This window comes from Hyperolius riggenbachi, chromosome 10 (assembly GCF_040937935.1).
Source record: "Hyperolius riggenbachi isolate aHypRig1 chromosome 10, aHypRig1.pri, whole genome shotgun sequence".
Taxonomy (NCBI): Eukaryota; Metazoa; Chordata; class Amphibia; order Anura; family Hyperoliidae; genus Hyperolius; species Hyperolius riggenbachi.
This window is the reverse complement of record NC_090655.1, coordinates 130274257-130418435: the sequence shown is the minus strand read 5'-3', so window position 1 is coordinate 130418435 and position 144179 is coordinate 130274257. Positions and strand designations below refer to the sequence as shown.

Genomic DNA, 144179 nt, shown 5'->3' with positions numbered 1-144179 from the left:
GTTGTAATGACTGCAAAGTATTAAGGTAGCCATACACTGGTCGATTTGCCATCAGATTCGACCAACAGATAGATCCCTCTCTGATCGAATCTGATCAGAAAGGGATCGTATGGCTACCTTTACTACAAACAGATTGTGAACCGATTTCAGCCTGAAACCGTTCACAATCTGTTGTGGTGATGGTGGTACTGCTGCCGCTCCCCCGCCCGCATACATTACCTGCTCCGCCGGCGAGACTCCAGTCCCCAGGTCTCCGCTGTCTTCTCCGCTCTGGTCTCCAGGTCCAGCATGCTTTACTTCTTCCTGCCCGGCAGGAAGTTTAAACAGTAGAGCGCCCTCTACTGTTTAAACTTCCTGCCGGGCAGGAGGAACTGAAGCATGCCGGAGACCAGCGCGGACACGGAGCAGCGATGACCGGGGGTAGTCGCTCCGGCGGAGCAGGTAATGTATTGCCGCTCTATTGCGTCGGTCGTCAGGCACTGGAACGCCACTAGCGGCGCGCTCCCTACCCGCGGGCGATCGACGGTAATTTTCCGCACGGAGCGAACGACGGGATCGGACGAAATGGATCGAAATTCGGCGTGTAGCGCGAACGATTGGCAGCAGATTCGATCCCAGTGATTGAATCTGCTGTCGAAACGGCGGCAAATCGGGCCAGTGTATGGCCAGCTTTATAGTCAAACATGTCTACAAGAGCATAGCTGAGTGCTGACTGAACTGGCAACATTATCACATTACAAAAAAGGAGTGTACATCAGTGACAAATGCAGTATCATGTTTCTAACGAACGTTGACTTAAATTTGTTGTGGCAAGTAACATGCTGTAATTCTTTTTCGTGTTTCTGTTTGTTTTTTCCTAACAGAGGCAACTTGTTTAACTGAAATGTCAGTGATGATGGCCTGCTGGAAAGAAAATGCCTTCAACGATAAAATTTGTTCTAAGGAAATTAAGTCTTTCTATGGCTGTGTGGCAAAAGCAGAGGTAACTTTTTAGTGCATTTTGTATATTTGTCATGGCTGGTAATTTAGGTCTTTTCCTCCAGAGTCATTGTAGATATATTTTTCTTATTACATAGTAGGAATTGTAGATGAATACCTATATTTTTTTTTTTTTTTTTTTTTTTTTGCCAATTGCTAACCTTTCTTTGCTTCAATAACATACACAGACTTGTCATTTTACAGGAGCTGCAAATCTTCTGGTTAACTAGCACATCTTTACCAAAAAAAACATCCAGGGATTCTTGTATCTTGTTTACATTTGCACTATAAAATTCTTGTGCATGGTCCACTTCTTTTTGCTGGTTAACAGTTCTAAAACTAAATTATTAAGACAAATCCAAAAGAAACAGAAGCAAAAAGTTCAAGTTGCCTTGGAAGAGCCATTTTTTTAAAAATATTTACAGCAGAACTAAAGTTTTCCAGAACAGTGTTCCTGCAAATGGACCCTGCATCCATTGTGAAAATGTTAAAATAACTTTATTTGCAGAATGGCAAATAAAGCTAGCTATACATATTGTAGTTGATAGCAGCTTCACCTGGCAATTGATTTATTCCCTGCTTCGAAAGGGTGGCTATTTAATTACATTTCACCACTCTATCTTTATTACATTTCTATTGGAATCTAAATGAAAAATACTCAACCTGCTGTACCTGCCGACCTTTCTGATGGTATTCAGCTCTTGATGCTCTTCTGCTCCCCATCGTCTTAATGCCACGCACATTTTTTTTGTGTTTAATCTTTCTGAAATGAACGGAGTTTATTGACCAGAAGTACAATATAAAGCTAAGAACCTATGTGAAGATCGTTTCCTGGTGCATCTTCCCAATTGTGGAAAAAAATAGCGTGAACAGTATTTTGTTGCATTTTAACGTGTCCAGAGAAGAGATTTATCCTCATTTCCTGTCCCAGAGACGTAGGGGGTCCAATGAAATCCATGTGACAGCTTTAACATTTTGGAGACTCTTTGTCATTGTCATCTGTCAGACGAAAGGAGGAATAGGAGCACAGATAACAATCAATGCTTAACTTTTCTACACTGCCCGATCTTCAAGAAAGAGAAAAAAATAGGCACTGCCCATATTTTCCGATCTAAAACAGTGGGTGGGTACCAAGGACCAAAAAAACAGAAGGCCAGTTTGCATTGCATGTTGATCTGAAAACTACGTTTTCCCACTAAATGTATGATGGCCATTCCCACAGTAACATTGATCAGATGTGCTGTAGTTTTATTAGCTTTTTATTGAAATGTAATGATCTAATCTATAAAAAACATCTAAAGGTCTCATACACTTATACATGGGCAACTAATATGGTCAAAAGATAGATCCCTCTCAGATCAGATTCAGCAGAGAGCGATCTATTTCTGCCACACAGTACACACCGTTTTTTTTAATTGCTTTCAGCTTGAAATCTATACAAATCTATGGAACTGGTAGGCAGCCCGTTTGTTCCCACAGATAGTACTGTCCCATTGGGGCCCCAGAGCCTCCTGATGGGCCCTTCAGGTCTCACCCCAAGCTAATATTGCTCCCTCGAGGTAGAACAGGAAGTTTGGGCACGAGCAACACTAGGGAAGAAAGGGCACCCCCATAGGACATAATGATGAAAGCCGTGATATGCGGCAGGGCAATTTTTGTGCTCAAGGCCACGATTAGAGGCAATGATGGGCAACCAAGGCCACAAATAGTGGCTATAAAAAGAGATTTGGGTGCCCAAGGCCGCAAATATTGGCAATCAAAAGAAATTTGGGCACTCCAGGCTGTGGCAGCATAGCGGTAATTAAGTGAGATTTGGGTGTCTCAGGCTACTGGTATGTAAATTGCGGCTATAGCATGTAGCCCCCGCTCTATTTTATCTGTAGCCTCGAGTGCCCAAATGTCACCTTATTGCCTCTAATCGTGGCCTTGTGGGTGGAGGGGGGGTTTAAGGGTTAGGTACCACTTGGTGGAGGGGTTGCACATTAGGCATCAGTAGAGGGGGAGGGTTAAGCGTTAGGCTTCGGTAGAGTGAAGAATCTGTGTAAGAGTAGGTTAGGTCATAGCAAAATATCAGTAAAGATTACTAATATTCCTGTCTGGCCAACGCACTCCCCCCAACCTGTGGCCCTTCACCTTCATCTCCCGGCTCCTGTTCTCTGTGAGCTGGCGGTACATTACATTAGTTGTTCCTTTATGCTAGGAATACACGGTACGTTTTGTACCATGTAATCGAGCCGCTGATGGCCCGATTGATAAAATCCGACGTGCCCGATCACCCGCTGGATCGATTCCCCGCTGGATACCGCGAGCAGGACAATAGAAGAAAATGAGGAGAAGATAATAAGCGCCCATGGGGACGAGCGGGAATCGATCCAGTGGCTCGATTAACGGTACAAAACGTACCGTGTATTCCTAGCATTATGCTGGACATAAACTGGCAGATTTGTCAGATTGACAGAATTTTAAACAATAGAGATAATCACAAAAGTAAATATGAAAGGAGTTGAGAACTTTCCCAGTGGTAAGTTTAACTGTATGTGTACGTTTCTCTCGTTAGCACTTAGCTCTCATTCACCCTTTTGTGTCTTGGAATTTTTTTTACATATGTATTCCTATCAAATTTGTCACTGTCAATTCTGTATTTTATACTGATTCTGTATTTTGTATATTGGTGTATACCATTGTCTGTATTATTTTGTACCCCATGTTTGTTTGTTACTTTGTGCAGCTCCTCGGAATATGTTGCTGCTTTATAAATCAATAATAATAATACAGCAAAGCTTAATTGCACATTTGCCTCATTACATCAGATGTTTTTAATAGCTTTTACATTGGGAAAACATAAAATCTAGGGAATATCCAGTCAGCATTATATACATAATATAGATTGAAAAAAAAGCTGTATTTCCTTTATCCACATAGAGGAGGTGGGAATGTGTGGCAAGGGAACTGTGCTGCATCATGCTGGGGTGGCAAAGGTTAGATCAGGTCAGTATTCTGTCTAACAGCTAACAGAATATTGAGTATTGCACAACGGTACCTGTCTCAGATGTATCGTAAAAAAAGCAATCACAATCGGTTTTCTGCACTAATTGTGATTCACGCTACAGTTCAGATTGTATATGTAGAGGCAGAGTACTGGGGTATGTCTATTTAAGTTAAGATACAAGCTCCTACTCTCAGATGACAGTGTGTTTGTTTTTCTTTAATTACCTGGAACAAAAGAGCATCCTTCAGTCAGGCAGCTCACACAGAAGTGGGAATGCCAACCTGAAAAGGACCATTTGCCTCTGCTGCCAGGATATTGTCCTTGTGACCTACATGAAAAGTATATATAGTTTGATTGCTAATTTCCTGCTGATTATCGACGTACCCCTTTTATGAAGATGGCATAAGCCACAGTCCCGTTATTCAACTTCTCAGGAAGGGAATGTCGCACCCTATCCATGACTGCTATTAATGTGATCCATATTCTTTGAGGGTTTTGAATTTGCTTCTATTATTTTTGTGTGATAAATATTGCATGAAATACAGACCAGTCATATATTTGAGACAAATTTTTCCCTCCAAAAGTCATGGGTCGGCTAACCTCCAGAGCAGGATCTACCCCTGGGTTCCACCCTCAGAGCATGGATGTATATAATAGAACACTGTATTTTCAGCGGCAGTTCTCCATTTTGGCCATCACCTAAGGATTTGGAGTTAGCAAGAAAACCCAAGGCTAACTTATATTTTGAATGAGTTCTTAAAGTGAACCTCCGGACTAAAAATCGACTCAGCAGCACTGAAAAGGCTTGGTGTTTATTTAACAGTTTCACAGCATCAGAACTTTGTTTCTCTTATACGAGCCTCATTTTTAGCTGCACAGAAGAAAACTACCCGGGCTTTTTTCCCCCTGATGCTGTGCAAAGCATGATGGGATTTCTGATGTTTACATTTTGAATTTGACATTTGAAGCCTAGCTTGTGCTGCTGGGAGGGGTAATCAGGACACAGGACAGTTGGAACTGTGTCTCCTGCACCTTTGTCTCCTCCTTTCAACCAAAAAGATGGCTGCCCCCATGACAAAGATGGCAGCCCCCATGAATCACAAACATTTGCCTGTTCTTTCAAAACAGGGTGGGTAAGAGATTATATTACCTATCTATTCTAATTAACATAACTATTGTAACTTGATGACAGTATGTTTGTTTATTTAGGCTCAAGTTCCCCTTTAAAGACAAAGGATACTTGGACTCTCATCATTAAGTATTAATTTTCTCTATTATCCCTTTTTTATCTTATGCTGTGGCAACTGTCACAATTAATACTTATAATAATTTCCTGTATATATGAAATATTTATATTGCATTTAAAAGAAAATGACTTAAGGTCATTTTTACGGCTATGTGCCTGATTTGAGTACCGCAGAACTAATCCTAGCCATTCCGAAGATTTGCTACCTGAAGTATTGTATTGTTTCAGTCAGACTAGAGTGCGTTATCCATTTTATCTGCAGGCTTAAGGTGCGTACACACATGCAACTATAGTCGTTTGAAACGATCGTTCCCCGGTCCTTGGAAACGATCGTTCGTACTAGGCTTTACATGCGCATTTCACTATTTCTCCATGGAACTTTTCATTTTTATGCGCAAGCGCAATAGTTACTTTTACGTGATGTAATGTTCGTTCTAACGATCTGATCGTTACACACCTTTTAAAACTAACTTTACTTAGGTCGTTCTTTCATCAATTAAAAGTTCGTTCGTCGTTGACAACGAACGATCGTTGTCGCATGTGTGTACGTAGCTTTAGAATAGTCAGAGCAGGTTCTCTGTCCTTATAACAGAGGTGGTGTCAGCTTACCTGTAATATTGTGTATTAAAGTGTGTTGCTTGAACGTTCCCTCTTAGCCTGTCTGTTCGTCCAATTCCAGCGGTTTCAGCGCTTCGATTGCATCCACGAGATTAGATGGCCTGTGGCCTGAAGCAGAGCAGTCCGGCCAGTGGGGGGGGGGGGGGGGGGAGTCCCCAGGTTAATGGTTGAAATCAGATATCGATTGTTTATTCGATTAATCTCAGACATGTTTTAGCCACCACTGGGCTAGCTGAGCTTTTTCTGCACTGCAGCAGTCACTCCCATGGATCAGCATGCCATACCTTCACACACAGACTGTTACAATCCACTGCCAGAGAGAGAGGGCCCAAGGACACATCATACACCTGCAGGCAAAGCATACAGTGGGACTAGATCCTCCCTGTATCTAACTGCATGTAAAGGTCCATACACACGTCAGATTTCCGTGAACGACGGGTCGTTTGAACGTCCCATCATTCAGTCGTTCGCCTGCTAAATCGGGCGTGTGTACAGACTGTCGTTCGCTTGATAAGAGTGAGTTTGAGCGATCCGCCGGGCCAAGATCACAGGTAGAATTGCATGGTTGCCTGAGGACTGACCTCACAAGAAAACTTACATCATAGGTTCTGCTTGCTCCCTCATGCCGCTGTTTAGTTGCTGCATCCACCTACCTCTGCTGCCAGGTACATCGATGGGATCTTCATCATCACAGCATCCAGTATGTGAATGATAGGACACATGGGGGTGCTATACTGACACTGAACAAGTTCATACAGGAACTCATGCATCAGCAAGCTGTCAGTTTTTTACAGAAGTTTGTTTGTTATAATGTTCAAGCTGGAAATGGCAAGGTACAAAACTTGTAGGTTCTCCTTGCTTGACTCTGTAATACAATTTACTTATAGTAAGTTTCAAGGGACCTGGCTAAGTAGTTTATTTCAAAATGAATCATACATTGTATATTCATATAGGCGCAAGGTCAGGTCACCTTTAGACTGAAGTTACTATAGACTACTATATGCGTTTCAGAGATTCAACTGTATTAGGATCTTAATTGGCTGTGTTTAACCATTTCATTACTTTACAATAGGGTGCTGTTTCCTTACAAGATTGCTGATTTTGCACAGTACATAATCCTATAGATACTATTGAAATATGTTTATAATAACCTTTCTTGCTCTTCCAGGCAAATCGGAAGGCAGGTGTACAGCAGGAGTTATCGGCAGGCCGGCTACCATCGGACAAAGTGAACAAATTGCTACGGAGGTATCCCAATATCAAACATGAGATCTAAACCTACTTGATTTGCACATACTTTTTATTTATTGGGAAATATCTGCCAAAAACAGCATGGACAGCCTCAACAAGTTACACAGTGGACTCTGTGTGCCTCATTTTGGAAAAGAAGAATGTGATGAACGGTTGCTACTGTGAATCCTCCTTACACAGAAGTTTGTGAAACTTGGAATTATCTGATATCACAGCAGCCCATCATTTGGAAATTTTGTATTGTAATTCACTAAAAAAAAGATTTGCTTTAAAGTTTTCTTTTAAAAAAAAAAAAAAGAAAGAAATGGCTGGTATGAAACTTCAGTATGAAACTTAATCCAAAAGGACCAGTCTGTGTGCTAAAACTACAGTGTGTTGTGATATTTCCATGCGAAACAGGTTTGCATTTAGCTATACATGTAGACAGAAACGTATGTCCAAGGGATAAAGCAATTTTCGGTTTAGACAGAAGAAATAGTTACATAAGATAAAGTAAGGAGAATTTAGGGAGAATGTCATTGGAGTGTGAATTAAATGTTTCATTTATAAGTTGTACTTCTTCATAATAAAAATAAATATATATTTACCGTATATTTTTTTATTTTTAATTTCTTCTACAACCAGTAAATAAGTTTGAGGTATAATTAACGCTTAGACTGCCAGCTATTTTTTTTTTTAAACTATATGCCTGGTCCAGGTATGTCTACACCTGCCAAAAGACACATTAGTCAGTAGGGATTGTCATTGAGGTGCAAATTAATTTATGATAATTATGCTAATTATTATGAAACTGTGAATGGATTAATCACACTTTGCAGTAAATGCATTTGATCCATTTTCAAGCTGCAAAGATGGTCATGATTTAAATGATATGTTACTATATATAATCAAATTTGCATAACTCAAAATGATTAGTTTCTTATTGCCTATTTCTACTGGCAAGTCATTTAACCCAACTCGGACAGCATGAGTGTGGCCCCTTAACGACCAGAGCCTTTTTTCCAATATGCCATTAAAGAGAGTCTGAAGAGAAAAAAAAATTGCTATATTTACCTTTTAAAACGCTGCAGAAGTCTCATCAGTGGTAAACCACCGCATCCCCGCCGAAAAACGAGGGCTGCAGACCCCCCAAATCCCGGGGGGGGGGGGGGGGATCTGGCCGGCGCTTCCTGAAAGAGGTATAGCTCCCTGCTGTAGCTCTGCCTCTACTGATGTCAAATGCGGCGAATCGCCGCCTCTCCCCACCCCTCTCACTCTTCCTTCACAGGGAGAGGCGGAGATCCGCGTGGCGATTGACTGCAGGAGAGGCAGAGCTACAGCAGAAAGCTCTGCCTCTCAGGGCAGCAGAATCCACGACCAAGTTGGTCGTGGATGTTTGCCCGGGGATTTGGGGGGTCTGCAGCACTCGTTTGCGGCGGGGATGTGGCGGTTTACCGCTGATGAGACTTCTGAAGCAAATTAAAAGGTAAATATAGCAAATTTTTTTTGCTTCAGTGTCTCTTTAACCTATTTTGCTTCCTGGACGTAGAAACTACGTCCAGGAACCATGCGCGCTCCCGCGTGCTCCCGCTGCCGATCGCGCGCACGTGTACGCGCACTCCTGGCCGCGGATTCGGTAGCCAGGGAATCAATGTATCGGGCTATGGTGCCCGATCACTGATTCCTCTCCCCCGCTGCAAAAGCGACAGCTTCTCTCGGAAGCTGCGCCTTTTCTGGCAGTTCCCTCCCCGATGCGTCACTCTAAGCATGTGTTACGCTTAGAGTGACGTCATGTAAACAAACTCATGGCCGCCATCTCGTGGCCAAAAAGTAATACTACAACTGAAAAAAATAAATAAATTAAAATGAACACACATTTACATTATAAATCTATTGTTTACCTCCCACCCTCCCAAAACTACCCAAATAAAATGTTTACTATAAAAAAAAAAACCCATTACAATAAAAAAAAACATGTAAATATTTACCTAAGGGTCTAAACTTTTTAAATATCAATGTAAAGATGAAATATTTCTATATTTTTTTTATTTTAAACTTGTTAATAGTAATAGATGCAAAATGGAAAAAATGCACCTTTATTTCCAAATAAAATATTGTCGCCATACATTGTGATAGGGACATAATTTTAACTGTGTAATAACCGGGACATATGGGCAAATACAATACGTGAGTTTTAATTATGGAGGCATGTATTATTTTAAAACTATAATGGCTGAAAACTGAGAAATAATGCATTTTTCCATTTTTTTCTTATTCTTCCTGTTAAAATGTGTTTACAGTAAAGTGGCTCTTAGCAAAATGTACCCCCCAAAGAAAGCCTAATTGGTGGCGGAAAAAACAAGATATAGATCAGTTCATTGTGATACGTAGTGATAAAGTTATAGGCTAATGAATGGGTGGTGAACATTTCTCACGTGAAAACTACGGAACCTGAATGTGATTGGCTTACAGTGTGATCAGGAAGAAGCTTGGCTGTCACATGTCTATGGCTGCAGCAAGCAGGTATTTGCTTGGGACCGCGGAAAGCCGCGTTCCCGAGTCAAGAGTAAGAGAGCTGCAGATGCGGTGTAGATTCACACTTCTGCGGTCCCAACCCAGTTTAACTGAGACCAAGATGCACGTTTTGAGCAGGGATGCTCACCATATGCATTTACGGGTAATCACAAGTGATTACTCGTGATTCAAATGGTGTTTAATTAGTGCGGGTGTGCGGTGGAGATAGAAGGGATTATTTACCCATAATTCCGCCGTCTTCCCTGCGTTCCAAAGAGCTTGCACGCGTCCTATTGGTCGCGTTGAAAGCCTCATGTGCAACATGACCAATAGGACGCGTGCAAGCTCTTTGGAACGCAGGGCAGACGGCGGAATTATGGGTTAATATCCCCTTCTATCCCCGCCGCACACCTGCACCAATTAAGCACCATTTGAATTATGAGTAAACACTTCTAATTACTCGTAAATGAATCCGGTGAGCCTCCCCGGTTTTGAGAAAAAGAGACGACTTGCATAAATTGACCCTGAAGCAAACTTTAGAAAAAAAAATGTTGGATATCCAGCAGATTTAGAAGGAATGCTCTAGATCCCACGTAAGGGCCATACCAACTAGGTGATTTTTTTTTTTGGAACGATTTTTTTGTGACAAACGTTTTTTTCCACGATATTGAGCTACATAATTTAATAAACAATTGTTACGATGTTTCACAAGGCACAGCACCCATGGCGATTTTGTTTGTTTTTGAATGACTGCCATGCTGAATTAAATCGCCCATTAACTTCGTTCGTCACAATCGTTCAATTTACGAAGGCTCCAACAATGCTTGCAGATTCGGTCAGCTGGATCGGGAACAATCTGGCTGTGAATACTTAGCTTCAGCAGGCCATACACATATACATTTCTACCTAGTTTTTCCAAATAATTTATTCCTGTATGAATGGGATCAATCGATTCCTACCACACTCAGCACGTCAATTTGTAATAGTTTCTAGAAGGGAATGTATTAAAACACTATAGAAATACAGAATTGCACTGTTCAATGCAGTGCAACGCTATGTGCTGTCAATCTACTGCTGTTCCTGCCCCACTTTAGATCAACTGTCCTGTCCAGTCGATACTTTCAATCGATTTTTGTTCAAAGTTGATTGAAGATAGATCTCACATTTAAAAGGAAACTATTCCTATCCAATTCGATCAGAGTAATCGAAACTGCAGGGAATTAAATGGGAAAATCGATGTGTATGGGCACCAAGGCCAAATTGCAGTGAGAATGAAATTAAAATTTCACTTACTCATCTATACTCAATATTAGATCAGATCTCAGCAGCGAATAACCCTACCCATGCTATAGCTGCAAGTATTGTACTGCTTGCTCTTTTTTTTTTTTTTTGTCAGATTCAATACTCCTATCAAATCTAACATCTAATCTATTAAAAACGTGTATGTGTGCCTATTTCACCTTATCCTCATATAGCTCGTGAATAATTGTGTCATAGGAATGCATTATGGTATTATCTGATTGTGTGTACATACCTCCTTTGTGACAAGGGCTGAGTTTATCTTCACTTCCCCTGATCCACCCAGTAATACCCACAGAGGTAGACTGGCTCAGGTATTTCAGTTTTACTGCACTTGGAAAATATGCACTATTTATTTTGGAAAGGGAGTAGATGTGCAAATAATCGTGGAAAATGCCCACACATTTTAACTTTTAGACAATTCCAACATAAGTCTTTGAAAGGAAAAAAGCTGGCCATACAGATACCGATATTACGGCCCGACTGACCATCTGAGTTGGTAATTTTATCGACCTGGATGAAAATTGGTGCTGTAACAAGCATGCCCAATCTACGATTCAACCGATTTCGAGTCAAATGTAATGGCGTGCATTTTCACAATGGGCGAGAGACCCCCGGCCACTCCTCTCCCCCCTTAGGTACCTGTGTATTGTACATCTCACCTTTCGCAACACTGGGACAGCAAGGAAGTGGGAGTTGGTGTAGCTGAGCAGGTGAAATTTACAATGCAGGGGGGAGGGGAGTAATAACATTTGAGGGGTGGCCAGGTGCATGGAATCAGTGTTGTCACAAGGCCGATTCCTGAGAAAAAATCAGTCGGGAATCAGCCTGCAGTGTATGGGCACCCAACAGATCTCTCTCTGATCAGAGAGAGATCTTTCTTCAAATCTCTCTGAAAATCGTTTTTTTTTTTTTGGGGGGGGGGGGGCAATTCACAATTGATAGTGTGTTTTCCAATTATAAATTAGCTTGAAAGAACAATGCTTAAAAATGAAAAGTAGAAAAAAGTCCTATGCGCAGTGCCACACACTCTCCAGTTCGATTCAATCTCAATTGCTGCTGATCTTAATTGATACTCAATCCTCAATCTTCTTTAAAATATAATCTGCGTTGATCAGCACAGAAAACAATCTTCATTATCCACCACACCGATAAAAAACGCACTCACCAGCTACTCTTATGATACAAAATGATCATATGCGCTCAGTCAAACAAATCCCTTTCCTTCCGATCGATAATGGCTTGCTTCCTCCTCCTCTTCACAAGCTCATTAGCAACATAAAACATATAAAAATGCTCCACATAGCATAATCCAATTTCAATGAATTTATTCCACTTTAAAAATTAAATTAAAAACACACTCACGTGTTCACCATGTATGTCTATGACAGGCATACAGATAAGCGCAGATTTGGAAGGCAGTGGACTGAAGACGGCTGTTCGCTCCACGCAATACCGTCGTCCCGCCGATGTCCGCACCCACCTCTGCCTCGCTGGTTCTCCTGTAGCTCCTCCTCCCCGACTGGTTTCGTCCACGTGAGTTTCGCAAGGGGTTCCCCTTGAGAATGTCACGTGGATGAAAGCCGTCGGGGAGGAGCTACAGGAGAGCCGGCGAGGCGGAGGTGTGTGCGGACATCGGCGGTATGTCGGTATTGCGTGGAGCGAACAGCCGTCTTTTAAAGACATTTTTTACTGAAGCAGCGAAGAGCTGAATGTGATCAAGTGTAATGTGAATTCAAAAAATATCGTAATTGAGTAATCGTTTTTAATGATCCCTTTTAATGACCTTCCTATTGAAGCAGCAAGAAGCTGAGAATATAGGGTGCAATATACTGAGTGCTGCGCACACATAGCAGACTAGTGTATGGCGAACTCAACCACTGTGACTAAATAGGACTGGATAAGACATCAAGCAGCAAATTTGGTTGTCAGTAGGGCTGCTCAAATCTGGATCCGGGAGATACCCGAATAGTTGCTACCCGGATATCTCCCAGTAAACCTGTGCAGAGTGGGCGGGGGGGTCAATCTTACCTGACTGACGTCTTCTTCGTCCGTCCCTTGGCGCCTCCCACGATGCGCTCCGTGCGCGCCACGTGATTACAAACACTTCCTCCTTCAACTTGGACCACATCGTGGGAGGCGCCGAGGGACGGACCAAAGAAGACGTCAGACAGGTAAGATTGAGCCCCCGCCCACCCCGCACAGGTAACTGGGAGATATCCGGATAGAACTATCCGGATGTCTCCCGGATCCGGATTTGAGCAGCCCTAGTTGTCAGTAGTTATCTAATCAAGCACAGTTAGGGGTCAGTGTGTATGAGGTGTGTGATTGTGTGTGGATATCTGGCCTGGTAGGTGGCTGAGGATGGAAATAAATCCATTTTATGCAATTGTATTCTTATTCAATTTTAGCGAATAAATTTGTGTGAAGATTGGTTCACTGGTGCAAGAACATTTTTGATTTATTGCAAATTTTATTTTAGCACAGGCAATGCGTTTCACAGGTCTTAGCCCACTTCCTCAGGCCAATAAGTGTGGCAGAGCATTGTTATGATTACTTATGCAGCATGTACTGCTGGCTGCAGTTTTACTGTAGACAAGCAGTTTTTGATTTCTTTGCGCGCATTTGTTCACATAGTTTTGCGTGCGCTTACACTGAGTGTTGATTCCATTTGCAGTTGCTCTGAAGTTAATGACTGTTTAAGATGCTTTTGTGAAAGCAAACATTGTCTGCTGCAATGGAGCTGCAATCCCTTTCTGGCAGGCTGCATATCCTTGTCTGCCCTCTCCTGCTGTCAGCCTGTGATTGATTATCATTCACCTGTGTGGGAATCTGCATGTCTGCTCCCATTGGATGACCTCAGTATAAAGAACTGCTTCCTGCAGTGCTCCATGGGCTATCATAAGTCTCAGCAGCACCAGCCTGTCTTGCTGTCACTTTGGCCCCAGATCGTGTTTCTAGTTCTAATGTTAATTCAGGTGGATTGCACTGATCTCCTGCGTAGGAGTCAGTGAGTCCTTCTAGTTCCTGTTCCTGCTTATAAGTATTTGTTACTTTGCTGGTCTTGCATCATATATTAGTTCATCGCCGATATATACGCATACTAGCGCGTTTGTTATTTTCCTTGTATTCGTGTTACGTTAATACATCAGTGTCGCTGATATATACATACTCGAACTGTTTATATCCTGTGTTCAGTCAGTCAGTTTCCAGCACGTTTCGGTAAGTTGCGCTTAGCGTGATCACCCGTGCTTAGTTAGTTCAGTCCTGTTCCTGTTACCTTGCGTGGATTGCGCTCACTTCTGCGTAGAAGTAGCAAATCCTTCCTAGTCCTGTTCCTGTTACCTTGCGTGGATTGCTCACTTCTGCATAGAAGTAGCGAATCCTTCCTAGTCCTGTTCCTGTTACCTTGCGTGGATTGCGCTCACTTCTGCGTAGAAGTAGCGAATCCTTCCTAGTCCTGTTCTCTGTATTGCTCCAGTTCCTAGCCAGTGTTCCTTGCTTATGTCCTATATCGGTTCATCGCCGATATGTACATATGTTAGTCAGTCGTTTGTAGTTTCATTGATAGCTGTAATTAGAATATGCTAGAAATATCATATCTATTGTATATTAAGTATTGTTTGTGGTTGCTCGGATCCACGCCTGCTCTGTGCGCCACATTTCCTACGGGAGTCAGTCCTCTCCTCCACTACAACTGGGGATATCCTGGTTCCTTGTGCTTGCGTGTGTGTCTCCTTCACGTCAGGTTTTGCATGTCGTGCTGACTGTGGAGAATATACCACTGAGCATAACAAGCATACAGCATCTATTAGCATGGGGTGCCTCTGAATGCTGATGCTAATAGATGCCACGCCACCACGCTCTGTTGTAGGAGGACTTTATAACGCCTATAGTTGGTTTCTACCAGCATAGTAGCCTTTGTTTTTTCCATAAAGAGAGCGACTGCCATTCAGTCCCTGGCCTGGGACACCCCAAGTGGGGTCGGGTTCCTTGTCTCAAGCTTCTTCCTGTGATCAGTTGCCCCTCTGCAACCCACCTTTGCAAGTAGTCCATTTATTGTACAATCATCTTTATAAATTCTGACTTACTACACTATTTGGGCTCCCGATTTTGTCTGTGTTCTTTTCTCCAAGGTGTCCAGATACAACCCCCCATCCCCCCGCCCATTGCTCTGCCTGTCATTTTTGTTTGAAAAACAAGTTTGCTTTCTTAAAACAGATAGAATTTGCGATAATTTAGGTTGGAGTGAGCTTGAGATGGGTCCCAGTGCAACACTGCTGAATATATGCAAATTAACCATTGTTACCCTTAGAAGCTAAACACACCTCCAGAACCGCTGGAATGCAATGATGTGCCAGCGTGTTAATTTGTACAGAGCCATAATAATCCAACATGCATACAGACTGTTTTGGATTGTTTGATCCTCATTAGTGCATGGCATGGATTAATTTGGCTCTATGGAGTAGGGCTTGTAACACCGAGAGGTACAGACTATCCAGCAAGTTAATGGTGAACCAGAACTCATTGGAGTGTGTGAGGGGCTACAATGGTCCTAAAAGCCCCCTTACTAAAATGCTAAGAAAAACAAAAGTTTGCTTTCTTGTTTGTTTGAGTGAGTGACCAGCCGAGGAGTATTTGTCAGAAATGTCTTTGACACTTCACCGACTGACTGTCTTATATGACACAAAGTAACGCACAGTAAGGTTTGTTTTAAATAATGTATGCTAATCAAAAATCAGTGACAGCGAAAATTTGCTGTACGCTGTAAATGAACTTTGAATTTTTTTTTTACCACAAAATGGCAGTTATGACATAAAGTAACACACAGCGCAGTAAGTGTGCAATGTATGCTAGTAATCAACAATCAGTAACAATCAGAGTGAAAATTTGCATTACGCTGTAAATGAATGTTCACATTTTTTAGTTTATAATGTCTATTTATAACACAATGTAACAGCACAGTAAAGTGTGCAACGTATGCTATTAATGAACAATCTGAGAGAGCGAAAATTTGTGGTACGCTGTAAATGAATTTTGTTTTGTCTTTTTACAGCAAAATGGCTGTTATGACATAAAGTAATGCACAACTCAGTAAGGTGTGCAAGGTATGCTAGTAGTAAACTATCAGTGAGAGCGAAAATTTGTGGTACGCTGTAAATTAACTTTATTAAAACTTTATTTATTTTTTTTACTGCAGAATGGCAGTCTGATATGACACAAAGTTTGGTGACGCTGTGTTGGGGGTCAGGAACTATCAAACACTTATGCAGTGACAGCGGGCTAGAAAGGTGCCACCACCAGCCACACACTACACTGTATAACTGTATACAGGTGTTGTGTTGCTTCAACACACACCACAATGCAAAAATGTCAGTACATCACACAGCAGGGTCAATGTCAGTAAAAAAAAGACTTGATCAGAATGAGTCCTCAAATAGATTATTGGAATGTCCTTATCTAGTGCACTACAAGGAGCGATCCACTTAATTACTAAAGGTGCGTACACACGCACTACTTCCGCCAACGAGCTGAGCGGATCGTTCAGAAACAGCCTTATCAGTCTGCCGACAGTGCGTACACGTGCTACTGTCGGCTGAACGTCCGCCCAGCGGGAGGGTCTGACGGACCCGTCGTTGGCAGAAGTAGTGCGTGTGTACGCACCTTAAGAAGCAACTACACAGCACAATTTACAGCCTATCTAAAGTATAAGGCGAGCGCACGTACTGTTTGCTGCTAAGGGGAGGTGGCGAATGGCCGATGTCTGCCGTGAACCATCCTTTAGGCAAAGGATTCTGCAATTACTTTGAGAACAATAACAATAGAGTTCGGTCATCAATTGTACAAGTGTACCTGAGATGATCGTTCCCACAGCATCCTCTTCTTCCTCTCCATTTGCCCACAAACAAGCCCCGAAAAATCTGTCTGTTGGGGCTAGTCAGCGCATGTGCAGTCCGGCCATGCACGCTCCCCTGTGTTGCTCCCGTTGCCGGGAGCATTATGTGCCTGTGCACGACGCTCCAGGCAATGTGAATGCGTCGGGAGCACGCGCACGGCAGTGCTGCGCATTCGCCGTTGGCCCCGAACAGGAGGACTTTCTGGGGCCAATTGCAGGCAAACGAAGAGGAAGAAGGACGCCATGAGAATGATCAGGCTGGAGGAAACCCCAGGTATGTATATTTTAATGCTAATCCCCCCATCTCGGGTTCTCTTTAAAATGGACCTGAACGTTTGCACAGGACAGAAGTAAAACAGAAATGTACCCTGTATGTATTTAGAGAGTTTAGCCTGTTTAATTCCCCCTCATTTGTGTCTAATCGCAAGTTGTAATCTGATCTCTCCCATGTGACTGCCTATGTCAGAGATGGCAGATAAGGCCATTTGAAAGTACAGGCTGTTAACAATATGTCTGCTTCCATGAATCATGTAGTAGAAACAGTGCAGATTTATTTTAGGATTTGTATCAGCTGCAACAAAGACATGTTTTTTATTTAAAAGTTATTATGCTGTTGTGTATCTTTTAGAGCAGAGAGGACGTTGTGAGTTCAGGTCCACTTTAAGCAATCTATCAAGCAATACTATGGTTTCTAGCAATGAAAACCCAGCATCTACATATAACTAAAGCACCCACCTGTTGCTTGCTGTAATTTCTAATTTTTATCTATTAAGGAAGGGCCCATGGAATATTTGACATCATCCTAAAATTTTCGTGAGAAGACATTGAGTTCATCCCTATTATTTTTTATCTATATATCTTATGTAGTGCTGTACAAAGAACGGACAATACTGGAGAGCATACATACATAGGTAGTTCGACGCACACAACAATCAGAGCATTCAGCAACACTCATACACAAAATACATATAGGCCGTGTGTGCTCTGAAACATCAGAAATACTGGTATATTTTACATTTGCTAAAGTACAAAATAAACAGCATGCACTACGGGTAGGACCCTGCCCTTGCAACCTTACAGCATACCTCCCAACTTTTGAAGATGTGAAAGAGGGACACTTAAGCCACGCCCCCTGTGCGGCCTTAAGCCACACCCCTGCTTTTGCAAGAGGGTGACAATGGGAGGGAGTGTGCCAGTGGGTGGGAGAGGGTGACACTGGGTGGAAATGAGGGTGCCAGTGGGTAGGAGGAGGGTGTCAGTGGGAAGGAGGAGGGTGTCGACAGGGTGCCTGGGGCAGGGGACAGGGTGCAGGGTGCCTGGAGCAGGGTGCTTGGGGCAGGGACAGGGTGCAGGGACTGGGTGCCTGGAGCAGGGACTGGGTGCCTGGAGCAGGGTGCAGGGACTGGGTGCCTGGAGCAGGGACTGGGTGCCTGGAGCAGGGTGCAGGGACTGGGTGCCTGGAGCAGGGTGCAGGGACAGGTTGCCTGGTGCAGGGACTGGGTGCAGGGACAGGGTGCCTGGGGTAGGGACAGGGTGCAGGGGCCAGGGTGTCTGGGGCAGGATGCAGGGACTGGGTCCCTAGGGCAGGGACTGGGTGCCTGGAGCAGGGAGCAGGGACTGGGTGCCTGTTGCAGGGACTGGGTGCCTGGGACAGGGACTGGGTGCCTGGGACAGGGGCCAGGCACTGGGTGCCTGGGACAGGGGCCAGGCACTGGGTGCCTGGGACAGGGGCCAGGCACTGGGTGCCTGGGACAGGGGCCAAGCACTGGGTGCCTGGGACAGGGGCCAGGCACTGGGTGCCTGGGACAGGGGCCAGGCACTGGGTGCCTGGGACAGGGGCCAGGCACTGGGTGCCTGGGACAGGGTGCCTGGGGAAGGGTGCAGGGGCAGGTTACACTGACAGTGGGGAAGGGTGCAGGGCGCCTGGGGAAGGGTGCAGGGTGCCTGGGGAAGGAGGGTGCAGGGTGCCTGGGGAAGGAGGGTGCAGGATGCCTGGGGAAGGAGGGTGCAGGGTGCCTGGGGAAGGAGGGTGCAGGGTGCCTGGGGAAGAAGGGTGTAGGGTGCCTGGGGAAGAAGGGTGCAGGGGCCAGAGTGCCTGAGGAAAGGGTGCAGGGGCCAGGGTGCCTGAGGAAGGGTGTCTGGTGAGGGGCAGGGTGCCTGGGGAAGGGTGCAGGGGCCAGGGTGCCTGGGGCCAGGGTACACTGACACTTGGTGGGTAGGGGGGGTTGTCAGTGGAGGGGGTGGGGAGAATGCCCGTGAGTGGGGAGGAGGGTGCCCCTTGTGTGTGTGTGGGGGGGTGCCTGGGCAGAGAATGGAGGCGGAAAAACTGATCGAGGCTCCAGCCGCGGTACTGAGGGATGCGGGAGCCCGGCTTCATTACTTCCCTTCTCCTTCCCTCTCTGAATGCCCCCTAATGTATGTCTGTGCGCCCCCCCCCCCCCCCCTGTAGGCAGAGTGAGCGCAGCGGAGCGGGCAGTCGGGTCCTCTTACCGCTGATGCACGCGTACACTGTCTGGCATCGGACCTCCATGTGCTTCCTGTGACGTAATAGTAAACAGGAAGCACATGGAGGTCCAATGCCAGAGACAGTGTACGCGTGCATCAGCGGTAAGAGGACCCGACTGCCCGCTCCGCTGCGCTCACTCTGCCTACAGGGAGGGGGGGGGGAGGCACACGGGCATACATCAGGGGGGCATTCAGAGAGGGAGGGAGGAAGTATTGAAGCCGGCTCCCACATCCCTCATTACCGCGGCTGGAGCCTCGATCAGTTTTTCCGCCTCCAAATGTCTGCCCAGCCGTCGGGATTCAAGAGGAGGGGCCCGGGATAGCGGGAGGGGAGGCCCCCCCCTCCCCCCCCAAATCGGGAGAATCCCGACGAAAACGGGACGGTTGGGGGGTATGCTTACAGTGTAGTGGGGTGAAGACACTAGCTAAGAGGATGAAGGGGCTAGTGGATCAGGCAGCCTCAACATATGGCACTTATGAGCCTTTTTTTTTTCCAAGACAGCACCAATACATATTAAACCAACTGATAGTGCACCTCCTGTATGTAAGGAAGTACAGGCAGAGGGCTGTCTGTCAGCGCCGCTCCCCCGCCTCCTCAGCATCGGCGCTACCCGCCCGCGTCACTTCCCTCCTATCAGCGGGAGGGAAGGGACACGGGCGGGTAGCGCCGATGCGGAGGAGGCGGGGGAGCGGCGCTGACTGACAGCGCATAGGTAAACATTGTGCTGGCGACACGCTGCGTGTCGCCAGCACTGCGGGGGCTATAGCGGCACACAGGGTGGACATGGAGGCACACCATGGGGCAACGGAGGCTGGTCTTAGTGTGCACAACCAGCCTTTGTGCCCCAGTAACATAATTAAATCCCACCTCGGGTTCTCTTTAAAGTGTACATACAGTGAGATGCGAAAGTTTGGGTGACCTTGTTAATTTTCATGATTTTCCTGTGTGAATCGTTGGTTGTTATGATACTATATCATATAGAATTCAATATGTGGAGGCGCCAGAAGAATAAAAAGGTCACATTTTAAAATGATAAAATGGTGGGAGGCAATGGTGGACTTGCTTACCCAACAGAAAGCACAAACACTGATTCAGTGTAGTATAAAATATATAATTTAATTATTACTCCTCATAAAAAACAAAATTTGTATTTTATTTTGTTTTTTATGAGGAGTAATAATTTTTTTATGAGGAGTAATAATTAAATTTTATATTTTATACTACACTGAATCAGTGTTTGTGCTTTCTGTTGGGTAAGCAAGTCCACCATTGCCTCCCACCATTTTATCATTTTAAAATTTGACCTTTTTATTCTTCTGGCGCCTCCACATATTGAATACACATTGATCCACCTGGTGGATGGGTGTTGACACCCCTCTTTTTTTCTTCTACGGAGAGCGACTTCTTAACCTGAGCGAGGACAGGTCTAATCTCCTCGTCCGCGATTGAAGTGGTTGCCCTTATTCGGCAACCCAGACTTGTGAGTATAATCACATTGCCTTACATTTTATGCCAGTCACAATAACAATAACACACTATTGGGGGCTCTCGATCTCTCATTTTCTTCTCTTGTTACATATCATATAGAAGATACACACAGTGATATTTGAGAAGTGAAATTAAGTTTATTAGATTTACAGAAAGCGAGTAATAATTGTTTAAACAAAATTAGGCAGGTGCATACATTTGGGCACCACAAAAAAGAAATGAAATCAATATTTAGTGGATCCTCCTTTTGCAGAAATTACAGCCTATAAATGCTTACTATAGGTTCCAATGAGAGTCTGGATTCTGGTTGAAGGTATTTTGGATCATTCCTCTTTACAAAACATCTCTAGTTCATTCAGGTTTGATGGCTTCCGAGCATGGACAGTTCTCTTTAACTCACACCACAGATCTTCAATTACATTCAGGTCTGGGGACTGAGATGGCCATTCCAGAACGGTGTACTTGTTCCTCTGCATGAATGCCTTAGTGGATTTTAACCACTTCCGGATTCCGGGTGGTTTGGCTGATCTGTGCTGCGGGGGCTCTTCACCCTGCAGCACAGATCAGAAATCAGGCAGGGCGATCAGACCTCCCCCCTTTTTTCCCCACTAGGGGGATGTCCTGCTGGAGGGGTCTGATCACCGCCGCGCTGCTGTGCCTAGCGGGGGGGGGGCTCCTCAAAGCCCCCCTCCGCAGCACTATTCCTCCCTCTGCCTCCTTCCCTCCCTCTCCCGTCCCCTGTGTGTGGCGCAGGACGGAAAGCCGTCCTGCGCCGGATAGGATAGGCTTTAGCCTATCAGATGCCGGCGATCCCCGGCCAATCAGTGGCCGGGGATCGCCGATCTCCTCTACGGCGCTGCTGCGCAGCAGCGCAGTATATATGTAAACACCGGGGAAGATCTTCCCCGCGTGTTTACATTTACCCTGCGAGCCGCAATCGGCGGCTCGCAGGGTGTTCACGGAGACACCCTCCGTGAACTGACATGGAACGGCCGCTCATACGAGCGGCCGTTTCCATGGAAACCACTTCAGGATTCAGGGGCGTAATTAAGCGTACGCAGAATCCTGAAGTGGTTAAACAGTGTTTAGGATTGTTGTCTTGTTGAAAGATCCAGCCCTTGGCCAGCTTCAGCTTTGTCACTGATTCCTGGACATTGGTCTCCAGGATCTGCTGATATCGAGTGTAATCCATGCGTCCCTCAACTTTGACAAAATTCCCAGTCCCTGCACTGGCCACACAGCCCCACAGCATGATGGAACCACCACCATATTTTACTGTAGGTAGCAGGTGTTTTTCTTGGAATGCTGTGTTGTTTTTCCTCCATGCATCACACCCCTTGTTATGCCCAAATAATTACATTTTAGTTTCATCAGTCCACAGCACCTTATTCCAAAATGAAGCTGGCTTGTCCAAATGTGCTTTAGCATACCTTAAGCGGTTCTGTTTGTGCTGTGGGTAAAAAAAAAGGCTTCCTCTGCATCACTCTCGCATAGATCATCTCCTTGTGTAAAGTACACCAAATGGTTGAATGATGCACAGTGACTCCATCTGCAGCAATATGATGTTGTAGGTCTTTGGTGCTGGTCAGTGGGTTGACTCTGACTGTTCTTACCATTCGTCGCTTTTGTTTTTCCGAGATTTTTCTTGGTCTGCCACTTCAAGCCTTAACTTGAACTGAGCCTGTGGTCTTCCATTTCCTCAGTATGTTCCTAACTGTGGAAACAGACAGCTGAAATCTCTGAGACGGCTTTCTGTATCCTACCCCTAAACCATGATGGTAAACAATCTTTATCTTCAGGTCATTTGAGGGCTCGTTTCCACTATAGCGAATCCGCATGCGGGCACTGCATGCGGATTCGCATAGTCAATGTAAGTGGATGGGGCTGTTTCCACTTATGCGGCGGCGGGAGCGTTTTTCGGTGCGGCAGAAATCTGCACGGCAGAGCCGTCAGATTTTGCGTGCGGGAGGAATGCGGGCGAATCGCCGCTAATGCATTTAATAGGGAAATCGCATGCGGCTTTGTCATACGGATTTCCCCGCGATTTCGCGTGCGATTTCGCATGGTTTGCTATGGAGCTGTACCCAGGCAGTGACATGGTTAAATTCACCTGGCTCCTTGCCATTCTGCGTTGCCTTGCGATTTCTTCTGCAGTGGAATCCAGGCGATTCCGCACCGCAACAGTGGAAACGAGCCCTGAGAGTTGTTTTGAGACCCCCATGTTGCTACTCTTCAGAGAAACTTAAAAGAGGAGGGAAATTTGCAATTGACCCCCTTAAAGGAATGGTCCAAGCAAAAAATAAAATCAAAATCCACTTACCTGGGGCTTCCTCCAGCCCCTGGCAGCCATCCTGTGCCCTCGCCACAGCTCCGGTGGCTCCCGGTGTCCTTCGCTGCAGAAGCCGACCTCGCCAGGTTGGGTTCCAGGTCGGCTTCTTGTGCGCTACACGGCGCTGGTCACGTGGTGCCACCGACGTCATCAGGTCTGTACTGCGCAGGTGCAGGACACCGGGAGCCACGGGAGCTGGGGCGAGGGCACAGGACACTGCTAGGGGCTGGATGAAGCCCCAGGTAAGTGGAGTTTCCTTTAAATAGAAAAAAGGCCAGTACTGCTCTCAGAATGTAGATTAGTCCGCAGAAAAACGCTGCTTTTTTCCGCGGGCTTAAGAGTGTACCTTCCTTCACAGATGCTGACTGACAGTAAACCAAGCATATTTTTATGCAGATATTGGTTGTTTTTCAGATTCTGAAGAGATTTTTACATTTGGAAATTATTTGGTTAATCAAGTCTAGTTCAACAAACAAAAAGTTTTATTCCTGTATCTATTTTCAGGGGACAACACTGGGGGTTTGAAGTAATTTTGTAGTGGGTCACTACTTTGCTGTCAGATGCGTACAGCTTTACTACCACTGCAGTTCTGGCTGTTCTCACTAATGAGGCATTATTGAACCTTGGTGAGTGCTTGTGTTTGGCTGGGCTTCCTTGTTTGTAAGCCCAGCCAAGTCACTTGCCACATCTTTGTGGGCCACTTGCTACTCCTCTGCTATGCTCTCCCATCATGCACATGTCCCTTCCTTAACCCCCTGCAGTGATGGGCAGATAATTTCCGTGATAATGGAATACCCGTAATTCACCAGCACTTACGAATCCGTGAATAATTCTGGACCACAGAAATCAGCCACGGAAATTCTGTGATTGCAAATATTGGAAATTCGGGATTAGGTCGTGATTGGGCAGAAATGGGTGGAAATGACATCCCTAAGCCAATCAGAGGCCCCCAGCCAGGCCCTAGCAACCAATCATAGGAGGGGAGGCTCTGCCCTCCCCTCCAGTATATAAAGTGGGGGCCATTTCCAGAGCTCCATCCTTACTAGATTTTGTGGCACTGAGAGGATCACCTCCAGGCCATATCTGCATAAGCAAGAGCGGTTTCAGTCCTTACATTGCCCTTATACTGTATCTGATACTTGTATTCAGCTAGCTAGCCGGTGAGTGATTACTTAAGTTAGTTGTAGTCAGTGCAGTTGTCAGTGAGAGAGTGTACTGATTGCTGTGCTTACAGCTGGCAGATTCACTGATTCTACTGCTTTATTACTAACTGTATACTTGAATTCAGCTAGCCACTGAGTGATTAACTTAAGTTAGTTGTAGTCAGTGTAGTAGTCAGTGACAGTGTACTGATTTTCTGTGCTTAGTGCAGGTAGGTTCAACTTCACACTGATTCTACTGCTCTATTACTGTACACTTGTTAGCTAGCTAAGCCAGCCAGCCAGTGATCAACTTTAGTTAGTTGCAGTCACTGCCACTGGTCCGTCACTAAGTTTAGTCAGTGACGTTGTACTTTGCTACTAGCGTGCAGCCGGTTAGTTTGCTGTGCGCATAGTGCAGACAGACCGTGGTGCTGTCCATTGATTTTCGTGATCTTTTACTGAATTCAGTGTTTTTTTTTTCTTTTCTGAAAAATCAATAAGAGCCCCGTTATATTCTGTCTGTCCCCAGGTCTACACACACGTATTGAATGTAAAAATCAGCACACTTTCTCCACCTTGAAATCTTGTGCATACAACATGTCTGGCAGGGGTCATGGTAGGAGAGGGAGTGCCATTGCCTCCGCCACTTCTAGGACTGGTCCATGGCCAGGGAGATAGTGCTCAGCTGTAGGGGGTGCAGCAGAGAGGCGTCTATCAGCAGCATAGCCTGGGCCGAGTCAGCCGACGCCGGTGGCATCCATTTTTAGCACCTTGGGTCATTCAAGAGAGTCACTCACAGGCATTGATGGAACTGATGACGAAGGTGCAGCCCATCACGACTTTATCCCAGACCTCCACTGTGAGCAGCACTCCCAGCAGCAGCAGCACACGTCTCCTCCTGCTGTAGTGCCATGGTCTTTTTGTGCTGCAGCACAGACCGCTCGCTTTAGTACTCATCCTGCTGCCACTGAGTTTCTCCGCCAGGGGCCACGCATGCATGTAATTCTTTGGGCAGCATTATCATGCTGTGGTACCACCAGTGAGGTGCCATGGTCATTCTGTGCTGCCACACTGACCGCTTATTCCTCTCCCTGCTGCCGCTGATGTTCTATTTCACTACTTAAGTCTGCGTTCCCACCGCCAGCGGCCACGGACAACTCTGCTGCCATGTCATTGCTATCGCTGCAAGGAGAAAAAAATTTTAACAAAAACTTCTCTGGGTGGTTTTTGTGTCGTCGGCCACTCATCCTCCTCCAGTGGTACCATGACCGCCAGGTGCTTTTGGGCCTCACCATCACCTCTGCAATTGCAGTGTATTTCCCTGTTTAAAACCAATTATTACCAATTAATAGCCACATTTAAAGTGTTGATTTCGCTTTAAAATCCATTTTCTCAAAAAGTAAAAGTTCTTTTTGGAATTTTTTTGTTTAAGTTGTAGCCCCTTATCACCTTTATAATCCATGCAATTTGGGGGGTTGTAGCATGTATGGGGGCCTTGCTCTTAGCTAAAACGATTTTCCGTGATCACGGCCGTGAATTTCCGTGATTGCCTAATTTACGGGAATTATCCGGGTCGAATTTGTGAGTGCGTTTCAAGTCCGGAAATGAATCATGGAATTTCCCAGATTTTTTTTCAACCAAGGCTGATTAGTCGAATCAGTGATTGAGGGGTATCCGAGCATAACTACCCCCTGTTGACCGCATTGCATTGACTTTTACACCAGTACTGAGGCCAGGCAAATATATGGTGAGGAAGGAAGTACCATAGGTAATACTCCTGGCTGGACAGTTTCTAATCTCACTTGGAGACTTACAGAGGCTCAGTATTACTGCTACTACTGCTGAAGTAGAAAGGCTGTATACTTTGCAGACTTATTGTTGTGGGGGTTAGACCCCCAGAAAACACCAGAAACAAGCATGCAGCTAATCAGGAAACTGGTATTGCTTAAAGGGGAACTTCAGCCTAAACAAACATACTGTCATTAAGTTACATTAGTTATGTTAATTAGAATAGATAGGTAATATAATCTCTTACTCGCCCTGTTTTAAAAGAATATGCAAATGTTTGTGATTCATGGGGGCTGCCATCTTTGTCATGGGGGCAGCCATCTTTTTGGTTGAAAGGAGGTGCCAAGGAGCAGGAGACACAGTTCCAACTGTCCTGTGTCCTGATAACCCCTCCCAGCTGCACACACTAGGCTTCAAATGTCAAATTCAAAATGTAAAAAAAAAAATTGCACCAAAACAGCAGAACGAGACCAACAACATCAGAAATCCCATCATGCTTTGCACAGCATCAGGGGAAAAATGCCCGGGCAGTTTTCTTCTGTGCAGCTAAAAATGAGGCTTGTATAAGAGAAACAAAGTTCTGATGCTGTGAAACTGTTAAAGAAACACCAGGCCTTTTCAGTGCTGCTGAGTCGATTTTTAGTCTGGAGGTTCACTTTTAAAGGAAGTAAATATGGCAGTCTCCATATCACTCTCACATCGGGTTCACTTTAAGTTAGCCAATAAATGGCCTGATTCAAAACGTCTTGCTTTTGCTATAATGAATGTAAGTCTTATGATAAAGTGCTTGCACTCATACAAGAAAAACTCAGTTCCAAGCCCTATTTAGGAAATAATATTTTCTATCCGCTGTGAGTCTGCTTGTGGTTAAATGAGTTTCAGGCCCATTCCCTTTTTCTTTTTGTTCATGCCATAACCTTTCTATTGCAACATTACCCCACAAGCATTTTTAAGAAAACCAGAGCAACTGCACTAAACAGATTAAAAATATCACATACAGTGTATTTAAAAGGAAATATCAATACAGAGGCACTTTTTCCCACTTTGAAAATGACAATCATTGCCCTTAGAATGAGACACAGTCTTGCATTTTAACCAGCTGAGCGGTCTGGACGAGCTCAGCTCGTCCAACACCGCCAGCGGCTGCCGCTCAGGCCCTGCTGGGCCGATTTTAATGAAATAAAAAGCAGCACACGCAGCCGGCACTTTGCCAGCCGCGTGTGCTGCCTGATCGCCGCCGCTCTGCGGCGATTCGCCGCGAGCAGCGGCGAAAGAGGGTCCCCCCAGCCGCCTGAGCCCAGCGTAGCCGGAACAAAAAGTTCCGGCCAGCGCTAAGGGCTGGATCGGAGGCGGCTGACGTCAGGACGTCGGCTGACGTCGATGACGTCACTCCGCTCGTCGCTATGGCGACGATATAAGCAAAACAAGGAAGGCCGCTCATTGCGGCCTTCCTTGTTTATTCTGGGCGCCGGAGGCGATCGGAAGATCGCCTCCGGAGCGCCCTCTAGTGGGCTTTCATGCAGCCAACTTTCAGTTGGCTGCATGAAATAGTTTTTTTTTTATTTAAAAAAAACCCTCCCGCAGCCACCCTGGCGATTTAATCAGAACGCCAGGGTGGTTAATGAGGGTTCAACAAGTGGTCTAACTAAAATATGTCCATTCTGCAGAGGTTAAGTGTCACGAGTATGAGTCATTCTCATCTGTCTGCTACATAAAGGAAATCTGAAAGCCTTTACTTAACATTTTATAGTACCATAAAAATAAAAATCATAAGTGAAGGCTTTTGTGGACTATTGAACAGACAAAGAGCTTCAAACATATGGCAATTTTTTTCATATTCAATTCAAGTCAAAATCATTTTAATGACTCATTACTTAAATATGAGAAGTGTAGTTGCTGAGGCAGATGATCATTTAATCATCCTGGATGTAAAAGACTGTTCTTTATAGAAATGAAGTGAACTTTCAGCCAGTGCCATCTGCCTGTGTTGATTTGTGCCATTGTTTGTGTGGTCTGAATTAATTACGTCTCCTAACTGCCATTTTAAAGGGCAACTCCAGGGACAAATGTTTTCACAGCCGTGTGTGGGCTGCTGAATCAACTCATGGAACATAAATTGGCAGTTTCAGATCGTTCGGGACCACTAATGGCTGAAAATCTACTAACCAATTCAATCAGATTGATGGGATCTATCCAAAATTCGTTAATCAGATCGGATTGATTAGGAGATTTTCATCCATTAGCGGTCTTGAACGATCGTTCACGATCAGTCATACAAATAAATTGTTTGGTGAATTGTATTGTTAGTGGCCACCTTTAGGGTGCATACACACATCAGATTCTGATTGCCCATTGAGTGGCTAATTTTATCACTTCTATGTAGTATGAGGCTCTACAGATTTTGAAATCTTTGAATAGATTGTATAGGTAAGCTCTCCTACTACATGAAAGTGGTAAAATTGTCCAATCATTGGCCACTCAAAATTGGATGTGTGTACACACCCTTATTTCCTTTAGCTGTGCTGCTCCAGTTATTTAATTTCATTTCATTGCTTAAAGAGTAACTGTCAGGCTGCAGAAGCTAATTTAAACCTCTATTCTCCTGTGTTAAACAGTTTAGAAGGAAGCCAAAAAGGCAATACTGCAGTTAAAAATCTCTCTTACTTTAGATGTTTGCTGACAGCAAGGCTCCGTATTCCCAGGCTCCTAAGGAGGACGCAAGCCGAATAACAGATACTGCAAAGCATTCTGGGGCCCTCCCCTGGCTGCTAGTGAGGCTCAAGTTACAACAGCATGTAACAGTCTAGCTCACAGCACTAATAAATCTCCGGGCAGAGTACACTGCAGGAGTCCGCTATTGTTCCTAGCCACATGGCTAATTAATATTCACTGCACAGTAGTGTTATTCATTACCAGCGTTTGTGAGAGTGGAATCATCAGGAAGCAGGCAGGACATGACGACGCATTTGGCTTCATAGGAGACAGACAAACATGGAGCCTGCCATGAGCTGTCAGGAGCATCATTCTCTGCAAATACTATATACAAATTATGTGAAGTACAAACGTGGACAGTGAAATGCATATGTAATGTAAGTACAGCCAATCTTTAGCTACTGATATATGTGTTTATTTTCTCTGAGACCTTATACCTAACAGCTCCTCTTTAAATGATTTAAATAATGAGGCACTTGGTATACTAAGCTATTCCATACCACTCTGATATTTTAGCTATGACATGCAAACTTTTCTTTTATGTATATGCAGACTTTATGCACATTGTATGCAGCTCGAAACTTGACCAATCAGATTTACTTCCTGCTGAAACTGGAGGGTCCCATGCTTTGTAGTTACAGCCCTGGGGTCATATGCAATTAGCTTTTTCTCTTAGGAGATACTTTTTCATCTTCTGTTTGTAATCATTTTTCAGCACTTTGCAATTGAAAAGCATTTCATGTAGGTGAAAAAGTACTACAAAAAAATGTTCTTGCTTGTTGGAGGCATTTAATTGACAAGCTGTGAAAATATCACCTAGGAGAAAAAGTTAAGTGAATATGGGCCCTGGAGTTTGAAAGTACATCAGTTTTTTGTTTTATCAATTTTTTTTTCACTTTACAAGGGAAGTTTGTGGGCAAAACACACTGCCTTTATATATTTTATCGTATACTACCCCTCCTCTTGGTTCCCCCCATTCCCTTTAGATTGTAAGCTCGCAAGGGCAGGGCTCTCCCCCCCTTTTGTGTCTTGGAAATTATTATACATTTTATTCATCATGTTACTTTTATCACTGTCATTACCACTTCTGTATTTTGTATTCTGTATGCTGTATCATTTTTCTGTATGTTGTCACTAATTATGTATCTTGTATATTAGTGTACACCATTGTCTGTATTATGTACCCCATGTTTGTTTCTTACTTTGTACAGCGCCACGGAATATGTTGGCGCTTTATAAATCAATAATAATAATAATAATAAAATGTGTCCTTACTACAAGCAAAACACACAGCACAGACCGTGAGAGAGAGCAGAATTGTACAAACTTATCAAGACTAGAGCAGTTCCCCAGAGCTGCTAATCAAATCATGGTTCCACTTCACAGCTAAAACAGTTGCTATAGTCAGCTGTTTCACTGCATTTTTCCTAAAAAAATTGGGAATGAGAGCTGTGGAATGTGGGGGTAGCAGAGAACCTGGATACAGTGGTCTCTTAAAACAGTGTGGCACTGGCACAGTGTGGTCATAATGCAACTCAATAAATGCTAAATTAACATTAGATATAAGGGTATTTACTAATCATAGAAACATTCCAATATTGTCCAGTGGTGTTTCAGTTGTAAATGGTGCAGGAGGCACGTAAATTATAGATTACTTTTCCACCCTGTATACTTCCTGGCCATCTCAATCCCCTACTTGTCTTGCAGTAAATAAGGTTACAGTATAGCATGATGGAGTGGTGGCTAGCACTGTCACCTTCGGACTCTAAAGTCTTGGGTTCTCTTTCTAGTCTTAAGTGGGTTCTGTGGCCCTTTTTCAAAATGCAATTTAAATGAAGAGATATGTTCCTTTCATAAGCACAAATGTTTTTTCCACTGTCTTGTTTAGAAACAGCTGTGCTGCCTCTCTCCTGCTCCTTTCTAATTATTCGTCTAGTTAGACGAATATTGTTTTGCAGGAAAAGGTAGACTAACAGCAGCTGTTCCTCCCTGCTATCTGCCTCTCCCTCCCGCTGCTGCACGTCATCTGATGAGTCATCCCCGACCTTTCTGTAAGCTCCAGACAGCAGGGGGAGGAAGATCTGACTCGCTCCAGTGAGGCCGTTAGCAGGGAGATCTTCCTCCTGTGGCTTCAGCTCAGCTCATCTCTTGTGCACAGCAGTACAGGGAGTCTGTGTGGAACGCGATGACCCAGAAGCACTTCCGGAGTCAATTTACATTGCCATGTTGCCCAAAGGTTTGAAAGTTATATTTTATTAATTAAGTTATTTATTGGCAGCAGGAAGAGGCGAAAATAGGAGAAATGAAGAAGGGGAATAATGGGGGAAACAGTAAAATGTTTATTTTAATGTGCTGTAAATTCATCACAGATCTTCTTTAAAGGGCATTGCAGAATAATTCTGCATGTCAACTCACTGCCCATACAATCCTATGGGGCTCTTCACAGTACAGCATTGTAACGGTTCGCAACATTCTAACTCACTGCATGCAGGCTTTGTATTAATGTCTGTGTCCAGTTTCCATTGCAGTTCACAGTCATAATAATGCATGCATTAAGCAAGAGACCACTGTGACTTCAACAAGACACTAAATGTGTGAGGTTTGTATGTTCTCCCTCTGTTCAGGGAGCGGAGAAGTCCAGCTGGGAGCGAAGGAGACAAGAGGGGGGGGGGGGTAGGACAGGGGGAGAAGGAGGGCACAGGAGGGCACAATAATTGGGAGAGAACATCTGCAAAATGCTCCTGGAACATGGACACACCAGGTTAAGTATTTTTTCCCCTGGTTTTTGCCCTCTAAACCTAGGTGCGTCGTATATTCTGAAAAATAGGGCAGCTACTTTTAATGCTACAATTTTATTCTACAATATTCACTGTAATTTGGAAATTGGTTCTCTCTACAAGTTCTCAGTGACAAATCCGTTTCTTCTCAGTGACGGATCAGCCAAAAACTTCCACCAGTGCCAACTGATATGTATTATTCTCCAAGGGTAACGTGCAGACTATTGTTTTTCTTTTCCTTCATGCACTGTCCAATTGGTGTCTGGAAGCATCAAATAAATTGGTATTATTGGCAGGCACTCACATACTTTTACAATGCACAGCTACCCATAATGTCCTACTAAACAAAGATTTGCTAGACAGGCACAGCAGAATGAGGAACTGATTATTACATCAGGGTATTTATTGTAAATATAATTTTCCTAGGCAAACATCCCTGCGGCACTGGAATAGAGGAATGTCTTGCAGTGCGGCAGAAGAAAAACACTGTCACACCTAGTTACATTTCTCTTCATTTATTTCTGTGTGTAGTATTTATTCCTGTGCGTACAGCTGAGAACTTTGCACTCTGCCACAGCACGATGCTAGTACAATTTTAAACCACCTACTAAGAAAACAATCTCACCCACAGTGTCATGTGTTATCAGAGCTGCTGAATGAAAGACATGGATTAGGATCATTTAGAGTGAAAATGACCGCAAAGATATATGGAACAGGTCAAGCCATTCAGGCCTTAGAAACAATGGATGGAAGAGGCTGAATGTAAAAAAGCTGTGAATAGAGGAAAAATACCCGCTTTTAGGGCTCGTTCACACCAAATACTTTTGCATAATTTTCCACGAATATGTGTGTTTTACTGACTATGCAACCCCATGCTGGTTCCCATAGGGCACACATGGGCCCATATGCAATTCACTTTTTCTCCTAGGTAATACTTTTACAACTTGTCATGAAATGCCTTTTAAGTCACCAGCAAGCAAGACAATTCTCAAAATAAATTTGATAGTTCTTTTTTTTATCAACTTTTAGCTACTTTTTCAATTGTAAAATGCTGAAAATTTAGTTTACAGAGAAGATGAAAATTCTCTCCTAGGAGATAACTTAGATGAAAAAATTAATTGCATAAGAGCCAGTATTATCATCATTATTATTTTTTTTATTTTTTTTAAAGGAATCATCAGGCAAAATAATGGAAATCCCATTTACTTACCTGGGGCTTTCTCCAGCCTCTCGCAGCTGTGTGTCCCACGCTGTCAGCTCTATTCACAGCCGCCGGCCCGGGGTCCCCGCACGGTGCAGAGGACAACCTCGAGGTTGTCCTTACTGCGCCTGCATGAAACGCCGCTGTCAATCAAGCCCATGTTGTCCGCGGCATACTGCGCAGGCGCAGAACTACTGCCCCAGGGGAGAAAAAGCCCCGGGTAAGTAAATCGGATTTCCATTATTTTATGATTCCTTTAAGGATATTTTTTATTGAAAGTTTGCATTTATATGACAACAAACAATAAACTATATCAAACGTAAATTGTTTGCCTTATATGAAACTCACAACATATTTGCATATTTCTGGTGTCAAGTATAAATACAGCTTACGTCTCATCACATAGAAACATTGAGATGTTCAATAACATTGTCTCACAAATGTATATTGGCATACTGGTACACAGTCAATATTAAATGTGCTAAAGCACACCTGATATTATTATTATTATTGATTTATAAAGCGCCAACATATTCCGTGGCGCTGTACAAAGTAAGAAACAAACATGGGGTACATAATAATACAGACAATGGTGTACACCAATATACAAGATACATAATTAGTGACAAAAATACTAAGAATGATACAAAATACAAATTATAGAATTGGTAATGACAGTGATAAAATTAACATGATGAATAAAATGTATAATGGTTACCAAGACACAAAAGGGGGAGAGAACGCTGCCATTGCGAGCTTACAATCTAAAGGGAATGGGGGGGGGGGGGGGGGGGGAACAGGAGGAGGGGTAGTATGCAGCAAATATATAGAGGCTTTGTGTGATATGAAACAAAATTTATGCATCGCCAATACCTGGGGCTTCTTCAGTGCTCCCAAAAACTCAGTGGCCTCTCAGCTGCATCAGCTTCCTCTCCATCTTGCACCTTTGCTCTCTCCTGTTCATCCCTGAAGGGCACATGCTCTGTGCACTTGCGCACCTTCACATGCTCTTCCCACTTGTGCGCCTTGTTCTAGCATACTCCCCTATGGCTGTGTGTAGTAGCTTTGTACAAGAGCATCATGAGCATGTGCAGTTACAAATGTTTCCAAACCATTTTAAGAATCTTGTCATTTAAAATGTACCTAAGCTAAAGTAAATACTTACCCAAGAAGAGGGAAGCCTAAAAATTCCCGGGCTTGCTGGCAATCACATCGGGGCCTCACTATATTGTGACTGTGCGAGTGCAGCCACGCCTGCGCAGTGGGTCAGAGCCGCTTGTGCATTAGTGGCTCTGCTACTGAGCACGTGCGGCCATGCTAACATGGGTGCAGCACGGTCACACTTGTGCCAGAAGAGGAGTGCAGCCCCAAAGTTAAGGAGGGTCCTGGGTAGCGGTGGAGAACCGGAGGACAGTGTAGGAAGCATATGAAGGATCCAGAGGCTTCTCTCTCCTTAGGTAAGTATTTCTTTTAACACATTGTGGATTCCTTGGTTTCCCTTTAACACTGTTATTTTAATTTTATCTAGTTTCCCCCACCTTGTTAAATTGCTTTACACAACGACACACCTCATATGTAAGTTTGAACATCGGTAAATATTTATCAATGGATGAGAGGCAGCAGAGCAGAATCATTCACAAGGCAACTTAGGCAGGCACTTGGGGTCCAGTGGTTGTCAATGGGCCCAACTGCCACTTTCTTTTTCTCTCTTAGAACCATAAGAAGGAGCAAAAGTTACTACCTTGCCTGGAGCCCCATTTCATCTTATTCCATCGCTGAGACCCAGTCCTTGAATAGGGAACACATTCTAGCATTCCCTTTTGTGAGTTCACATGTGTTGTGTTTCTCATATGCACTGCTCTACTGGAAATGCATGCAGCTCAATCAATAGCAATGAAAAAAAAAACACACAGAAAAAATATCAAAATGCCTGCATTTCATTTATACTCTATTTACTTTTTTGGGGTGTGAACATCTTGTTTCACACTAGATATAATACACCCAGCATACAGTAACATATCCATATTGTACAGATACCTTGTACTGCTCCAGGGATGTTCTGTGGTCCAGTGCAGGGTCTGCTGCCACCCTCCAAGCAGATGCAAGCCCTCTATAGGATAAATGTCTGCACAGTCCACTGAATGAACAAAGTGAAAGCGTATGGCACTATTGAAGACCACAAAAATCGCATACCAAGTGCTGAACTATAGGATTTTCATACAATTTACCTGAGGACCCACTCTTTATATCCCAAAAATTGCAGTTCCACTACACATAATCACCATACATAATCTCCCAAATATTGCAGTTCCACCATACATAATGACAATCGCATGAAAAATTGCAAACACAGGAAATCAATGAGCTGTTAATCCTTTTGAGTTGATTATTATTATTATTTATTGGACTGACATCTTCTGCAGTGCTGAACAGAGTATATTGTCTTGTCACTTACTGTACTTCAGAAGAGCTCACAATCTAATCCTTACCATAGTCATATGCCTGTGTATGTATCATAGTCTACGACAGGCATGGGCAAACTCGGCCCTCCAGCTGTTACAGAACTACAAGTCCTACAATGCATTTGCCTTTATGAGTCATGACTGTGGCTGTCAGACTCCTGCAATGCAACAGCTGGAGGGCCAAGTTTGCCCATGCCTGGTCTAGGGCCAATGTAGGGGGAAGCCAATTAACTTATCTGTATGTTTTTGGGATGTGGGAGGAAACCAGAGTGCCCTGAGGAAACCCATGCAGACACAGGGAGTACACACAAACTCTGTGCAAATAGTGCCCCGGCTGGGATTTGAACCGAGAACCCAGCGCTGCAAGGTGAGAGCACTAGCCACTATGCCACTCTGATGCCCTGATGCAAATTTTGTGTTCATTTTGTGCACATTTATGCAAGTAGAAAACAGATGAAACAAATGTATTAGCTGATGATTAGCTGATCTTATATTTTCACATTAAATTAGCATAGCAGTTAAATCAACTTCAATTTTTATATTTCATTGACCATCTCTTCCTAAGTACATTTCCAGAACTGCAAACTGAAATATTCCTAGAGAGCTCTGCCTGAACCTTGCACTCTGAGCAGCATGATGACGCTCAGGCAAGCATCAGCAGGAGCCCTGACCACAGAGCCTGCTGTTTAGTTTTTCATCTGTGCTGCCTCAGATCACTTAATTCCTTTAACGTTATTTTTAGCTACATGGACTCTATTGGCAATCTATTAATTCCAGACCTCAATGTACAAGCATTGCAGCTCCATGCTACTGCATATGCGCGGGCTTGCACGGCTACTGCAAGGCTGCACTTACAACATAGGAGGATCTATGTGTACTCTTCAGGAAACCAGGGCCCGAGGGACCCACTATTAACGAAAGGGGAGAGTGCCAGCCCTAAAATTATATGTGAAGTTTGTAACTGAAGTAATACTGTACTCAGAGCCGGGACAAGGTCCTCCAGCAACCAAGGCTGAGACATCTAAGTGCGCCTCTCCATCCCTCCCACCCCAGCCGACACACACTGATTGATATTAGACTGAGAGGTACTCAGAGCCCCCAACCCTTCCAACACCTTAATCTAGTTATCTGGCTTGCAGTCACTGCCATGTACCCCCTTTTCTTATTTCTCTCTGCTTCAAACACAATAGGGGAATGATAGTTGAGTGAGTTGTGTGCCCCCTGCTACACTGTGCCCTGAGGCTGGAGCCTCTCTCGCCTCTGCCTCGGCCCGGCCCTGACTGTACTGCTACTGTTGTATTTGTACCCACATCCTTATCCCCATGAACAGCTCCACTCCATTCCATATTATCGCTGTTAAGTGGATTTTACCCTGTTCAACTCTAGGTTAAGTTAGTGTACTCACTATTAAACTGCAGTTCAGAAATGCTGCTGACATTAAAGTGGATCCGAGATGAACTTTTATTCATTGCATAATTGTGTTCCTTTCCTATTGTTTATGTTTATAGGGCATTCCTCAAGCCAAATACTTTTTTGTTTTTGTTTTAATACTCTAATTCCCTATAAACTAAACAAGCCTCGCGCACAGATTTTCAGAGAGCCTTGGCATTTTCAGACAGTAGCAAGGGCTCATGGGAGCTCAGTCTGGGCAGGAGGAGGGGGAGGTATTACTAGCCAGAGATTTCAGAGGCAGAGGGGAGGAGGGGGGGTTACGTTTTTTTCACAGGCTGAGTGCTGAAGATGCAGATAAGCTTGCCTGTGTTTAATGTTCACAAACAACATGGCTGCTGTCATTGTATCACAGGAATAAATAATCATATTCTATTGAAGCTGTTTGCAGCTAGATTTGTTGTGTAAACTATCTAAATTTTAGATAAGATATATAGACAAGTTACTTGTTATAGTTAGTTTTTCCTCTCGGATCCGATTCATGTGAAGTAGGAGGTGTTGTAAATCTGTTTTCAGACTACTCTATGCTAATTGAATGGTACTGAACACAATGAAATACTGAGCTTACCATGCCAGAGATAATTCACATTTTTAAAAGCATGCATCTGCTGGGATGGGTGTGTTAAGGAATTAGCAAATGTCATTACTGTGCTTAATACGTGACATTTAAATAGAAACAGCTGGGTGCCCATGCATGCTTTGATCCACTAACTATTAGTATACAAAATGTATGGACTACCACTAACATTTACTAATTGGGGCTCTAATAAATGAAGAGGGTGTGGAAGAAGCATTGGAATACAAGGGTGGGACAGAAGAAAGAGGAGGTGGATGCCTGAGACCAACAGTAGCTGTGTGGGTGGAGATGTGAACTGAGATCCTGGTACACTCTCACACACACTGCTAGCCTGCGCTTGTGTATTACCTCTATGAATGATGATCTCAACTCTGTACAAAGACCGACACTGACTGGGAGCTTTGGGGGCACACGAGATATTCACCGGCTACCAGTAACTGGTGGTGGTGCTGCAGGACTTCAATGAAGAAGGGACAGCTGACCCTGACAGAGGGAAGTGTCAGAGGAGACAGCAGCTGCATCCCATTGCTGAGCAACAATGAAACCTGTGGATATCCTCGGAGTGCTCATCATGTTAATGTGCAGCTGTTTTATGTTCGGAGATCTCCAGGTGAGAATTCATGACAGTTTTCTTTCCCATTAATAAGTCACGGGCTGTTGTGTATTTTATCAGTGTGTCAGACTTTGCCCTACTAATGATCATGCAGACTGTACTGCTGAGCCAAGACCTAATACCTCTGCCTGTTTTCTTCCGATGTAGTAATAAGGGGCAGGTGTTAGGATTGTTTCTTCCCTGTAAGGAAGAGGAGATAATAAATCAACATTCTGCTGCATCAGTATGCTCCTGGGCTTTTCCATCTAATGTGGTAGACAGAGGCACTGCAGTAGTAGCAGTTATTAGAAGAGTGCTGCAAAGGCCTTTTATCAGAACACGTAATTCACAAGATTCACACTGAGCTTACAACCTATCCATGGGGAAGAAATGCTCTGCAGTGGAACAAAATGAGACTGGTGTAAAATGAATGGAGCAAACATTAATGATAAAGTTCTTAATTCACAGCTGTAATGATAGTATTTGCTTAGGGCATCCTCAGATGCACATGAGTGAATGAAATGAACAGGGTAGGGATACCTTTAACATTATCTTCCTTCAGTCGTGTGTGTGTGTGTGTGTGTGTGTGTGTGTGTGTGTGTGTGTGTGTGTGTGTGTGTGTGTGCGTGTGTGCGTGCGTGCGTGCGTGCGTGTGTGTCATTTATTCAACCAAAGTATTCTGGTTTGTTCGAAAAACATCATTTATCATTCTTCCTATTCTCAAAACTTACTGTGATGAATTGACTGTGACAAGTTTATGTACCCCCTGAGCCCAACAGAAGTGCTCCCCCTCGGGGTAATACCACCACATGTTGAGAGCTTAGGGTTGACACCATCTGCAGTTGTCCTTGCCCAGTCTTGTCATTTCGATTCATTTATCTCTGTATTGAATAAAAATGTACCTATGTTAGGGCTCGTTTCCACTATAGCGAATCCGCATGCGGGCACTGCACGCGGATTCGCATAGGCAATGTAAGTGGATGGGGCCGTTTCCACTTGTGCGGCTGCGGGAGCGTTTTTTGGTGCGGCAGAAATCTGCACGGCAGAGCCGTCAGATTTCGCGTGCAGAAGGAATGTGCGCGAATCGCCGCTAATGTATCTAATAGGGAAATCGCATGCGGGGTGACCATGCGTTTTTTGCCGCCAAATCGCATGCGATTTCGCATAGGTATTAATGTTAATTTACACAGGCAGTGACTTTGTTAAATTCGCATATACCTTACCTATGCGGAATCGCATGCGATTTCGTCCGCGGTGGAATGCAGGCGATTCCGCACCGCACTAGTGGAAACGAGCCCTTACAGGAGGCAGTTGTTTGGTTGTCACTCTATATTAAGCAAGACTATCTTTAATAAATGTTGTTGTCGCCTCTCTCCTAAGATGTTGCATTACCCATACCAGAAGAATGCATTGTTCAGAGTGGTTCCTCCTACATGGAGGGCACCTTGTGCAGCCTACTCTTTCTCTTTCCCAAAGCACTCTTTTACAAAGACATCAAAGGACCAGCCATGGATCAGATGGGTGTGGTCTTCATTACATACAGCCACAAAAGTATCTTAGGTTATATGGTGTGATCTGTTATGTTAGGTAGTGCAATAATATAACATACAGAAAATAACTTTAATGACCTATGCAGGATTTTATGAAAATTTGTTTTAAAGTGATCCTGCTGCACATCAAGGTGGGTCCCCAATTTGCATAGCCACTTAGCAAATAACTGCAGAATAAAAGATAGCTGTGTTTTTATACGTATTTACTTTTTTAAATTTACGATTGGGAATACATATGATATCTTCTTTGTATGGAAGGTGTAATATCACCATTCAGCCTAGCATAGTTATCTACTTAAAGGGACCCTGATGTGAGATGGATATGGAGGCTGACATATTTAATTTTAAACAATACCAGTTGCCTAGCAGTCCTGCTGATCCACTGCCTCTAATTCCTTTAGCCATAGACCCTTAACAAGCACGCAGATCAGATGTTTCTGACAAAAATCTAACTAGATTAGCTGCGTGCTTGTTTCAAATGTCTGATTCATACAGTACATTACTGATACCAGAATGATCAGCAGAACTGGTTGGCAAGTGGTATTGTTTAAAGGAAAAGAAATATGGCAGCCTCCATATACCTCTTGCTTCAGGTTCACTTTAAAGTGTACATGAGATGGGAAAAAAAATAATACGTACCCGGGTCTTCCTCCAGCCCCCTTCAGGTTGTTGGCTCCTTTGCTGTCCTCCCAGACTGCCTCGATTTCCTGCTAGCGGGAAGTCCAGCCATGCGCCCCCATTGTGCTACCATCGCCGGGAGCTTTCTGCACCTGTGCAGTCGTACTGCACAGGCAAAAAACACTCCCAACCAAAGGAGCATGACTGAGGCACACATGCGGCTGGGCCGCATGTATCCGGCAAAGCGCGACTTCTCAGATGTAGCAGGCCATCCAGCAGGGGGTTGAAGTAGCCCGGGAGGATGGCGAGGAAGCCAGTGGCCTGAAGGGGGCTGGAGGAATCCCCAGGTGCGTGTAAATTATTATTTTTTTCCTCTCAGGTTTCCTTTAAAGGTTTTCCTTTGAAGCAAGAGGTATATGGAGGCTGCCATATTTATTTTATTTTAAAGAGGAGCTGTCAGCCATACTATCTCAGGAAAAAAAACAAATATATAAGTAGATAAATACTTGCTCTACTTACATAACAGATGTATTGCACTGTCCACGCAGAGGCGTATCTAGAGGGGTTCAGGCATGGCTCGTGCCATGGGCACCACAGCACCATGGGCGCCATGGCTGCCTCCTCCTCCCTCATGCTTCACCACCATACTGAAGGATGTCTCTCAGGCATTTGTACCTGCTCTTATACTGGAGGACATCTCTCACTACCTATACTGGGGGGGTCTACTTATACTGGGGGACACCTGCCAAATCTATACAGGGGGGTTACTTATACAGAGGGGAACCTCTCATTACCTATACTGAGGGACTACTTATACTGGGGGGATACCTCTTACCACCTATGCTAAAGAAGGCTACTTATACTGGGGAGGCATCTCTAACTACATATACTGGGAGGGCAACGTAACCATGGGTCTACTTATACTGGGTGAACTACCTCTGGCTATCTATACTAGAGTGCTACCTCTGGTTACTTTTACTTGGGGGTTAACTCTAGCAACCTATACTGGGGAGACTTGTATCATTGCAAGAAAATAAGCTGTTATTATGGAAAAAGGTGGTCTGATGGGGAGGGGGGGGGGGGGGGGGGCACAATTTTAGTGTTTGCCATAGGCGCTATGTCACCCAGATACGCTCCTGTGTCCACGTTATGATTCCTGTGAATTTTATAAAGGATAAGTAGAGAATCCTATTCTAGACAGTTTCCATATTTACTGTGGCTATTTTGAAGCCAGTCGTGATGTAATATCCACCCTTAGGCCTCTTTCACAGTAGGGCGTTGCGTTTGATGCAACGTTAAATACGGTTGATACGGTTGTGCAGAAATTTTCCCTTTTGTCACTTTGATGCGACGTTAAAGCCGCACAACGTGCCCCTAATGCAGCGCATGTAGGTTATGAAATTGGACGTTATTTTGCGCTGTTTTCGTTGCATACTGATGGAACGAATACGGTACATGCGTTACATTTAAAAAAAAAAAAAAAAAAAACCTTACTGAGCATGTGCAACATACAAAACGCAGCAAATGTATTGCTAAATGCACAGCATGCAGCACTTTCTAAATATTGCTACACGTTACACACAACGCAACGTGTGCATTGTGAATGTCGCACAGACTTTGCATTGCTGTGCGTTAGTCTGCGTTATAATTTTTTATAACGTGTGACTTTAATGTCCCACTGTGAAAGAGGCCTTAGGGCCCTTTTCCACTAGAGCGATTGTGATTGCTGAATCGCAAAATCGCAAATCGCTAGTGATTTTTAAATCGCTAGGGTTGTTTTTTTATCATAGAAATCATGAGAAGTATTTTCCACTACAGTGATTCGATTTGGAAATCGCTAATCGCAAATCGCAATCGCTTGCTGGAGCGATTTTTACAATGATAATGCAATGCAATTGAAAATCGCAAATCGCAATCGCATAACAGAATTAATGAAAAATCGCAATCACTGGCATTTGTGATTTGTGATTGCGATTGCTAGTGGAAAAGGGCCCTTAGTCTCCTCTTCCTGATTTGCCCGCCCTTCACCATAGAAAGTGCATTGTCTCAGCATGAGAAATATTGGCCGATCAGAGAGGAACAGAGGTGTGGGAGGGGAAAACAGGAGGGAAAGAGGCTTCAGCCAATTGGGCTGCATTAGTTAAGTCTGAGGGGAAGTAGAGCAGCAAAAAAAAGACAACCCAGCATGCCCTGCAACTTTTTTTTGTGTACCAGATTTTGTGTGTACCAAATAAGAGTCATGTAAACTGGGGAATGATAATTTATCAACAAGAAAAGTAATAGTGATTTTAACTTTTGGATTGCCTGATTAGCATCCTTATTACTTGTCTACCAGATAAAAATAAAGAATTGATTTTTTATTTTATGCCGACAGTTACTCTTTAAACAATGCCAGCTGCTTGACTGTCCTGCTATCATTCTGGTATCAGCAGTGTATGAATCACATATCTGAAACAAGCATGCAGCTAATCTAGTCAGGTTTTAGTCAGGAACATCTGATCTTTACACTCATTCAGAAATCTATGGCTAAAAGTATCAGAGGCAGAGGATCAGCTGGACTGCCATGGAACTGGTATTGTTTAAAATGAAATCTGTCAGCCTCCATATCCCTCTCACTTCAGGTTCCTCTTTAAAGCCCAATCTACATGGTACGATTGTTTGTGCGATTTGATTACGATTCTATTTATGATCCGATTAAATCCAACATCCGATCGGGATTGGATTCAATTCGAATTGAATCAAATCCCGATCGGACATGTCGGATTTAATCGGATCTTAATATAATCGTAATAGAATCGCACAAACAATCGTATCGTGTAGATGGGGCTTAATGAAAGTGGTGCCTGAGAAATAGACACAAAGGCCTGATTTTAAAGTTGGAACTTTGTACTTTAGAGAAGAGCATACAAAGGGTATACATCTACTGTGTGTATTTCTTTCAACAACTGCTAACAGATTAAGTACATGGACTAGGCTACATAAATTACTATTTAAAACATGCTATGTCCCCTATTGGCCTCTGGTTTTTATGGGCTGTAATATTTATAGCAGCACATGGGTGATGTAAACATGTAAGTTTCATACCTTGACTGTCGTAACTTCTGCCAGGATTTCTATTTTGTTCCGTCTCCAGCCCAAGGTTACTATACTCAGTGTTTATAGACAAAGCAGCCGCATACTTTACTCAGAAGGCCATGCTACTTGATAATGGACGGGGACATTCAGCTCACAGAGTTTACAGTACAAAGAGAAATAACCCTGTACTAAATGACCCTGTCCTTCTCCATCATACAGGAAGGCTTCATTAAACAAATCAGCCAGCAGTGTATCTGCTACAGAGCACTGTTTTTGCTATCACATGAAAAGGTCAGGTAGTGAGGTGAACTGCTCTGAAGAGGGAATTGTGTTTTTTCTCAGTCTGTTTGAAGACTCAGTCCACTTCATAACTAACGCTGCATTGTATGATGCATTGGGGAGCTCAGTCATATAATACTGTCTTACAATTCTCAGGTCATTAGTAGTGAGGTAGAGGCCTCTGGGTCAGCTCACTTGCTGAAACAATGAATGGCCCTCTTCCTGTCACATCTTGTATTTAGTTTATACTATGGAGTTTATATCAGGAGTGGCCAGCAACTGTGCAAGGATCTATAGAAAGGAGACCGCCTTCTTGGATCTTAAGAAATACAGTCCTTCCTATGATCAGGCCTGTATCTACATCAAGGCCCTTGTTATGGGCGGCAATTCTGGGGGGTGGCATCCGGAAGCACAACTGGTATTTGCACCCCCTGTCCAGTTTCAGGAACCATGTGGAAGCTAGCTAATTAGCTAAAGCTAATATTAGGCTGCAGGGGGGGGGGGGGGGGGGCGTGGCTATCGAGACCATTGGTCTACTGTTGCCATGCAACAGATCAGGTGAATACCCCTTTTAACAGCCTTACCATCATGCGGTAGATGCACTCTGCACAGTAACAGGCTGCATTGTATATGCAGCCTATTGGCTGAAGCAAATCTTGATGAGCTGCACATCAGCTAATAAGTTTTGCATTTACTTCCCTGCTGTCACCACCCACAATTTGCTTGACTTTTGTAGCAACAGTATGCACCACTCGGCTGTAGCCAAAGGATGCATCTGTGTGAGCCTGGGCTCTGGGCTGTTGCCCTAGGAATTGAATCACGATCCCTACGGGTGACAGAAATAGTGCTTGTGTACGCATTTTATGACTGGTGATGATTAGAGAGAGCTTCTCTAGGACACAGTGACATGACTAGGATCTCTGCAAAGCACTGCAAAAGATGTCAGCACTATATATATAATATTATTATTATTATTATTAATAATAATATAGAGTTTATCTGACTGTAGAATATTTGCTGCTCATTTATTTCTCCTATCTTGTTACCAAAGCAGGATAGAGCATGGAAAGGAGACAATGGCCAATATGCAATTAACTTTTTCACCTGAGTTTTCTCCTAGGAGATAATTTTTCATCTTTTCTTTCAAATAGCTTTTCAGCAGTCTGCAATTATAAAAGTACCAATAAGTAGGTGTAAATGTACTATCAAAATTATTTTGAGTATTTTCATGTTTGCTGGTGACTTAAAGGGCATTTTAATGATAAGGTGGGAAAATATCACCTAGGAGAAAACTTAGGAGAAAATATGACTTGCATATGGCACACAAGGGGCCATATGCAATTAACTTTTTCTCCTGCATTTTCTCCAAGGAGATCATTTTTCATCATCTATTTAGAATAACTATTCAGCACTTTGCAATTGAAAAAGTACAAAAAAGTATTGGTAGGTGAAACCGCACTATCAAAACTATAGGCCAAATGCAATTCACTTTTTCCCCAAGTTTTCTTTTGATTATATTTTCATAACTTGTAAATAAAATGCCTTTTACACCGCCATCAAGCAAAATAATATTCAAAATAAATTTGACAGTACTTTTACACCTCCTTTTTGGTGCTTTTTCCATTGCAAAGTTCTAAAAAGGTAATTTATATTGAATGTGAAAAGTTATCTCGTGGTAGAAAAGGGGAGGAAAAGTGAATTGCATATGGTCTTATGTAAAGTATTTTCTTGATTTCTGGTGATTTAAAAGACATTTTGGCCCATATGCAATTACCTTTTTCTCCTGACTTTTCTCCTAGGTGATATTTTCAAGCTTGTCAAAATGTGTTTTAAACCCCCAGCAAGCATCAAAATACTCAAAATAATTTTGATAGTACTTTTCTCTTACTTTTTGGTACTTTTTACTTTGCAAATTACTAAAAACTTATTCTAAATTGAAGATAAAAAATGATCTCCTAAGAGAAAAGTCAGGTGAAAAAGTTAATTGCATATGGGCCCTTATGGGCAAGTTTGAAAATATCACTGGAGAAAAAGTTAATTGCATATGGCCCAGTGGCCCTTATTCAATTTATGTTTTCTCCTAAGTTATGTTTTCACATCTTCTCAATAAAGTGCCTTTTAAAGTGTACCAGAGAGGGGGGATTTCAAAAATGTATGCATACCTGGGGCTTCCTTGGGCTAGACCGCTCCAACACCCCCATCCTCCGCTACCTGCAGCATCTGCAACTGGTCCCGGTAAGTCGTCCAGTCTTCTCCCCGTCTCACTCCCTTGGGAGCATTCTGCAATACTACGGGAGTGCGATGGGGGAGCGCGCACAGCCATCCTGCGCAGTATGCCCCAGACCGGTGGACTTTCCGGGGCAATCTGCGGAGGCTGCAGGTGGTGTGGGAATGATCTGGCTGGACGATGTCCCAGGTATGTATACATTTTTTATATCACCCTGTCTCGGGTTTACTTTAAGCCACCAGCAAGCAAGAAAATGATGAAAATAATTTTGACAGTATTTTTCCACCTATTTGGTACTTTTTCAATTAAAGAGTCCTGAAAAATTATATTGGACAGAAGATGAAAAATTATCTACTAGCAGAAAAAAAAGGGAATTGTGTATGGCCCATTGTCCGGTTCCTAAGAGAAAAACAGGAAATATTCTACTGTCAGAGACCTCATGCATGGCCAAGCTAGGGTGTCTACTGTACACTCTACTAATATAACTGTACTGAAAATAGTATAATAAATTAAAGAGCTTATTTTTTACAGTCTTACTTTATAAATTATTTAGTCATGCTTTTCTCATTGTAACATCTTGAGGTGCATCTCTGTTTACTGGGGGCTCCAAAGCCAGTGAAGGTAATACTTTGCCTCCCAGAATGCTCAGGGAACAGAATTCTGCATAGCTAAACAGAATAGGCTGTGACAGCACTGGAAGAGCTAGGCTACATACTAATATACAGCAATATATAGATATAGGAAGTGTTTCTGGTTCTGAAACCAGGATAATAAACTCAATAGTGGGTGTCCTGAATAATAAACCACATTTTACTACATGTCTCAATGGTGCCTCTTTAATGATTGCGTCACATATAATATATTGGGACAAAGCAAGATGGAAATTTCATTTTAGTTTATGGCAGATAATTGTAAACAATTGAGGTTAGTTTGGTGGTCATGAAGGAACATGATGTGCTTGCATAATTGTTGTCAGGGACAATAAAGATTTGGCCTTTTATTTGACAACATATCATCTCTACTAAGTACACTATTCCCGAAGAGTGATAAAACAATCATGACCATTATATAAGCAAAGCAAGAAATGCTGACTCAGGGTGCCCATACATTACTCGATATTTAAATAATTTTATTGAATCGGAAGAGAATCCTTTTTGCAACATGACCACTGATTGATTGTACAATCGATTCCCATGCAAAATCGTTCAAATGGATCGATCAGGAATGGTGCAAAAATCTAGGCCACAAGGGCTTGATTGTGTGTGCAGCGGTAACAGCATTCGATATCACAACAACTGACTGACCCCCAGCCAGTGTCCCCCCAAGCATATAAGTGGCTACCCCAAGCCTGTGAGCAGTGTTTAAGCCTCGCCTATCTGCTGGCACGTCTCCTGGCCTTCTAAAGTGTCCACTGTTACTGTAAGCGCCTGTTCCAGGTGACACCGGCGCATGTTGTGCGGTCACTACACGTGGCTAGTCACATGGTACAGGCACTCGCAGTGACGCTGAACACTGGAGGAGGCCAGGAATCCTGCTGACAGAGAGGTAAGACTTCAACACTGAGCTCGGACACGGGGACACTTACACACGTGGAGGCAGCCCAACAGGTGGTGGCGGCAGAACAATAGATTTCATGCTGAAGACTATTGGAAAACACTGTGCAGTGTGAGGGCAGGCAGTAGATCTATCTACTGGTAAATCTGGCCATACATTGAGTAATGTATATCCATCTTAACCCACATTAACCTATGAGAACTAAGCTTTTTTGTCTGATTCCAGAAATGTGATCTGATGTCAGAAATAAGTGTCGTGTTTTATTTTATTTTCTCACACGGTCAAATGCATGGACATATATAAGCAAACCTGAAGTGAAAATAAGCTGATATGATTGTGTCTGTAGTCCTAACACTAAATAGGACACTGGAATCCTGGGTTGTCTCTAGACATAGGCAAACCAGGCAGATTGGTAGGTTGACACCTGTAGAAGGGGATACCACAGAGCTATTTAGTACACTGCGCTTTATGGAATTTGTGTTATCAACTGCTAGTTCCAGATTAAGGGAAAGATGGTAATTTTAACCCCTAAACAGGCATTGCTAGTATGCTATGCAAGCCTTATTCTTATACAATAATATGGCAGATGCTATCAATAATTACGCTCCAACTGTTTGTGTTGCAATTCTTTTTAATTTCCAGGACACTGTTCTGACCCATAAAGACCCAGGCTGCACATAAAGGAAAGGTTTATTAGATGGGTTCATTGAGTTTGGACCAGAGAGGAATATCTGGCCTAGTGATAATCTGTCTGTCCTTTATAGACTTATTTTGAAAAAATAATTCCTTCCTCAAGCTAAAAACATACTGGTTGGTTAAATGGATCCACCCAGGATAAAAAAATGACTTTAATGGACTCCATAAAGCTCTGCAGGGAAAGTGTCAGCGTTTATAGAAGTATGTCATTGGTATGTGACATGAACAGAGGACATATCCTCTGGACCGCCTATGTTTAGGGTCTTGCTGGGAAACGGTGAAGCCACATTTAGCACATCAAGTTGAGCAGGCAAAGTGCTGAGGCTTCATGGTAAGCAATAGCAGTCATACTACTAGTTTAATTTTTTAATCACACTTAAAGTCATTGGGATTCAGGTTTTTCTTAAGAGCCAGATACCTCTGGGTTCTGTAGAGCCTTCCCTTTCATCTCCCGGTGCCCTCGGTGCAGCGCTAGCTTACCCTCTTGAATCCCCCCGCCGGAAGTCTTCGGGCGCTGAGTCCTCCCGAAGACAGGCGGCTCTATACTGTGCATGTGTGAGTGCGCGAGAGACGGCGCTTGCACGTGCGTAGTATAGAGGGGTCCCATCTTCAGGAGAACTCAGGCTCCCGAAGCCTCCCTTTGGTGGCGGAGACAACAGTATTTGACCATATTGGTCCGAAAACTGCTACAGGGGAGCCAGTGCTACAACAGGGACCGGGAGAGGAGCAGGAATGCTTTATAGGACCAAGAGCCTTCCCTCTCCTTAGGTAAGTATCTGGCTTTTTTTTTTTTACCAAGTAGAGCTATAAAACAAATTTTAAGAAAGATTCTGTATTGTGTACCAATGTCTATATTTGGTGTATATCATTGTCTGTATTATGTACCCCATGTTTGTTTCTTAGGCTAGGCCTACACTAGCAGAGGCGGGACAAGGTCCTCCAGCACCCAAGGCTGAGACACCAAAGTGCGCCCCTCCATCCCTCCCACCCCAGCTGTCACACACTGATTGCTATTAGACTAAGAGGCGCCACAGGGCCCACAACCTCCCCAACACCTTCATCTCTAGTTATCTGGCTTGCAGTCACTGCTGTGTATCCCCTTTTCTTATTTCTTTCTGCTTCAAACACAATTAGGAATGACAGCTGAATGAATTGTGCTCCCCCTCCTACACTGCGCCCTGAGGCTGGAGCCTCTCCAGCCTATGCCTCGGCCCGGCCCTGCACACTAGGCACGGTTGCAGGACGGATGCTGCAGTCCAGGGTCAGGGGAAGTACCACCAGACTGCAAACTGATCTGTTTTCAAAAAATGTGCATCAGTTTTGCATCAGTTTCCGTTCAGTTTTTTACCCCAAAAAACGGACAGAAAACGTCTCTATGGGAGGGAAGGTAGTGGGAGGAGTTTTTGGGCCAATAATAAAGTTCAGGCTATCCGTTTTTACATCCGTTTTTGGTGCTATTTTGCCTGTGGAGATGGAGATGCGTTTTCCCATTGCTTTTCACTACCCATCCGTGTATCCGTGGTCCGTAAAAATGCAGCAATTCCGGACCTTCCGTTCAGGTTTTGAGAACAGGTCCCTGCAAACGCAGACGGATCCGTTTTTTTTCTTGGGTGAGGACGGCTGCTATTTTTAACATAAGTATCCGGGACTCGGATACGTTTCGGACCTAGTGTGGACTAGGCCTTACTCTGTATATATAGCCCAATGGAATATGTTGGTGCTTTATAAATCAATAATAATTTGTAATGGATTGCGGAGACAGCCGCCGCGCGGTCTGGCAGCGGGGCGGCTGTCTCCGCGTTCAGACCGGCGGTTTCTGCACAGCAGCATGCGTCTGGTTTGCCTGGGCCTTCTAGTGCACACAGATGGAGAGCTACGCGCGCGCGCTAGGAGGCAAGCCCTTTATGCCAGTAGGAGACAGTGTTGCCAACCGCCCATAAATTTACGGGCAGCCCGTAAATTTGTATACAAATTAAGCTGCCCGTGAATTCCGTAAGGAATTCAGCAGCGTCCGTAAAAGGGCGGCCAATCGGCCGCCCGCTCTGTTGCAGGACAGCAGCGCAGTGGAGGAAGAGCTGTGGGCAGCGGTGGAGAAGGGGGGCAATCTCCCGTCCCCTTCTCTCACCTTACTGCTCTCCCTCCCTCGCTGACTGTCCCCCTCCGACGAGTGACTGGCAGTGGCGATTGGCAGCGGGCGGGACTTACCTTCCGTCTCGCTCCTGCGCCGGAAATTCTGCTGCTCTGGTCTGGACCAGACCAGAGTAGCGGCAGATCATCCCGCGCCGGCGACGAGAGAAGACGCAGGTAAGTTCCGCTCGCTGCCGCCTGCCAAAGTGCCAGTCACTCGTCTACTGGGCACATATACATCTGGCTACATCTACTGGGCACATATAACCCTGGCTACAGCTACTGGGGACATATACCTCTGGCTACATCTACTGGGCACATATAACCCTGGCTACATCTACTGGGGACATATACATCTGGCTACATCTACTGGGGACATATACATCTGGCTACATCTACTGGGGACATATACATCTGGCTACATCTACTGGGCACATATACATCTGGCTACATCTACTGGGCACATATACATCTGGCTACATCTACTGGGCACATATATACCTCTGGCTACATCTACTGGGCACATATACATCTGGCTACATCTACTGGGCACATATAACCCTGGCTACATCTACTGGGCACATATAACCCTGGCTACATCTACTGGGCAGATATAACCCTGGCTACATCTACTAGGGACATATAACCCTGGCTACCCATGGGCACATATACCTCTGGCTACATCTACTGGGCACATATAACCCTGGCTACATCTACTGGGCACATATAATCCTGGCTACATCTACTGGGCACATATACCTCTGGCTACATCTACTGGGCACATATACATCTGGCTACATCTACTGGGCAGATATAACCCTGGCTACATCTACTGGGGACATATACATCTGGCTACATCTACTGGGGACATATACATCTGGCTACATCTACTGGGCACATATACATCTGGCTACATCTACTGGGCACATATAACCCTGGCTACATCTACTGGGCACATATAACCCTGGCTACATCTACTGGGCACATATAATCCTGGCTACATCTACTGGGCACATATACCCCCTGGCTACATCTACTGGGCACATATAACCCTGCCTACATATACTGGGGACATATACCTCTGGCTACATATACTGGGCACATATATCTGCTGGCTACATATACTGAGGACACTGGCTGTTTGCCATTATGTGCATTTACTGATGAAAAGCTGTCTGTTATGTGCATTTACTGGTGAAAAGCTGTCTCTTATTATGTGCATTCACTGGTGAAAAGCTGTCTCTTATTATGTGCATTTACTGGTGAAAAGCTGTCTCTTATGTTCATTTACTGGGGAAAAGATAGCTCTCATTAAGTGCATTTACTGGTGAAAAGCTTTCTCTCATTACGTGCATTTACTGGTGAAAAGCTGTCTCTCATTACGTGCATTTACTGGTGAAAAGCTGTCTCTCATTACGTGCATTCACTGGTGAAAAGCTGTCTGTCATTACGTGCATTTACTGGTGAAAGGCGGTCTCTTATGTGCATTTACTGGTGAAAAGCTGTCTGTCATTACGTGCATTTACTGGTAAAGGCGGTCTCATATGTGCATTTACTGGTGAAAAGCTGTCTGTCATTACGTGCATTTACTGGTGAAAGGCGGTCTCTTATGTGCATTTACTGGTGAAAAGCTGTCTGTCATTACGTGCATTTACTGGTGAGAGGCTGTCTCTTATGTGCATTTACTGGTGAAAAGCTGTCTGTCATTACGTGCATTTACTGGTGAAAGGCGGTCTCTTATGTGCATTTACTGGTGAAACGCTGTCTCTCATTATGTGCATTTACTTGCCATGCCCACTTTAGTCGCCGCAAATTTCCTCGAACATGTTGCCCCCTACCCATTTGACTGCCCCCTCATATGTGCCAGTCTAGAACCGGCCCTGTACCCCTGCCTACATATACTGGGCACATATACCCCTGGCTACCTGTTCTGGGGACATCTCTCCCCCTGGCTACCTGTTCTGGGGACATCTATACCCCTGGCCACCTATTCTGGGGACACCTATAGACCTGGGGCTACCTATTTTTGGGGAACCACTGCTGTCAGATTAAATGTATTTTGGAAGAACCTCTGCCAGATTACGTGGATTTTTGGTGAAATGCTGTAAGATTACATGTATTTTGGGGGAAGGGGGGGGAAACACTATGGCAGAGCTCAAACTTCCCTGGCAGACCTTTCACAGCAATATTAAAATCATGTATATTTGGCCCCACCCATGACCACGCCCACATTCTGTTGCGTGGCCACGCCCATTTTTTTCGGCGCGCCGCGCGGGTGTTTTGTCAGTAAAAAAAATCTTTTGTCAGTACATTTTTAGGTATTTGTCAGTAAAAAATAACGTGAAAGGTTGGCAACACTGGTAGGAGAGAGATCAGCTGATCAGGTCGATCAGCTGATCCCAGCGCGGTTACTGATTGGCTGAGTGGCGCAGGGCGGTGCGGAGGAGTGCTGCAGTATATATAGATCTTGCTGGTCAGTCTCTGGTTGTCTGCCATTGCGAATACTTACGTGTGAGCACTCAGACCTCAGTCAGATCCCACAGTGTGTTAGAACCAGGTGGACCTGGGAATTCACACTTAGCCAGATTACTGCTGTGTTATACTTTAGACCAGTTCCGGGGTGTTGAGACCAAGGACCTCACACCCAAGCTTATTATTATTATTATTTAGTATTTATATAGCGCTGACATATTACGCAGTGCTGTACAGTGTATATATATATATATATATATCTTGTCACTAACTGTCCCTCAAAGGAGCTCACAATCTAATCCCTACCATTGCCATATGTCTATATTATGTAGTGTAAGTACTGTAGTCTAGGGCCAATTTTTAGGGGGAGCCAATTAACTTATCCATATGTTTTTGGAATGTGGGAGGAAACCGGAGTGCCCGGAGGAAACCCACACAGACACGGAGAGAACATACAAACTCTTTGCAGATAGTGCCCTGGCTGGGATTCGAACCGGGGACCCAGCGCTGCAAGGCGAGAGAGCTAACCACTACGCCACCGTGCTGCCCAAGCTTAGGATAACTGTGTGTGCTGTGTTATACTTTAGACCAGTTCCGGGGTGTTGAGACCAAGGACCTCACACCCAAGCTTAGGATCACTGTGTCCTTGCTGTGTTATACTTTAGACCAGTTCCGGGGTGTTGAGACCAAGGACCTCACACCCAAGCTTAGGATCACTGTGTCATTACTGTGTTTTACTTTAGACCAGTTCCGGGGTGTTGAGACCAAGGACCTCACACCCAAGTTTAGGATTACTGTATCATTGCTGAGTTATTCTCTAGACTAGGTCCTGGGTGTCGAGACTCGAGACCAAGGACCTCACACCTCAGACTAGGACTGTGCTTTATATCTGTTATGACTATTTGCTCTGTCGACCTCTCTCTTGCTTTCTGATTCGGTACCTCTGCATATCTGCCTACCTGTTGCCAAACCCTGCCTGTACCCGGTTACCGAATCAGCCTTCTGTCTCTGTACCTTATCTGCTCGTGTGTTGCCGACCTGGCCTGCCCGACCCTCCAGGCTGTCACTCATCCCTTGAGTGCTCAGTCTATCTGTACTAGCTGTGACACTATTCCACCAAGTGTCAGTTAGCTATTTGGACTCCTGCTCCTCAGAGAGTTCGGCCTGCTAGCAGCCAGTGGCCTCTACTCCTCTGGAGTCCCCTGGCTGCAGTACAGTCTATTATCTGATCACCAAGTATCACTGGTTGCCAGGTTCTCTCTATTCCCTCTCTCAAGGAGATAGTCCCTGCACAGCCGAGGGTCACCTGCCCCTCAGGTGGTTCCTGGCCGAGCTGCCTGTGCCTCACGGGAGATAGCCTACAGTTACACCAAACACTTACATTTCATTAGGTGTCCAGAGGTTAGTCATACTTGTATTATTGGTGATTCTGCAGATCATCAATAATCAGATTCTCTCTGTGTGCTGACACCAATCGTTACATAATTGTAATGTAATAGGTTACATAATTGTAATGTAATAGGTTTTTAATTGTGTGAAACAGCAAAGTCCCCTTTATCAGACACTGGTGTGGATTGCCTGATGCTGGATATGTGTGTTTGCTGGTTGCTTGAGCAACCAGCCGAAAAAGCACCAACTTAGCCCCCACACGGCAGAATACGGCGGCTGGGGGCTCCGTAAGTAGTTTCTACCCTACAATGCCCTGCAAACCCTCTAAAGCATAGTCCCCGTTGTCTCCTCAGGCATGCCGGTTAGTTGAGACTTCCGGTTGCCTGAGTTCTGAATAAGAGGGACTTTGCTGAATTTCGTTTTTTGCACCAATCCCATCATAAAAATGCAAAGAAATGAAGAATAAAGCAGAAATTAAGATTCCCGTATGAAAATGTCTTTGCCATAGATAGCTTCATTTTTTTATTTTCAGATCTTCAAACCTTGAAGGTCTGATTTACTAAGGCTTGCCAAAGCTGAATAGCACTGAACCACCAAAATGATCCGACAGACCTGGCGTGGGTTTATGAAAATGTACTTCTACAAGGGGGCAAGCGTTTGCGCTTCTCACATGGAAGGTCATAGAAGGCCACACCGAAAAATAATTGAAATGGTTTATGCAGTCATGTGTAGAAATTCACACTGAGCAATAATGTACTAAATCCAAGAAAATACAATAGCATAACTACTATGTTGCTAACCTTTTAGCAGACTTGCAAACCATTGCCATCCAGTATAAAACAATCCTTTACAAATCCAGGTCGACAGTTTTGCTGGAACTTTTATGCAACATACACATGTGTGTTATCGTCATCAAACAATTGATAAAGATTGTGGCAGGCGGCAGTTTGCTAGTGATCACTGTACAGACGCTATGCTCAGCCCCATGCCCAGCAGTGTGACCTCTTTTATGGAGAACCAAAGAGGGTGAATGAATGAGCAGTGTTGAGATACCTTTGTGTAATCCCTCAATTTTTCTAGCCAATATAGAAGCAATTGTTTAGGTTGAGGAAAATCTAAAGTGTATACATCTTTTTTTTAGATTCTCTAGTATCTCTACCATTCAGCTGCCATAGTGAATGAAACCTTGACTGTTTAAAGATAGCTTCTGAAAGTCATTAGTGAACATATTACCAAATGCACATGGGAGAGTGGAACAGATGCAATGTTGAATGGGCAGCCTGCCAGAGGTCAAGAGGAAATTGATATAGGGCAAACAGTGCAAAGTTTTCAGATGTGCATTCAGGGAATTGGCATTACCCAGGCCATAATCTGGTTTACATACTGTAAATCAGTTTGCTAATCTCTAGTGGTTTTTACACATGGATACAGTGGTCCGCTGAAGAATGCACACGTTAAAATGTGTGAACTGCAATGGAGACTGGACATAGACATTTTAGCTACTTTCACTCTACATGCGGCGCATCGTGTTGCGGTACTCTCTCCTGTCGCAGCTCGTTGCTGGGGCATTGCAAGTCTATGGAGACTTACACACGAGTGTGAAGCGATGCAACGGAAGTAGTGAAATCGCTGCAAGCCCCCACAAACTCTGCAGTGCCATTGCCTCGTGATCTGTGCCTACCACATAGATCATTCAGCAATGCAAGTCTATGGTGATGCTGCAAGTGTAAATGATCGATCGTGGTAGCGGCATGGCGCGCATGTGCAAAGCTACAGTAATCGTCCAGTGGGGAATACGCCACTGAGCATGGGGTAGCACTACGCATATTACCTTGTCGGTGCACTAAACCGCAGAGTAAAATGGAGGACATGGGGCTTGATTCACTAAACTGTGATAACTCAAATAACACACCTTTTCAAAGATCACACCTTATCAAAGATATCACATCTTATCAAAGTTAACACACCTTATCAGAGTAGCACAGCGAGCGCTACGAACTCATGCCTGCTAATTGGCAATGGCACTCGTCCTGCCCTGAGCCCCTGCGGGTTCGTAGCGCTCACTATGCAACTCTGATAAGGTGTGTTCACTTTGATAAGGTGTGATATCTTTGATAAGGTGTGATATCTTTTCATAAGGTGTGATATCTTTTCATAAGGTGTGATATTTGAGTTATCACGGTTTAGTGAATCAAGCCCCTGGTGCGGTGCGATCGTCCTGCCCCCGACTCCTCAGCCCCAGGATGATTGCACCGCATATTGTGTGAAACTAGCCCAGGGCTGGGCAAACTTTGCGTGGCTCTGGCCGCATGCTGTGGACTGGGGGGTCGCATTTCTAACATTCCTTCCTCCTCCTCCATCTCTCCCTGCAGAGTTGCGAGCGGAAGGAAACCAAGGGTTAGCACTCACCTACTTGCCCCTTCCTGCGTCAAGTCTCCATGGCCACAGGGTGTCACATGACACGCCGTCTCACATGACGCCCTGTAGCCATGGAGACCCGACGCAGGAAGGCAAGTAGGTGAGTGTTAACCCTTGGTTTCCATTAGGCTCTGGACTCTGCGGGGAAGGTGGCAGTAGAAGAATCTACCTGCCTGCCATAGTTTGCACAGCGCTGAATTAGCCTAATACAAAACCTGCTGCAGCGAGTTAGTATGTGATCCGTTACACCGCAGTACTATTTTCAGGAGATCCGAAATCCATGCTTGATTTATTTTTCAACTGTCTATGTCAAAGACTCACCTCATTACACTGGAGCGCAGTTTAACCCCTTAATGACAACCAGACTTATAAAAAAAGCCTCTGAATGGCTCCAGGACATTTTTACAAGTCAAACAGTGCTGCTGCCACTGTGTGCGTGCACGTGCATGCTCCCGCGCATGCACATGCGTTCCCGTGCGCGAGCACGTGAAATTAGTGAGAAAAAAAACACCATAGAAAAAATACACCTTTATTTCCAAATAATATATTGTCACCATACTTTGTACTAGGGACAAATGTAATAACCATGACATATAGGCAGATAAAATGTGTGGGTGTTATGTACAGTAGCAGTGTTTATATTAAAACTATAGGGGATGAAATTGGAGAAATAGCATATTTTTTCCTTGTTTTTCCCTTTAAAATGCATAGAAAATAAAGTAATTACTGAAAACAAATATCAACCCAAAAAAGCCTAATTGGTGGTGAAAAAAACAAGATATAGATCATTTCATTGTGATTAGTAGTGATTAAACTATTGGCAAATGAAAGGGATGAGTACTGAAAATCGCTCTTGTTCGTTAGGGTAAAAAACCGCTTTGGGGTGAAGTGGTTAATATGTCACTGAGTATTTATCCAAATGTGGTTCTAATTAGAGGCATCTTAGAAGGTTGTTAACTGTCTTAGGGCTGGGGCCCACTAGAAATCGCACATCTTTCTCAAATGCTAGCATTTTTCAAGCGACCTTAACACCAAATAACTAGTACTTTATGGGACGATTTCATGGAATGTGATTTTGGGTCCTGCTTTCCTAGAATGAAATTACTCCGAAAATGTTAAAGGCAACATCATTGCGATTTTCACAAATCGCAATTGCTCCTCTGAAATCACTGCCATGGGCTTGCATTGCCCCAGTGCTTTTGGAATTATTGGCTATTCCTAGAAAGCAGAAAGCACTCTAGTAGACTGGTATATATTAGTACATGGCAAGGAAATGAACAGCGCTACTTAAAAACAGATAAGTGCCTACCTGCAAGAGAGTGCAAGCCCCACTTGTGGGATAAAATACACACCTAGCATACACATGACCTGTCTACCACTGGAGGATGTTGGTTTCCTGTAACATCTTGCATGCAACTTGTTAAGTACTCGTCCCTCCCACTGCGGAGAAGTCATCCTCATATGGGAGGGGACCTAACACTAACTAAATCCTAACCTATGTATATGCATAGCCTGGGTGCGGCCAATCAAGTAAAATCGAAAATTGCGCAAAAGGTGGATCAGCGCATCACCAGGCCGCCTCCGAATGGCCTCCAATCAGAGGTGCGCTGAGCCCCGCCCCCCCCCCCCCCCCCGAAACTGCAAACGCACCTTGAACCCAAACAGAAGCTCTGCATATACACCAAAAGCAAAGGATCAAGGATGACTTCTCCGTTGTGGGAGGGACGAGTACTTAACAAGTTGCATGCAAGCTGTTACAGGAAACCAACACCCTTCAGTGTTATACACCGAGCATGTGTATGCTAGGTGTGTATTTTATCCCACAAGTGGGGCTTGCACCTTCTTGCAGGTAGGCACTTATCTGTTTTTAAGTAGCGCTGTTCATTTCCTTGCCATGCACTAATTTAATTCATTTTTGGTCAGCTGCTCCCACTTAACAGCTTTGCTTTTGGTGTATATGCAGAGCCTCTGTTTGGGTTCAAGGTGCGTTTGCAGTTTCTGGGGGGGCTCAGCGCACCTCTGATTGGAGGCCATTCGGAGGTGGCCTGGTGATGCGCTGATCCACCTTTTGCGCAATTTTTGATTTTACTTGATTGACCACACCCAGGCTATGCATTTACATAGGTTAGGATTTAGTTAGTGTTAGGTCCCATCCCATATGAGGATGACTTCTCCGCAGTGGGAGGGACGAGTACTTAACAAGTTGCATGCAAGCTGTTACAGGAAACCAACATCCTTCAGTGGTAGACAGGTCATGTGTATGCTAGGTGTGTATTTTATCCCACAAGTAGGGCTTGCACTCTCTTGCAGGTAGGCACTTATCTGTTTTTAAGTAGCGCTGTGTTCATTTCTTTGCCATGTACTAATTTAATTCATTTTTGGTCAGCTGCTCCCACTTAACAGCTTTGCTTTTGGTGTATATGCAGAGCTTCTGTTTGGGTTCAAGGTGCGTTTGCAGTTTCTGGGGGGGCTCAGCGCACCTCTGATTGGAGGCCATTCAGAGGCAGACTGGTATATATGCCACTTCATAAAGTACACTACAGTATATAATTGTGCAAATTCTGTTTTGCTACAAAGTGATTGCTGTGTTTGTGCACTTTTTTATATTGTTCTGTTTTTGTAAACAAATACACTTTCAATAAAAAGTTAGAAAACACAAAAACTCAATATAAGGCTTTACTTACTTTAATTTCTAAGCTGATATACAGAACCTCTCTTACTGGCTTCTATTTTCTTTTTTGCAAATTCCTAGGATATTGTAAATTCCCTGCAAGCACAGAAGCACCTGCTACTAACAGGTAAGGACTTGAATGAACCCTGAGTCACTGCTTTGATTACAATTTTACAGCCTTGCATAGATGGGACCAAGATATTGCTAACAGTATTTAAACAGCTGCACCAAAGTATAGATCATAACAGAATTTAATTACGCAGAACAGGACTTTTATGGAGTCATGTAGAGCCACTTTTTCACACTAATCTGTAGCATGGGTATTTAACGAAAGTAATTATTTTTGAAATTAGAATCTGCTATTCATATGCGGTTTCCTAGTACTTCCAATTAAGGATAATTTCACACGGACAGCAAAACGGCTCATTTCCAGTGCCCTTCAGCCATCCGTTTATTGAGTGCCTTGTGGTTGCTCTGCAATGCTACTGAATGGGGGCATTTGTAACCACATGTGTATCAGTGGTTGACTGCATGTATTATTGGGTACAAAACATCTGGTGGGCGCTTCTGCCAATTCAGACATACATTGACCACTGAAGGGTTCTTACCCCTTTAGGACCAGTGCAAATTTCACCTGTCAGCCCTCCTCCCTTTTTTTGCCCATAACTTAATCACTACTAATCACAACAAAATGATCTGTATCTTGTTGGGTTTTTTTACACCAATTAGACTTTCTTTGCGAGCTACATTATGCTAAGAATTATTTTATGATAAATGCATTTAATTGGAATAATACGAAAAAAACAGAAAAAATCATTATTTCTCAGTTTTCGGCCATTATAGTTTTAAAATAACACGTTCTACTATAGATAAAACCCACACATTTGATTTGCCCATTTGTCCGGGTTATTACAACTTTTAAAATATTTCCTAGTACAATGTATGTTACACCACAGTCGATAGGCACCCTGGTGAGGGTATCCGTGTGCTAAGCTGATATGGCGCTGTAGTCCAGCAGCTCCCAAAGCATAGGTAGAAGAGATCAGCAGCACCACGTAGATGTATTCAAGCTCTTTATTGCATAAAGATAGCGCCCAGGGACAGCGACAGACGCTGTTTTGCGTAATGAGAGGACCTGATGGGGAACAGATATGTAAATCAGCAGCCGTTATCACAGCATGATTTAAAAAGTGTCATATCCCTAATGGCCAATCAGCACTTACCAACTTACCAAGTCAGGAGGACCTGATGGGAAACCTCAGCACTGTTATAACGTTACTCCCAATCTCCCAGAGGGCAATGCGAGAAGCGTACTGCCGAAAAACGGAACGAATGACGTCATGACGTCATCCGTTTCCATGCGTAAAAGCGTCCTAGCAATGCGTAAAAACGTACGCGTAAGATTCTCAACAGCGTGAGTGTGCCATAATAGATAACCACCCTTATAGATAGATCGTTGTATTAGATGTAAAGAATACAATAACAATAAAGAGACCCATCTGTTCCCCATAAGGTCCTCTCATTATGCTTTGCCCTGTGATTGGATATTCATGCTTTTTTGTATTGTGATGTTATCTGATTGCTCCATGTGACCCTATTGAAACTGTATATAAATGCCTTTGTGTTTGTTATCTCTTTTAAGTGAGCCTATACAGCTTGAGGAAGGAGCTTGTCTCCGAAACAGCGTCTGTCGCTGTCCCTGGGCGCTATCTTTAAGCAATAAAGAGCTTGAATACATCTACGTGGTGCTGCTGATCTCTTCTACCTAGTACAATGTATGGCGCCAATATTTTATTTGGAAATAAGGGTGCATTTTTTTCAGTTTTGCGTCCATCACTAATTAGAAGCCCATATATTTAAAAAAAAAAAAAAACAGTAATATCTTGACATACATATTAAATAAAGTTCAGTCCCTAAGGTAACAATTTATGTATCTTTTGTATGTCAATTTTTTTTGTGTGGGAGGGAAATAGTTAATTTTAGATGTAAGTGTTGGTATTTTTATTAAATAAAATATATTTAGGTGTAATTTTACGATTTGGCCACAAGATGTCCTCGCGCTTAATTTCCGATTCGCGTACGTAAGTACGTGAATAGGAAGTAATGCGTGGCACTGTAGCAACATAACGCAGGCATCTCATAGATTAATAAATGGGAACTGTGTTCCCATTCATTTATCTCCCCGCTAATGGGCAGTGACAGGAGCACGCGGGAGCGAGCGGCGGCTGCCGCCACTGGAGACAAATATTCATGGCCCTGGGACTTTAAGCGAAGTTTTCTCAGGCCGTGATTATACTGCACCTGGTGCAGTAAGTGGTTAATGGGATTTCTATACAGCAGGAGATGGTGTCAGCATTTCACAAGGCAGGCTGCGTCTGATTGACTAACTGCATGGATGTGCAGAGCCTAAATTTAAAGAGAATCTGTACTGTCCGATGTGTACTATAAAAAAACATACCAATCGAGTCACTGTGATCTCCTGGATCCCTCTTTGCCATTTCTGCCACTCCCCGCCACGATCCTGGCTTGTCATCGCCAGTGCTTACAAACAAAAAACACGGGCGCTAACCAGGAAGTGATGTTTGTGTGTGTATATATATATATATATATATATATATATATATATATATATATATATATATATATATATTCACATACATACATTCACTAATATATATGTATGTATGTATGTATGTATGTATATGTATATGTATATATATATATATACACATATACACATATACACATATACCTACATACATACATACATACACTAATATGTGTGTGTGTATATATATATATATATATATATATATATATATATATATATATACACACACTCACACACACACACTCTCACACACACACACTCTCACACACACACACACTCTCACACACACACACACACACACACACTCTCACGCACACACACACTCTCACGCACACACACACACACTCACACACACACACACTCACACACACATACATACTTGTATCGATTACAACAGGGGCAGCCCATTCCTCCTTGGGTCGACAAAGCTTGACAAAGAAAAGAAGATTAGATATATTACAGAGATAGTGCAAATAGAAAAGACTGCAGTAATCCAGACCATATTAGAACAGGTATAGGAACTTATAGGATAGAAGAAATAAGACTTGCATTCAAAACAGAGTCAACAAAATGGAGGTTGTTGGCTTCCAAAAACAGTTTGCATGCAGAGTGTTCCATACTAGACTCTTCCACCGCATTGATGTATACTAATGAAAGAGACCCTAACCTCTAATTAACAAAAAACATAGTATTAACCTGAGGGCAGCTGGCCAGAAGAAGCACTGCCACCTCCTCTTGCTATATAGAAATGTAAGCTTACTTACTAGCTAGCTGCATCCATGTGCTATTTTAGTTTGCATTCCGTTTTAATTTGAGTTTCGGGTTTAGTGCATAGTTTGCATCTGTTTTCAATACAAGGTGTGTATTTAGCCTCTAGGGGGCTCTGCACGCCTCTGTTGGTAGTCATTTCAGTTGCAGCCTGATTAGGAGGCCAATTTTTCCATGCATAAATGGGAAAACCGCAGGGCCTGGACAAAGCAGGCAATGTGGGCACCGCCATAGGTGCCTATCGAAATATCGGCATTGAGCTGTAATTTGGGCGCCCGATAAATATTTGGGGCACCCAAATTATGGCTCAATGCAATCGCACATCCCAAAAAAACATACAGATAAGCTAATTGGCTTCTCCCTAAAATTGGCCCTAGACTATGATACATGCACTACATGATACATACATAGACATATGGTAGGGATTAGATTGTGAGCCCTTCTGAGGGACAGTTAATGGCTAGACAATATACTCTGTACAGCGCTGCGTAATATGTCGGTGCTATATAAATACCTAAATAAATAAATTAAAAATCCTGACAGCATTAACTTAGAGCCTTACAATACATCTGTATACTTTAAAGGGGCACTACAGCAAAAAAACTGTAACATTTTAAATATGTGCAAACATATACAAATAAGAAGTACATTTTTTTCCAGAGTTAAATGAGCCATAAATTACTTTTCTCCTATAATGCTGTCACTTACAGTAGGTAGTAGAAATCTGACAGAAGTGACAGGTTTTGGACTAGTCCATCTCTTCATAGGGGATTCTCAGCAAGGTTTTTATTTTTTATAAACATATTACCTAAAAAGGATTTAAACAATGATGCTGGCCAGCTTCCCTGCTCGCTACACAGTTTTTGGGCAGTTGGACAGAGTAACTGCCATTCACTTAGTGCTTTTGAAAATAAATAAATCCCTGAGAATCCCCTATGAAGAGATGGGCTAGTTCAAAACCTGTCACTTCTGTCAAAATGCTACTGCCTACTGTAAGTGACAGCAACATAGGAGAAAAGTAACATATGGCTCATTTTACTCTGGAAAAAAATGTACTTCTTATTTGTCTATGTCTGTACATATTTTAAATTTAAGTTTTTCGCTGTAGTGCCCCTTTAATAAACAGAGCTCAAATGACATGTATAACACCAATGAAGTGAATAAAGAATATCTCATTAGAAGCCATTCCATGAGAATGACAAGGCATTATAGCAGGATTATGAAGAAACGTTCATACTAGTCTTCTCTGTAAATTTAAAATAATTAAATATATATATATATATATATATATATATATATATATATATATATATATATATATATATAATATTTATATATATATATATAATATTTATATATATATATATATATATATATATATTTATATATATATTTTTATATATATATATATATATATATATATATATATATATATATATATATATTTTATATAGATATTTATATATATATATATATATATATATATATATATCTCTTGTATAACTAATGAAAAACTGTTTTATGGGCGTGCCAACAGGCAGACTGAGAGTAGTAAGTTATGTATTGTAATTTGTTCACCACTTGGGCACTGTTACATCTAAAAGTGAAACAGAGTAACCAATAATAATAATAATAATAACCAAGCAGCTCGGGGTATCCCAAATGACCAGAAAAGTACCTTCTGTTTTAATAAGGCAAATCACATCTAACTGTAAAATATAATGAAATTGGGGAAGAAAATGTGACCAGCTATAAAGCATGGTTTCAGGGATTTGCCCTTGTGCAGCATTTAACAACTCATAATAAGTCTCTATAATGCTTCCAGCAGTTTATATTGACCCTTTCCAATCTTATGTTGGACTATGTCCAATGTTGACCTTTTTCTCCATAGTTCCGACAGAAAAAATCTGGCACTGCGGTCTCTTCTTTAGATCTAAGTCTTGAACTAAGTCCAACTCTCTGATCACCGCCGGCCCCATACTGCACCATGTAATATAAATATTACGTGTGCACATTTGGACTTGCTGCATGGGCACCACTGCTGGAACTGGTCTGGCACGGGGTCCCCCTATGTGATTCAAAGTGCCTGACAAAGTCTGACACTTTGATCCCCTCCAGTACCACACAGCATGGCGTAATATGTTGGCGCTTTATAAATACAATAAATAATAATAATAATAATAATAATAATAAAAATAATTATGCTGGCACCAGTGCAAGGAGGCGCCCAACTAAAGCGCAGGAGCTGTTCTGGCCCTGCCTCCTTCCCATGATGCCAGGCCACCTGCTCACTTTGAGGTACACACCCTCCAGATCACCGCTGCCACTGAAATTTTGCAATCACTGGTTCTAGATACAATGGGGCTTAATCTAGCTACAATGGAGTTCTGGAGCAAAAGTAACCTGGGGCCCCCCTAACGCGCACCCCTCCCCCCCAGCAGAGTAGTCAGATGTGTCGTTAACACTGCGGGGGGGGGGGGGGGGGGAGAAGGGGTTTGAGGCAGTGGTGGCAGACACTTGGTTGCCCCCTGTGGGTGCTGGGGCTCTGGGGCAATTGCCCCCTTTGCCCATATGGTAGCGCCGGACCTGCTCCCCAGCACACTGGAAAAAAAGAGCTGGGGGGTGGTGATCGCAAAATAAAATTGGAATTGGTAAAGTTATATATGAGAGTAGCAGAGTTCATCTCCTTCATAATATGAGAATATGAAATCACTAATTCAGTATAGCTTAATATCCTGCAAACATTTCTGCTGTGCATTGTAGCATCCTAGTCATCAGAATTTCCCTCATCAGTTAAAAGTCCTCCTAGGCTGTATGCTGTAATTGATTCCTGTTACCAGGAAGATTATTGTCAGCACAGACTGCACCGTAATGTACCGGGACATTATTACTGCTTTATATGACTTAGCTTAACTGGCAAGAAAGCACAACGCTAAGTCATTTGTCTCTGACTCTTCACTTGATTGATGCTCCGAGACTTCCTGAACTCTATTTGTAACCAGCAAGTCTGAGTCATGCCTTTTTATTTTCTGATCCATTTTATTTGTATTAGGTTAAAAGTCAGGTCTTTCTTCTAGATGTAAATGTAAGCTCCCATGAGAGCAATAAAGTAGCTGCCATTGCTGCCTTTATTATTTCTATTTTTTTTCTTTTTAGGTGTAGATAGTTGTTTGAGTATCATAATAATGCCAGGGTTCCACTACTTACAGTGCCAGTAGTAGTGTAGCAAATTATTGGTTCAGTTTAAGGAGGGTTAAAAAGTCGCAAATTACTTAAATTGTACTTTGAAAGTAAGTAAGAAGGTGTGCTGGATTTACCCTGAGTAGAAGAAGTACATTGTACTATGTTACCCACTCTGAGCACAGCCAACATACAACAAAACTAACAGGGATGCTCATCCGGATCCCGGGTACCAGGATTAACAACAATAACAATAATATGTATATAGCGCTTTTCTCCCTGGGGACTCAACGCGCTGTGACCCTGCATTATGCAGTCTCAAAGGCTAGGGAAAAGAGGTGCGTTTTTAGCCTTTTTTTTAAAGCTGTCCAGAGAAGGAGCCTCTCGTACTGATTGTGGAAGTGAGTTCCATAGAGTAGGGGCTGCATAGGAAAAGGCCCGAGCACCAAATGTTAAGTGTATCCTGGGAATAACCAGCTTCATCTTGTTGGCAGAGCGGATGGTGCGTGGAGGGGCATAAAGTTCCAATAGATCCGCTATGTATTTGGGTCCCATGTGGTGTAGAGCCTTGAATGTCAGCAGGCAGATCTTAAAACTGATTCTGCATTTTACTGGCAACCAGTGAAGATTTTGCAGTACTGGGGTGATGTGTGAGCTGCGGGGGGCATTGGCTAGGAGTCTGGCTGCAGCATTCTGTACTAGCTGTAAGGGGCGCAGAACTTTATCTGTAGATCCGATGAACAGGGCGTTGCAGTAATCTAGGCGGGAGGATACAAATGCGTGAACCAGGGCAGGTAGGTCTTCAGCTGAGATAAGGTGTTTGATTTTCGCTATATTTCTTAGATGGAAGAAGGAAGACTTGACGACAGCTGATACCTGCTGTCTGAGTTTTAGATTTCCATCCAGGATCACCCCAAGGTTTCGCACAGAGTCTTTATACTGTACAGTATCTCCCTCAATTGCTAGTTTGAGGTGGTGAGCGTTTTGAACTTTATCCATCATGTGTGGACCACCTACCACCAACACCTCTGTTTTGAGTTCAGCCTCAGCCAGCTGGTGTTCATCCAATTTTGTAAATCCACTAGACACGCATTTATGGATGCTGATGGGTCTTGGGTGCCAGGCTTGAAGGACAAATACAGTTGTGTGTCATCTGCATAACAATGGTATCCTAGGCCATAGTTCTGGATTATTTTGCCCAGTGGGAGCATGTAGACTGCAAAGAAATTAAGCCGGGTATCCGACCATTTTCCGCTATCTGGATCGGATCTGGATTCCGGATACCTGGGCCAAATATCCGGATAGCTCTATGCGGGTATCTGGCCGCATAATCCAGGTACCCGCGGTTATCCGACGGATATCCGGGTACTGTAACAAGGGAGATAATGTCATTGAGCCAATCAGAGGGCTCCCAGCCAATCAGAGGGCTCCCAGCAGAAGCCCTAGCAACCAATCACAGAGGGAAACTCTAACCAGCCCCACCTGACCTCATTGAGCCAATCAGAGGCCTCCCAGCCTAAGCCCTGGCACCCAATCACAGAAGGGAACCCTGGCCAGCCCCCCTGTGTAATAAGAGGGCTGGCATGATGAGACAGATCGTCCTTGCTTGTGTGGCTGGCTGGTCACTGACAGACTTGCTCCAGTGCTGTTGGCTTAGCAAGTGCTGCCTGTATACAGTGATAAACCTAAAGCTTTGCGTGCTAAACACCTTCACTACACTATTGTTCTATTGGCTTTTTTTTAGCTAGCTAGTGTAATTGTTTGATTTCATTCACTCAGTTAGGTCCTGTCTGTGTGTGCTGTGCAGGCTAGCAGGACAGTATAGGTTAGGGAGGGAACAGGATTACTGTGTTATTGTATTGTATTGTATTATATAGTTAGTACTGCAGTTAGTTGTTAGAGCGAGTAGTACTGTGTTAGCTTACTACAGATTACTGTAGTGCTGCTGTGCTGAGCATTGTCAGTGTGACAGTTAGACAGATAGTGTGCACTGTCTGTCCTCTACTCTGCGGTCTGTTACTCCGTGCTAATTTGATTTAAAGTCCAACCCCGATTTCATTAAAGTAAAAGTACCCCACATCATCTGGTGACATCATCACGTATAAGTTGTACTATGTCTGCTGGCACCGGCAGCCGGGGGAGGGGCAGCAAGGGCAAGAGGACAGGGAGCAACATTACAGCCACCCTCAGAAGGTCTGCCGTGTCAGTGTCGACCCCAGCAGGCAGCCTACCCTCAGTCAGCGAGCTTCTCGCTCCAGGCGCCACAATTGAACTCAGGGCTGTTAGCCGCAAGGAGTTTGAGGAGGATGTTCTGGGTTTTGAGGAGGGGGGGGGGGTATGATGTTGATTATGGCATGAAGGACCGTGACTACCATCCACAGGATGGGGATGTCAGCTCTGACTCTGAGTAGGAGGATGCATCGGTGGGTTTGGCACGGGGGATCAGCATTGCAGACAGTGGCCGTGGAATGCGGGACCCACCACATCCTTCTGCCGCTACCACCAGCCGCACCACTCAACCCCCAACCACCACAGGGAGAAAAGCCACAGCATCCCATTCAGGCCGCAGGGGAATCTTCACCTCCCCAATCTGGCGGTTTTTCACTCTGCCCTTGTTGGACAGCAACTTTGCCATATGCAATGTGTGCAAACTACAGATGAGCAGAGGTTGTGACCCCTACAAGTATGGCACCTCCAGCTTCATCATGTAACAAACGAGGCAGCCGCGGCGAACAGCGCCGCAGCTGCCTCCATGCCGATGCCCGTCCTCCCGGCGTCTGGGACGCCGAGGACGGAGCGTGCTTCTGCTCAGGGGGTCGCCGTCTCGCGCGGGCGCGCGCGGAGACGTGACCTTTATTCTGGTAGAAGGCGCGTCAGCTGACCTGCGGGTCGGCTGACGTCAGGGATGACTCTCGCTGCTCGGATTCGCGGAATCCGAGGTAGGAGTGGCTGAGAGTCCCCCTCTTCCTTAAAAGCTTTCACTGGTCATTCTGCCAGTGTCTGCTGTCGTGAATACTTCTTGTGTTAGCGCTCAGACCTTAGACTAGATCTCAGGTGTTGAAACCAAGGACTTCACACCTAGACTAGGAATTATTTATATTGTATTGATTATCTGTGTATGACTCTGGCTATACTCTGACTCTGATCTCGTTTACTGATTCTGTACCTCCGCCTATCTGCCTTATAGTTGCTGAACCTCTGCCTGATTTCCGATTACTCTTCTGCCTCACGATTCTGTATTGATACTGTCCTCTCTGTTGCCGATCCTTGCCTGTCTGACCATTCTACTCACCAGTGGGCCCTCGCCACTGGTGAGGTGCTAGCTTCACCAGCTCCTCTGGTGAAGTTATTCTTTAGTGCCGTACTGTTTGCGTCTTCTGCTCCTAGGCTGCAGTACAGTCTGAATCTCCTGCTTCTCAGGCGATCATTAGTTTAGTACTGTTTGTATCTCCTGCTCCTAGGCCGCAGTACAGTCTGAATCACCCGCTCCTCAGGTGATCACTCGGCTGCAGTACACTCTGAATCACTTGCTCCTCGGGAGATTCGGTCTCTTCAGTATTGTATCTCCAGCTTGCTGGAGCTTGAACCCTATTGCACGGTCAGTGTACCGGTAGTACCTCACCAGCCCCTTTGGTGAGATCTCGTCAAAACTATTAAAGTTACAGTACTCTATTACACGGTCAGTGTACCGATAGTACCTCACCAGCCCCTCTGGTGAGGTCTCATAAGACTATTAAAGTTACGGTTGCACCAAACACTAGACACTCAGCTCTTTGTGTTGCTATACTGGTATTATTGGTGATTCTGCAGATCACACATAATCAGGTATAGCATCTGCATTATTGGTGATTCTGCAGATCACCAAATAATCAGACATCTGAGTTGCGACACCCAACCGTTACAGAACAGCAGACCAGAAAAAATATGGAGACACTCTGCACACGGGTCGATGTATTAGCCACCACTGTTAATGAACTTATTAAAACAGTTAACGCGCAACAGACTCAGATCCGACAACTAACTGAGTCAGTTAACCGCTTACTGGACCCTAATACTCAAGTGTCACCCCCTCCTGTGATTGAACCGAGGGTGCTCCCACCTGAGAAGTTCTCAGGGCATCGCTCGGATTTTCGTAATTTTAAGCATAGATGCTTATCGTATTTTGAATTACGACCCGTCTCTTCTGGTACAGAAGGTCCGAGGGTCACCTTTAGTAAAACATTGTTGTCTGGAGATTCGCAGTCCTGGGCCTATAGTCTCCCTACTGGGCATGAGGCCTTGGTTTCAGTAGAAGAGTTCTTTAAGGCTATGGCCGTGATCTACGACGTTCCCGATTTGGCAGTAACTTCTGAAAGGAAGTTAAAGACCCTCAGGCAGGGACACAATTCAGTTGAGGTTTATGCTACAGAGTTCAGGAGATGGGCAGTGTCAGCCAGGTGGGGGCAGTATGCACTTTTAGACTGCTTCTTATCAGGATTGTCTGATTCCGTGGCTGATCTCATGTTGGGTCACCCAGAGCCCAAGACCCTGGATGAGGCCATATCCTTGGCCATCAAGATTGATAGGCGAGTTCGCTATCAGAAGCAAACTCGGGCTAAACCCTCAAGAAACTTCTCCTCTTATACTTTCTCAGCTCCTACGCCTTCCTCTCTACCCGCTGATGAGCCAATGCAGATTGGACAGGCAAAGCTCTCAGAAGTCGAGAAAAATAGAAGGCGTGCAGAGAAACTATGTCTGTACTGCGCCGACAAGGGGCATATGGTTTCTGCTTGTCCTAAAAAGGCGGAAAACTCTATCGCCTAGGAGTAGCTGGAGGTACTACCCTAGGCGATCCAGAGTTACCTCAAAATAATAAACGTGTGTTGCTTCCATGTACTATTACCTGGGAGGGTCAGGTTCACACTACTCAGTGTTACGATCTGCATCTGCTGGTAAATTCCTGCATGAACTAACTTTGCTTCACCAGCAGATGTCACCAGCCTCCTCCATGAATTTACAACCTGAACTTTCCTCTGCCCACCAGCAGAGGGCGGACTGTCTAGAGATCTCTCCACAGACAGGGAGGAGGCCTGGACTGTCACATGGTCTCTCAGCATGCCATTTAAGCCACACCTGTAAACTAACTAGTTGCTAGCTCTTTGTTCCTGATTCTAGCCATCCTGCCCTGAGTTCCCTGTTCCTGGTGTTAGTTCCTTGATTCCCTGCTGTATTGATCTCCCGTGTTTTGACCTTGTGCTTTGTATACCGACTACTCTTTGCCTAGCGATTACTGTACTGTTTGATCTCCTGTGTATGACCTATGCTTGCTGACTATCCGTGTGTCTCCTCCTCGATTGTGAATTTGTATTTTGTATATATATTTCTTGGTTTATGTTGTGTTACTATTCTGGATCCAGGGTCTGTGTGCACACAATTCTATACACTGGATCTACTCTGCATAACTCCCTTTATGCAGAGAGGTCCTTGTATAAACCCTGATTTTCATACCTTGTATGCTTATTGAATATATCTGCCTGTATTATTTGATGCAGTGTATTGTATGTGTGTAGAATACGTTGCCTGCAAGTTGATACTGATTGTTTCCGTGCATGAGGTTAATGCACAGCATTACTTTATTTTCATTTAATAATAAATCCCTATTATTCATTTACTCCTGGCTTGTCAGTCTTTTCCTAAACAGTGACATCTCTGCCTGGTTGTGGGTTTGTGCGTCGGTTTCTGTTTGCTCCATGTGCAGCGCACAAACTCCATGCAAATCATAACACTCAGGCTTTTATAGATTCAGGTTCTGCTGTAAATGTCATGTCTACAAAATTTGCTAATCAATTTGGATTTCCTTTGATTCCTGGGGGGGGGAGCAGATTAAGATTACAGCTGTGGACGATTCCCTACTGCCACTCACCATCACTCAGACTCCGGTATTGTTATGCCAGATTGGGGCCCTGCACAGGGAACAAATGCAGTTTTTGGTGTTGGAGATGTCCACATCCACGGTCATCCTGGGGATGCCGTGGTTAAAGAAGCACTCCCCGGACATTGATTGGAGTACCAGACAGTTAATAAGCTGGTCTTCATACTGCCATGTCCACTGTCTAGAGAAAATTCCCCTTGCAGCTACTGAAGCCCAAGTAGTTGAAGTCGTTGAACAGGATGTGGAACCCTCTGGGGAAGAGGTTGAGTTGAATTGGGCTTCAGAGTTGGCCCCTTTCCAACAGGAAATCCCTGAAGGCAAACCAGAGGGGGTTCTTTTTGTCCCCCTCCAGCTTAGATTCAAGGTCTTGCAGACATTTCATGCCCACAAAAGTGCTGGTCACCCTGGGGTGGCTCGTACCCAGGAATTATTAAGTCGGAGTGTATGGTGGCCCTCAATCAGTTCTGATTGTAAAGAATTTGTGGGAAGCTGCGCCGTTTGTGCCAGGAGCAAGGCTTCTAGGCGAGCTCCTGCAGGCACCTTACAGGCTCTTCCAGTGCCCGAGGAACCTTGGACCCATGTGTCCATGGATTTCGTGGGCGAACTGCCTCTCTCTGAGGGTAAAACGGTCATATGGGTGGTGGTCGACAGGTTTAGTAAGATGGCACACTTCATCCCCTTGAACGGACTCCCCTCTGCACAGGAATTGGCAGAGCTGTTCGTACTCCACATCTTCAGGCTGCATGGGATTCCCCAGGATGTGGTGTCAGATAGGGGAGTCCAGTTCACTTCCCGCTTCTGGAAAGCCTTCTGTCGTCAATTGGGGGTGAAGTTATCGTTTTCCTCCGGCTACCACCCACAGACCAACGGTCAGACCGAGAGGGTAAATCAGGCCCTTGAGCAGTTCCTCAGGTGTTACGTGGCTGATGCCCAGACCGATTGGGTCAAGTTTTTACCCTATGCCGAGTTCACCCACAATAACTTGAGGTCTGCCTCGTCAGGGTTCTCTCCGTTCCAGATTGGGGAGATCACCCAAATTTTCACCACTGCCAGTGGTGGCGTCACCATTTCCAGCTCTGGAACACTGGTCAGAGACCATGAGAGACATCTGGAAAAAGGTGAAGGGAAATTTAAGAAGAGCCTTTTTGGTTCAAAAAAGGCAAGCTGACAAGAGACGTTCTGTGGAATGGAAGTTCGCACCGGGAGATTTGGTGTGGATTTCCACTCAACACCTGTCCTTAAGGCAGCCCTCTGTTAAACTAGGTCCCAAATTTATAGGGCCCTATCCTGTTTCTACAAAAGTGAATGATGTTACTTACATGGTGTCGCCAGTTTCAGGGGTGGTAGGACGTTTCACGTATCACTTTTGAAACCTGCTGTGTATGTGGATTCCACTCCCCCATCCCCCTGTGGTTGTCAATGGAGAGCCCGAATACAAAATAGAACAGATCTTGGATTCCCAGAGAGTGCGTAATTCTTTGCAGTACCTGGTCCACTGGCGAGGGTATCCTGCAGAAGAGAGATCTTGGGTACCACTTTCTCACATGCATGCGGATGAACTCAGAAGGGAGTTTCATAGGTTGCATCCAGATAGGCCGGGTGGTGTGTGTTCAGAGTCCACGCCTAGAGTGGGGGGGGGGGTACTGTAACAAACGAGGCAGCCGCAGCGAACAGCGCCGCAGCTGCCTCCATGCCGATGCCCGGCGTCCCGGGAGTTGCGACACCCAACCGTTACACATCACCCATCTGGCCAAAAAACATGTTGTTGAGCATGAGGCGTTCAAGAGGCTGAAGCAAGCTGGCGCTGGCTCCCACCGCCACGGTGCCACAGGCCACTGCTGCTGATACCACCACCTATATTCAACCCAAAACACAATTGCGGACTTGCGGTGTCATTTTTGGAGGTGTCTGGGCTGAAAACTGTCATGTCCCAGTTGTGACATGACAGTTGCGACACCCAACCGTTACACATCACCCATCTGGCCAAAAAACATGTTGTTGAGCATGAGGCGTTCAAGAGGCTGAAGCAAGCTGGCGCTGGCTCCCACCGCCATGGTGCCACAGGCCACTGCTGCTGATACCACCACCTATATTCAACCCAAAACACAATTGCGGACTTGCGGTGTCATTTTTGGAGGTGTCTGGGCTGAAAACTGTCATGTCCCAGTTGTGCGATTGGACTTTGGACACAATGTGGGCTGCACGACCGCTGTCTGGAACCTAGTCCTGATGTTAATTGACAGCTTTTTTTTTTTTTTTCATTTTATGTCCACCAAATAATAAATTAGTGTTTCCCTTTAACCTCTTGAGGACTGCAGTGCTAAACCCCCCCTAGTGACCAGGCCATTTTCAGTAAAACTGGCCACTGCAGCTTTAAGGCCAAGCTGCAGGGCCGCACAACACAGCACACAAGTGATTCCCCCCCCCTTTTCTCCCCACCAACAGAGCTCTCTGTTGGTGGGGTCTGATCGCTCCCGCCATGTTTATTTTATTTTTTTATAAATGTTATTGTTGTCATTAAAAAAAAAACCTGTTTCTTTAAATCCCTTCCCTCCCTCTCTCCCTCCCTCCCTACAGCCAGCCAATTATGGCGATCGACTGTCATAGGCTTCTGCCTATGAGAGGCGATCGCTCTCTTGTCCCCCAGGGGGACAGCCGTGTCACACGGCTGTCCCCAGTGCAGCGCTGCTGCTGATCGCAGCGCTGCATCATGTAAATAGACGGCGATCACGCCATCTAACAGTCTCCCGAGCAGCAATAGCCGCTCGGAGACTGAAGGCGGGGCGGAGCTCCGCCCCCCAAGCAGGAGATGCGCGCGCAGCCTGCACACGATCTCCTGCAAAACAGAGCCCCAGGACTTTACGCCAATAGGCGTGACGCGGTCGGCAATGGGTTAAAAAAACATGATGCTACATGCATCATTTATCCTAAAAACCCTTTTTACAGCTATTTAAAGGGCACTTCCGGTTTTTCTATCCGGGTTACCCGCGGGTAATTTGGTCGGATATCCGAATTCACTCGGATATCCGCAAGGTCGGATCCGGATAACCGAATTGGATCCGGTATCCGGGTACCCGGATCCGGGCGGGTATAAAAAAGTACTACCCAAGCAACCCTGAAAACTAACTCCCACCTTTTTCTCACTATGAATTCGTACAATCACCTTAAATTTGTCTGCTTCCCCTGAAGTCAGGTGACAACACGAGGAGGTTTCTCTAGGTCCTGGGCCCTCAGCTGACTCTTTGACCACCCACTGTGCAGGCTCCAGTGCCATAGGCCAGAAAACTGGAGTCATTACTTTAATTAGCAAAACTTTACACGCTACAAATGATCAGGTACAGGATGATTACAGAGGAAGATGGACCCGACTTACCCTTTATTTTCCCAATGATGTGTTGGTTTTGCATAATGTGCACAGCCCTAATGTGAACAATAAGCAGTTTATTCTCAAAACACAATGGTGTATAGCCCAGGATAGCCCTAGAAAAATAATTTGGGGGGGGGGGGGGGCAGAAATAAGGTAGCAAATGTGGGTGAGGATAGATCGTTCAATAAGAATATTTTACAAGATTCCTCTAACAAACAGCTTTTGCATCTGTGATCAATTATTTGCAACTGATAGATTCTTGGAGGTTTCTCCATCTGTATGGTACCTACTTATTCCTCTGCATCCCATACTGATTATCTCCTAAGTCCCTCCTTGCAAATAGGCTGGCAAAGGCACATATCATTGATCTAGTAATATCCAATCATTGGCTTATTCAGATAGAACTGATAGAGAAACCTCTTACAGGCACTTATTTAGGCATTTCCCACACTACTTATCTAGAGATGACAGTTTTAATATGAATCTAAGGATGTAGTGCTCAGAGTATGACCATGATAACTGTGTACACAAAGATACCTCCAGCTTTTCTAGGACACAGCTAAGGTGGTCCTACATGGAAGAATAATATGCTATGTAGCGGTTTAAAAAAGAGACGCACCCAGCAGTATGCTTAATCACTCGATCTGGTTCGACAAGCTTTTGCTAAATTTAAGAGACCCTACTGCTGCAAAGAGAAAGGAATGGCTTTCAGCAAAACTGATAACGGATAGATGGTTTTGTATGTAAAAATTATACCTAAAACACTATAAAGATCTTCAGTATGTTAGATATATGTAGCAAGGCTGGGAGGCTTCTGGTTCTGCTAGCCAGGTGAACCTAACCATTCATAATAATACATAAGCTGAATGGTGACATAGTACAACACCAACCTAAGGAAGTAAAAAAAAAAGGTGTTTGAACAATATTATAGCCAACTGTACTAGTTTACACCTACTGACCAGCCACCTTCCTCTGCAAGCCGTTTAGAGAACTTAACCGAAAATAAATGAATGCCTGTAATGCTTGTGTGCATAAGCAATACTGTCGGTTTACAAATCACAAGTGTAATGCTTGGGGGTTAAACTTTGACCACCCAGAGCAACAAGACTGCTAGCTGATTAATGGAAGAGGCTACACAGGCTGCCCAGAGCAACTGCAGCTCTGGGCTTCTGATATCGCTACAAATAAGACGCAATGGCAGCGCAGTGCGATGTTGCGCTGTCCTTGCGATAGCAGGCACTCAGACAGGTACAAGACAGGACTATAGATTGGAGTGTAACTAGACAAGTAAGACACAATGGCAGCGCAGTGCGATGTTGCGCTGCCTTAGCGATAGCAAGCATTCAGACAGGAACAAGACAGGACTAGATTGGAGCGTAACTAGTAGCAACCACAGCTCACAGTCACGTCCACAGAAGCAGAGCAAGCAGGCTAACAACAATCACCAGCAAGCATCCACACAGACAAAACTACAGGAAAGAACATAACTAATAGCAACCGCAGCCTATAGTTATGTTCCAACCTGGTGATGGCAGAATGCAAGCTATCAGGATAATGGACTTCACTGACCCACCGCGGATGCAATGAACATTCAGGCATGGAAACTAGGCAATAAACAATAATACAGAAAAATAATAAACGGCTCAACTAATGGATAAATATATATTAGCAAGTCTGCATATATATTTATCAAGAACTAGCTAAAGCACAAGTAATAAGGTCGCATTGAACTACAATAACAGAACTACACAGAGTAGCACAGTGCCCAGCAGACCAGCATAGTGATCGCTATGAAGGGCGAGGTCTAAAAGGGGAGACAGACTTTTATGCCGGCATCGACCAATGGATGCAAGCATGCAAATCTCCACACAGCTGAATGGTAATCACTCAATCCTGAGCTGGCTTGATTACCATTTGCTAGCTGGCTGTGAATGCAAAGGACACCCATAGGAAATACATGCAATATTATGTAACAACATGCCTTCAGGAAATCCAGGGCTATCTGGCCACAGCTCAGCTGTAGTAAGCAATTGGTGGAATGATGACAGCATCCTGAGCTGCCCAGAACTGCAGAGCAATTGCAAATGACAATGTGACTCATTGCGAATGCACAATCGAATGCAAGCAGGCAAGCCAGAACTGTCCGTTTGCGGCTCAACCGCAACGGACAGAACACGCCACAGGAGGAGGCAGGACATTTTGCAGACAGTGACGTTTTTGTATAACTGAACTTACCTCAGAATTCTTTAAAATATTACAACAGCCTGTTGCCCCCCTCATAACTGCTATATTTAACTCAATGTTAAAAGGTCAATGCTTTCTTCCTACGGGGAATTTAAAGAAATTGTAATCCTGTGTTCCTGAATAAATGCCTATTGCCAGGCTGGTCTATATGAGGTGGTTGCTGGAATCTAATGCTGTATGTGAGCTTTATCCAATGGCGTTCGCCTATTTTAGATAAGGATGACTCAACTCTAGTCATAGGTGACCTGAACCTGATCTATACCTTACCCTGATTCAGGCTGACAAATTACTGGTACTGCTGGGAGACTAGGTCACCTTCTTGCTTATCCCTAACAGCCTAGCTATAACTGATTTTTTAAAAGTTTTTAAGAGTCTGAAGCAACCTTATTCCTAGTTTATGGCAAAGAAATGAACAGCGCTACTTAAAAACAGATAAGTGCCTACCTGCAAGAGAGTGCAAGCCCCACTTGTGGGATAAAATACACACCTAGCATACACATAACCTGTCTACCACTGGAGGATGTTGGTTTCCTGTAACAGCTTGCATGCAACTTGTTAAGTACTCGTCCCTCCCACTGCAGAGAAGTCATCCTCATATGGGAGGGGACCTAACACTAATTAAATCCTAACCTATGCATATGCATAGCCTGGGTGCGCTACCAAGTAAAATCAAAAATTTAAAATTGTGCAAAAGGTGGATCAGCGCATCACCAGGCCGCTTCCGAATGGCCTACAATCAGAGGTGCGCTGAGCCCCCCCAGAGACTATAAACGCACCTGCAAAAGTTACTGTATGGCACCATGGATTGGCCGACTCATTGACAGCCAAAGTTTGTGTTTAAACTGGTGGCGGTGGTGGTGTCAGGATATCTACAGGCAATATATAACAGGTTATGTGTGTGTAGGGCACCTGTATGCAGAGTATGCTAAGGAACGTGCTGCAGTATGTATAGCTACATGTCCTCGCTCCAGCTTGCTTCTTCTAATTTCCCACGCAGAAGCAGCTTTCCGAACTGGCCACTAGAGCTCCAAACTCACTGACGTCACATGACAGTGAACCTGGAACTCTAGTGGCCAATTCAGAGGCTACACGGGACACTAGAGGAAGCAATTCGAAGCAAATACATACATGCTAAAAAGTATGCTTGTATGCTCACTCTGCACCTGTCGACACATAAAAATTGGCACTCTACATATGGGGTGGCAGAGGCACTTGGGGGGGGGGGGGGGGGTAGCTTTTGGCCTATTTTTTAGGCCAAAAGTGAATTAGGGTGCGGGATCAGCGTATACATGCATACAGTAGGTTGCAAAAGTATTCGGCCCCCTTGAAGTTTTCCACATTTTGTCACATTACTGCCACAAACATGCATCAATTTTATTGGAATTCCACGTGAAAGACCAATAAAAAGTGATGTACACGTGAGAAGTGGATCGAAAATCATACATCATTCCAAACATTTTTTACAAATAAATAACTGCAAAGTGGGGTGTGCGTAATTATTCGGCCCCCTGAGTCAATACTTTGTAGAACCACCTTTTGCTGCAATTACAGCTGCCAGTCTTTTAGGGTATGTCTCTACCAGCTTTGCACATCTAGAGACTAAAATCCTTGCCCATTCTTGTTTGAAAAACAGCTCCAGCTCAGTCAGATTAGATGGACAGCATTTGTGAACAGCAGTTTTCAGATCTTGCCACCGATTCTCGATTGGATTTAGATCTGGACTTTGACTGGGCCATTCTACCACTTGGATATGTTTTGTTTTAAACCATTCCATTGTTGCCCTGGCTTTATGTTTAGGGTCATTGTCCTGCTGGAAGGTGAATCTCCGCCCCAGTCTCAAGTCTTTTGCAGTCTCCAAGAGGTTTTCTTCCAAGTTTGCCCTGTATTTGGCTCCATCCATCTTCCCATCAACTCTGACCAGCTTCCCTGTCCCTGCTGAAGAGATGCACCCCCCGAGTATGATGCTGCCACCACCATATTTGACAGTGGGGATGGTGTGTTCAGAGTGATGTGCAGTGTTAGTTTTCCGCCACACATAGCGTTTTGCATTTTGGCCAAAAAGTTCCATTTTGGTCTCATCTGACCAGAGCACCTTCTTCCACGTGGTTGCTGTGTCCCCCACATGGCTTGTGGCAAACTGCAAACGGGACTTCTTATGCTTTCTGTTAACAATGCCTTTCTTCTTGCCACTCTTCCATAAAGGCCAACTTTGTACAGTGCATGACTAATAGTTGTCCCATGACAGAGTCTCCCATCTGAGCTGTAGATCTCTGCAGCTCGTCCAGAGTCGCCATGGGCCTCTTGACTGCATTTCTGATCAGCGCTCTCCTTGTTCGGCCTGTGAGTTTAGGTGGATGGCCTTGTCTTGGTAGGTTTACAGTTGTGCCGTACTCCTTCCATTTCTGAATGATCGCTTGAACAGTGCTCCGTGGGATGTTCAAGGCTTTGGAAATCTTTTTGTAGCCTAAGCCTGCTTTAAATTTCTCAATAACTTGATCCCTGACCTGTCTTATGTGTTCTTTGGACTTCATGGTGTTGTTGCTCCCAATATTCTCTTAGACAACCTCTGAGGCCCTCACAGAGCAGTTGTATTTGTACTGACCTTAGATAACACACAGGTGCACTCTATTTAGTCATTCGCACTCATCAGGCAATGTCTATAGACAACTGACTGCACTCAGATCAAAGGGGGCCGAATAATTATGCACACACCACTTTGCAGTTATTTATTTGTAAAAAAAATTTGGAATCATGTATAATTTTCGATCCACTTCTCATGTGTACACCACTTTGTGTTGGTCTTTCATGTGGAATTCCAATAAAATTGATTCATGTTTGTGGCAGTAATATGACAAAATGTGGAAAACTTCAAGGGGGCCGAATACTTTTGCAACCCACTGTATATACGTTAAAGTGGACCCAAATTAAAAATACAAGATTTCAGAAATAAAATGTATTTTCTAAATTATAATAATAAATAGCAGCCTTTTTTCAGCTGCATGATGACAAATATAAAATATTTTACATTTATTGGAGAAACCTCTCCCTTCCTTTCAAATTGCCGGGACAAAATCCGGCAAAATGCTGGAGTAGGTAGTGTCCGACAATGGAGGAATTGCTAATGGCTGCCACCTGTATAACCCTAGTTATGCAAAGAGGACGGTGAAAAGCATGCACTGAAATGCTCATAGGCTTGCAGGAGTGTTTATTTATCTTTGTATGTGTCAGAGGGGTGCAACTAAATATTTTGAATTAAAAAAATGTTTGGCTTGGGTCCGCTTTAAGTATTAATTATTTTCACATGGATGGCTCACTACAGTTTAAATGAAATGTTCTTGCCTTTGCTACTTTGTGAAAAGTAAGTAACAGTCGCATTTGGTATTTGCAGGTTACAGCCTGTGTTCTGATGGTGTAGGCTCTTTGGGATACTACAATGGAACAATATCTGTGACAGAGGCTGGTGCAGATTGTCTACACTGGTCTGAGTTTCCTGATTATATTCAGCAATATCCCGGACGAGGACTGGGCAACCATACCTACTGCAGGAATCCAGAAGGAGGACGTACGCCATGGTGCTTCTACCGGCAACACTCAGGAATCATTAGCTGGGCACACTGTGACTGCACTCAGGGTACTGAACCACTTAATTAAATGCATTCTGGGATATCTTATGATATTTATACATAGTGTATACTGAAAAATAGAATTAAGCTACTGCATCTGCCAAATCTAAGGCAGACATAATATTTAGTAACTTATAAAATGAAGTGTTTAATCCTTGAAGTATTTTGGAAAACATACTGATAAACTGTCTGTACTAGGAGCAATTCGTCTGTTGGGTGACCTTCCTACTCAGAGTGGTGGAGTACAGCTGTATTTTAATGGTGTTTGGGGAACTGTATGTGCCGACCATTGGACAGACTGGGATGCCAGCGTGGTGTGCAGACAGCTGGGAATCAGGTTAGTTTCAGTTATTACTTACTCAAGATATGGAATGCTGTATATTTTCCAAAGTCCAGAAAAATTGCTACTGAACAAACATTCTAATGAAGCCCCAGTTCAGGCACAGTTTTTTTTAAATATGTTTTTCATAGAATACTCTTTAATGTTAATTGTGCACAAATATAAGCTAAATATAAATTGTAATCTTTAAAAAAAAAAAAATTGTAGCTGCACTAGTTCACAATTTATCAGACCTGCACCTGCCTATCCACACCCAGTCATGCCATCCCAACGCCCCCCCCCCCCCCCCCCAGACACCCTTGTAGCCTATCAGGAGGCATGGCTTCAGTCTGACTGGGGAAGGAGCAGGAGGAGAGAGAGAAGACAGGTCCAGATCGCTGATTTACCAAAAAAACATTGTTAAAAAACATATTTGTGTGTAATTATTTTAAAACCAGTTTGGATTAAATACATATAAAAACTGTTTTTGATCTTGGGCTTTCAACTGAGGAGTGTGTGTGTGTGTGTGTGTGTGTGTGTGTGTGTGTGTGTGTGTATAGAGTGTGTGTGTGTGTGTGTGTGTGTGTGTGTGTGTGTGTGTGTGTGTGTGTATAGAGTATGTGTGTGTGTGTGTGTGTGTGTGTGTGTGTGTGTGTATAGAGTGTGTGTGTGTGTGTATATAGAGTATGTGTGTGTGTGTGTGTGTGTGTGTATATAGAGTATGTGTGTGTGTGTGTGTGTGTGTGTGTATAGAGTATGTGTGTGTGTGTGTATATAGAGTGTGTGTGTGTGTGTGTGTGTGTGTGTGTGTGTGTGTGTGTGTGTGTGTGTGTGTGTGTGTGTGTGTGTGTATAGAGTGTGTGTGTGTGTGTGTGTGTGTGTATATATTTAAATTTATATAAAAATAATATAATATTTATTTAGGCCCAGGACCCACTTGCAGTGCTATGAAATCGCCAGTGATTCCAAAACTGCTAGGCTAATGTAAGTCAATTCAGGTGGCTCCACTGCTGTGATTGCGATTTCCTCAAATAGCAATCATGGGTCCTGCAGCATTTTTGTGATTTTTTTTTTTCAGGAGCTTTCCGTAGCCAACAATTACCAGCAAGTCTTGATCGCTTCGGGAAATTGTGCTGTAAAATGTGATACTTTGTGTTTTTGGAAATCGCTGTGATTTACAAATGCTCCAGTGGGCGAAGTAGGTGGTTTTAATGCGGGGCACTCAGCACCAAACACTGAAACTAGGTGCCGCATAGCAGTAATGTTATATTGCACGGGTGCAAAAGGGTAATTTCGGGTTTCCGGCGATCGCTGGACCCAGAATTACATTTCCCTCCGAGTTGCGACGACTCAGAGGAAGAATAGTATTTTATGAGATTTGAGCAGCATTTGGCTCACCATGTACCCAGCCCAATGGCGGCATACATATACCTGTGCCCAGTGGGTCCCAGGCGTAAGTGCTTCAGCCTGTACATACCTATCCAAATGTATTTATTAGAGATGTCTATGAGATGTAATAATTCAAGCTTCCATTCAGATTTCTTGCAAACGGTATGCAGCTTGGAACTGGACCAATTCAATTAAATGATTGACCTTTTGCTGCATCGATAAATCAAATTCATCAACAGCAATACATGTCTTAAACATTGATTGTGCAGCAGTTATGTATTTCCTATTTATTTTATTCCATTCCCTGTTCTTTTATCTGCCGTCAGTGAAATTGGCACGGCCACAACGATCTCTGACTATGGATTGTGGATGACCCCTATACATCTGAAGTCTGCCAACTGCCGGGGCGATGAAAAGGCACTTCTGCACTGTAGCTACAGCCAGGGGAAGGACTGCAGGCACAGAATGCTAGCCGCAGTTACATGCTCTCCTCCTAAAGGTAAGTCTTTAATGCTTGTGTGCATTTACTGGAAATGTTTAGCAGCAGACACATGTCCCTGTGTTTCAAGCATATGGATTTCTGTAAAACTGTATTTCCAAAGCTTACCCGCTCATATAAACATTTTATTTTTCCTTCTCTGAAGAGCAGGTTTACAGCCCCCTCTCCGACTAGTGGGAGGAAAGGAGTTCTTCGAGGGGCGTGTTGAGGTGTTTTTTAATGACCGGTGGGGAACAATCTGCGATGACCACTGGGATGACAAAGATGCTGAAGTTGTCTGCAGACAGCTAGGATTTAGGTGAGCTTTAACAATTCTCAGAAAATCACACAAACAGGAAAATAATAAAAATACCAGCTGGTTTTGTATTTTAGACCATCCTGGTCTTTACAGTTATTGGTTTATCCTGATCCTAAGCAGAGATTGTCAAAACATTTGACTAATATACACATTCTGGTTCCAAAGGAACCAGAGTTTTAAGGGAGCTGCAAATTAATTATCTGACAGTTTAATTAATCAGCTAATGGCTAGTTGATCACCAGCTTCCAAATCTGATTAGTCCTTGCAAAGTCCCAACTAATTCCAGTTCCTGTTTAACCAGCGTTTGTATATTAGTCACATTTGCTGATTATGTCTAATCATTATTGATTGGTCATTTACTAAGGACAAATGTGGTCCTTTATTTTTGTATAGTCTGTGTGACTCACATATTGAAATTAATAAGCATTGATCACTTAATCTGTATAGGTATTGGTTTCTCCTCCTACTAGTATTCTATAAGATGATTTCCCTTTACTGTTGCAGGCAGCACTAGAGCAGCCAGCGATGTGGGGGAATGGGAGGGTACGAGTGGTACTAACCTTTATGTGACAGTCACAGAAGTGGTTGCTTTGGAGACACAAAGCTCCCTGGACGATCCTACATCTTGTCTGCATCTGTCGGCGACTCGATGGCAGGAGGCCAGCAAGCTACTGCAGTCCATACTATAAGGAGGAAGTCCTGGTGAAAGGACTGGGCAGTTGGTCACACAAAAGGGGTGGGGGGAGTGATTAAGCCCCCTCCTGTGCATGTGCCTGTTGTTCAGTCTATACTTATCAATCTATACTTACCTATTGACATGTCATGAATTTCTCCTTTAAACTCCAATCCTTCAGGGTTGCTGCTGATGAAACCAAGGATTCCCGCTCTTTGGTGACATTGGGCTAATACAGTAGCAGAGACAGTCTAATGATCATATTATGAGCCAAATGGAAAAAGAAATACTTTCTAGACAAGTGTGTATGCTATTTTTAGATTCATTAAGAGAATACCATGAGAAATTAACAAAGGTTCCATTCACGCCTCACTGTGGCATTCAGTCTATTTGCACTTGCTTTAGAGAGGGTCTGGTCTAGCATGTTAGGATTATAGAATTCAAAAAAATTAAAAGCAGAGTAAAGAGTAAAGTGTTCAGTACTGTGTTAGCCAAGAGAAATATGTGGGTAGGAAGTACACCAAAAAACAATTTGTACAAAATACTATAAATATCACAAGGAAATGTTTTCAGACATATGCTTTAGGCCAGGGGTGCCCACACTTTTTCGGCTCGCGAGCTACTTTTAAATTTGCCGAGGCCAGGAGATCTACCAACGTCTCAAATGCTAAGCACGCCCCCCCCCCCCCCCCCGCGTAGGTTAGCCAGGTATATGTGCCTGCAGCATAGGTTGCGTGCCCTCAGTGTAGGTTAGCCAGGTATATGGGCCCTCAGTGTAGGTTAGCCAGGTATATGGGCCCTCAGTGTAGGTTAGCCAGGTATATGGGCCCTCAGTGTAGGTTTGCCAGGTATATGGGCCCTCAGTGTAGGTTTGCCAGGTATAGGGGCCCTCAGTGTAGATTAGCCAGGTATAGGGGCCCCCAGTGTAGGTTAGCCAGGTATAGGGGCCCCCAGTGTAGGTTAGCCAGGTATAGGGGCCCCCAGTGTAGGTTAGCCAGGTATAGGGGCCCCCAGTGTAGGTTAGCCAGGTATAGGGCCCCCCAGTGTAGGTAAGCCAGGTATAGGGCCCCCCAGTGTAGGTTAGCCAGGTATAGGGCCCCCCAGTGTAGGTTAGCCAGGTATAGGTCCCTTCAGTGTAGGTTAGCCAGGTATAAGGCCCCCCAGTGTAGGTTAGCCAGGTATAGGGCCCCCCAGTGTAGGTTAGCCAGGTATAGGGCCCCCCAGTGTAGGTTAGCCAGGTATAGGGCCCCCCAGTGTAGGTTAGCCAGGTATAGGGCCCCCCAGTGTAGGTTAGCCAGGTATAGGGCCCCCCAGTGTAGGTTAGCCAGGTATATGTACCTGCAGGCGGAGGAGAAGAGGCGGCGAGGAGAGACTCTGGCAGGCCAATGGGATGTAGGAGAGAAGCGGCGGCGAAGAGAGAGGCGGCGCGGCCGCTACGTCATGGCTGGGGGCGGCGCCGGGCACGTTACACACGCACATTACACAGGCTGCCCTCCGCCGCCCCCAGCCATGACGCAGCGGACGCGCCGCCTCTCTCCTCCCTCTCTCCTCGCCTGCATGCATTCTATTGGCCAGCGGCCAGCAGCTAAACACGAGCTGCTGGCCGCAACAAACATTAACGAGACGCGGCCAAGAGGCCGCGATCTACCAAGGAGGCGGTCGCGATCTACCGGTAGATCGCGATCGACCTATTGGGCAGCCCTGCTTTAGGCATATGTACTGTATTTTTGGACCATAAGACTCACTTTTTTTTCTAATACTTTTAGCCACAGCCCCTCAACAAGCATGCAGATCAGGTGCTCTGACTGAAGTCAGACTGGATTAGCTGCATGCTTGTTTCAGGTGTGTGATTCAGCCACTACTGCAGCCAAAGAGATTAGCAGGACTGACAAGCAACTGGCATTGTTTAAAAGGAAAGTTAAGGTTCCCTTTAAATCATACCTAAATAGACATTTGACATGATTAGATAAACACATTGGGCCTGATTCACAAAGCGGTGATAACTCAGTTATCACGCCTAAAATACTTTAGGCGTGATAACCTTTGCACTGCTGAGTTAGCACCGTTTTGTGCTCTTTATCGCGCGCAAAGCCCCGCGCGCAAAGTTTTGCAATCGCGCAACTCTGTGCGCAGTGCCCATAGGGTTAATGGGCGCATCACGCGCACTGCACCGTGCGCCGCGCAAAACTTTGCGCGCGGGAATTTCGCGCGAGTTTCATTTTATCTTTTCACAGGCGTGCAAACACTTTGCAAACTCCTTTGGTCTTTCATTGCAGGTGTTAAAAAAACAGTTTTTTTCTCTATGCTAATTACCGTAAGTAGTCAAACACCAGTTAATGCAGCCTTTGCTCTCCTAAAACATAAACTGAAGCCAAAACACTTTAACTTGGATGAGGAAACACTGCTGATAACAGGACAAGACTGTAAAGTTTAAAGTCCATTATTTATTTTGTTTGGTAGTTGAATGAAGCAGAGTTTATGTCACACTTAAACGGCTGTTGTTTAGAATTTAATCTTAGAAATTTTTGAACTCTATGGGCGTATGTCTTTTTTCAATCCAAATAACTCTGTAACTATGTAAAATTCAACCCTTAAAGCAAACCTGAACTGAAAATATGCTTGTGAAAGAATTCATTGTATGTGTTTTGCTAAATGATAAACCTGGTGTAACAAATAGCGGACCCGCTGCCAGTATGCACGTGGCAGCGGGCTCCGCATTACAAGCAGATTCCTCCGCGTCCTTACCGGCGGGCGGGGCTGTGCGGGTGGCGGAGTCCGCAAGTCCGGCGGGCTCCGTCGCAAGGTCGCCACCTGTGGGGTCGCCCGGTCCCTCGCCCGGTCCCTCGTTGGCCCATGGTCTCCGCATTAGCGCGCACGCGCGAGGAGACAGGAACTTTATGCCTCCAGAAGGGGAGTCAGCTGACCAGGCCGGTCAGCTGACTTCAGTTGGTCCTTGGATTGGCTGGGGCTCTGGGGCGGCGCTGGGCAGCTCTCTGGCTACATATAGGGCTTGTGTGTCAGTAGCAAGTTGTCTGTTGTCGTGAATACTTCGGTGTTAGCACTCAGACCTTAGTCTAGTTCCTAGGTGTTGATAGCAAGGACTTTACACCTCAGATTAGGATTGTTATTGGTTATTTACCTGTGTTTTGACTCTGGCTATCCCTGACTACTCTTTACTCTAATCGCTATTGTACTTCTGCCTATCTGATTCAAGTTGCTGACCCTGCCTGTTTACCGACTCTGAATCAGCCTTCCGTTTCTGTACTGCTGCCGCCTTTCCTGTGTTTGTCTGACCCTTCTCCCTCCAGTGGAACTTCTCCCACTGGTGGGCTATCTCTGAGGCTTGCCTCTCCGAGACGCCTGCCCTAGCAGACTGTTACTGCCAGAGGCCGAGATTCCTCTTCTGGCCTTTTAGAGGATCTCACACATGGGGTTCCCATTCAGAGGTAACCACACCTCTGAGGAATCGCTGTGTGGTGGATATTTCCACGATCTTGTGAATTGATACTGTCTTTATTGTCATTACTGTTTTAGGTGTCCAGAGGTTAGTTACACTTGTATTATTGGTGATTCTGCAGATCATCAATAATCAGGTTACGTCTGTATTGTTGGTGATACTGCAGATCACCAGTAATCAGATTCTCTCTGTTCAGACTGACACCTAACATTACACCTGGTAAATAGAACATTAGTCGCACAGAACAGAATCTCATATTTTTATTTTCAGTTAAAGGACTTCCTTTTAAAGATTGAATTTTAAACAGCAGCCATGACAGTTTGATGTAAATCTGATTTGTTCAGCTGCAAAAAAAAACATTGCAGAAGTAATTATGACTTTTTGAACATTCCATCACTTAAATGTTATCAGCATTACTTATTTGGCCAGATAAAAGTGGTTTGTCTTCTATTTACTGTTAAGGACACCGGACTGTATTGGTCTAGCTGTTCTACAAGTTCATTTGCATAGTTAGCAACATAGTTATTTAACACTTGCTGTAAAGGAAAATGGAAAGGGACTTCAGACAATTTCTTAGTAGGACTAGTATTATATGTACCTACGTTTATCTCATTATGTAACTTATCACATCAGGTATTGTTTAAATGTAAAATAAAAACATGAGACTTCGATAAAGGTCCCTTTACCATTAATACTGCACAATTCTACACAATGAATTATCTTTTTTTATTTTCACTACAGGCTGAGACGTTAAATGCATTTTGCACAAATAAAGTATAAAATATAGAGCACTCTGACCTGTCTCCTTAATCATCTTTGCCAGCTTCCAAATGCTAATTAACATGTTCCTATACCTGTCCACACTAAATAGTTTAATACATTTTAGTGTAAATAAAGTTGTTAGTGCAAACATTACAAGTGTATAAAAGGCCCATGAAATAATCCCCCATTTCTTTGAATGCTAGTAATGACCATGCCAGTTAATAAGAACTACATGACTAATGCCTAGGCTCAGTGACAAGAATTGTGGAATTGTCCCCAGCACAGTTACAGGCATCAGTTATTGTTATTCCTCATGCTATAATAAGGTGCATTCATTGCAGTCTGTGCCACATCTGGAAAGATTCTCTACAATTCTTGTTCTGATGCCTAGGCATTAGTCATATCATCAGCAGCACTCAGTACTAAAATCCCAGAAAGAAAGTGAACTATTTCAGAAGTCTCTTGTTTAAAATTGTGCTTCTGTTACGTGAATAGTACGCATTCACTTTAAATGATATATTTACAACTGAAAAAGGATACTTCTGTAGTAATATGGAAATTATCAGTGGCATAGTAGTAGAGGATGCATAGGTTACATCTGCACTGGGATCATGTATCAGAGAGGCCCACCAAACAGGACAAAGTGGCCCATTATAGCCACAATTTGCGGCAAAGCAGAGCGCCCGCTATGCAATCTCATTGGTCAACTCTGGGGGCTCAAATTTCCCTGCTTTGCTGCAAATTGCGAGCGACTTTCACGGCTTAGCAGCATCATTTCCGGTAACCCAAATTTACGTTCTTTGACACAAATCACAGGTTAAGGTTAGAGGGGGATAAGTGTTATGTGTAAGGGGTGGGGGCTAGGCATTAGGCACCACCGGGGTGGGGTGGAGGGATTAAGGGTTAGGCATAGGTAGAGAGAGATCTTAGGGTTAGGCATCGGTAGAGGGAGGTCTTAGGGTTAGGTATCTGTTATGCACAGAGTGCTTGAGGGAGTCCAGTGTAAAACTCACACACAAGTCCATTGCTCCTTAGCTGCACCACTGGAATTTATATTTAAAATCTTGATTTTCACCAATTATATTTTACAGTGGAAAACCAAAGGCCTGGGTGTGGGCTCACTATGGACAAGGGACCGGTCCTATTCTACTGGATGAAGTGGAGTGTATAGGAAATGAAACATCATTACACCTTTGTAAAAGAAATGAGTGGGAACACCACAACTGTGATCACATTGAGGATGCTGGAGTTTCATGCAATCCTTATGTAGGTAGGTTAAAGAGGTACTTCAGGCATCCCAAAATTACATACACACAGGGCTTAATACCCACGTGTGAACTACATGCATTGAAAATGAAAATACGGCCTCAAAATACCTTGTTTCCTGTCTTTATATGAAGGTCATGTGACCTCCAATTTCCCCCGCGCTTAGAATTACTGTCCACAATATTGGTGAAGACCATAACATTTTGTTGGCTGTGGGGCTAGAGCAGGCTATTCTTATGGTAAGAGTCTGAAGCCTTGTATGTATACGGTTCTCAGCTGAGGTGGCCAATTCGGGCCGCTTCTGCTGAAAAACTAGCATGTGTACAGTGGCCCCCGTCTCCCCATGATACATCAGTGGTTGATCCACCTGGCGGATCGACTTATCAAGCTCACTTGTCCCGCCCACTCTTTTATGCCTTGCACAATCATCTCTCCTCCCCACTGCATAGTAAAAGATAGACCTGCAGACTAACGACATGTCTGTACAGCCTCAGCCCCGAACTGTCTCCTGAGGGATCAAAGCTCTGTCCCTGCCAGGTGACAGCTCTTTAAAGGGACTCCGAGCACCTCTCATGGGCATGCCTTTAAGCCAGACGACTTCCAACAAAAGTCGTGCTATGACCCCTGTGGAGGAGCCTCTTGCAATGGCCATGCGTGTCGCTTCCTCTTCCTGCTTCATTCAGTGATGCAGTTCTCTAGCAGAGAAGACAGGGGTGACCCGGAAGTTATAACATAGCCAAGATGGCAGCCACAATTTTTAAATTGAAATTGAACGAAAACTATTTCAAGTAGAATGGCATCAAATTAAAGAGGAGCGCACAAGCTACAGAAAGTTATGCATCTTTAAGCACTTTGCAGTACTGGTCGGAGTCTTAAAGTCATGCCCATGAGAGGTGCTCGGAGTCCCTTTAATATAGCCAGCACTCAACTCTCCTGAATTTAACCTATCAAAAGGATATTTAGTGGTAAGGAAGAGAAACAGGCACATCCAGCTGATTATATCATCTGTATACCAAAGCAGAACTCCTTCAGCCCACTCTGTAGACAGGTAGGCGACAGCAGCTTTGTGGGTATTTATGATAAAAGGTGTTGTTTAAAGGGGCCAGCTATCGGTCATTCACATTCTTTGTGTAACTGAGATTGACTGGACTGGTTTAGCAACTGATATTTTTATAGAGCTAGCTACTATACCTTGGAATAACTAAACAAGGCTTTTTTTATATATAGTTTATGCCTGGGATTCTGCTATTAATGCTATTACTTGAGCATAGCTATTGACTGGTAGATCCTTTCATCATGCTGTATACATTTTGCATGTATCACAGATGGAGCAGTGCGACTATCTGGGAGCCAGGAGGCTGGTGAAGGACGCTTAGAAGTATACTATAAGGGAGAATGGGGCACAGTATGTGACGATGGATGGACTGAACACAATGCACAGGTGGTCTGCAGGCAACTAGGTTACAGGTATTTCAGTAAATTACATGTCTGTATAAAAATATGAATATGACATAATAATAATAATAATAATATCAGTTGTAATGAGATTGTGTGCCTTGTAAGTGCATTGAACATTGACTTGATAACTTTATTGGTATTAAAGGACCATTATCACAAAAAATGTAAAATTTTAAATACATAAACTAAGAAGTACATTTCTTCCAGAGTAAAATGAGACATACATTTCCTTTCTCCTATGTTTCTATCACTTACAGTAGGTAGTAGAAATCTGACAGAACAGACAAGTTTTGGACTAGCCCATCTCCTCATGGGGGATTCTCATGGTTTTCTTTATTTCAAAAGCATTTAGTGGATGGCAGTTGCTCAGTTCAACTGCCAGAATATTGTAAAAATGAGTAGGGAGACTGGCCGGCATCTTTGTATAGATTCCCTCCCGGGTTTGCTTTTGTAAAAAAGAAATTACTACTAAAAATCCCCAATTAGGAGATGGACTAGTCCAAAACCTGTCATTTTTGTCAGATTTCTACTACCTACTGTAAGTGACAGCAACATAGGAGACAAGTATTTTATGGCTCATTTTACTCTGAAAGAAATGTACTTCTTATTTGTATGTGTTTACTTGTATTTAAAATTTTACTTTTTTTTTTTTGCAATAGTGGTCCTTTATCTAGTAGAATATTGTTAAGTTTACTATATCCGGTGCCCTTTTTTATGTGTATGCAGAAAAATCTCTTCAGTGTCTTGAGCAGTGTTAAAAGTTACTTAGAAACATCAGCTCTACAGGTAGCATCCATTTCTGATTTAGAAAAAGCAAGGTAGCTGCCCCCATGAAACAGACAGCAGATTCTGCAGCTCTGTACAGCAAGGTGAGATGATACCAGGCAGTGGTAATGCAGAACATAGCAGAGATGAGATAAAGTGAAAGAAAATTTTGTTCAGCTAAGTAGTAAATGCAATAAGGCCTTAGGACCAGTTTGTTTACCCTTGTATATGGAAATTACTATGGGACCTACTCATAAAGGTGGTGTCCAGTCTAAATGCCTGAAATGCGCAGGTGCTACTTTTCAGGTCACCATTTTTATGAAAGTGTCAATCAGCTGAAAAGACCAACACATTACATCTCAAATGCCACTATTATTTCATTACCAGTTTTAGCAAGAGTCCATGATCGCCATATACTGTATGTAAAATGTGAATCACTTTAGAGAATGTTAAATAGCATTCATCCAGCCCAGTGTGGTGAACACCATGGGCACAAATAGAGAATGACTGAGAACCGTGGCATATATTTTAAACACCCTATTTGCCACTTTTGTCAGGTTGAAAAGCCACTTCCTGCTATTCTTTTCTAGTGACAAGTCAGTCTTGGCTGGCAGTTCAGGTGCCCGCTAATGATACAATCTTTTTCTTTTGTCTACTCCTAACATTTCTATGTAATATGAGGGACTACCTAAAATAACCATTCAAAATATATTCACCATTTTACTACATAGATGTGATAAGATTGGACAAAAAAATGATTGTGTCATTAGTGGGCACCATAACAGCCATTTTGTACTAAGAAACATGAGCGTAATTGCGCAGCAATGCAATCGCTTCTTTCTATTTCCATTACCGCAATTTTGCTGTGATCTGATTGCCATCTGTTGGGTGTACAGCATGATTGCGCTGTTTTTGTAATTGCTATTTAACAGGAGGAAGAACATTTTTAATTGCCGAATTGTGGGAAAATCGCATAGTAGCGCAATTACAATGCAAATTCCCTGCGCTCTTATACTTTGTAAAGGAGCACTATTGCACAAAAAATGTAGCTGGCCAGCGATTGTGATTCTGTAAAAAATAAACCGAATTGTGCTAGTGGAAAAGCAGCACTGTGATTTACATGTTAATCGCCACACGGTGCGCGAGCGATCTGATTTCTGGACAGAAACGCAGCAAGTGTAAAAGGGCCCTGAGGCCTCTTTCACATGGGAGGCTGTACTGTACACGCTTGTCAGGCAGTGCAGCCTCCTGTCTGCCGGCTGCTGAGTGTCTTCCGGCTGCAATTTAACGCGCAGAATGGCACGTTTGTAACTCCACACATGTTGGCTCTTTGCCTGCAGTGCGGTTGCCTGACAACAATGAAAAAAAAAATGCATCATGTTGCACATAAGTACAGCCACGTTCACATGTGACTTAATGCAGTGGCCTATGCCGAGCATTACCAAGCACTTGATCAATGCACAGGAACAGCTGACAGGCAGTGTCCTTTTACTAATATGGTTTTATAAAAGTGATGATCACCTTAAAAAAAAAAAAGTGGAGCTGTATTTTTTTCAGAACTTACCTACAGGAAAGTGAAAGTAAATCATTTTCTAATCAGTTACTTCATCCCTGTTGCAGTGGACCTTCAAGCTTGGCATCGAAGTCTGAGTTTGGCCCTGGAGAAGGGTTGATATTTCTGGACGATGTGTCTTGTGCTGGCACAGAGCGCTCTCTGCTGGACTGCACACGCAGCAGCTGGGGACAGCATGACTGCTCTCACTCTGAAGACGTTGCAGTGCGGTGCTCCAATGACAGCAATGACATCATTGAAATATCACCGTCTGGTAATATCCTAATCTGTTTTGTTTTTATAGAAAGAAATTGAGAGGAAATTGTTGAGTTATGTTAGAGTTTTGCCTTTAGAGCCCTGTGCATGCAAACTAATTATTTGATGAAAAATCTGTGTCCAGGAAATGCTTCATACAGTAATCATATCATGGATGATGTTTACAGAATTGATTGCTTTTCAAACTTATAGGGGGGCTCGAGTTACATTCAGGTAGGCTTTGAATAAAAACAACATTTGCAAATATTTACCGTTACAGTAAGCTAACTAAGGAAAATGTTTAGCTTGTAACATTTAAGCAAGAATTATACAAATGCATGCATCACCGGGGCTCAAGTACAAACCATGACACAAACCATGAGGCCCCTCAGTGAAACATTTTGAGGCCACCCTTCCTAGGACTTGCCAAATTCTCCTCCACCACCCATCCCCTTGGCTACCACACAAGATATTAAAATGCTTTCCCGCTTCACAAGAAGTGCTGCCCCCCCCCCCCCCTTTCCTTCTATAATGTGTGGCCAACAAACACCCCCTTCCTCCTCATGACAAATGGTGCATATTATATATTATATGCATAAACCAATAAAAGCGGCAATGCAGGTCTAAATCTACCATCGGATAGCTTACCTTCGGGTGTCAACAAGCCTTCTGAAGCTAAACATAAAGTCTTAAAAATTTGGTTTCATTACCTAATAGAAACGAACTGAAGAAACTAACAATGTCCTGTGGATGGGGCAGCTGCTTGACTCAGCATCATCGCCTTGTTCATATACTGTAAGAGCGTTGGCTTAGATCACTTTAAACTCTATGCTGCCTAAAATAACGGCGTAAGATGGTCCGAGCAAGCCCAAATTCAGGAGAAAAAGGGATTTCAATTTTAAATAGTAGTGTGTACTCATTGTGTTCTCAGTTTTTTTGCACAGATTTGTACCCACTACCGAGTGCCATAACAAAGCTAGGAGTCCATCTAGGGCAGGCTTTCTCAACCAGGGTTCCTTGAGTACTCTGCAGGGGTTCCTTGGTATTTTACCCCAGCATGGGGGGAGTATAATAGAGCACATTACAGGGTACTGTAAAAAGACGCACTAAATTGGGGGTCAGAATAATAATGAGCACATTGATGAAAAGCGCTAGAATAAGGAGACAGTGTAATGAGGCACTGTTATAGGAGGTAGTGAAATAAACAGCCGCACCTACTTTTAAAGCCCATGCTTCCTGCAAAATGAATGCAGGGATTCCTTGAGATCCAATTATTTGCAGGGTTCCTCCAGAGTAAAAAGGTTGAGAAAGTGTAACGATCGGTGTCAGCACGCAGAGAGAATCTGATTATTGGTGATCTGCAAGTATAACTAACCTCTGGACACCTATATAGTGTGAGTGTTTGGTGCAACAGTAATGACTTTGAGTGGGACCACCCGAGGAGCAGGTGGTCCTTGGCAGTATGAGAAATACCTCCCTCTGGGAAGTGTGAAGACCTTCCAACAGCCTGAGACTTCCAAAGGGGTGGAGCCCCAGGCTGAATAACAGTAAGGCCTTGTGGCTGAGTGACACCTAGAAGGTGGGCGTCACAAGCAGGACTGGAGACTAATCTCTCAATGGAGAGGGATAACTCGCAAGGTCGGGCAGGTTGGGTCGGCAACACATGGGCAGATAAGGTACAGAGACAAAAGGCTGATTCGGTATCCAGGGACAGGCAGGGTTGGCAACAGGTAATCAGATATGTGAAGGTACCGAATCAGAAAGCAGAAGGATAGTCAGAGATGCAATAGGTCATAACATATATCAACAATGTCTAGTTTTGGGTGTGAGGTCCGTGGTCTCAACACCCTGGAACTAGTCTGAGGAATACACAGTGTCCCTAGTCTTGGGTGTGAGGTCCGTGGTCTCAACACCCTGGAACTAGTCTGAGGTATAACACGATGGTAACACAGTTTCCCTAGTCTTGGGTGTGAGGTCCGTGGTCTCAAAACCCTGGAACTAGTCTGAGGTATAACACTATGGTAACACAGTTTACCTAGTCTTGGGTGTGAGGTCCGTGGTCTCAACACCCTGGAACTAGTCTGAAGTATAACACAATGGTAACACAGTTTCCCTAGTCTTGGGTGTGAGGTCCGTGGTCTCAACACCCTGGAACTAGTCTGAAGTATAACACAATAGTAACACAGATTCCCTAGTCTCGGGTGTGAGGTCCGTGGTCTCGACACCCTGGAACTGGTCTAAAGTATAACACAGTAATGACACAGTAATCCTAAGCTGAGGTGTGAGGTCCGTAGTCTCAACACCCTGGAACTGGTCTAAAGTATAACACAGTAAATAACACAGTAGTAATCTGGCTCAGTGTGAATCCCCAGGTCCTCCTGGTTCTAACACACTGTGGGATCTGACTATGGTCTGAGTGCTTTTACGTAAGTGTTCGCAACGGAAGACAACTTGAGACTGACCAGCAATGACTATATATAGAGCGGCGCTCCCTGGCGCCACCCAGCGCTGATCAACCAATAGCCGCCCGCTCTGAGATCAGCTGACCAACCTGGTCAGCTGATCCCTCTCCGTTTGTCATAAAGGTTCTGCCTCTCAGCGCGCGCGTGCATATTCCTCAATCTGTGTGCACTAGAAAGCCCAGCCACATCAGACACACGGCGCCGCGTGTAAACCGCCGGGCTGGGCGCGGAACCAGCCGCCTCGCCGTCAGTCCGCACGGCGGCTTTTCCGCAAACTCTTACAGTACCCCCCCGAGGAGTGGTCTCCGGACACTTCCCACCAGGCTTTCCAGGATGTGAGTCATGGAACTCCTTCTTTAATTCTTCTGCGTGCATGCGACAGTCTGGTACCCAAGTTCTCTCCTCTATGCCATATCCCTTCCAGTGAACCAAATACTGCACGGAATTCTGCACTAGCCAGGAGTCTAGAATCTTTTCTATCTCATATTCAGGTTGGTCATCAATCAACATAGGGGGGGGGGGGGGGGGGGGAGCGGAATCCACGTGCACTGCCGGCTTGAGCAAAGACACATGGAATGATCTTACCCCACGCATGCTGGTAGGGAGATCAATAGCATAAGTGACCTTATTAATTCTTCTGGTCACTGGAAAAGGACCTATGAATATCGGGCCTGGTTTGGGTGACAGTTGTTTCAGAGCCAAATGTCGTGTGGACACCCAGACCAAATCCCCTGGAGAGAATTCCCATTCTATGGAACGTCTCTTGTCAGCCTGTTTCTTCTGGTTCTGAAAAGCTTTCCCCAAATTTCTTTTAACCATTCCCCAAATTTGTTTCAAGGCCCTCTGCCAATCCTCCAGGGCTGGAAACGGAGTGGAAGCCACTGGCAATGGGGCAAACTTGGGTGACCTTCCTGACACCACCTGAAATGGGGAAAATCCTGAGGAGGAACTTTTCAGATTGTTGTGCGCAAATTCTGCAAACGGCAAGAACATTACCCAGTCGGTTTGTGCATCTGCAACATAACATCTAAGAAACTGTTCCAAGGACTGATTGACTCTCTCGGTCTGGCCATTGGTCTGTGGGTGGTAGCCTGATGAAAAAGAAAGATCCATGTGTAACTGATGGCAGAATGCCCTCCAAAACTTAGATACGAATTGGACTCCCCGATCTGACACTAAATTTTCCGGAATGCCATGCAGCCGGAAAATGTGCTGGATGAAGAGATCAGCCAATTCCTGGGCCGAGGGGAGTCCTTTCAGGGGGACAAAATGAGCCATCTTACTGAATCTATCAACTACCACCCAAATGACCGTCATGCCCTCAGACCTGGGGAGTTCACCCACAAAATCCATGGACAAATGGGTCCAAGGTTCACTTGGAACTGGTAACGGCTGCAATGTTCCAACAGGTGCCTGCCGGGAGGGTTTGCTCCTAGCACATACTGCACATTCCCTTACAAACTCCTTACAGTCTGTTGCCAATGACGGCCACCAAGCACATCTAGCAAGCAGATCCTGAGTTCTGGTGGCCCCAGGATGCCCAGCATTCTTGTGGGAATTAAACAGCTGCAATAATTGTAGGCGAAAAGGCAATGGCACAAATAGAACACCCTCAGGCTTCCCCTCTGGAACATCCTGTTAGAATGGACTCAGAGTGACAGTCCAGTCTTTCCAGGTCTCAGTGGCCGCCAAGACCACATTCTGCGGTAGAATGGTCTCAGGGGCTGAGGGCTGTGCTGTCTCTGGCTCAAAACACCTGGATAAGGCATCAGCCTTGATGTTCTTACTGCCAGGGGTATACGTAATTACAAATCTGAATCTCAAAAAGAACAACGACCACCGGGCCTGTCGGGGGCTAAGTCTCTTAGCGCCCTCTATGTACTCTAAATTTTTGTGGTCCGTGTAAACTGTGATGGTGTGTTCTGCGCCCTCCAGCCAATGTCGCCATTCCTCAAAGGCCAACTTGATGGCCAGAAGCTCCCGGTTACCGATATCGTAGTTTTTCTCTGTGGGTGAAAACCTGGGGGAAAAATAGGCACATGGGTGTAGTTTCCCCTGTAAACCAGAACGCTGAGACAATACAGCCCCCACCCCTACTTCTGAGGCATCAACCTCCACGATAAAGGGAAAGGTGACATCTACATGTCTCAAAATGGGAGCAGAACAGAACAGTTTCTTTAGAGTGGAAAACGCAGCATGGGCTTCTGCGGACCAGTGGTGAGTATCTGCCCCTTTCTTGGTGAGACTAGTGAGGGGCGAGATCACCGTAGAGTACCCCTTTATGAACCTCCTATAGTAGTTGGCGAACCCCAGAAATCTTTGGAGTGCCTTCAGTCCCACAGGCTGAGGCCATTCCAAGACCGCAGAAACCTTTCCAGGGTCCATAGAGAGGCCAGAGGTCGAGATAATGTACCCCAAAAAGGCGACAGAGGTCACTTCGAAAATGCATTTCTCCAATTTGGCATACAGCAGATTCTGTCTCAATTTTCATAACACAAATTTAACATGTTTCCTGTGTTCTGAGAGGTTGGATGAAAAAATCAGTATATCGTCTAGATACACCAAGACGAACTTGCCCAACACCTCCCTGAATACTTCGTTAATCAGCTCCTGGAAGACGGCCGAGGCGTTACACAACCCGAAGGGCATACCAGGTACTCGTAATGCCCGTCGGGTGTGTTAAAGGCCGTCTTCCATTCATCACCGGTCCCTGATACGCACAAGGTTGTATGCACCCCTCAAATCTAGTTTTGAGAACATTTTTGCATTGGTGACCTGAGTAAACAAATCGTCTATTAAAGGCAAAGGATAATCTTATTTAAGCCCCGATAATCAATGCAGGGACGGAGGCCTCCATCCTTCTTTTTCACGAAAAAGAATCCTGCCCCTGCTGGTGACCGAGAGGGACGAATAAAACCTTTAGCCAAATTTTCTCTGATGTATTCCTGCATAGCCAATTTCTCTGGTCCAGATAAATTATAGAGATGACCTCTAGGGGGCATACAACCAGACCTGAGATCAATGGGACAATCAAAGGGACGGTGGGGAGGAAGTTTATCCGCTGATTTGGGACAAAACACGTCAGCAAATTCTGAGTACTGGCTTGGCAAACCTTCCACCTGAATCTTGGTGTTACCCAAGGTGTCCTTCGCTAAACAATGATGATGGCAATGGGTAGACCAGCTCGTTAGCTGACCTGAAGCCCAATTGATCTGAGGAGAGTGAAGTTGTAACCATGGCATGCCAAGAATGATCGTGGAAGTTGTCATCCTCAAAACCAGAAATTGTAAACGCTCTCTATGTAATACCCCCACCGTGACCCTTAACTCTGGGGTCTGAGACAGAGGGTATTTACTCTGCAGAGGAGAGTCGTCTACTGCAGTGACCAGAATCTGTTGTTTCAAAGGGAAAATAGGAATCCCCAATTTCTTCGCAAATTCGTAATCCATAAAGTTGGCTGCTGAGCCAGAGTCTAGGAAGGCTTCAGTAGCCACTGTTTGATCCTCCCACGATATAGAACAAGGGAGGAGCAAACGTTTGTCGTTTGGAGGTAAAGACTGTGCGCCTAGGGTATTACCTCCAACTACACCTAGGCGGCAGCGTTTCCCGACTTCTTGGTACAATTCTGCACTCTGTGACCCTCCTCTGCACAGTACAAACAGAGCTGCTCTGTTTTTCTGCGATTCTGCTCCACCTTGGACAATTTTGACCGACCAATCTGCATTGGCTCCGGCGGAGGTGAAGCAGGTGGAGGAGAGGCGTAGGAAACATATCTCACATTGTTTCTACCCCGAGTCTGCCTCTGGTAACGTAGACGACGATCAACCCTGACAGCTAATGAAATGGCCTCATCAATAGACTTTGGCTCAGGATGTCCCAACATTAGATCAGAGACTGCATCTGACAATCCTGACAAGAAACAGTCCAGAAGTGCAAATGACCCCCATCTAGCTGATACTGCCCACTTCCTGAACTCAGCTGCGTAAATTTCAACCGGATCCTTGCCTTGCGGCAAAGTCTTGAGCTTCCGCTCAGCGTTAGAGGCAATGTCCGGATCATCATAAATTATAGCCATTGCTTTAAAAAATTCCTCTACTGAAGTTAGAGCCTCATGCCCTGTCTGAAGACTATATGCCCAGGTCTGGGAATCCCCTGACAACAGAGTTTTAATAAAAGTAATTCTCTGTGCCACGGTTCCTGCTGAATTAGGCCTTAACTCAAAGTATGACAACACTCGATTTCTAAAATTCTGAAAGTCAGATCTGTGACCAGAAAACCTTTTGGGCACAGGCATATGTAAGTCTGTACCTGGAGGAGATCGCACTGTATTCACAGCCGTCTGCAGGACTTGTACCGACCCAGACAAAGCGTTGATCTGGGTCTGGTGACTGTCCAGAACTCGGATGTAATTTTCCACCGAGGTGGTGAGTGCCTCGAGACGGCTGTTCAGTGCGTCCATTTTGTTTTGTTGGTCTGCCGTTCTGTAACGATCGGTGTTAGCACGCAGAGAGAATCTGATTATTGGTGATCTGCAGTATCACCAAGAATACAGATATATACCCGATTATTGATGATCTGCAGAATCACCAATAATACAAGTATAACTAACCTCTGGACACCTATATAGTGTGAGTGTTTGGTGCAACAGTAATGACTTTGAGTGGGACCACCCGAGGTGCAGGTGGTCCTTGGCAGTATGAGAAATACCTCCCGCGAGGAAGTGTGAAGACCTTCCAACAGCCTGAGACTTCCAAAGGGGTGGAGCCCCAGGCTGAATAACAGTAAGGCCTTGTGGCTGAGTGACACCTAGAAGGTGGGCGTCACAAGCAGGACTGGAGACTAATCTCTCAATGGAGAGGGATAGCTCGCAAGGTCGGGCAGGCTGGGTCGGCAACACACGGGCAGATAAGGTACAGAGACAAAAGGCTGATTCGGTATCCAGGGACAGGCAGGGTTGGCAACAGGTAATCAGATATGTGAAGGTACCGAATCAGAAAGCAGAAGGATAGTCAGAGATGCATTAGGTCATAACATATATCAACAATGTCTAGTCTTGGGTGTGAGGTCCGTGGTCTCAACACCCTGGAACTATTCTGAGGAATACACAGTGTCCCTAGTCTTGGGTGTGAGGTCCGTGGTCTCAACACCCTGGAACTAGACTGAATTATAACACGATAGTAACACAGTTTCACTAGTCTTGGGTGTGAGGTCCGAGGTCTCAACACCCTGGAACTAGTCTGAGGTATAACACGATGGTACCACAGTTTCCCTAGTCTTGGGTGTGAGGTCCGTGGTCTCAACACCCTGGAACTAGTCTGAAGTATAACACGATGGTAACACAGTTTCCCTAGTCTTGGGTGTGAGGTCCGTGGTCTCAACACCCTGGAACTAGTCTGAAGTATAACACAATAGTAACACAGATTCCCTAGTCTCGGGTGTGAGGTCCGTGGTCTCAACACCCTGGAACTGGTCTAAAGTATAACACAGTAATGACACAGTAATCCTAAGCTGAGGTGTGAGGTCCGTAGTCTCAACACCCTGGAACTGGTCTAAAGTATAACACAGTAAATAACACAGTAGTAATCTGGCTCAGTGTGAATCCCCAGGTCCTCCTGGTTCTAACACACTGTGGGATCTGACTATGGTCTGAGTGCTTTCACGTAAGTGTTCGCAACGGCAGACAACTTGAGACTGACCAGCAATGACTATATATAGAGCGGCGCTCCCTGGCGCCACCCAGCGCTGATCAACCAATAGCCGCCCGCTCTGAGATCAGCTGACCAACCTGGTCAGCTGATCCCTCTCCGTTTGTCATAAAGGTTCTGCCTCTCAGCGCGCGCATATTCCTCAATCTGTGTGCACTAGAAAGCCCAGCCACATCAGACGCACGGCGCCGTGTGTAAACTGCCGGGCTGGGTGCGGAACCAGCTACCTCACCGTCAGTCCGCGCGGCGGCTTTTCCGCAAACTCTTACAGAAAGGCTGATCTAGGGCTTCAATTGGGTTTCAATTCTGACCCTTATCAGTTTTTACTACACCCTTTAAAACTGTTATTGAATTATTTGTCAGATTATTAATTTCATTTTGCACTTTTAATACTCTCTACTGTTTTCATTTGATAGTTTCTGGGCCTCCAATTCGATTGATGGATGGAGAGAGTACTAAGGAAGGTAGGGTGGAGGTATTCCTCAATGGAGAGTGGGGTAGTGTGTGTGACGATGGCTGGACAGACATGGATGCCTCTGTAGTCTGCAGGCAGCTGGGACACAGGTGAGTCAGTAAGATGTAACCATTTTTGTTTGTTTTTAAAAGTGATGCCCCTTATTAATAGAGGAAAATATTTACATTAGGCGTATTAACGTAATTATTTCCTGCTTTGTTAATACTAGCATATAACAAGCTGAACAAAGAACTTTCATATATGAATAATAATATATATGAATAATAATAATAATGTGTGTGTATTTGATGCAATGAATGCAAATCTCCACTGACCAAGGATTAGAAGTAATTGAGCCAATCAAAGTGTCTAGCTTTTGATGAATTAACTAGCTGCCAGATAAATGATCAGCAGTTGCCTCAATTTCTTTCTCTTCCTAGGTCCTTAATGTTTTTTTTTTTCAACAGTCCATCAGTAATGTGCAGTTATTGGCATAGCTAGAGGAACGTATAAGAGATCTAGCTGAAATAAATAACCATTTTAGTACACTATAAAATATACCTGCCCAGAACGCTATTGTGGGCGGGAACGCAAAGAAAGATATGCGTGGCCTGGGGTGTGCTGGCACAGTTGTGGCAACTGTGCTGTGCGGTGCAACTGTGGTGTGCGTTGCAGTTACTGTTGGCGCGACGTCAACTGTAACGAAACTGCACCGCGGCGGGAGAATGTAGGATCGTGGAGAAACGGCGTAGGACAGGAAGGCTGCAAGGGGCTGGCAGAAGCCCCAGGTAAGTGAAACACTTTTTTATATATTCAGTTGCGCTTTAAGGCTAATTTCACATATTGTGCTGTGCGATTGTCCTGCAGCATGAGAGCCAGAAAGGACAATCGCATTGCACCATTTTACCTTACACATTGCCCTGTAGCAGAGTGCGCCAACAGGGTGATATGCATAGCTCCGCCCCCTAAACAGTGATGTGCTCCCTGCTGGACAGGAAGGATGCCACTGTTTTCCAGGTGTTTGACTCATACGTGTCGGACCACCAACAATCTAAATAGATTTTTGCGGTGCCATTGGCTCCAATGCAAATGCCTGCTGCACGGTACAACTCATAAAGCTCGGCAACAGAAAGCAGAGCCTGCGACACCTCTGTGTTGTTGGAACCACTTCTGCCACATCACGCTGCACTGCGGGTAGAGTGGCCAGTCTCATAGAGCCTAATGCCTAATGCAATGGGGGAGCATACAGCAACGTGAAGCGACATACGATGTGTGAAATGGTCCATCTTGATCAGACAGACCCATTCTATAAAAAACAGTGACCGCAATTAGTAGAACAGAAAGCTACATGCACAGGTTTCAGGTTTCTGGTTCTCAAAATGGTCTGTCCTAATGATTTTGGGTAACAGTTTTTTACATCAAAGACATGTTTGCTGGGCTTTCAGCAAAGCTACTTATATTGTCTTATGGCTAGGGGTGAGGAGTAGGAAGAAGAGCACCTGTGAATAAATACGATACAAGTGATCAAATAGATCCAAAATGACAGATAACTAAACAGATAGATGGGGACTGCCTTTGCATACAATTGAGTGACAAAGGTCTATTGTCTGCAACTTTTTACAGATGGAACAAGTCATGTAGATTATGAAATGTAGTCTTTGTTAATGCTAGAAGAGCAGTTATGTTCTTTTCAACATTTTGAATAAGAGTACTGAGCAAAGCAAATCGTACTGAAGCTGTGTTTTTATCTAGGGGTCCAGCCAAAGCCAGAACAATGGCTTACTTTGGTGAAGGCCAGGGCCCAATCCACCTTGATAACGTAGACTGCAATGGCACCGAGTACACATTGGGAGAATGCAGGAAGCAGGACAGTGGAATACACAACTGCTGGCATAATGAAGACGCCGGCGTTATATGTGACTATGTGGAGAAGAGAAACCGTGCACTGAATGGTACAGAGCTTTTTATTACATGGCTGAGGGTTGTGTGCTCAATGTTATGTATGTTTTTGGTCAGTGAGCAGGAACTGTGAACTGTCCAACATAAGTTCCCCATACATCTATCCACCACATGTTGGAAACCCAGAATCTTGAGGATTCAATAGTAAATGGAGCTGACATTTTTTTTTTAGTGTATTATAACACTGCTTAACCAGTCTGCCATGAAAATTGCATTTGAAAATGTTATTCCAGACACTTATGTAAATGACGGCATGTGTTTTGTCCTAAGGTATATTTGTGAACTACTTGGTAGTATTTCCCTTTAAAGTGGACCCAAATTAAAAATACAAGATTTTAGAAATAAAATCTATTTTCTAAATTATAATAATAAATATCAACCTTTTTTCAGCTGCATGATGACAAATATAAAATATTTTACATTTATTGGAGGAACCCCTCCCTTCCTTTCATATTTCCGGGACAGAATCCGGCAGACTAGTGGAGGAGATAAAAAACAAAAACAAAACAAAGGCTGCTACTGATGATATCACAGGGGAGATGATCTCAGCTTGTGTGAGATTTCACATAGACGACGCCCCTGTGAGGGAGGGTAGCTGATGACAAACACACCCATGATCTAAAACCTCCTACTAAGCTCAGAAGTAATGGCTGCCACCTGTATAACCCTAGTTATGAAAAGAGAAGGGTGAAAAGCATGCACTGAAATGCTCATAGGCTTAAAGGAGTGTTTATTTATCTTTGTATGTGTCAGAGTGGTGCAACTAAATATTTTGAATTAAAAAAAATGTTTGGTTTGGGTCCGCTTTAAATATGCAACACAAACTTCATAGACTTTCACAGGCTTTCAGTGCTAGGTAACTAAAGGAATCAGGTAAGAACTGACTTAATTTATTCTATTTGCTTTTATCCATCAGATGGAGAATCTACCATGTGTGGCATTAGTCTAGTTACACGCCGAAAAAAGAGGATTGTTGGTGGAACCAAATCAATCAGGTATGCATTAACTACAGTGGACTGTAGCCTGTACTCTATAAAAGATATGGAAAGATGATTCACTCACCCTCCTTGATTTTAATAAGTTGCTAAAATCACAGTTTGACATCTGCAAACATTTACTTCATATTAAAGTGCTTGTAAACAGGCTAGAAATAGCTGTGAATGCACTCCAAATATGGTAAAAGCAGAGGGCTGAAAAATGTGGCTTAAGTACAAATTTGGCTGATCTTTTTTTTTTTTTAGATGTTCCACTTCCACTTAATTTAAGTCATGATGTTTTACAACATTTTTAAATTACAGAGTATAAAAATCATGCTTTTATAATTGCTCACAATGATTAGTGGAAATGTAGCACTGCAGTTTGCAGGCTTGTTTTATGTGTTGTATTATTTACAGGATGTTACTTTTCCTTTTATGGACTGTTAGTGTATAAGCAGACTTTGTAAAAAATTCCCTACAAGTTAACTATAAACATTTCATGAGTTTTATTAACCACTTCACCACTGAGGGGTTTTACCCCCTGAGCACCAGAGCAATTTTCACCTTTCAGCGCTCCTTCCATTCATTCGTCTATAACTTTATCATTACTTATCGCAATGAAATGAACTATATCTTGTTTTTTCCGCCACCAATTAGGCTTTCTTTAGGTGGGACAATATGCCAAGAATTATTTTTTTCTAAATGTGTTTTAATGGGAAAATAGGAAAAATGTGGGGAAAAAAATAATTATTTTTCAGTTTTCGGCCATTATAGTTTTTAAATAATGCATGCTACTGTAATTAAAACCCATGAAACGTATTTGCCCTTTTGTCCCGGTTATAAAACCATTTAAATTATGTCCCTATCACAATGTTTGGCGCCAATATTTTATTTGGAAATAAAGGTGCATTTTTTTCATTTTTGCGTCCATCCCTAATTACAAGCCCATAGTTTATAAAGTAACAGTGTTATACCCTCCTGACATAAATATTTAAAAAGTTCAGTCCCTAAGGTAACTATTTATGTATTTTTTTTAATTGTAAATTTTTTAATTTTTTTTTAATTACAAAAAAAAAAAAAAATGGGGAGTGTGGGAGGTAATGAGTTAATTTTATGTGTAAAAGTCATTTATTTGTATGTGAAAAATGTGTAGGGTGTAGTTTACTATTTGGCCACAAGATGGCCACAGTAACTTTTTGTTTTAATGCGACCTCCAAGCTTCCTTCCGGAAGCTTGGAGGAAGTATAAGGAGGCTGGACACGTGAGTTTTTTCTCACAATGATCGCGCTGCCCATAGGAGAGCAGCTGATCATTGCGGGGCTTAGATCAACGAACGGGAATGGATTTTCCCGTTCATTGATCTCTGGGCGAGCGGGCGGCGGCGTGTTTACTAGCGGCGGGCGGCGTGTTTACGAGCGGGAGCGCGGGCAGCGTCGGGAACGCGGAAAGTACGTGTTTCTCCGTCCCTGGTTGTTAAAGGATGGAAAAAGGGGCGGAGAAATACGTACGCGCGGGGGTAAAGTGGTTAAAGTGTATTGAAAATGTTTACCATACTTCATCATGCATACCAAGAGGCACACGTCTGTTCCCTTCCGATCGATCAGAAACGATCAGTCGTGCCCATTAATAACCAAATTCCAGCTAACCAATTCAAGCAGGTTAATGGAACTGATCCATGTTGGTTAGTGGGAATTCGACCGTTAATGGGCACTTTACCATGGCAATTGGAGACAATTGAGTGACTGCAGGATTGTATCGTTAAAAGCCACCATAGTCTAAAGGTGTCCACTAATGATACAATCTTGATTGCACAATCTTACCAAATGTATGTACTAGAAGTGTAAACTTGGTGAATAGACTTTGAATGAATACTTTATGTAGGCCCTCATATTACATACTATAGATGTGTTAGGATTGTATCATTAGTGAACACCACTAGATATTCCTAATAGATTATACATATGATAAAATCATTGAATATACAAACATCCTTAAAATGCTAAGGACTGCTTGATTGATGTGCAATAATGTTATTGATTAGATATTGATTAGGAAAGGCACGGCTGGTGTTTTGGCTGTGCAAGGGGTTTAACTGCATGAGACTCCAGGGCTTCTCTCTTCATAAGGGGCCCTCAGTTTTCTTACATGTTTGGGTTGTAACTGTTGGGTTAGCTTCTGAGTGGGACAGGAGGGACTATTGTACTGTGCTAGGACACTGTTTGGGGTGCAAAGCTCCAGCAGACCCCACATCCAGCCTGGGACTTCCTGTTCTAAAACATTTCCCTTAGCTCAGAGTCTCTATAACTGGGGCCTTGGGGATGCTTTTATTGCTCCCAGTCTTGTATACATGTTAAGGTGAGGTGGCTGCATACACTCACGTGTACTGAAATGCTACATCCTCCGCTCTGCTCACTCAGGTGGCAGGATTCATACTTGGTACATGGCATCTCTTGGGCTTTTCCCCCGTGTCAGCAGTGATTGTACATAGGGAAGAAGGAGACCAGGCGATGCTGATGAGATCAGAGGATGGAGGCTGCTGGCTGAGTGATTGGTACACTTGTCAGTGGGGATAAGGGTGAAGGTGTATCATGGTCATTATGGGGAGTGGGAACAGTATCATGGTGGCCATCCTTGTTATGGGGGTTGAAAGATTTAATGAAGGCTGAAATTGTTATGTGTGCAGGATGGTGTTATGGTGGCTGCACTGTTATGGTTGGGAGGTAGGTGTCATTCTTACATACATTAATTATATAGTTAGTTGGCCTGGAAAAAGACATTCATCCATAAAATTCAACCAGAAGAGGAAAAAAAATAAGTAAAAATTAGGTACTTTTCTGTCCTGCACCATCACATATCCCAGTTGATCCAGGAGTCTTGGCCCACAAGGTCCACAAGGCTTAGACCATTTAACCTTTAAAGGGTAAAAACTCCTTCCCAACTCCAAGTGGCATTTAGATAAAATCCCCGGATGAACGCTGCTGGGAATTGCCTAGTAATTATAGCTGTGGATGTCCTTCAATGCATGGAAAGTGCCATGATGACCATTTTAATATGGGGAATGGGAGGAAAGTCATGGAGGCTGTACTGCTATCAGGGTCATGGTGAATGCTTTTGTCATATAAATATGATAGGTGACTGAAAGGGTCACCATGTGGGAGGGGTGCCCAATCAGTGTTTCACTGGAAAAAGCCTTTTAAATGTTTGCCCTGGTCTGCAGTGGAGTAGCTAAGGAGCTATGGGCCCCCGTGCATGTTTTACATCGAGCACTGTAATAACAGGGAAGGAGATTTTGGAGCAGCCAGGCAGCCACCATAGACTGTAAAAGAAATTTACGACTATAGCGGCGCACAGTGAGTAACTTCGGCGCTGTCAAAAGATGGAGCTGAAGTTACTTTTAACACTGTAATTCGGGCAATAGCTGGCAGCAAAATTACATTATTCCCTACCATCCACGTCAACCTGTAGGGGGAATATTTATAAACGCCGCCAGGACTTGTGCACTACCGTATATACATAAGACTTGATACAGTGGACCAAAACCTGCCAAAGACAACCACAGTGTTAGAGGTGCAAGAAGGGTATGGGGAAGGTTACAGGGACCCTCTGGCCTAAGGGCCCTGGTGCAGTCACAACCTCTACCGACTGCTGGTCTGCTGTTTTGACACACTATTTACAAAAATGAAGGACTAACTTTTTTGTATGATTTAGATTAGACAATATAGCCAGACAGTTCCCGTTGTAATAAAGGAAAAGGACATGTAATCTACTGGAATCCCTTTTTTAAGCTGTAATTTCTTCTTATAGGGGTGTTTGGCCATGGCAGGCATCTCTGAGACTGAAGGGATTTCACACAGAAAGTCGCTTACTTTGTGGAGCCACACTGATCAGCAGCTGCTGGGCTTTAACAGCCGCTCACTGCTTTAAAAGGTTAGTAAACTGTGACAGATCTGTAGTTAGGGCCCGTTTCCACTATCACAAATCTGCATGCGTTTTCTGCACATAGATTCGCACAACCAATACAACTTAATTAGCCTGTTTCCACTTGTTAGGAAAACAGAGTGTTTTTCTGTGCAGGAAAAATCTGCACAGCAGAGCCATCATTCACATACAATGTAATTAATAAGAAATTTGCATGCATTTTCGGATGCGAATTTTACTGCAAATTCATGTACGTTTTCGCCTAAAATCAATGAAAAAGCACACAGGTACTGACATGGTTAATTTCGGATACTTAAAAAAAAAACCGCAAAAGCGTACACGAATTTGTGGTAAAATTCGCAAAATCCCTGTATCTTTGTTTACAGATAAATTTGAATAGATTTCAAGAGCAACACCGGTTGCCAGTCAGTTGAAGGATTTGTTATACCTCTGTCATATTTTCTGTAAAGCCAGACAAAACCTTTATTTTTATTGTTACTGCCTGAGATCCTATTTAGGCTGCTTTTCCATTTGCAAGTAAGATCGCAAGCGCAATAGTGCTGTGTTTGCACACATGGAAAATGTGCTAATCGAAGGAGCACCACGATTTACATGTTAATCGCTATGCTGTTGAGTTTGGAAAAACGCTAGCTATCCCCTTTTTTGAGCAGATCACAGCAAGGGGAAAAGCAGCCTTAGGCCTCTTTCACACTGCATGCCATTCCGATTTTTTAAACGATCTGATTTTTAATTCCAATTAAAAAAAAAGTGCTGCTACGTTTCTTAATCAGAATAAAAAATTGGATCGTATAAAAAATAGGAATCGCATGTAGTGTGCAAGAGGCCTCATACATGTATGATGTAGAACTTGTCATTGCACTCATTATTATAGTTTCTGCACTCACATGTGGCTTTGATGTCAGAAAGTCACTCAGTGATATTCTTCATCGGAGAAATGGACGTGTTCACGGATCCTTTGTTATTTATAGTATCCGTTCACACTTATCAATCTGCAACAGATCTGTCTCATCCATTTCTGTAAATTGAATGCAAATTTATTTCCGATTAAGTGGATGCCGACAGAATCAATGCAAGCCTATAAGAATGGGCAGTAGCTGGTCTCAAAAGGCTTGTCGCCAAGTATGTTCCTGCTCTACTCCCTTGCCTGAGTTTCTACGACTCAGAGGGGGAATAGTAATTAACACCACCTGGAATTTCACCAGTAGCAGTGTGAGCCGTCATTCAGCTCACCCTGCACCAAAGTGACCAGGCGGCAAAGTGCCATGTACGCCCCATTTGATTTGCAGCAGGGAAGATTCTCACCGACTGGTGGACCAATGAGCATCCTCCTTGTTGCTAGGCAGAATTCTCAATGCAATCCAATGGAAGCCTGCTTTTGCTGGGACACGGATCTATACACTGGCCGAGTGTCCCATGCAGTGAAGCCATGCGACGGTGGCAGCAGCAGCAGCGCAGGACCCAAATGGCAGCAGAGACATGGGAAGGGATGCATAACGGTGAGTAGTGGGAACATATCAACAGACATGACACGGGGCACAGCGTATCCACTCAGGATACCTTGTGAATTCCGCGTTGTGCATCCAGTGTAGTGGGAACTCAGCCTTATCATCAATGAAAGCGGACAAAATACAGTTGGTTTAAGGGGAAATAAAATGTAATAGTATTTCATTTCTTTGTTAATCTCTCAGGTTTGGAGATAAGCCACACCGATATTCTCTTAGGGTTGGCGACTACCACACAAGTGTGGAGGATGACTTTGAAAGAGAGCTCCCAGTACAGAGAATTGTTGTGCACAAGAAGTACAAATCTGGAAGCAATGATAATGACATAGCTTTGGTGAGAATACAAGGAAAAGATGGTCTGTGCTTGGCATTCAGTTATCATGTCCTGCCTATCTGCTTGCCAGAAAGGAAGAAGTCATCTACATATCTGAAGCCCTGTTTTATCTCTGGATGGGGGGACACAGGTATGATTCTTCATTGTTCTGTACTGCTCCTGCTGTAATGAGTATAGTTGTGATAATGGGATACTTTTTTGTGTGTGGGACTGGAGAAGTAAAATTATATTTAAAATAATTACTACTGTATAGTCGTTAAAAGTGCAATAATGCATTGCTATAGCTAGCTCCAAAGCCTCACCTCTGTATAGTGGTATAGCATATGTTCTGGTGCAGTGACATACATTTTGGCCCTACAGGTCCTTCTAAAAAAATTAGAATATTGTGATAAAGTTCATTATTTTCTGTAATGTACTGATAAACATTAGACTTTCATATATTTTAGATTCATTACACACAACTGAAGTAGTTCAAGCCTTGTATTGTTTTAATAAATTAAGACCAATAAAAGAAAAGTGTTTTTAAAACAAAAAAAGTCAACCTTCAAATAATTATGTTCAGTTATGCACTCAATACTTGGTCGGGAATCCTTTTGCAGAAATGACTGCTTCAATGCGGCGTGGCATGGAGGCAATCAGCCTGTGGCACTGCTCAGGTGTTATGGAGGCCCAGGATGCTTCGATAGTGGCCTTAAGCTCATCCAGAGTGTTGGGTCTTGTGTCTCTCAACTTTCTCTTCACAATATCCCACAGATTCTCTATGGGGTTCAGGTCAGGAGAGTTGGCAGGCCAAATGAGCACAGTAATACCATGGTCAGTAAACCATTTACCAGTGGTTTTGGTACTGTGAGCAGGTGCCAGGTGTTGCTGAAAAATGAAATCTTCATCTCCATAAAGTTTTTCAGCAGATGGAAGCATGAAGTGCTCCAAAATCTCCTGATAGCTAGCTGCATTGACCCTGCCCTTGATAAAACACAGTGGACCAACACCAGCAGCTGACATGGCACCCCAGACCATCACTGACTGTGGGTACTTGACACTGGACTTCAGGCATTTTGGCATTTCCCTCTCCCCAGTCTTCCTCCAGACTCTGGCACCTTGATTTCCGAATGACATGCAAAGGTTGCTTTCATCCAAAAAAAAGTACTTTGGACCATTGAGCAACAGTCCAGTGCTTCTTCTCTGTAGCCCAGGTCAGGCGCTTCTGCCGCTGTTTCTGGTTCAAAAGTTGCTTGACCTGGGGAATGCGGCACCTGTAGCCCATTTCCTGCACACGCCTGTACACAGTGGCTCTGGATGTTTCTACTCCAGACTCAGTCCACTGCTTCCGCAGGTCCCCCAAGGTCTGGAATCGGTCCTTCTCCACAATCTTCCTCAGGGTCCGGTCGCCTCTTCTCGTTGTGCAGCGTTTTCTGCCACACTTTTTCCTTCCCACAGACTTCCCACTGAGGTGCCTTGATACAGCACTCTGGGAACAGCCTATTAGTTCAAAAATGTCTTTCTGTGTCTTACCCTCTTGCTTGAGGGTGTCAATGATGGCCTTCTAGACAGCAGTCAGGTCGGCAGTCTTACCCATGATTGCGGTTTTGAGTAATGAACCAGGCTGGGAGTTTTTAAAAGCCTCAGAAATCTTATGCAGGTGTTTAGAGTTAATTAGTTGATTCAGATGATTAAGTTAATAGCTTGTTTAGAGAACCTTTTCATGATATGCTAATTTTTTGAGATAGGAATTTTGGGTTTTCGTGAGCTGTATGCCAAAATCATCAATATTAAAACAATAAAAGGCTTGGAACTACTTCGGCTGTGTGTAATGAATCTAAAATATACGAAAATCTAATGTTTATCAGTACATTACAGAAAATAATGAACTTTATCACAATATGCTAATTTTTTTTAGTAGGATCTGTATTTCCACTAGGGGTGAATCACAGTTGATTTCAGCACACTATTTTGGATGCTGAATCGCAGCCTATTGAAGTGAGTAGCCTGCATCTGAATTGTGTACAATGAAAAATAAATGATGCATGCTGCAGATTTCCGCAGCACACATCTGTATCCCCATGCAAGAGATCGGAATGCAAATTCGCATCAGCACTGGCTAAAATGGGCGCAGCACCCCAGCAGAAATGCAGCCTTGTGCAACTTTCAGACATAACATAATTTATGTGCAAATTGCACTTTTGCAAATTCACATTTGCTGTGCATCGAATGCATTGCATTTCACGTGTTATTACATCTTTGGCAGAAAAAAAAATAGCCTATGTATGGGCTTTCTATCGCAACAGACATGTGAATCACATACTAAGCAAGTCAATGGAAATGATTTAAACATTTGCATAGAAATGTTCAGTTCATTACATAAAATTTCATGTACAGTATATTTATTTCAAATATGAAAAAAGTGGAAAAACGTCACCAGAAATCGCAGGGATATGTATAAAGGCACCCTTAATGCCTGAATAAGACTAGCTGAGATTTCCCAGTCAATAAACTCTGCGATCTCCGGTATGCATGACTGGTGGTAAATCCAGTGTACGTGTGAAAGTGGCCTGAGAGTGATAGGAAGTGAAGAGAATTCATCTTGCTCACTCCCTCCCCCCCTCCTCTGCACAGCAGTCGAGTTGCGATGCTGTGACAGGCTGATCTGCACAGGGAGGAAGGGGGGAGTAGACAGGCATTTGGGGCAACTATACTAGCCACCTATACTGACGGGCGCATCCTCACAAGTTTTCCACAGGCGGCAATAAGTCTAGAACCGGCCCTGCACACACTGGACTCATTTTTTCCCAGAACAATCTAGACATGGCTTCATTATACAGTGTGCCACTTTACTTAGCCACTTGAACCAGGGTGGCTGTCATGGTCAAAGCCTATTTGAAGAGAACCTGAAGTGAAGCACATAGAGACTGCCATATTTATTTCCTTATAAGCAATAATAGTTGCCTAGCAATCCGGCTGATCTTTCTGGCATCAGTAGTACCTAAATCACACACCTGAAACAAGAATGTTGCTATCTGATCAGACTTTTTAGTTAGAACATCTGATCTACATGCTTGTTCGGGGTCTTATGGCTAAATGTATTAAGAGGCAGATAATCAGTAGGACAGCCAGACAATTTGCATTGATTTAAAGGAAACAGTCATTAACCCTCTGCACTCAAAACACTCACAGCAAGCTGGAATTCTAGTAGCAATAAAAAAGGTTGCAAAATTGTATTTGGTTACAAAAATTGAGGATATTAGCTTCCAAGATGGAAAACATTCTGTACTGGACCCTTTCACCAGCATTTAGGTTTACTCTGTAGAAAGGGGCCCCTACTCTACCTATAGCAGGATATTAGATTCCAAAATGGAATACATTTTGTACTCGACCCTTTCACCAGCATTGAGGTTCTCTCTGTAGAAAGGGGCCCCAACTATACCAGTCATGTGAGTGTTTTGAGTGTAGATGGTTAATGACTGTATGTAAATTGACCACTCCCCTCAGCACCGGCTTTGTCCTTTAAAATCCTAGTCCCAAAGCCAGATGAACAATAGCTATCCTTTCTTGTGTATTTGTTTAAAAGGAAAGAAATTTGTCACTCTCAATTTCCCTCTTACTTCAGGTTCACTTCAAGAGAATGAGCCAAATATATATACAGTTGTCTTCAAAATTATTCAACCCCCATTGAAATTGAGTGTTTTGGTCAGTTTGACATTGATTTTTATCATTTCAGTCATCTTGTTTACATTTAAATCAAAGAGGCACTTGTAAGTCAGACAAATATAACATAACATTTATAATGAAATAACCACAAATGTCTTTTCTGTGCTCACATCATTATCAGTTTTATTCACCCCCCAAGTGACATTCATTCTTAGTGCTTAGTACAACATCCTTTTCCAGTTATAACAGCTTTTAAATGTGAAGCATAGCTTGACACAATTATCTTGCAGCGATCTACGGGTATCTTAGCCCATTCTTCATAGGCAAAAGTCTCCAGTTTAGTCACATTCTTAGGCTTGCGCGCTGCAACTGCTTTCTTTAAGTCCCACCAGAGGTTCTCAATTGGATTTCAGTCTGGTGACTGCGATGGCCACTCCAAAATGTTCCAGCCTTTAATCTGCAACCATGCTCTAGTGCAAGGCTTTTCAACCTGTGGTACGCGTACCACCAGTGGTACTTTGCTGTTGGCCAGGTGGTATACACCAGGTTTGCCTGCCACTTTATTGCCCGCATGCCACTTGTGCTGGTCCTGTCCTGTCTCCACAAAGTTTGGCTCCTTCTCCCTCACTCCTTGCTGTGCTGCTCTGCAGCATACTTCAGATCTCAGATCAGTGGGGAAGAGATCCAGTCGAACGGTGCACAGTGATGGCGCACATACAGAAAGTGACATCCCTGCTCACTTCCTGTATTTGAAGTATACGCGCCGTCACCGCGCACTGTTTGCCTGACTGTCACTTCTCTGCGGCTGGCTTACCAATGATCTGAGGTGTGAACTATATCGCAGGGCAGCACAGCAGGGAGTGAGCAAGGGAGGAGCCAAACTTTGTGGTGAGTCACTGCCCAGCTCTCTGCGGTGGGGCCAGGCTACGTATAATTAAGCGGGGGTGGGGCGAGTGCTGTAATAGCAAAACAGGAGATTTGGGCGCAGCCGGTGCCATCATAGGCTGTAATAGGAATTACGGCTATAGCGGCGCACAGTCAGTAACTTCGGGGCCGTCAAAAGACGGAGCTGAAGTCTCTTTTAAAACACTGTAATTTGGCTTCCAGCAATAGCCGTATACCAGCTGTATCCTGTGCCCAATTGTCCCGGCGGCCAGTACATATGTATGCAGTAGGGGGGGAAGGAACTTGCAAGGCTACCTATATTGGCAATCTACCTACAGATTGCCAATACTGACAATTTGTCGGCTACCAATCTAATTGTAATATTTTTCTCCACCAATGCCTCCTATTTTTCCCCTCCCATATGCCCTCTTTTCTTGAACTTACCTGTAGGTAGGTTTAAGAAAAAGAGTAACAAAAAAGTGTGGAGGGGGGGGGGGGGGGTACTAACCTCAGGGAAGGGGAGGCCTTTGTATCCTAAAGAGGTTTCCCCCTTCCTCTTCAATAGAGGGGATCCAGTGCTGAGAGCCCCAAAGTTCTCTTCGTCGGTGTGTGCGCTTGCGCAGTAGCTGCTCTCCGTTCAGGCTCTAGCAGAAACAGCCAAGCACAATTGCATCCAATCTACTGTGCAGGCTCACTGGTGGTACTTTTTAGGTGATAAAAGTTGTAGAATTAGTGAAAAGGTTGAAAAGCCCTGCTCTAGTCACACACGCACGCACGCACGCACGCACGCACGCACACACACACACACACACACCAACTATATTTGTTTTCCTTGACTGCAGTGCTTGGCCTAGGTCTTCTTTAAAGAGGTTCTGTGGAATTCTAAAAATCAAACATGCCTGACACTTACCTGGGGTTTCTTTCGGCCCTCTACAGCTGTAATGTCCCGAGCCGTCCTCCTACTATGCTCCATTACCCGCCGCCGGTCCCGGTTTAATATTCATCTAAACAGACGAATAATGCTCACTCCCGCTTGCATCATGGGGAGCTTACTGTCCAGGTGCAGTACAAAGTTTTCTTGTACTGCGCATGCGCAGTAAGCTCCCGATTATGCGCACGAAGCGAGCACACGCGCAGCCCCAGTATAATCATTTGCGTGATTACACCGAGACCGGCGGCAGGGAATGGAGCATCTGAAGAGGATAACCTTTTTTCACTGTAGTGGTCCTTTAAACAGTAGAGATTTTACAGTTGGAAAATGACAGTTTAAAAAAGACAGTTAGAAAATGGCAGTTGAAATTTGGCAGTTGAAAAATGACAGTTGGACTGCCATTTTCCAACTGTCATTTTTCAACTGCCATTTTCCAACTGTCGTTTTCCAACTGCCATTTTCCAACTGTCATTTTCCAACTGTCGTTTTCCAACTGTCGTTTTCCAACTGCCATTTACCAACTGCCATTTTCCAACTGCCATTTTCCAACTGTCATTTTCCAACTGCCATTTTCCAACTGTCAAATTTTAACTGCCATTTTCCAACTGCCATTTTCCAACTGCCATTTTTCAACTGTCATTTTCCAACTGCCATTTACCAACTGTTATTTTCCAACTGCCATTTTTCAACTGCCATTTTCCAACTGCCATTTTCCAACTGTCAAATTTTAACTGCCATTTTCCAACTGCCATTTTCCAACTGCCATTTTCCAACTGTCATTTTCCAACTGCCATTTTTCAACTGCCATTTTTCAACTGCCATGTTCAAACTGTCATTTTCCAACTGCCGTTTTCCAACTGTCGTTTTCCAACTGTCATTTTCCAACTGCCATTTCCAACTGTCATTTTCCAACTGTCATTTTCCAACTGACATTTTCAACTGTCCTTTTTTCAACTGCCATTTTCCAACTGCCATTTTCTAACCGCTATTTTCTATCTGCCATTTTCCAACTGCCATTTTTCAACTGCCATTTCCCAACTACCATTTTCCAACTGTCATTTTCCAACTGTCATTTTCAACTGTCATTTTCCAACTGCCATTTTCCAACTGCCATTTTCTAACTGCCATTTTCTATCTGCCATTTTCCAACTGCCATTTTTCAACTGCCATTTTTCAACTGCCATTTTCCAACTACCATTTTCCAACTGTCATTTTCCAACTGTCATTTTCCAACTGTCATTTTCCAACTGCCATCTTCCAAATGTAATTTTCCAACTGCCATTTTCCAACTGTGATTTTCCAACTGTGATTTTCCAACTGTCCATCCAACTCCATCGTGAGGAGGTGGACTAGTCCAAAACCTGTTGGTTCTGTCAGCTTTTAAAGCGGACCTAAACTCAAAGCTTCCTCTCTGCTCTAAGGAGATAAGAAATAGCATAATAAATTTAAAGAAAAACATTTCTTTGTTACAACTTACAGAAATCTTACAAAAACCTTGCAGTGTTTACTTTCTGGTGTCCTAGGAGCACAAAAGGGTTAACCTCCTGTGTTTACATATTAGCCCAAACTATGGCACAGAGTGGCACACCTGACAACCCTAATTTACACTTGCTGTTTACTTTCTGATAAGGCCTAATTAGAAGGGCTAATCTCTCTAGACCAGAACTTTGCACCTGTGGTACGCGTACCACCGGTGGTACTTTGCTGTTGGCCAGGTGGTACACTCCAGGTTTGCCTGCCACTTTATTGCCCGCATGCCATTTGTCCTGGTCCTGTCCTGTCTCCACAAAGTTTGGCCCCCCTCCCTCGCTCCTTGCTGTGCAGCTCTGCAGCATACTTCAGACCTCAGATCAGTGGGGAAGAGACTGGCCAACGGTGCACAGTGATGGCGCACATACAGAAAGTGACATCACTGCTCACTTCCTGTATTTGAAGTATACACGCTGTCACCGTGCACTGTTTGCCTAGCTGTCTCTTCACTGCGGCTGGCTTACCGATGATCTGAGGTGTGAACTATATCGCAGGGCAGCACAGCAGGGAGTGAGCAAGGGGGAGCCGAACTTTGTGGTGAGTCACTGCCTAGCTCTCAGCTCTCTGGTGGTGGGACCAGGCTACCTATAATTAAGCAGGGGGGGGGAGGAACTCGTTTACACTTCACACTCGTTTACACTTAATCAGTTGGTATGCGTTGCGTTAGTGTGTGTTGGTACGCGTTAGTATGCATTTTTCCCATAGCAGTGCATTGGGAAAAAGCTTTAAGTTAAAACACGTTAAGTGTGACAGGTGCCATAGGAAAACATGGGCATTACTTTGAAAATCAGTTATCTTTCCGTTATAACTGAGAGCAACTGATAAAGTGTTAAAGGGCGCTAAGGCTATTTATATTGGCAATCTACCTCTAGATTGCCAATACTGACAATATGTAGGCTAGCAATCTAATTGTAGTCTTTTTCCCCACCAATTCCTCCTACTTTTCCCCTCCCAAACGCCTCTTTTTCTTTAAGTGTACCTGTTAGAAAAAAGTGTCCCGGGAGGTACTTACCTCAGGGAAGGGGAGGCCTTTGTATCCTAAAGAGGTTTCCCCCTTCCTCCTCAGCAGATGGGATCCAGCGCTGGGAGCCCCAAAGTTCTCCTCATCGGTGTGTGCGCTTGCGCAGTAGCTGCTCTCCGTTCAGGCTCCAGCAGAAACAGCCAAGCACGATCGCATCCAATCTACTGTGCAGGCACACTGGTGGTACTTGAAAATTTTCAGGCAAGAAAAGTGGTACAATTAGTGAAAAGGTTGAAAAGCCCTGATCTAGTGGACTTGGAGGTATGCTTGGGATCATTATCCTGTTGAAAGGTCCAACGCCTCCTAAGCCTCAGGTTTGTGATGGACTGCATCACATTTTCATCCAATATCTCCTGGTACTGAAGAGAATTCACGGTACCTTGCACACGCTGAGGCTTCCCTGTACCTGAATAATTTTGAACACAACTATATATATATATATATATATATATATATATATATATATATACAGTATATACATATATGGGCACCAGGACTTTACTAGAGGGAGGAGTTGCCTCGCCCCCTTCCTTTTAAGGCACCCTGACTATTAACAGATGTGTGGACTGGTTGGCAAAGTAAAGGCACATGCTTACCATCAGACTACATGTCTAAATGATGAGCTTGTTGACAGCAAACTGTTGTGTTTTGTTCATAGCGAGGAAAGGAACAGCGCTACTTAAAAACAGATTGCATCCTTAAGACTACCTGGTTGAGAGTGCTAACCCCACTAGTGGGATAAAATACACACCCAGCATTCAATTAAAATGCACCTGTCTACCATTGGAGGATGTTGGTTTCCGTAATAGCTTGCATGCAACTTATTAGGTATTCGTCCCTCCCACTGCGAAGAAGTCATCCCCCATGGGAGGGGCCCTCAAACTAACTAATCCTAAATTATGCATATGTATAGCCTGGGTGCGCTACCAAATCAAAATTCTAAATTGCGCAAAGGTGGATCATTTTTTAAGTAGCGCTGTTCCTTTCCTCGCTATGTACAAATGTAAGTAACTTTGGTCAGCTGCTCGCATGTAATAGCATTGCTTATTAATGTTTATGCAGAGCTTCTGTTTGGTTTCAAGGTGCGTTTGTAGTTTCTTGGGGGGGGGGCTCATTCGGAGGCGGCCTGGTGATGCACTGATCCACCTTTGCGCAATGTTGTGTTTTGTTGGAGGTTGTTTTGTGTGTGGGGATTTATTTTTAAGAAAATATAGGTCTTACACCACCAACAGGAAGTTGAATATGAAAAGTGGAATGTAACTAAAAAAAAACTACATACACACAAATTTAGAAGTCATTTTTTCTTTGAATTTTTTAAAAATCGATCTTTTTAAAAACTACAAGTCCAATTTGAAAACATTTTTTTTTACATATTCCCATGGAAACACAGAATCCATGCCATTCGTATCAGTGGGTCGTTCGTAAGTCAGGCGTTTGTAAGTCGGGGACTACCTGTATATACCATGTTTTCAGATCATAAACATGTTTTTTAATCCTGTGTATTTTACCAACTGTAGGATCTTCCTATTCAAAGACACTTCTTCAAGGTGCAGTCCCAATCCTTCCCAAAGAATCCTGTCTTGTGCGTTACAAAGGAAAATTCACAAGTCGCATGATTTGTGCTGGGAATCTCTCTGAAGAAAATCGAGTGGACAGCTGTCAGGGAGACAGTGGAGGACCACTTATGTGTCAAAACACAAGTGGGCAGTGGGTAATTGTAGGGATAACCTCCTGGGGTTACGGATGCGGACGTAAAGGCTACCCTGGAGTCTATACTAAGGTCAGCAGGTTTATCCCTTGGATCAGTAGGGTTACAAAAATGAAGTAAGCAAAAAGAACAATTTATATTCATTGTGATCTGTTCAATCCATGTCACATACTCAGAACTTCATCCTCAGTCTCATCACAGAGCAATACTTGCTCCACAACATGCCTTAAATTTTATTTGTGGGTCCTTTCTCTACGTAGACACAAAACTGTGAAACTTTGCTATGTTGTCTCTTTATTGTGTGAATGTATGCCTTCCATTGTTGCTTTATAGTCGAACAAAACAACCTATGGGCTGTTGTGATGAAAGGACAAGAGGACAAGTTCCCACAGCACTACAGGTCAATGGGCATTTCAAGCGCTAACGAAGCAGTCAGGACAACAGGGGATCTAGAAAAGCTTTATCTTCAACTGTCTGATCTACCAATCTAATGAAAAGTTACAATAGTGAACCAGCTTAAGCCTGTACCTCTCACACAGTATTTACCCAAGGCAAACCTAATCTATACGTATTATGCAGATTAATCACAAATTTCCATCTAGCTCGTCTAGAATGATGTAGAAAAAGGATTATGGTCTTTTTTCCAAGGCTAATTTTCCAGTTTCTTAATGGACAATTGTCATGACGTAATTTATAACCACATTGCTTTCGCATTATATACTTTTCTTCATGCGTATTAGTCTCCTTTGAGACCTAAAGGAGCAGCTGTCACATTAGGAAGTGATGTATTATGCTATTTAACCCTTTTTTGGGGGGTCAGTTTGCATATTTATAGATTTTTTTTATACTGATATATATATATATATATATATATATATATATATATATATATATATAGTAGTATGCAGTGTTAAAATGCTCTAAATATTCATAATTTGTTATGATTATTTGTGTTGTTGATGTTTACATTTTTAATAATGGAACTGAGGAAGAAAACACATGCACAAGTCAGAAGAATCTCTCACTATATAGAGCAGGGGTCCCCAAACTTTTTCGGTCAAGGGCCGGGTCAACATACTTCAGACTGCTGAGGGGTCGGAACATAGATAAAATGATGCTGAAAAACATTAAATTGAATCTAGGTATCAATTCCCCCCAATCAGGCCCTGATTAGAACTCCCGCCAGCAGCCATTGAGTCATGCGGTGCCCGAAGAACGTCTTTGTGCACCAGACAGGGAAGCATACCCAGGTGACAACCTGCCGCCCAGTTGGACAGCAGTGTCACCTGGTGCAGAATTGGATTGGAAACTAGCGAATGACTGCTCACTGGCTTCTACAGTATGTGGATGGGCGGTGCCAGCACTGCTATTCTATATGCGGGCTGCCGATATTCAAATGTGCAGTGGGCCACATCTATAAGTTATACATTTTGTATATGAGGGCCAGTGAAAAAGCCCAGGGGGGGGGGGGGGGGCATTCGGCCCGCGGGCCTTAGTTTGAGGACCACTGATATAAGAGGGTCCATCTTTCAGGCTATAAACCAGGAAAATACATTTTTAGATATGGTGTACAGTTTCTCTGAAGCAGAATGTTGGTGAGCAGAATGTTAGTGTATCAGAACAACAGGCTACAGATTATTTTGGAACACGTTGAAAAAAATACTAGTAGTTTTGTGATCCATGCACCCATATTTAAAACATGTAAAATAAAACAAATACAATATTTTAATAGCACTGAAATCACTTTTAATTTAGACATTCACATTACAGAGAAACAATACGAAGGTTATTTTTTGAAAAAAATGAATGCATCCATTGCATAGCAGCTGGTTGCTGCCAAATGAGAATTTGACCTGAATCACACCTGAGGTTGATGTGCAGCCATATACCAGTTGTTCACAGGTCAGCATTTCTGGAATGGCTACAAAGGCCCAGGTCTTGGCCAACTGCTATCCAAGGCGGTAGCTGGATGTTGAAGAGGGGTTGTTGCATATGGAAAAGGAGCCTGCAACAGGTAGTGCAACACATGCAAGAAGCAAGCTGTTGCTCAAGGGAGCTGTATATGAAATACTTTGAATGCTGGCATTGACAGTCTGTTGAGTAAGATAATAAATTATATCATGCTTGTTTAAAATGTTTTGTCTCCTTAATATGAAAGCAATGTGGTTTAAACATATTGTGATAGCTGTCCTTCAGATCTCATAGTTCTGGACTTTTGGATACCAAGCAAATTAGCCCAGTGTTTTTGCCCCTTCTAGAAGATTTATATAAAAGGTTAAAGCCCCTCTCCAGGATTATTATTACGCTACTCCTTCCTACAATCTTCCACCAATTGCGTACAATAAGTATTACAGTTGACCAAATTCTAAATACCTTTAGGTCATAAAAATGAGGTAAACATGTGACTCCACGTACTCTTGTGTCCCTCCCCCCCTTTTCCCAAACGGCTGTGCTGATTTCTGGAGCAGGGTATAACTAATATGCTGCCCACCACTTCTCTTTCAGTGAAGTTGAGGTGAAATAAACTGATAAAGATAAATAATTGTACCTATCCTCCTACTCCTAAAAATTACCATTTTTTTTAGCTATCCCACAGTTTTCTCTTATATATTTAAACATTTACAAAGAAGATTTAATGTTTTATTGTCTCTGCTCAAGGGAAATCTATTAAGCGTCTCAGAGCTGAAATACATGAACTATTGATTTTTTTATCTATCCTCTGCTCTCAAGCTCTTCTCTGCCCAGAAATAGTTGTATGACTGTAATTCCTTATCAGTAAAGGGTATGCTAAAATCCAATAAGGGTCCGACATGAGAGAAGCTGTCACTTGCATGCCTGAAGATTAACTATTTCAGGCAATGAAAAAAAAAAAAAAAAAAAAAAAAGAAACATCTTGGTTATTAATTTGTTTGGCACAGTACAGGGTTCTTGCTGAGTGTTGGTAGTGGAGCACACTTACCTGTCTGCCAGCACACTTCCCCTGGTGACCTTTCTCCAACCCCACTGACTGCCTGCTTCCCTGTAACCTATCAGCATGTCACGGAGAACAGAAACCCTGGTGGGGATGAAGATAGGACACAGGAGGGAGTGTCCTGGCAGACTGGACTGCTGCTAACACTCAGCATGGGCACAGGGGGAGCTCTAAATATGGGGAGACCTAGAGGACCAGCCAGTTGGACCTGTATTGGGGTAACAGATTCCATAGATTTTTAATAGATTTCGAGCTGAATCTATTAAAAATCTATTTGCAGTGTAATAGATCCCTCTCTGCTCAAATCCATTGAAATGACAGGTGACCATGTTGGGGCATCAATACACTTATCAATTTTCTCGACTGATTTGATCACAATGATTAAATGTGCCTTGAAAATCGATAAGTGTATGGGCACCTTTAGAAATATTGAGGAATTGTGTTATGGCTGGAAGACACCATGTTCTGTCAGATAGGAGGAATCGATTATTTTGTATAGAAGTAATCAGAAAATCAATCAGAAAAATGATTGGAAATCAGATTGGACCTGTTGAAAATAATCTATTCAACCCGTCTGATAGAAAATTGCATGATATATACCAGGCATTTGATATGCACACTACAAAGTAATCAATGTTTGCTTTTAGGGCCCTTTCACACTGGCACGCTGCTACCATGCGGGAGCCACGGTGATCTGCGTCGACTCGGAAGTCATGTTAGTCTTTGGCGACGCATGGTTTTTAAAAAAGTTGTCATCGCGGCACACATGCGCAGAAGCGTATTTTAGTTTCAAATCATTTTTTATGGACAAAAAGTCAGATAATATATGAACAAACAGCAGAAATAACAATACGCTTCCGTGCATTTCCGCATACCTGAAGCAGGAAGTGACCGCAAGTGCGTGTCACTTCCAGCTTGGAAGATTGCCAGACAGGGAACACCATGTACTAACGCGGTGTTCCCTGAAGGCCTGATTTTGGCGGTGCGACATCCTCGCCGCATTGCTACCACCAGTTTGCAGTGTGAAACCGGCCCTAAACTTTGAAACAAATAGAGCCCAACTGAAAGTATAGAGTTTACAGTATTTAACAAAAGTGGGATTTCCTGCTAACTGTCTAGCTAGATTTCAGTTTTTGGGTTAAGAGTTAAATGTAGGACTTTAAAGGACAACTGAAGAGAGAAGAATATGGAGGCTGCTATATATATATATATATATATATATATATATATATATATATATATATATATATATATATATATATATATATATTTATATATATTTATTTTTTTTACAGTACCAGTTGCCTGCTAGCCCTGCTGATCTATTTGGCTGCATTAGTGTCTGAATAACACCAGAAACAAGCATGCAGATAATCTTGTCAGATCTGACAATAATGTCAGAAACACCTGATCTGCTGTATGCTTGTTCAGAGTCTATGGCTAAAAGTATTAGAGGCAGAGGATCAGCAGGACAGCCAGGCAACTGGTATTGCTTAAAAGGTAATAAATATGGCAGCCTCCATATCCCTCTCACTTCAGGTGTCCTTTAACCACCGCGGCGGCAAAGTGGCACCCCCAGGACCGCGTAACGCCGATAGGCGTCGTTAACTGAGGGACTGAAATGCCAGACCCCCTCGATCACCTCCTCAGACCACTGTTTGCACCCAATCACCCCTCTAATCACCTATCAATCACCCCCTGTCACTATCTGTCAACGCTATCCTTTAGATCAGGTCCTAAACTGCCCCCTGGGGGCTCCTGATCACCCCCACACCCTCAGATCCTCCCCAGACCCCCCCCCCCCCCTGTGTACTGTATACATCTATTCTCCCCTGTAATCACCCACTAATCACCCATCAATCACCCCCTGACCTGACAGTGCTACCCATCAGATCAGACCCTAATCTGCCCCTTGCGGCACCCAAACACCCGCCCACACCCTCAGGTCGCCCTCAGACCCCCCCTGATCACCTCCCCAGTGTATTTGTTCTCCCCTCTAATCACCCACTGATCACCCATAAATCACCCCCTGTCACCACCTGTCACTGCTACCCATCATACTCATCAGATCAGACCCTCATCTCCCCCTTGCGGGCACCCAATCCCCCACCCACACCCTCAGATCGCCCTCAGACCCCCCCCCCCCCCCCTCCATCACCTCGCCAGTGCATTGCTTGCATCTATTCTCCCCTCTAATCACATCCTGATCACCTATCAATCACCTCGTCACCCCCTGTCACCACCTGTCACTGCTAACCATCAGATCAGTCCCTAATCTGCCCCTTGCGGGCACCCAAACACCCACCCACACCATCAGATCGCCCTCAGACCCCCTTGATCACCTCCCAAGTGCATTATTTACATCTGTTCTCCCCTCTAATCACCCACTGATCACCCATCAATCACCCCCTGTCACCACCTTTCACTGCTACCCATCATACCCATCAGATCAGACCCTCATCTGCCCCTTGCTGGCACCCAATCACCTGCCCACGCCCTCAGATCGCCCTCAGACCCCCCCCCCCTGATCACCTCGCAAGTGCATTGCTTGCATCTATTCTCCCCTCTAATCACACTCTGATCACCTATCAATCACCCTGTCACCCCCTGTCACCACCTGTCACTGCTACCCATCAGATCAGACCCTAATCTGCCCCTTGCGGGCACCCAAACACCCGCCCACACCCTCAGATTGCCCTCAGACCCCCTTGATCACCTCCCCAGGGCATTATTTACATCTGTTCTCCCCTCTAATCACCCACTGATCACCCATCAATCACCCCTGTCACTGCTAATCACACCCTGATCACCTATCAATCACCCCTTCACCACCTGTCACTGCTACCCATCAGATCGGACCCTAATCTGCCCCTTGCGGGTACCCAATTACCCGCCCACACCCTTAGATTGCCCTCAGACCCCCCCCCCCCCCTGATCACCTCCCCAGTGCATTGCTTGCATCTATTCCCCCCTCTAATCACACCCTGAGACACCCATCAATCACCTCCTGTCACCACCTGTCACCCCCTAGCATACCTACCCATCAGATCACGCCCTAATTTGCCCCGTGTGGGCTTCTGATCACTCGGCCAAACCCTCAGATCCCCCTTAGACCCCCTTCCGATCACCTCCCCAGTGCATGGATTGCATCTATTCTCCCCTCTAATCACCCCCTGAGACACCCATCAATCACCTCCTGTCACCACCTGTCACCCCCTAGCACTCCTATCCATCCGATCAGGCCCTAATCTGCCCCCTGCTGGCTTCTGATCACCCGGCCAAACCCTCACCCGCCCCACCGCAGTGACAGAATTTTTTTTCTGATCACTACTGCTCTCTACGACTTAATTGTGGCTGAGACCAACTGTTATGCCACACAATACGCAACCGCCAATCCAAGAAGCTACCATGCCCAACCTTTTCGGTGGAAACCACTCCAAGTTTCCGAATGTAACATTTTTTTGGGGCCTTCTCCTTAACATGGGTCTAGTCAAAAAGAATGTATTGCGGTCTTATTGGTCTATGCCCATGTTCTCTGCTGCCATGTCCAGGTCACGATTTGAGAATACACCCCAAAACGCATTATACAATTTCTCCTGAGTACGGCGATACGACATGTTTGACACTTTTTTGCAGCCTAGGTGCGCCAAGGGGCCCAAAGTCCTATAAGCACCTTTAGGCTTTACAGGGGTGCTTACAATTTACCACCCCCCAAAATACCAGGACAGTAAACACACCCCACAAATGACCCCATTTAGGAAAGTAGACACCCCAAAGTATTCAGAGAGGGGCATGGTGAGTCTGTGGCAGATTTTTTTTTTTTTTTGTCACAAGTTTGCAGAAATTGAAACTTTTTTTTATTTTATTTTTTTGTCACAAAGTGTCATTTTCCGCTAACTTGTAACAAAAAATAAAATCTTCTATGAACTCACCATGCCTCTCAGTGAATACTTTGGGATGTCTTCTTTCCAAAATGGGGTAATTTGGGGGGTATTTGTACTATCCTAGAATTCTAGTACCTCATGAAACATGACAGGTGCTTAGAAAAGTCAGAGATGCTTCAAAATGGGAAAATTCACTTTTTGCACCATAGTTTGTAAGCGCTATAACTTTTACCCAAACCAATAAATATACACTTATTGGATTTTGGATTTTTTTTATCAAAGACATGTAGCACAATACATTTGGACAAAAATGTATATAGAAATGTTACTTTATTTGAAAAATGTCAGCACAGAAAGTTAAAGAAATCATTGTTTTGACAAAATTCATGTCTTTTTTGATGAATATAATAAAAACTAAAAATCGCAGCAGCAATCAAATAGCACCAAAAGAAAGCTGTATTAGTGACAAGAAAAGGAGGTAAAATTCATTTAGGTGGTAGGTTGTATGACCGAGCCATCAACCGTTAAAGCTGCAGTGGTCTGAATGGAAAAAAAGTGTCTGATCCTTAAGGGGTTTTAAAAATGCAGTCCTTAAGTAGTTAATTATCCCTTCCACCTTTTTGAGATAAGAAAGAGGGATGCTTTAAGACACGCCCTTGCCACACCTTTAACCACGCCCCCACCACAACCCTCGCAATGTATATCACAAAGAATTTAGAATCAAAGTATGTAGTTTCATCACTCAAACCATGCTGGTCCTTTATATCATCATTACTATGTTTTCTTCATTTTAACATTTGAAAATAACAAATATATCACTTTAATTGATGGGCATTAAGTTTAGAGTCAGTTAAATACACTTTTCAGTAGAAAAATACATATATTTACACAGATCTGTACATCAGTCCTGACAGAGGGACAAATAAGGAAGAAAGAGGGACAGATGGATTTGGTTCCCACAGAGGGATTGTCCCTTCGAAAGAGGGACAGTTGGGAGCTTGATGTTAATACTTAAATTTATGGGCTGGAGATAGTTGTGAAGCTGTTTAAAATGACACTAAATAAGTTGTTGTTTTAAGCCTGTAGCCACCTTTTTAGCACATAAAACTTTTTTATTTTTTTACATACATGAATATTTATTGATTGTATAAGGGTCAGTGAAATAAAGCAATAGTTCTTGGTGAGAGTTCTTTTGAATAAAAAGCGGGTACGACATACACAAGTAAAACCTGATAAGTTCCTGCAGTTCATGTCTTTTTTTACATTAACCTGTATTTATATCTCATGTGTACAGATCTGCATAATTGGTGTAAAATATGTTTAGGTTAATGTGAAACTTTTTTTTTTCATATTGTGACATAGTGTTCATGAAAGGAAAAAAAACTCCAATCACCAAGCTTGAAGTCTGCTAAATAAGTGCAATTATGTCATTTTTCTATCACATGGTATCATATTCATGCAATAAATAAATCAAATTCAATAGACGTTTCCAATGTCCTTTATTTAGTTTCTGTGTATTCTTATTATGCCTAGATGATACATTTTCTATTGCTGTTCATTAAAGGGAACCTGAACTGAGTAAAATTATTTCAAATAAACACATGAGGTAACTTCAAACTAACATACATAGTTACCTTGCCATTAGTTCCTCTCAGAAGCTCACCATTTTCTTCTGACAATGATTCCTTCCAGTTCTGACATTTTGTCAGAACTGAAATATATCAGTTGCTGTCAGTTATATGTCGGGTAATGTCCATGTTTCCCTATATCTCAAGTGGGCGATGTTACAGTTTAACAGTGTGCTGACCAGGAAGCTGTTATGGGGTTAATGGCCATTTTCAAAATGGAGGATGGAGAATTCCCTTGATCACAGTCGACAAACAGGACGAGGGAGAGGAGTGTAACGATCGGTGTAACACAAAGAGGTTCTGATTACCGGTGATCTGCAGTATCACCGAGAATACAGATATATACCTGATTATTGATGATCTGCAGTATCACCGATAATCAGATATATCTCTAACCTCTGGACACCTGAGTAATATGAGTGTTTGGTGCAACAGTAATACTTTGAGGAGGGTCTCCGTAAAGGGGATACAAGGCAGTATGGGATACTGCCTGAAGGACAGGCTCCTTCCTCGGCCTGAGGCTCCCAAAGGGGGGGAGTCAGGCTGAGTGAAGGAAGGACCAGAGAGTGAGTGACACCAAGGGTGGAGTGTCACTGACAGATCTGTGAACTATCTCTAAACAGAGGAGATAGTTCTCGAGGTCGGACTAGCCAGGTCGGCAACAGACAGACAGATAAGGTACAAAGACAGAAGGCTGATTCGGTATCCAAGACAGGCAGGGTTTGGCAACGTGATTTCAGATATGCGTGGTACCGAATCAGAAAGCAGAGGGATGGTCAGGAAAGCAGAAGGTCATAACAGATAATATACAATGCCTAGTCTCGGTGTGAGCTTCGTGATCATCAACACCCTGTAACTAGTCTGATGTATAACAGGTTGGCAACACAAGTCCCTAATCTGGGTGTGAGTTCCTTGATCATCAACACCCTGGAACTAGTCTGAAGTATAACAGAGACATAACACAAGTCCCTAATCTGGGTGTGAGGTTCGTGATCATCAACACCCTGGAACTAGTCTGAAGTATAACAGAGATATAACACAAGTCCCTATCTGGGTGTGAGGTCCGTGATCATCAACACCCTGGAACTAGTCTGAAGTATAACAGGGATATAACACAAGTACCTAATCTGGGTGTGAGGTCCGTGATCATCAACACCCTGGAACTAGTCTGAAGTATAACAGAGATATAACACAGAATCTGACAAAAGGTCTGAGTGCTTCCACATAGTGATCGCAATGGCAGACAACCAGAGAATGACCAGCACCCAGTATATATAGCAAAGCGCTCTCCAGCGCCTCCCCTAAGTGCTGGACCAATGGGAACTGGTTGAATCGTCAGCTGACCGGCTTGGTCAGCTGACTCCCTTCTGGCTGTCATAAAAGTTCTGCCTCTCTGCGTGCGCGCGCGTCTTTCTGAACCTGTGTGGACTATCAGTCCCAGCCACACCAGACATGTGTTGCAAATCACCTGCCGTGCTGGACGCGGAATCCGCCGCACCGCTATCACGGCATGCGGCGGTTCCTCCGCATTCGGCCATCTTACTGGATGTAGGCCTATGCGTGCAAACCGCCGCGTTGGATGCGGAATCAGCCGCCCCATTCTGAGTACACGCGGCGGCTTTTCCACGTTTCCTCACAGTACCCCCCCCCCCCCTGAGGAGTGGACTCCGGACAGCTCCCACCCGGTTTCTCAGGATGTAGGGCGTGGAATTCCTTCTTTAATTCATCCGCATGCATGCGGCAATCAGGTACCCATGTTCTTTCCTCAATACCATAACCCTTTCAGTGAACCAAATACTGTACTGAGTTCTGTACAATGCGTGAATCTAAAATCTTTTCCACTTCATACTCAGGTTGGTCATCCACCATCACAGGGGGAGGAGGAGTGGAACCAACATGCACTGCTGGCTTAAGCAGGGATACATGGAACGATCATACACCACGCATGCTGGCAGGGAGATCAATGGCATAAGTAACATTGTTGATTTTCCTGGTTACTGGGAAAGGGCCCACAAATCTGGGTCCTACCTTGGGCGAAGGCTGTTTTAAATTCAAATGACGATTGGACACCCAGACCAAGTCTCCTGGGCGGAACTTCCACTCAATGGAACGTTTCTTGTCAGCTTGACCTTTCTGACTCTGAAAGGCCTTCTCTAAATTCTTTTTCACGTTCCCCCAAATGTTCTTAAAGTGAACCTAAAGCCTGTTAAAAAAAATGAGATTAACTCACCTGGGGCTTCCCTCAGCCCCCTGCAGCTGATCGGTGCCCTCGCAGCTCCGCTCCGATGCCTCTGGACCTGCCGGCGACAACTTCCGGTTTCGCCGTCACCGGCCGACAGGCATGGGAACGTGAGTGATTGTTCGCGTTCCCAGCCTGTATATCGCCCCCTATGCTGCTATTGTGGGCAGGAGGTCGCAATAGCAGCATAGGGGGCGATATACAGGCTGGGAACGCGAACAATCACTCTCATTCCCATGCCTGTCGGCCAAACCGGAAGTGTTCGCCGGCGGGTCCAGAAGCATTGGACCGGAGCTGCGAGGGCACCGATCGGCTGAAGTGGGCTGAGGGAAGCCCCAGGTGAGTTAATCTCATTTTTTTTAACAGGCTTTAGGTTCACTTTAAATGATTTTTGCCAAGCCTCCAAATCTGGAAACGGAGTGGAAGCTACTGGCAGTGGGGAAAATTTAGGCAACTTTCCAGTTACCACCTGAAATGGAGAGAATCCAGAGAAAGAGCTCTTTAAATTATTGTGTGCAAATTCTGCAAATGGCAAGAACTTGACCCAATCATTTTGCGCATCCGCAACATAACACCTGAGAAATTGTTCCAGTGACTGATTAATTCTCTCGGTCTGACCATTTGTCTGTGGGTGGTAGCCCGATGAAAATGACAGTTCCATGCCCAATTGATGACAAAATGTCCTCCAAAATTTAGAGACAAATTGGACTCCCCGATCAGACACTACATTTTCCGGGATGCCGTGTAGCCGGAAAATGTGCATGATGAAAAGATCGGCCAATTCCTGGGCCGAGGGGAGTCCTTTCAAGGGCACGAAATGGGCCATTTTGCTGAATCTGTCGACTACCACCCAAATGACCGACATGCCTTCAGACCTCCGGAGCTCACCCACAAAATCCATGGATAAGTGGGTCCATGGTTCACTCGGGGTGGGCAAAGGCTGCAATGTTCCCACAGGTGCCAGCCGGGAGGGTTTGCTTTTCGCACACACTGCACATTCTCTCACATACTCCTAGCAGTCAGTTGCCAATGAAGGCCACCAAGCACACCTAGCAACAAGGTCCTGTGTTCTGGATGCCCCAGGGTGTCCAGCATTTTTGTGGGAAGGGAACATCTGCAATATCTGGAGACGAAACGGCAATGGTACAAACATGACCCCTTCAGGTTTTCCCTCAGGAACATCCTGCTGGAAGGGACTTAAAGTCTCCATCCAGTTCTTCCAGGTCTCTGTGGCTGCCAATACCACTTTCTGTGGGATAATAGTCTCTGGGTCTGAGGGCTGCGCTGTCTCTGGCTCAAAGCATCTGGATAAAGCATCTGCTTTAATGTTTTTACTACCCGGAGTATACGTAATTACAAATCTGAATCTCGAGAAAAATAGTGACCATCGAGCCTGACGGGGACTCAATCTCTTAGCCCCCTCAATGTATTCCAAATTTTTGTGATCAGTGTAAACTGTAATCGTATGTTCTGCTCCTTCTAGCCAATGATGCCATTCTTCAAAGGCCAATTTAATAGCTAGGATCTCCCTGTTGCCTATATCGTAGTTTTTCTCCGCTGGTGAAAACCTACGAGAAAAATAGGCACACGGGTGTAATCTTCCCTGCAACCCAGATCGTTGAGACAGCACAGCCCCTACCCCAACCTCTGAGGCATCCACCTCTACAATAAAGGGATAGGATGTGTCGACGTGTCTCAAGATGGGTGCAGAACAAAACAGCTCTTTCAGAGTGGACAAAGCAGCCAAAGCTTCGGGGGACCAGTGGTTGGTATCTGCCCCTTTCTTTTTTTTTTTAACTTTGTTTTTATTTCCATGAAAAAGTCAGAGAAACAAGGATGTACATTTGCATATGATAGTATCAAATAAAAGTGTATATTCCAGAGTAAGTACATTCGCGCTCAGAACAGGGCAGTTATTTAAGAATGTACGGTTATCTCAAAGTAATGCAACTGACATTTCCATGGGTTTTACCCCCTATATATATCTATATAATACTATATGACAAAAAAACCAAAATGAACAAAGAGTTAGACATATATATATTCCCTCTTAACTTATCCCTCCCACCCCTTCCCCAAAAACCGCTCAGCCCTGGATCTCCCCTTACTGACTCCGGTCATATCGGAGTCAAGGGGACCCAGGGCTTCCCATCACAGCCACTTCTTCACTTTGCAAGTATTAGATATATAGAGTTTAGGTCTAGATTGCACTTTACACATAAAGGGCGAGGACATGTGTGTTCAATTCTAGGGACCCCGCAATTTTCCCCCTCAGATACCATGTCGTATAAGTAAAAGGTCTCATTATTAACTTTATTTCTGCCTTGGGAGCATATTGAGTGATGAATGGTCTCCAGAGTTTAAAGAATGCTTTGGTGTTGACCTTTTTAGCTTGTTCTGCATTGAACTTGGCAATATATAGTAGTTTGCGCATCAGCTCTAGAACCTGTTTCTGTGAGGGAATTTCCGAGTGTATCCATAAATTCAGAATACATTTTTTTGCAGCTAAGAAAAACCAATGCTCTAAGGGCTTCAAAGCAGGGCCGTGCACAGGACACTCAAAGGGGGGGTGCTCAAATTTTAAAAAAGGGTACCAATCAATTGTGAAAAATTGTCATTCTCCGCCCCCAGAAAGCAGTATTAGGCAGCCCCCCCCCCCCCCCACCTTTCCTTGATAGCAGTGCCAGGCAGATTTTGTGTCCCCTCTCAACCCCCTATACAGGTGAAACTCAAAAAAATGTGAATATTGTGCAAAAGTCCATTTACTTCAGTCATTCAACTTGAAAGGTGAAACTAATATAATAGGAACCCTTCGCAGATGTTTTGGATGAATTAGCTGATTAGAGTCTGACACTTTGAGTCCAGATTATTGAACATTTCACAATATTCCAATGGTCTGAGATTTTGCTTTTGGGGTTTTCATAAGCTGTAAGCCATAATCATCAAAATTATAACAAATAAAGGCTTGAAATATCTCATATTGCATGAGTCCATTTCATATATTAGTTTCCCCTTTAAAGTTGAATTACTGAAATAAATGGACTTTTGCACGATATTCTATTTTTTTGAGTTTAACTTGTATACCAGTATGAGGCAGCTTTTTGCTCTATTACCCTATATCAGCAGTGATAGGTGCCCACTATTAGAGTGGGTACAGTGGAGCCTGATGAAGGCCCAGACACACTCACCTCTATGACTAGGACCTCTGTCCCTCTTGATAAGCTCTCAGGCTTCTTTTCAGTAGGTGCAAGGTTGCAGTAAGTTCTGAGGTGCAGTGGGTGCTAAGATGCTACGGCCCAGTTTGTGCTAAGTTGCAGTGGGTGCTGAGGTGCCAAAGTACAGTCTGTGTCAAGTTGAAGTGGGTACCAAGGTTTAGTTTGTGATAAGTTGTAGCAGATGCTAGGTAGTATTGGGTGTTAATTTGCCTGTGGGTGGTAAGCAGTATTGGGTGCTGACTGAGCAGCAGATGTTGCTGAACAGTATTGGATGCCACATGAGTGATAATTGGTACAGACCAAGGGTGGGTACCGGCCACGTGTAGGTGCTTTTAATAAGACTTGAGTGGGTAGTGAGTGCCATGTGGGTTGGATGTTCACCGTGGGTGGGTACTGGATGTCATACAGGTTTGGACCATGGGTGGGTACTAGGTGCATAATGGCTAGGTACTGGGGTGCTATGTGGGTACAAACCATGGTTGGGTACTGGGTATGAGCCATGAAGGTTATTTAGTGCAATGTGATTGCTGGCATAGGTGGGTACTGGCTACTGGGTGCCATATGGGAGCTAGTTGCTAGGTAACTGAAATACTAAATCCCATGTGGGGTCTGAGTGCAGGCTATGGGAAAAATTGGTGCCATGTGATTACTGGGTGTAGTGTAGGTGTGGGTGCTGGTTATGGGGGATATTGGTCATTATGTGGGTGTTGAGTGCAGGTATTCAGTGCCATGTGGGTTCTGGGTGCAGGTACTAGATGTCATGTGATGTGGGTGCTAGGTATGGCTACTGGGTGCCAAGTAAAGGCTGGGTGCAGCTGAAACTACTAGGTGCCATGTGAGTGGTGGGTGCAGGTACTGCATGCCATATGGTGGCTTGGTATGAGTACTGGGTGCCACATGGGTGCGAATACTTGGTGCCATGCCTGCACTGGGTACTGGCTAGGGTGGGCATTGAGTATTATGGGTGTGCTGAGTGCAAGTATTCAGATCGATGATGGTTCCGGGTGCGTGTCCTGGTTATGTGGGTGCTTGGTGTAGAAAGTGAGTGCCATGTGAAGGCTGAGTACAGGTGTAAGTATTGGGTGCCATGTCGAGGCTGGGTGCAGGTATGGATATCATGTGGGTGCAGGTGCAAGTACTGGGTGCCCTGTTGTGGCTGGGTGCAGGTACTGGATATTATGTATGTGAAAGTACTGGGTGCCAGATGTGGGAGAAAGCTGTGTGGGCTCTGGGTAGCATGTGAGTGCTTGCTATAGGGGGGAGGAAGGGAGCCCCTGGTTGAATATAATGTGGGTGCTCGGAATGGGGGTGTCACTGTGGGTCAGGAGGGGGGGGAGAGTTCACTGTGGATGCTGGGTAAAGTGAGAGGTCCCTGTGGGTGCTGCTGGGATCAGTAAAGGTGCTGCTGGGGGAGGGAGAGGTCAGTGTGGGTGCTGGTGGAGGAGGGAGAGGTCGCAGTGCATGTTGGGGGAAGGAGAGGTCACTGTTGGAGCTGGGAAGGGAGGGCATCAGTGTCTTACTTGCTCCCACATAGTGCTGCTCACATGCTTGGCTACAGGTGTCCTGTCCAAGGGCTGACTCTCAACTTCAAAGTGCCCTGGTGGGAGCAGGGACAGTTTAAGTGGCACGGGGCCCCCTACCCCCCTTCCCCAGCAAAGTCAGCCACCAGGACCCTGGAGCCAACTTCCGACAACATCATTCCTCCTCCCCAGGTGGTTTTCCCCCTGACTTCTCCACGGGGCTCCTGATGTGAAGCTGCATTGTAATAACTCCCCTGTCTGCTCCATCCCTCCTCCATCTTCAGCTCCACTGCCTGCCTCTTCTCCATTTGGCACCTAGTATGCCTAAATAACCCTCTCTGGGTCATGGTGAAGTCAGAGTATGGACAGAGCAGTAAACCAGGACAGGTGAGTTATTACAATGCAGCCACACATTGTGCAGGGGATTTGGGAGCAGTTGGGGGGACCACTCAGGACAATCCTAAAGCTTCCGACTCCCCTTTAGGCAGCATGCTCATGGCTCAGGCAGAGGCACCAGGAGCACTGTCCAGCACTCTGACTCAGGGACAGTGAGTGCACTCAGAGGGACCAAGGACACTGTCCAGCACACTGGCTAAGGTACAGGGCACTCAGAGGGACCAGGGGCACTGTCCAGCACACTGGTTCAGGGACAGGGCATTCAGAGGGACCCAGGGCACTGCCAAGCACTCTGCCTCAGAGACAGGGCACTCAGAGGGACTAGGGGCACTGCCAAGCACTCTGCCTCAGAGACAGGGCACTCAGAGGGACTAGGGGCACTGCCAAGCACTCTGTCTCGGGGACAGGGCACTCGGAGGGACCCAGGGCTGCCCAGCACTCTGGCTCAAGGACAGCACATTTAGAGGCACCCAGGGCACTGCCAAGCACTCTGGCTCAGGGACAGGGCACTCAGAGGGACCCAAGGCATTGCCAAGTACTCTGGCTCAGGGACAGTGCACTCAGAGGGACCCAGGGCATTGTCAAGCACTCTGGCTCGGGGACAGGGCACTCAGAGGGACACAGGGCATTGCCCAGCAGTCTGGCTCGGAGACAGGGCATTCAGAGGGACCCAGGGCACTGCCAAGCACTCTGGCTCGGGGACAGGGCACTCTGAGGGACCCAGTGCATTGTCCAGCACTCTGGCTCGGGGACAGGGCACTCAGAGGGACCCAGGGCACTGCCAAGCACTCTGCCCCAGAGACAGGGCACTCAGAGGGACTAGGGGCACTGCCAAGCACTCTGTCTCAGGGACAGGGCACCCAGAGGCACTGCCAAGCACTCTGGTTCAGGGACAGGGCACTCAGAGGGACCCAGGGAATTGTCAAGCACTCTGCCTCAGGGACAGGACACTCAGAGGGACTAGGGGCACTGCCAAGCACTCTGTCTCGGGGACAGGGCACTCAGAGGGACCCAGGGCATTGTCAAGCACTCTGGCTCAGAAACAGGGCACTCAGAGGGACACAGGGCATTGCCCAGCAGTCTGGCTCAGGGACACGGCACTCAGAGAGACCCAGGGCACTGCCAAGCACTCTGGCTCAGGGCATGGAGAGGGACTCAGGGCTGCCCAGCACTCTGTCTTGGGGACGGAGCACTCAGAGGGACCCAGGGCATTGTCAAGCACTCTGGCTCAGAGATAGGGCATTTAGAGGGACACAGGGCATTGCCAAGCACTCTGGCTCAGGGCATGGAGAGGGACCCAGGGCACTGCCTAGCATTCTGGCTCGGGGACAGGGCACTCAGAGGAACCTAGGGCATTGCCCAGCACTCTGGATCAGGGACATCGCATGCAGAGGGACCAGGGGCACTGCCAAGCACTCTGTCTCGGGGACAGGGCACTCAGAGGGACCCAGGGCATTGTCCAGCACTCTGGATCAGGGACATCGCATGCAGAGGGACCAGGGGCACTGCCTAGCATTCTGGCTCGGGGACAGGGCACTCAGAGGAACCTAAGGCATTGCCCAACACTCTGGATCAGGGACATCGCATGCAGAGGGACCAGGGGCTGCCCAGCACTCTGGATCAGGGACATCGCATGCAGAGGGACCAGGGGCTGCCCAGCACTCTGGATCAGGGACATCGCATGCAGAGGGACCAGGGGCTGCCCAGCACTCTGGATCAGGGACATCGCATGCAGAGGGACCAGGGGCTGCCCAGCACTCTGGATCAGGGACATCGCATGCAGAGGGACCAGGGGCTGCCCAGCACTCTGGATCAGGGACATCGCATGCAGAGGGACCAGGGGCTGCCCAGCACACTGGTTCAGGGACATGGCACGCAGAGAGGCCCAGGGCACAGCCCAGCACACTAGCCCAGGGACAGGGCACACAGTGGGACCAGGGGCTGCCCAGCATTCTGGCTCAGGGACAGGGCATGCAGAGGGACCCAGGGCACTGCCTAGCACTCTGGGTCAGGGACAGGGTGGCATCCGATGCGCAGGGACAAATGATGGCTATTCTGCACAATGAAGTTTGCAGCGTGAGAAGAGGAGCTGTCACTGGAAATAGGTGCTTCTATACTGATAGTGGTCTGGGGCAGGTCAGCAGCAGCACTGACAGAGAGAGGTGTCACCTTACAAATGTGCAGAAAGAAGCATGAGCAGCCTGAAGCTCCTGTCTCCACTCCTAACCTGTGTGTGATCCAGCCTTGCGATCTCTTCTCCCATGCTGTCAGCTTGTGAAGCACTGGGGGGGGGGGGGACTTAATCTCCTCCCCTGCTACATCCTCTAACTACAGGTCTCTCTGCTTCTACGGCTGTGTATGTTATTGTTTCACTCTGGAACAGGGAGTTTATTGCTCCATTCTCTCTGCTGAAACCCCTCCTGAGTGTCTGGCAGAGCAAGGACCCAGCAGCAGCAATTGGCCACTGACAGCAAGGTCCCTGGGTGGGAGGCGGAGCTACTCGCGAGTTGTGGGCGGGGCTTACCGCGACCGGGGGCGGAGCTTATTTTGCGCGGCCGAGGGGCCTTTTTTTATTCAAATAAAGAAAGGGGGTGCTTGGGCACCCAGAGCACCCCCCTCTGCACGTGCCTGCTTCAAAGGAATTGATTTCGATGAGGTCTATAGGGGGACGCTATGAAATATATACATTTTCGGGTCTAGAGGTCTGGTAAGTCTAGTTACCTTGGACGTGAGTCTCCCCACCCCTTCCCAGAATTGTTTAAGTTTTGTGCATGTCCAAAGTAGGTGATATAAATCTGGTAAAGATTCTCCACATTTAGAACATGCAGTCAAATAATGTGTGGGTTCAATTATTTTTTTTAAATTAAATGCGTAGTATCCTTTACAAATTATTTTTAGCTGCATCTCTCTCCATGTCTCCCCTATCATCACCTGTCTGACATTCTGCCAGCCATGTTCCATTAATGTTATTAGTTCCTCCCTCTGACATCCCAAGGACTGGGCCCAGTAGCTTAGGTATTTTGGAGGGTTCTGATCAAGTTTAAAATGTCTTATCTCATTATACAGTTCTGAAATCGATTTTTTCTCTTTTAAATTGCCTAACAGATTAAACAAATTATCATGATTTGGCAGTGAGCCAGATTGACCAAAAATGGACTTAAAAAAATGTTGAAGCTGGATATACAGGTAAGCATGAGTATTAGGGAGACGGAAACGAGAGCGCAGCTCTGGAAAGGTAAGTAGTGTCCCTCTCTGATTTAAAATTTGCGAGAGAGATAATATTCCTCTGTGCTTCCAAAACCTGGCCACCCCCCCCCCCCCCCCCCCCACCGGCCACCTGGAAAAGAGGGAGAGGACCATAAAGGCATCAAGGGGGAGAGATGGCCGGGCAGATTAAGAAATTTTCTCGTTTCCCTCAGAGCAATACAAGTATCTCTAAGTAGGATGTTACGTTTAATATGGACTGGGAGTTGAGAAATCCTAACGTGTAAAATCCCTGCAAGGGACCATGGTGTTACCAATTGCTGTTCCAGGGTGGTATTCGTGAAAAAGTCTGTGTTTCCTAACCAATCTCTGCAATGACGCAAGAGAGCAGCTACATTATAGGCTCTGAGGTTAGGAAAGTTGGCCCCAATGGCAAGTACCGGCCTCTGTAATACCCTCAAAGGGATTCTGGACCTCCTTCCTTGCCATAAGAATGTTTTAAAGGCCTTAGTTAGGGCCTGAGTATCCCCATGCCTGAGCAGAAGAGGTAAGGTTTGCAGTGGATATAACAGACGTCCAAAGCTGATCATTTTTATAAGATGACACCTTCCTAACAGAGAAAGTGGTAAATTTTTCCAGGTGTTTAGTTCAAATAGTACTTTATTTATAATAGGGGTAAAATTTAGCCTATACATCTGAGCAGTATCTCGTGAAAAGTGTATGCCTAAGTATTTCAAGGAAACATTTGGTATTTGAATTCCCAAGTTCAGGGCAGCTGTCTTCGTCTTTTTTGTGTCGTTAGTGTGGTTTGATAGTATCAAGATTTCTGATTTTGTTTTGTTTATCTTAAACCCAGTGAATGTCCCAACCTGGTCAAAAACCGTAAATATATTATTAAGGTCCTTTTCTGGGCTGTTAAGATAAATTAAAATATCATCTGCAAATAGGGAACAAAACAGTGTCGTATTTTTTACTGTGATTCCTTGGTATAAAACCCCTTGCCTAAGATACATCGCCAGGGGCTCAATAGCCAGTTTAAAAAGTAACGGGGATAAAGGGCATCCCTGGCGTGTACCTTTTTGTAGGTAGATAGGGGAGGAGGCTACCCCCTCAACTATAAGCTTAGCTGTGGGGCAAAGATACATAGAGGAGATATAATTCTGAAAAGAGCCCTCGAAACCCATGGCAGACATTACCTGATGCAGCCATTTCCAACTAACATTATCAAAAGCTTTCTCGGCATCCAGGGACAAAATCGCCCCCGGATGCCGAGAATTACAGGAAAGCCTGTTATACTCTAAGACTGCCATCACCTTTCTTACATTAGATACTGCTGCCCTGCCTTGAACAAAACCAACATGGGATGGCTCAATCAAATTTGGTAATAGAATTGCCAGACGATCAGCTAATATTTTGGACATCAATTTGATGTCGCAGTTTAATAAAGAAATAGGTCTGAATGACCCTGGATCGAGTGTGTCCTTGTCTTTTTTCGGAATTAGTTTTATATATGCTTCATAACCTGTTTGAGGAAAGATTTTTTTTGTCAAAAACATAGTTATAAAGCTTTGCCAGGCATGGGGATATGTGTTTTTTCAATCCCTTGTAAAATTCCATGGTAAAGCCGTCCGGGCCAGGGGCCTTGCCATTTGGACCATCCTTCAGCAATGTGAGAACTTCATTTTCCATTATTGGGGCATTAAGGAATTGAATGTCTTCTTCCGACAGCTTAGGTAATTGTATTTTGCTCAGAAATTCATTTCCCTTAGTCATATCCTGGGGGGAGCTACTATATAGGTTTTGGTAATAATCTTGAAAAATCTTAATAATTTTTTTTGAGTCAGTCTGAACCATTCCTTTTGCATCCCTTAAGTGGGTTATGTGTTGAGTACGTCTTTTGCCCTTAGCAATGTTGGCCAGTACTTTTCCGGATTTGTTCCCGAATTTAAAGAAGGTCCAGTCAGAGCGAGATCTCCACAGCATGGCATATCTGTCGTAGCAGAGGTCCAAGGCTGCCTTAGCGTCCAGCCAGCTTTGCCTGGATTGTTCTGTCATATCAGACAGGTATTCCAAGTATGAGTGTCTGGCTCTGAGGGCTGCCTCTGAGTAAGCTATATGCGATTTCTTTTTTCTAGCACTGACATATGAGATTATTTCCCCACGGAGCACTGCTTTGGCAGCTTCCCAGAAAAGTAAAACATTGTCTGCGTGCCTGTAATTATTTCTCTGGTAGTCCAACCACCAGAGTTCCAATTGAGCTAAAAAGTCTTCATCATGAGCCAGCTGACTAGGGAATCTCCAGTTAACAAATGATCGCTCCTTGGCTGAAGGCAGTTGTAGGATCAAAGTCACAGGGGCGTGATCCGAAATCACAATATCCGAGATCTCTGAGGTATTTACAATTCGCATAGTATTAGGGGAGACGAAAAACAGGTCAATACGTGACAGTGACTTATGAGGGGGTGAGTAAAAAGAGAAGTCTCTTTGCAGTGGGTGGAGAAATCTCCAAGCATCTATAAGACCTGTGACTTCAACAAATTCAGCCAATGAGCGATCATTCTCATTTACTCTATATTTTATCTCTGTTGGGTCCTCATAGCGTCTATCTTCTCTGGCATTAACCACCCCATTGAAATCCCCAGTAACTATTAAATTAGAGGATTGCTCTTCCTGGGCAATAAGGGATGCGACCGTATCCAAGAATCCACCACTCGCTGAGTTAGGACAGTATACGTTGAGGACTGATAAATGGTAGCCTCTAATATTTAAGCGAATCATAACCCATCTACCTTCAGCTGAGTCAAATCGCTGTTCCTCTATTTGGCATTGGAGTGATTTGTGAATTAAGATAGCCACGCCAGCCTTCCGTTTGACGGAGGGGGGCTCCTATCACTGTTCCCACCCATAACTTTTGAAGATATTTTAGTTCCTCTGACTCGAGGTGTGTCTCCTGTAATACTGCCACATCCGCTTTTAGTTTGTGTAGATGACGTAGGATTTTCATCCTTTTTTCGCCAGTTCTCAGCCCTTTTATGTTCCATGTCACAACCCTAACATCAAGGAGGGTCATAATAAGCTGAACCTACGCATGATGTCATGGCTGTAACTGTGACAGAAAAGGGTGTCCCAGCAGAGCACCCCCCTGTCGAATCATGGCTAGACCTATATTGTGTACCAGAGTGGACTGTGATGGGAGAACAACTATAAACTAAAATTAGAACAAACCATAAACATAGATAGCAAAAGTTAAATGCCGTAACATAATGTAGAGCAATATCACTCACAGGACTTCCTTTTTTCCTCATGTGGATAGTAACCTCAAGATTTATAAGGAGCATTGTCTCGCGATGGCCCAGGGCACAGCCCGCACAGATAGCTTTAATGAAAGAAAAAATCAGAGCTGATAGAATCAGACTCATTGTTGCAGATCTGGATCCCGGGCCATGTCGAGCAGCTCCCACACATGACAGGTTGCTTGTTTCTGTTTCCCCAATAGCCCGCTCCCCTACCCCCGAGTTATAAGTAATAACATATGAACATTTCAAATTGCGCTATATCTACATGTATCATATTACCAGCCGCAGGAATGGCGCTTTCTAACTACAGTGCATCCGCATTAGCTCAATGTCACTATGGTATTTAAATGCTTTAGATAGCGTGTGCAGGTGCACTTTTATAGGTGCAGTATTTAGTATAGCTTAGCCCATTCTAGTAAGCTTAATAGTCACCCGATCCTGCGGATATCTTACGATGGGTTATTAAAGTTCCAGCTGCTACGAAGGCCGACCGCCTAGGCCCAGTCACTTCCCGCTTGAGACGGCTGTTCTTCTAAGATTTCATGCGTGCGTGGAGATTTAGGGAGTGGTTCCCCTTGGTTCTGGTCCCGACTCCGGGGACTGGCAGGTAAATTGTGGAAGTCCTCCGATTGCTTAGATGATCCATCTGTGAGCGATTTAGCATAGGTGAGGGCCTCTGATGGTATTGAAAAGGATTCCGCTGAGGCATCACTTGGAAAGATCTTCAGCGTTGCTGGGTATATTAAAGCAAACCGCACCTTCTTTTTAAATAAAAGTTGGCAGGCCGGACCGAATTCCTTTCTTGCTTTAGCCACCTCCGCCGAATAGTCCGCGAACACCAGAAGCTTGTGGCCATGTACCTGAAGTGATTTCTTTGCACGAAAAGCCTTTAGGACCTGTGCCTTCTCCGCGAAGTCCAGGTATCGTGCGATCACGACCCTCGGACGAGTAAACTCAGGTTTGAAGGGACCCAGTCTGTGCGCTCGCTCGACCCGAAAAGGCCCAGGTAGGCCCAAAGCATCCGGTATGTCATCAGAGCATATTTCCGCCAGTTCCTCAGGCTTAAAAGTTTCTGGTAGGCCGACAAACTTTAAGTTGTTGCGTCGGGATCTATTCTCAAGATCTTCGATCCTGTCAGCCATAATTAGTTGTTTTTTATCACTCAACTCAGCTTTGGTCTGTAGGGAGTCAATCTTTTCCTGCAGAGAGTTATATTTCTGGTCGATGTCCGCGAGGCGAGTGGCATGCTGTGAGAGCTGTGCTGTAATCGGCACCATGTGCGCATCTATCGTTTTTGCTAAGATGGCCGTTACATCTTTCTGTAGGTGCGCTGCCACTTCTGCCGCCAGTTTTTTATAGTCTAATTGAGTCGGCCTACCTTCTGTTCCTTCCAGGGTATCCTCCTCACCCTCCGATTCCTGGTCTAAGGCCGGGGCGTTGACCCGCGTGACAACGCGGTCTTGAGACTTGGCCATCCGAGATGAACGCGGAGCTTTGGCCACAAATTT

At 44.4% G+C, this 144179-nt stretch overlaps 2 protein-coding genes across 2 annotated transcripts in view; both read left to right on the top strand.

Moving 5' to 3' along the window:
• Positions 1–7673, top strand: part of CHCHD1 (coiled-coil-helix-coiled-coil-helix domain containing 1) — a 17650-nt gene extending 9977 nt beyond the window's left edge. The window contains exons 2-3 of the mRNA XM_068256774.1: positions 864–982; positions 7000–7673. Of these exons, the coding sequence (XP_068112875.1) occupies positions 864–982; positions 7000–7107 (227 nt within the window). The 3' untranslated portion in view covers positions 7108–7673. The remainder of the gene's footprint in view (positions 1–863; positions 983–6999) is intronic.
• A 29907-nt stretch (positions 7674–37580) lies between these two features.
• On the top strand, positions 37581–121124 carry LOC137535002 (neurotrypsin-like). Its single transcript, XM_068256764.1, has 15 exons — positions 37581–37811; positions 58951–58996; positions 80339–80581; positions 80772–80910; positions 82608–82780; positions 82931–83078; positions 89062–89240; positions 90562–90703; positions 93080–93285; positions 101850–101997; positions 103640–103839; positions 104763–104841; positions 108628–108750; positions 110451–110728; positions 120128–121124. The coding sequence occupies exons 1-15, from the start codon at positions 37740–37742 to the stop codon at positions 120436–120438; spliced, it is 2487 nt and encodes an 828-aa protein (XP_068112865.1). The 5' UTR covers positions 37581–37739; the 3' UTR covers positions 120439–121124.
• The last annotated feature ends 23055 nt before the right edge of the window (positions 121125–144179 follow it).

Bases quoted from the DNA above. Each gene is read 5' to 3' on its own strand.
- LOC137535002 (XM_068256764.1), top strand. From the start codon at position 37,740: ATGAAACCTGTGGATATCCTCGGAGTGCTCATCATGTTAATGTGCAGC. The intron at 80,582-80,771 runs GTACTGAACCAC...TGTCTGTACTAG, and splicing joins ACACTGTGACTGCACTCAGG to GAGCAATTCGTCTGTTGGGT. The intron at 108,751-110,450 runs GTTAGTAAACTG...TTAATCTCTCAG, and splicing joins GCCGCTCACTGCTTTAAAAG to GTTTGGAGATAAGCCACACC.